The following is a 141690-nucleotide window of genomic DNA, read 5'->3' as shown; positions in this document are numbered from 1 at the left end:
CCCTCTCTCCCTCTCACTCTCTCTCCCTCTCTCTCCCATTCTCTCTCTCTCCCTCTGTCTCTCCCTCTCTTTCTCCCTCTCACTCCCTTTCTCTTTCCCCTCGCTCTCCTTCTCTCTCTGCCCCTCTCTCCCCCTCTCTCCCTGTCTCTCTTTCCCTCTCACCCTCTCGCTCTCTCTCTCCCTCTGTCTCTCTCACTCTCTCTCTCTCTCTCCCCTCTCTCCCCCTCTCTTTCCCTCTCTCTCTCTCCCTCTCTTCCTCTCTCTCCCTCTGTCTCTCCCTCTCTTTCTCTCTCTCCCTCTCACTCCCTTTCTCTTCCCCCTCGCTCCTTCTCTCTCTGCCCCTCTTTCTCCCCCTCTCCCTCTCCCTCTCCCTCTCACCCTCTATCTCGCCCTCTCTCTCCCTCTCTCTGTCTCTCTTCCTCCCTCTCTTTCTCCCTCTCTCGCTCACTCTATCTCCCTCCCTCTCTTTCCCTCTCTCGCTCCCGCTCTCTCTTTCCCTCTCCCTCTCTCCCTCTCTCTCTCCCTCTATCTCTCTCTTCTCTCTCCCTCTCTCTCACTCTATCTCCCTCTCTCTATCTCCCTCTCTTTCTCTCCCTCTCTCTCCCCCTCTCTCTCTCCCTCTCACTCTCTCTCCCTCTCTGTCCCTCTCTCCTTCTCTCTCTCTCTCTCTATCTCCCTCTATTTCCCTCTCTCTCCCTCTCTCTCCCTCTCTCACTATCTCTCTCCCTCTCTCTCTCTTTCCCTCTCCCTCTCTCCCTCTCTCTCTCCCTTTATGTCTCTCTTCTCTCTCCCTCTCTCTCTCCTCTCACCCTCTCGCTCTCTCTCTCCCTCTCTCTCCCTCTCTCTCACTCTATCTCCCTCTCTCTATCTCCCTCTCTCTCTCTCCCACGCTCTCGCACTCTCTCTCCCTCTCACTCTCTCTCCCTCTCTGTCCCTCTCTCCTTTCTCTCTCTCTCTCTCTATCTCCCTCTATCTCCCTCTCTCTCTCTCCCTCTCTCTCTATCTCTCTCCCTCTCTCTCTATCTCTCTCCCTCTCTCTCTCCTCTCACCCTCTCGCTCTCTCTCTCCCTCTCTCTCTCCCCTCTCTCTCTCTCTCTTCCTCTCTCTCCCTCTGTCTCTCCCTCTCTCTCTCTGCCTCTCTCTCTCCTTCTCTCTCTGCCCCTCTTTCTCCCCCTCTCTCCCTTTATCTCGCCCTCTCTCTCCCTCTCTCTGTCTCTCTTCCTCCCTCTCTTTCTCCCTCTCTCGCTCACTCTATCTCCCTCCCTCTCTTTCCCTCTCTCGCTCCCGCTCTCTCTTTCCCTCTCCCTCTCTCCCTCTCTCTCTCCCTCTATCTCTCTCTTCTCTCTCCCTCTCACTCTCTCTCCCTCTCTGTCCCTCTCTCCTTCTCTCTCTCTCCCTCTGTCTCTCTTACCCTCTCCCTGTCTCCCTTTCTCTCTCCCTTTATGTCTCTCTTCTCTCTCCCTCTCTCTCTCCTCTCACCCTCTCGCTCTCTCTCTCCCTCTCTCTCTCTCCCTCTCTCTCTCCCCTCTCTCTCTCCCTCTCTCTCTCCCCTCTCTCTCCCTCTCTCTCTTCCTCTCTCTCCCTCTGTCTCTCCCTCTCTCTCTCCTTCTCTCTCTGCCCCTCTTTCTCCCCCTCTCTCCCTTTATCTCGCCCTCTCTCTCCCTCTCTCTGTCTCTCTTCCTCCCTCTCTTTCTCCCTCTCTCGCTCACTCTATCTCCCTCCCTCTCTTTCCCTCTCTCGCTCCCGCTCTCTCTTTCCCTCTCCCTCTCTCCCTCTCTCTCTCCCTCTATCTCTCTCTTCTCTCTCCCTCTCTCTCACTCTATCTCCCTCTCTCTATCTCCCTCTCTGTCTCTCCCTCTCTCTCCCTCTCTCTCTCCCTCTCACTCTCTCTCCCTCTCTGTCCCTCTCTCCTTCTCTCTCTCTCTCTCTATCTCCCTCTATTTCCCTCTCTCTCCCTCTCTCACTATTTCTCTCCCTCTCTCTCTCTTTCCCTCTCCCTCTCTCCCTCTCTCTCTCCCTTTATGTCTCTCTTCTCTCTCCCTCTCTCTCTCCTCTCACCCTCTCGCTCTCTCTCTCCCTCTCTCTCCCTCTCTCTCACTCTATCTCCCTCTCTCTATCTCCCTCTCTGTCTCTCCCTCTCTCTCCCTCTCTCTCTCCCTCTCACTCTCTCTCCCTCTCTGTCCCTCTCTCCTTCTCTCTCTCTCTCTCTATCTCCCTCTATCTCCCTCTCTCTCTCTTCCTCTCTCTCTATCTCTCTCCCTCTCTCTCTCCCTTTATGTCTCTCTTCTCTCTCCCTCTCTCTCTCCTCTCACCCTCTCGCTCTCTCTCTCCCTCTCTCTCTCTCCCTCTCTCTCTCCCCTCTCTCTCCCTCTCTCTCTTCCTCTCTCTCCCTCTGTCTCTCCCTCTCTCTCTCTGCCTCTCTCTCTCCTTCTCTCTCTGCCCCTCTTTCTCCCCCTCTCTCCCTTCATCTCGCCCTCTCTCTCCCTCTCTCTGTCTCTCTTCCTCCCTCTCTTTCTCCCTCTCTCTCTCACTCTATCTCCCTCCCTCTCTTTCCCTCTCTCGCTCCCGCTCTCTCTCTTTCCCTCCCTCTCTCCCTCTCTCTCCCTCTATCTCTCTCTTCTCTCTCCCTCTCTCTCAATCTATCTCCCTCTATCTCCCTCTCTCTCTCCCCCCTCTCTCTCTCCCTGTCTCTCTCTCTCACTCTATCTCCCTCCCTCTCTTTCCCTCCCTCGCTCTTTCCCTCTCCCTGTCTCCCTCTCTCTCTCCCTTTATGTCTCTCTTCTCTCTCCCTCTCTCACTCTAACTCTCTCTCTCCCTCTGTCTCCCTCTCACTCTCCCTCTGTGTCCCTCTCACCCTGTCACTCACCCTCTCTCTCTGCCTCTCCATCTCTCTCTCCATTTCTCGCTTCGTCTCCCTCACTCCCACTCCCCCTCTCCCTCTCTCTCTCCCTCTCTCCCTTTCTTTCCCTCTCTCTCCCCCTCTCTCGCTCCCTCTCTCTCTTGCCTCTCTCTCTCTCTCTTCCTCTCCCAATTTCTCTCTCTCCCTCTCACTTTCTCTCTCTCTCCCTCTCTCCCTTTCCCTCTCTCTCCCTCTCCCTTTCTCTCTCTCTCCCTCTCTCCCTTTCCCTCTCTCTCCCTGTCCCTCTCTCTCTCCCTCACTCTCTCTTGTTCTCTCTCCCTCTCCCCCTCTCTCTCCTTCTCTATCTGCCCCTCTCTCTCCTGCTCTCTCTCTGTCTCTCTTCCTCCCTCTCGCTCTCCCTCTCGCTCTCACTCTATCTCCCTCCCTCTCTTTCCCTCTCTCGCTCCCGCTCTCTCTCTTTCCCTCTCCCTCTCTCCCTCTCTCTCCCTCTATCTCTCTCTTCTCTCTCCCTCTCTCTCACTCTATCTCCCTCTCTCTATCTCCCTCTCTTTCTCTCCCTCTCTCTCCCTCTCTCTCTCCCTCTCACTCTCTCTCACTCTCTGTCCCTCTCTCCTTCTCTCTCTCCCTCTCTATCTCCCTATATCTCCCTCTCTCTCTCCCTCTCTCTCTCCCTCTCTCTCTATCTCTCTCCCTCTCTCTTTCCCTCTCCCTCTCTCCCTCTCTCTCCCTCTATCTCTCTCTTCTCTCTCCCTCTCTCTCACTCTATCTCCCTCTCTCTATCTCCCTCTCTTTCTCTCCCTCTCTCTCCCCCTCTCTCTCTCCCTCTCACTCTCTCTCCCTCTCTGTCCCTCTCTCCTTCTCTCTCTCCCTCTCTCTCTCTCCCTATCTCTCTCACTCTCTCTCTCCATTTCTAGCTTCCTCTCTCTCACTCCGCACTCTCTCCCTCTCGCTCTCTCCCTCTCTCTCTCCCTTTCTCTCCCTCTCTCGCTCCCTCTTTCTCTCTACTCTTTCTATTCCTCTCTGTCTCCCTCTCTCTCCCTCTCTCTCCCTCTCTCTCTCCCTCTCTCTCTCCCCTCTCTCTCTCTCTGACTCTCTTCCTCTCTCTCCCTCCATCTACCTCCCTCTCTCTCTCCCTCTCTCTCTCCCTCTCTCTCTCTATCTCTCTCTCTCCTTCTCTCTCCCTCTCTCTCTCCGTCTCTCTCTCTGTCTCTCCCTCTCTACCTCTCTCTCCTCCTCTCTCTCTCCCTCTCTCTCTCTGTCTCTCTCCCTCTCTCTCTCCTCTCTGCCCCTCTTTCTCCCTCTGTCCCTCTCTCTCTCCCTCTCTCCCTCTCCCTCTCTCCCTCTATCTCGCCCTCTTTCTGTCTCTATTCCTCCCTTTCTCTCTCCCTCTCTCTCTCCCTCTTTATCTCTCTCTCCCTCTCTCTCTCTCCCTCTCTCTCTCTTTCTCTCTCTCGCTTCCTCTTCTCTCTCTCTCCCTTTCTCTCCTTCTCCCTCTCCCTCTCTCTCCCTCTCTCTCTCTCCCTCTCTGTCCCTCTCTCCCCCTCTCTCTCCTCTCTCTGCCCCTCTCTCTCCCTCTCTCCCTGTCTCTCTCTCTCCCTCTTTCCCTCTCTCTCCCTCTTTCTTTCTCTCTCCCTCTCTCTCCCCTCTCTCTCTCCCTCGCTCTCCCTCTCTCTCTCTCCCTCTCTCCCTGTTTCTCTCCCTTTCTCTCTCCCTCTCTCTCTCCCTCTTTATCTCTCTCTCCCTCTCTCTCCCTCTCCCTCTCTCTCTCCCTCTCTCGCTTCCTCTTCTCTCTCCCTTTCTCTCTCCCTCTCTCTCTCCCTCTCTCTCCCCCTCTCTCTCTCTCCTTCTCTGCCCCTCTCTCTCCCTCTCTCTCTCCCTCTCTCCCTCTCCCTCTCTCCCTCTATCTCGCCCTCTCTCTCCTCTCTCTGTCTCTTCCCCTCCCTCTCTCTCTCCCTCTGTCTCTCCCTCTCTCCCCCTCTCTCGCTCTCTCTCTCACTCAATCCCTGTCTCACTCACTCCCAGTATCTCTCTCTCTCTCTCTCTGCAGACTGGTCGTTCAATGGTTGGTCAATGTCCGGCGCTGATGTGGTCTCTGCGGTGGAAGGAGTCTCCGCTGTGTTACCGTGTACTTTCACCCACCCACCCCTTGACCTCGTCCCTTCCGGCTCCGTGATCTGGTTCAGGGAGAAACCAGGTGCTAGAAAACCGGTATTTCGCTGCTCATATCCCGGTTCCGGCCGCTCCGGGTGCGATACAACACTGAAGACTGGAGGAGGATGGTTCGGATTCGTGGGGAACCTCAGTCGGAGAGATGCCTCGATAATGGTGCAGCGTCTGAACCGGAGTGACGGTGGTCGGTATCAGTGCCGGGTGGAGCTCAATATTGATAAATTTGAAACGGCGGTTCTAACAAATCTGTCTGTGAGAGGTGAGGACGATGTTCAAACATTGAGTTGTGAAACTACACTAATCATTTCACATTTTATCTCCCTGAAAACTTATTTTATTCATAATCTACACGTACATTTTGCAGGATAATCATGTCAAATTCCACGTGATTGTCATGTGCACATCACATAGAACACTACAGCACCATGCAGGCCCTTCAGCCCACAATGTTGTGCTGACCCTTAAACCAGCTCCAAGATCAATCTAATCATTGCCTCCCACAAACCCTCCATTTCTACAACATCCGTGCACCTGTCTGAGAGTCTCGCTCTCTCTCTCTCTCTCACCCCTCTTCCCCCGTCCTACACACCCCTCCATTTCTACAACAACCATGTACCTTTCTGAGAGACTCCCCCTCTCCCCTCTCCCTTCCCCCTTCTCCCCGTCCCACACACCACTCCATTTCTACAACAACCGTGTACCTGTCTGAGAGTCTCTCTCTCTCTCTTGCTCTTTCTCTCCCTCCTCTCTCTCTCTCTCTCTGTCTCTCTCTCTCCCTCTCTGATTCTCTCTCTCTCTCTCTCTCTCTCTCTCTCTCTATCTCTGTCTTCAAATTTGACCTACCGAAACTTACACTTATCTGAGTTAAAGTCTATCTGCTACTTCTCAGCCCAGTTCTGCATCCTATCGATGTTCTGCTGTAACCTCTGACAGACCTCCAGACTATCCACAACACCTCCCAATGTTGTGTCTTCAGTACAAATTGACCCTTCTACTTCCTCCTCCGGATCATTTATAAAAATCACAGAGGAGGGGTCCCGGTACAGATCCCTACGGACCACCACTGGTCACCGACCTCCATGCAGTCTGGCCTCTACCCTTTGACCTGTTTGACATGGGCTAGTCTCTAAAATATCCTTAAATGTGCCTGCGTCTGCCACGAGGTGTTCCAAACACACACCACTCTCTGTGTAATGAACCTGCCTCTGACATCCCCCCTACACTTTCCTGCAATCACCTGAAAATGATGCCCCTTTATATTAGCCATTTCTACCCCTGGAAAAGTCTCTGGCTGTCTGCTCGATTATGCGTCTTATCATCTTGTTCACCTCTATCAAGTCAGCTCTCATCTTTCTTCACTCCCAAGAGATAGTCTCCAGCTCGCTCAACCTTTCCTCATTAAACCTGCTCTCTGGTCCAGGCAGCATCCTGGTAGATCTCCTCTACATCCTCTCTAAAGCTTCCTCATCCTTCCTATAATGAGGTGAGCGGCACTGAACTTATTGCTGCTGCAGGTACGATTTTCACTGCACGTCTGCCGACGTGTCTGCACAGGTGCAGTGAAACTCTAGTTGCCGCAGCAACACAGGTACAGAGCGTCGCATCAGAAAAGCTGCAATCAAGTTCAAGTTTATTGTCATCTGACTGTACACATATACAGAGCCAAACAAAACCACCTTCTTCCAGATCAAGCTGTTGGACACTTTCAGTACAGTGAATATTACGCCGCAAAGTGTTCACTGTAGAATTCCTTCTCAGACGCACCAGCTCAGGCTATTGAACACTTTCAGTACAGTCAGTATTTACACTGGAGAGGGTTCACTGTAGAATTCCCTGACAAACACAGCAGCTCAGGCTGTTCAACAGTTTCAGTACAGTAAGATTTTACAATAGAGAGGGTGCAGCGGAGGCCATGCCAAACCCCCATTTATCTATATGTTCCAGAGTGAGATCCAGCTGCAGGTCAGACCAGGTAAGAAATCATTGACACATTCTAGAGGGTACGGGGAGGATGTAAGAGGGAGGAAGGGAGCAGGAATGGGAAGACGCGTCTCACGACGTTCCGGCCGCTGCAGCCTCGCCGCTGAGGGGTCAGCTTTAGCTCCATTTGCCTGGGGGCGGTGGGGGACTAGGAACCTCGGCTGTCAGACCACACGGAGGGTGGGATGTGTGGAGAAGCGGGCAGGTGAATGGGGTAGACGGTGTAGAGAAAGATTCAGTGGAATACAGAGAAGCTGAGAGAATCGGCTGGAAAATGGCAGAACAGAAATACATTACCCTTTGTTTTATTTAGTAATAGAATAAAGATCCCTCACTAGAGGTATGAAAGGGATTGTCAAATATTCATCTGGGATACTATGGAAAAGCAGAGAAAATCGGTGGGTACACGGTAAAGAAAAGACAATGATACGTAATTTTGTTTTAAAAATAAGAGAGTGTCTGAATACTTGAATAAAGATATTACACGACAATCATTTATGTATTATATACGTTATACACATCCAGAGACGGTTGTCGAGTACGTCTCCTGGAATGAAGGGGTTAACGTATGAACATCGTTTGATGGTTCGGGGATAGTACTCGCGGAGTTCAGAAGAATGGGCGGGGGATGATCTGGTTGAAACCTATCGAACATTGAAAGGCCGAGATACAGTGGATGTAGAGAGGATTTATATAGTGGGGGAGTCTAGTACCGGAGAGCACAGCCTCAGGATAGAGCGACATCCCTTTAGAACGGAGATGGGGAGGAATTTCTTTAGCCAGAGAGTGGTGAATATATGGAATTCGTTGCCACAGACGACTGTGAAGGTCAAGTCTTTGTCTTTACAGTGGACTCGATGCTATCTTAGTGAGGAGAACTCAGAGGTGGAAATGCATTTATTAGTCTCACTCATTAATTAAATTTAAAAACGAATTATTACATGCATCTTTACATTTTTTACAAGAAAAACATAATTATACCAAAGGAAAAACAAAATCCACTTCAATGCAGTTGATACACTTTAATACAGTGTTGATTCACTGTAGTGCTACACTGTACTGACGGTGCTGTTACAGCAACACTCACAGCACGCTGGAGGAACTCAGCAGGTCGGGCAGTATCAGTGGAAACGATGAGTCGACCTTTCGGGCCGGAACCCTTCGTCAGGACTGAACAAGGAAGGAGGGAGGAGGATTTGAAGAATGCTTGTAGGTTCAGTTGAAAGACCAGTAATTTGAAAGACAAAGGGGTGGGGGAGGGGAAGCGCGGACGTGATCGGCGGGAAAACAATGGGTAGAAGAAGGACGCGGAACCACGAGGGAGGTGATAGGCAGCTGGGGGAGGGGGCAGAGTGAAATTGGGATAGGGGGGGAGGGGGAGGGAATTACCAGAAATTGGAGAATTCTGTGTTCATACCAAGGGGCTGGAGACTACCTGGATGGTATATGAGGTGTTGCTCCTCCAACCTGGGCTGTGCTTATGTGCTGTTACAGTGTAGTGACTAGTATTGTTATACTGTAATGATTAGTGTTGCTATACCGTCGTGATTAGTGTTGTTACACTGTAGTGATTAGCGTTGTTACAGTGTACTTATTTGTGCTGTTACACTGTAATGGCTGGTGTTACACTGTACTGATTGGTGTTGTTACACTGTACTGATGAGTGTTGTTACACTCTCCTGATTAGTGTTGCTGTCAATTGGTTCAACAACTGAATGGCTGAAGGGAATTAGCTGTTCCTGAACGTGGTGGCTGAGATTTAGGCTTCTCTACCTCCTGCCCGATGGGACTGTTTTATGTTCGAAAGAGTTTCTCTTGTTTGAATGGTTTGCAATTAGTCAGACACATGTGGGAGTGTTTTCATTTGGGAGAGTGCTGTGAGGAGTTTTTATTATTTAGTAGGCTGGAAATTTTGTCAGTGGATAAACATGTTTGGTGGTGGTTAACTGATTTATTCTGGCACCTGTCCTTCCCTCAGCTCCCGGCGAGAGTGTCTCTGTGATGACTGGAACTGAGGGAGCTTCGGCCACGTTACCCTGTGAGTTCACACGGCCTCCGCAGAGCCTCACCGCACACACGGTGACGTGGATGAGGAAGGATCCCTACCGACACATCGTCACATTCAGGCGTTATGAAAATGGATCGTGGGAAGCGGAAAACGGAGTGACTCGGTACGAGCTCGTCCGGGACCCAGAGCGGGGAAACGTCTTGATCAGGATAAAGCAGCTGAGTGTGGAGGACAGTCACAGATACCTGTGTCTGGCTGAGTTCAGGAAAATGAACCATGATTATTCATCCTACAGAGGCCAAGTCACACCCCCATTTATCCATGTGTTCCAGAGTGAGATCCAGCTGCAGGTCAGACCAGGTAAGAAACCATTGACACATTCTGGAGGGTACGGGGAGGATGCAAGAGGGAGGAAGGGAGCAGGAATGGGAAGACGCATCTCACAACGTTGAGGCGGCGGCAGACTAGCCGCTGAGGGGTCAGCGTTAGCTCCAGTTGCCTGGGGGCGGTGGGGGTGTAGGAACCTTGGCTGTCACACCACACGGAAGGTGGGGTGTGTGGGGATGGGGGCAGGTGAATGGGGTAGACGGTGTAGAGAAAGATTGAATAGAATACAGAGAAGCTGAGTGAATGGGCTGGAAAATGGCAGAACAGAAATACATTACCCTTTGTTTTATTTAATAATAGAGTAAAGATCTCTCACTGGAGTTATGAAAGGGATTGTCAAATATTCATCTGGGATAATATGGAAAAGCAGAGAAAATCGGTGGGTACACGGTAAACATAAAAGACAATGATACGTAATTTTGTTTTAAAAATAAGAGAGTGTCTGAATACTTGAATAAAGATATTACACGACAATCATTTATGTATTATATACGTTATACACATCCAGAGAAGGTTGTTGAGTATGTCTCCTGGAATGAAAGGGTTAACGTATGAACATCGTTTGATGGTTCGGGGATAGTACTCGCGGAGTTCAGAAGAATGGGCGGGGGATGATCTGGTTGAAACCTATCGAACATTGAAAGGCCGAGATAGAGTAGATGTAGAGAGGATTTATATAGTGGGGGAGTCTAGTACCGGAGAGCCCAGCCTCAGGATAGAGCGACATCCCTTTAGAACGGAGATGGGGAGGAATTTCTTTAGCCAGAGAGTGGTGAATATGTGGAATTCGTTGCCACAGATGACTGTGAAGGTCAAGTCTTGGTCTTTAAGCGGAGATTGCGATGTTCTTGATTAGAAAGGGCATCACATTTTACCGGAGAGGGCAGGAGAATGGTTTGAGAGGGATAACAAATTGGACATGATGGAATGGGGGACGAGACTCGATGGACCGAATGGCCCAGACCTGTTTCTATACCTTATGATCTATAGGCTTACTACAGGTTACATCTTTTGTTCAAATGTTTAATTTTTGTCACTCTGATCCCTACATTCTTATTAATATCCTTTTTTTTTCATTCCTTCACACATATGTAGCTTTTACAGTCTAAATCTGCCAAATTATAAATTCGTCTGCACACCTACAGATTTTAATCAGTCTACATTATTGGTCTCTGCCCCTCTGCCTGAGTCTGGATTGACCTCTCTCCCTTTCACTTCAGGGACAGGCGCTTTTGCCGAGCTGATGTTGTGTATCCCACTCGGATTGAAAACTCTCGCCCTTTTAGTGATGGGCACCGTTCTCTACGGTGACAAACTCAGGTACTGTATCTAATAATGCTGAAGGCTCTTATCGTGACGTGACAGAAATTCGATTCACCGAGACAGTCGGTGGGTGTTGGGAACTGACGCAAATACTTGAGGCGTCCCTGCCAGTCCTTGTCGGTTGCTGTTTGTGGGAGCACCGCAGAAAATACTCGTTGCACTCCTGCATCATAAGATGACTCCTGCAGAAGTGTTTGTAGGCTGTTTAGCGTTTTCAGATTCCTTTCAGATTAAATGTACCCACTAGATACCCGCTGAATGATAGACAAATGTAAGGATATGTAGAAGCAAATGAGAGAAAACCTGCAGATCCTGTAAACTAAAGCAACACACACACAAAATGCTGGAGGAACTCAGCTGGCCAGGCAGCATCTATGGAAGAAAATACAGTCGCCGTTTCGGGCAGAGACCCTTCAGCAGGATGAGAGGAAAGGGTTAGAGCATCTGGCGCCCTTTGTTAGAAACTACGTACGCTCTTCCCATATGCGCGTTGGTTTCCTCCGGGTGCTCTGGCTTCCTCCCACAGTCCAAAAAATTCCGGTTATCAGATTAATTGTTCATTGTAAACTGTCTTGTGATTAGACTAGCATTACATCCCTGAGTTGCTGGGTGTCACGACTCGGTGGGCCGTTGTTTCTGTAAATAACAAAATGATAAGTAATAGATTGTGCTTAGAGAAGACTGACAGGGTGGTATAACATCGAGGGCCGAAGGGTCTGTACTGTGCTCTAATGGTCTATGTTCCAAATACGAATCTAATTTTGATGTGCACAAAATGACACGCTGGAACCCAGAAGAAACAACAATGCGGGAAAGTCTCGTCTCTCCCCATCCCACGTGCACTGGGATCAGATACTGCAATCAAGCCAGGATGAATATGGTCTCTTGGTCTACACAAAACTAGTCCATGAGGCGAAATCCCTCAGGGATTTAGCTCTTGACTGAATCTCTGCAGCCATCTCCCTTAAGAATAATTCAATTTAAAATTTAGCTTATCAACTTCAAACATATTAACACTGAAAAATAATTCAAATGATTTCCATGCCTCTTATATAATTGATAATCAGGTTCCTCCTTAAATGACAGCCCCAATCTGTTACTCTCCCCAATATGTTGCATTTACTTAGCTCCTATGATATTTGTATTGTGACGAGAATACACATAAAATTAAGATGTTTGCTGGCCTGGGTTAGCATCAGTGACATCAGCAAGTGGTCTGCCACCTGCCCTCAGGAGAAGGAGAGATAAGGAACAATGGAGCAGCGTCTGGAGATGTGTAATGAAGGGACGGGAGAGAGAGCTGTCTGGAGCGGCTCCCCCTTTGAACCTTGAACTGTTTGAAGTGATGGACAGGCGATACCCCAGCAGGGGGATAAAAAGGGACCGGTTCGCTAAGGCAGACACACGCCACCCGAGGTAACGAGACCCTGGAAGCGGTACGCTCCTCACGAGTCGGTGGGGGGTACCGGACAACGCCCAGGGTGGTAAGGTACGATCAGCGGGAACCCGGTGTGTGTCCGCCCTTGCCTGGGTGCCGGGTTCACTGCAGAGGATCGACCGCATCTGGAGGAGGGGTCACAGTCGGTGACCTCAGGTGACATCACCAAGGACTCGCCCAAAAGCTGCTTGTGAGCCATATCGCCGGTCTGTGAGTGAAGCTGTGCTGAATGATCAGTTGTTCCTGTTCTCTCTGTCTCTCTTCCCCCACGTTGTCCATCGCCATGGCAACGATTACTGCGAATTGAACTACTAAACTGGACTGAACTTTGGGTCACTTTGACATTTGGTCATTTATCCCTAGACAACGATAGAGCTTGATTGATGCTGTTATCTTAATTCTGTGCACATGTGTGTTTATCATCGCTGAACTGTTGCATTTATTATCCTTTCGATTACTGTGTTGCTTGTTTCTTTAATAAAACTTTCTTAGTTCTAGTACTCCAGACTCCAACTGAGTGATCCATTTCTGCTGGTTTGGCAACCCAGTTACGGGGTACGTAACAGTATCCACTTCCCTCTCTTCCGGATTCATCCTAAGAAATCTGATAATCAAATGCCTGTGTCCTAGAAATTGATTCACAGCCAGGATTAACTTCACTGTGCCATACATAGAAGAATTTACCTTCAGAACGCATATTCCGAGGAATTTCCTGAGCCAGAAGGTAGTGAATCTGTGGAATGTATTGCCACAAACGGCTGTGGGAATACTGAAAACAGAGATTGATGGTTTCTTGATTAGTAAGGGCGTCAAAGTTGACGGCATAAGTACAGGAGAATGGGATTTGGTAGGGATAATAAATCAACCACGGTAGAATGCAGAACAGAATAGAAGGGCTGAATTCCGAAAGTCTGATGATATTTTATATGCTCTTATGGTCTTACTATAAGTACCATACTATTTTATCAATGTTATCCTGCAGCCTAAGACCATCTTCCTATCAACAACGCGACCTATATTGTTATGTCACTGTAAAGTTTCCAGTTGAATAACTGAATAAAAGTTTGGGCTCATCTCCAGTTTTGTTGTCAAACACTGACACCGACGATAAAATTTATCCAGTGGGTAATCCCATCATGTCTCGATCCAAATCCCTTCAAAGGTTATAAGTGAATTGGGGAGAGGGAGTCGGATGTGCTGTCATTGTACAACGATCAATGCTCATGTTAACCGTTTTGTTCTGTCCACAGAAAGCGACGAGACTGATCCACTGCAGGAGACTGGGAGGACCGGTTTTCCAAACACAAGGGGCAGCTGCCCCTCCGTGTGTGCTCCATCAGCTACCGCACTCTGGGTGCGGGCATTTCTGATCTGATTTCCAAATGGCTTTCCGATTTTCCCTTCTCTGCGTTTTATGGTTTCAGACCCGCTGACATTCAGAGTCTGCCTTGTCCTGTTGGAATTTTATACGCTTTTATGAGCTCCTGTTTATTCCTCTCAATTCCAGCGACTATGGGGCCAACTGATTTAATCTCTTGTCAGGTAACAGCTCTGTTCCCTCGGGATCCTAGTAAACCTTCACTGCACTCGCTCCCTGATAAATCATCCCAACTCAGACAAATTCAAAACTGCACAAACTTCAGATAGGTTCTCTCTAAGGCCCTGTACAGCTACAGCGGCATCCTTTCTTCTGTTGTCAGATCAGCTTGCATTACGCCACCCTCAAAGATGGAGGTGTTGAAATTATTTCGCCCATCCAGTTCATTGTTGTTGACTTTGAGCAACTGGGCATAAATACAATTCCGTCCGGCATGTTACATCTTGCCACCTGGGAAAAGACCCGATTCCTCGTCCACTTTGTTAATAGAATCTGACGTTTTAAATCCAAAGTTCTTTCAGTGGCGCGAATTGAACCCAACGGTTCATCACTGACTGGTTCTCTAAAGCGATGCCACAACCGCGACTCGACTATGTCACCCGAAATTTAGGTTGAGCTTGGAGCAGGTTAGAAAGTTGGGTTAACATCGTGGGTCGACGGATCTCGAGTGAGCTGTGCTGTTTTATGTTCTGGATCTTTTGGTGTGAAGGAAACTGGGTCATTCGGCAGCTGGTACCTGCTCCCCTCTCAAATACAAACATGCCTGATCATTTCCTGCAAATCCTGCATATTCCCGTACTTTCCAAGATAATCAAAAATATATTTACCTTTGTCCTGTATATTCTCAGCTGCTGGGCAAGCATCCAACCGGATGGATTCGTTTGCAAGAATATGGCGAGTCCGTAGGCGGCCGATCGATCTCACGAGGATCAATTGGGCCTCATCAGCGCGGCTGGTACTTTCTTTCAGGAGTGGGCTTTCAAGTGTGCATGCGTTTCTTCACACCAAAACGGGTTCGTCTCACCCGCACTGTAAGTTACGCAGAGTGTATCCAAGTTAACATCACTCAGTAAAAATGTTTAATCACACCACTGTCGTTCTTGCTCTGCATATACTAGAGAACAACCACCGTCCAATTAATTGAAGAAATCCACCGGGAACACCATGTTCCACGTGAAGAAATGTTATCTTTCATTGGCCTCCTCCTGCTTTGACCCTCACACCTGTTGCGGAATTCTGGGCTAAACGTGCCGAACATGCAGGACCAGAAAACGATCGTGGATGGAGGCCTCATTAAGGCGGCGGTAAACGCGGCATGGACGGCAACCACTGTTGGGCTTAGGACATTGAGTAGGGGTGAGGTCCAAGGGCTGTTCGACCTGGGTACACGCGCTGGTCATCTTTTCTGGGTCCAGTCTACGCGCACGGACATGCACCCGTCAGCCAGTTGTGGAAACGTGGTTCTCGACCCATGCTTTCTGATTAGAGCGGAAAAGCTGGGCGAGGTGGGGTCTGGAAATTCACCCAGCAGTAAAGGAATTCACATGTGCTGGTGCATGAGATAGACAGACTCGTTGTGGGGAACTTACTGGGGGTACAGAGTAACGACCCAAAGTCATCTGCGTCCACAAGCCAACTCTACAAACAGAAGTCTGCGTGTGTGTGTGGTGGGAGGGGGTGGACTGTTTAAAAATCGGGGCAAGTTTGTTTTACACAGAATGGGATGTGTGGAGTGAGGCAAACTTTGTTGTTGATCAAATTCTAAGAATACTTTGCTCTCTGCTCGGCTTCCTGATATTTTCAGTTGTCAGTGTCTGTGTTGTGGCTTAACAGTTCCTCGACCTTCTACAGCATGTGAAAAAAGTCAGTATTTCAAGCCCAGTAAGGAAAGAGCAGCACTCCAGGAGGCCCAAACACTGAGGTGTGAGTGACGAACACAAGTGTTGTCTTTGCAGGGTTCGCAGTCAGTCTCAGGCTGGGGTACCAATAGCTGATTCATTCTTCACATTAATTTCATCCCAGTAACTGTAAAGCCCAGAGCCTATGGCCACAAACTCGGGAAACATTGAACCAGTCCGAGATCAGCAGAAATAACTCGACCTCCTAGTGCGATGAACTGAGAGATTTGAGCAGAAAATTCTTTACACGCCAATGGAGAACATACACTGTTGTCTCCAGCTGAGAAGTGGGTGGTCAACAGGATCGTGCTGACTGGTGGAAGAGAGCTGGGCGACCGAATGGCCTACACATGTTAACTGGGGTCAGGCTGGTGGGTGGAAGAAAGAGGAGGGACTGTTCCTGAGAGGGAAACTGTCGCTGGAGCTGGGGGACTTGTGGGATGAGCTGTGTTGTAGGGGGTGGGGAGTGGGGGTGTCTGTTGGATTGAATCTGGTTTCAAGTGAAGCACTCGGAAAGGCTCCAATTTTCAACTGTAGACACATTTGCGGGCTGTTTCCAGCGAATTTTTAAGTACTGTTTTTATACGCAAATGGTGAATTTCACGTGTGCTAAATCGATCAATGTACCTGAACGCATGTGATCTCCGACAACTTGTTAATGTGCTTCCATATTCCTTCAAAGTTCAAGGTAAATATATTAATAAACTACATATGTATCACCACGGACTATCCGAAGATTCATTTTCATACAGGTATTCACAGCAGAACAAAGAAATACAATCGAAGCAATGACTGACACATAAACATTGCGCAAAAGAAGGCAAACGTTTCCACAAGGGAGAAACAAACATAAAACAATAGACAGATTATACAGTTAGATAAATGGAGATATATAGTTAGGTAGGTAGATGGATGGATTAAGAACGTGATCTATAGGGTCCTTGAAACTGAGTCCATAAGTTGTCAGTGATCAGTTTTGTGTTAACTTGAGTGATGTTATCCACGGCGGTCGTGGTAGTTGAAGGGTAATAACTGTTCCTCAACCTGGTGGTGTGGGACCCGAGAGTCCTGTATCTGCTTCCCGATGGCAACAGAGAGAAGAAAGCATGTTGTGGATGATGGGGGATCCTTGACGTCGAGCTCTGCTTTCTTGTGGCAGCGCTACTTGTAAATCAGCTCAGTGTAGGGGGTGGTGTTGGGTGGGGGCTTTTCCTGTGATAGACTCCCTGTATCTACCACTTGTTGTTGGCTTTTCCTTTCTTGGGCATTGGTGCTTCGTCTCAAACATTCGTAGAGGATCATCTCTGACCCTCAATTATTGATAAAGTTAGATTTGCTTCTTGTTGGTATCTTTCCCATTTCCAACAGACTTTACATAAAAGGGGATCCAAAATAAGATTATACAGATGGAGAACAAAGGGTTTTAAAGGAGTTTTGTGGGAACGAGAGTTTTCACCTGGAACGTTCATGATGCAATCAGAAAACACCTAAACAGGCAAGGCGTCGAAGCCTATGCACCTCATGTGGTCAATTGGGATGTGTTCATGGGCGACGTTTTCAGTCCGCAGGACAAACTTTGCTCTGTACAGAATTGTGACAACACTTAAGAGAAGTTTAAATAAGTACATGGATGGGGGTGTGAGGGTGTTTTGGAGGACTATCTTGCATGTTTGAATCAATGATACAAGGCAGAATAGCAGTTTGGTGCTGACTCTACAACTTCTTTCTAAATCCATCCGAAGCAGTCAACATGTTTAGCATTAATCCCTGTAACCGCATTGTATTAACTAAAACTTTTAACTTTTTAAAGTTTGGGAAGGTGAGAATGCGCATTGTGTAAATAACTATTAAACTTGCATATCTAACACCCGACTTACTTTGGAGTACCGCTTGGTCGATCACCTTCTCTCCACCTGCCAAAGGTTGGATTTACCTGTTGAAGGAGTAGTATCTTATATTCCGTTTGGCTGGCCTTGCACTTGATGGAACGCATACCGATTTCTCCAGCTTCCAGTAATTCACCTTCCCGTTCCCTCTTCTTCAATTCTCCGCTCTGCCACTCCCTTACCTCTCTCATCTCCTCAGCGGCTAATCCCCGTGGTGGCCCTCCCACTGTAGTTTCCTTTCGCCAATGGTCCACTATCCTCTCATGAGATTTTGCTTTCTTCAGCAGCCATTTACCTTTTTAATCTATCTCCTCCCTGCTTCTTACTTCATCTCCTATCGCCCACCCACCTAGCTTCACCTAGCTTCCATTCCTCCACTATCTTATTCTAGCTTCTTCCCCTTTCCTTTCCAAAATGATGAATGATCTATGCCGTAAACGTCAAATACTTACTCATTTCCATCGACGCTGCCCGACCTGCTGAATTTCCTCCGACATTTTGCGTGTGTTGTAATGAATTATTTAGCTGTATCTATAGATGCCATTTGAATTCAATAACTGTCCCGTGTTACTTATTACACAAAAGGAGGTTATCCGGCCCATTGGACAATGCTGGCTCTCAGCGGAGCGGTCCCAGTTGTCCCATTCCCTCTCTGTTTATTTGTAACCCGTCCTGTTTCAACAAATCCCATTAACTGCCCCCGAGACTCCTGCCAATCACACGGGATAATTTATGTTATGAAATTAACTAATCATCCCACTCATCCTGGGACGTGAGCAAAGAACCAGAATACCTATGGGATACCCACCCACATTCACAGTGGAAACGTGCAGATTCCTCACACAAACCGCCAGCAGCAGTAGTGTCAGTGACGCCAGTTCAAATCACGCCGGGGATTCTAAGGAGCTTGTTCGTTTTTCCCGGTACCGGGTGGGTTTTCTCCGGATGTTCTGGTTACTTCCCACAGTTCAAAGACGTATGGTTCCGAGGATAATTAGTCACTTGAGTTTATTTGGGCAGCGCAAGCTTGCTCCGTGCTCTATCTCTGAATAACAAATTAAACGTGTCCTCCATTACTAAGATATAGTTTTCTGTGTAAATTCGAGAGCAGGATTTCTCAACTGGAGGTCCACGGTCCCTTTGCTTAATGGTATTACTCCATGACAAAAGGAAAAGTTTGGCAATCCTTGTACGAGAGGCATCTGTCCTTGTTAGACATGATCCTGGATCTTGGATTAACGACAGAGAAGTGTAGGAGTTTGAAACAGCAGAGTTCTTGTGATTGCAGCCTCCTCCTCCGGTCTAAGGGATCGAAAGGTATGTGGTTGCGGTGTGAGATGTCACTGAATTAGTTCCAGTTCAAGATCTTATGGTCTTAAAACATAATATTGACCAAGTCCTTGGGTGACACCGCTGGTGGACTGATGGCACACGGGAAGTAATCCGGGTCCCAGTAGTTGATTCTATTGCATGACTGTGTGCATGAGATTCCCAAGTCATTTTACTCCGCTGTCTTTGATTTGTAATTTCTCTGTATTTTCTCTACATTAAAAAGTCAACCTTCCTTTTCTTCTACCAATGTGCATGAGCATGCACTTACCGACAATGTATTCTCTCTCCACTTCTTTCCACACTCTCCTAATCTGTCTAGGTCCTGCTGTAGTCGCTCCACTTCCTCAAAACTACCTTGCTTTCCACCCTTCTTCGTATAGTCTGCAATGTGTGCATCAAAGCCAACAATTCTGTCATCGAAATCATTAACCTAAGAATCGGTCCCAACACAGGCCCCTGTGCAACATCACGAGTTACCGGCAGCCAACCAGAAAAGACTCCCTTTCTGCAACACACACAAGATGCGAGAGGATCTCAGCAGGCTAGGTAGCATCTATGGAAAAGAGTAAACAGTCGTCGTTTCGGGCCAAGATCCTTCATTGCCCTGATCACTTTTATCCATGTTAGGATCTTCAGAGTAATACCATGGGCTAGTAGCTTGCTAAGCAGCCTCATGTGTAGCACCTTGCCAAAGGACTTCCGAAAATCCAAATACACAACATGAACCGACTATCCTTTATCTATCCTGCTTACACTCTCTTCAAAAAAATTCAAACACACTTGTCAGCAAGATTTTCCCTTGAAGAATCTATGCTGACTACGTCCTATGTTATTGTCACGTACCCCGTGACAGGAATAAAGAACCAGCAGAAATAGAAAACACTTTGGAGTCCAGTATTGCTATTAACTAATAATATTTATTAGTAATTACGCAATACAGTAATATAAATGTAGATAAATCAAACAGGTTAGCAATGATTACATAGTCACAGTCATAATCATAGATACTTTATTGAATCGCGGGAGATTGGTTTTCGTTACAGTTGCACCATAAATAATTAAATAGTAATAAGCCATAAATAATTAAATAGTAATGTGTAAATTATGCCAGGAAATAAGTCTAGGACCAGCCTATTGGCTCAGGGTGACTGACCCTCCAAGGGAGGAGTTGTAAAGTTTGATGGCCACAGGCAGGAATGACTTCCTATGATGCTCAGTGTTGCATCTCAGTGGAATGAGTCTCTGGCTGAATGTACTCCTGTGCCCAACCAGTCCATTATGTAGTGGATGGGAGACATTGTCCAAGATGGCATGCAAATTGGACAGCAGAAAAGTAAGTGTGGAATATAAAGGTATGAAAAACCAAGCTTCTTTAAGTCTAGGGGTATGAACATACAGTCTTACGATGATGAGTAAAGTTCAGCTCAGTGCAGTTCAGTTCGTGATATTGAATTGAGTAGTGATGGAGAGAAACAGAGGGAGAGATTTGAGTCTTCAGGTGAGCTGACGCCGTCAATCTTCTCATTGTCCTTCGAACTCCTTAAAAAGTCACCGACTGTGACTTTAACAAAGGGGACCAGTTTTCTGTGGTGGAGCTATCCCCCAGGCAAGGGTGGCACATGGACAATTCCCCACCAGTCAACCCCTTTTGCCTTCTTTCCACTGCAAGAGCGATGGATCGATCAGCCTGATCAATCCTCCAAAACCCACTTTTCCTGCGGCACACCAATGTTCATTCAGTGTCCAGATGATGTGTCTGAGGCCTGTATCATCTGGCCTCCTATTTTATCTTCCCGTACTGAGCATCAACTGTCATTCAAATAACTCCTCTTTCCTTTGTCTGTGAAAAAATGCAAGAAGGCAAAAAGTCCTTGAAAAACTATCAACAGCCTGCCTTCGGTCACCATAGCAACTTTCGAGCTGCTCAGTGCCATCTCTCTCCAATTCAGCAGACATCCAAAAGTTGACCAGTGCCTTAAAGTGACACTCCAATCAGTTAATCTTTGTCTCTCTCTCTCTCTTTTACAAACAATGTGGTGTTAAATAATTCTGTCTCTCTCTTTTTTCAAAACAACAGCTCAGAGGGTTACTTCAGGATCCCGTCACATTATCATGTGGCCTATAAATTCGTTTCTTCTGTCTCTTTCCCTTTTTGAAGAGTGGAGTGACATTTGCAATTTTCCACTTTTCCGGAACCATTCCAGAACTTAGTGTTTCTTGAAAGATGATTATTACTGCCTCAACGATCTCTTCAGCCACCCATTCAGTACCCTGGTGTGTACACCATCGGGTCCAGGTGACTCTTCTACCTTCAGACCTTTCTGTTCCCAAGAACCTTCTCACTAGTAATGGTGACTTCACACTTCATGACCTCTGACACATGGAACTTCCAACATATGCCAGTGTCTTCCTCAGTGAAGACTGATTCAAAAGACTTATTCCATTGGTACGCTATTTCATTTCCCCCCATTACTACCTCTCCAGGATCGTTTTCCAGCAATCCAATATCCACTTTCACATCACTTTTACAGTTTATGTATCTGAAGAAACGTTTGGTATCCTTAAAAGCTTCCACAGACTAAGGCAGAGATTTTTGCTGGAAATCCTAACACTACAGATGCAGGAAATGAGAAATATGTTTCATTTTTTATATTATCAAGCATCCAGTCAAATTTAATGTCAGTGACTTATGCCAGTGGCCATTTTACCAGGTACGCTTGCTTGTTTAATCCAAGGACCTAATCGGCTAATCACATGGCAGTAACTAAATACAAAAAAGCATGCAGATGTGGTCAAGAATTTCAGCTATTTTTCAGATCACATATCAGAATGGGGAAGACATGAAATTTGAGTGACGTTCGCCATGGATTGTTTGATATTGTTGTAAAGAACGGGTGAACCCAAACGCAGGACACTGGCGTGGAGATATAGTTGGGATGCAGACGAGGATGAGAACGTGGCTGGAGTTGAACGTCAAACAGGAGGATAAACAGAAAAGCAGGCAGCAGGCAATACTTATCTTGACACGGAGCGTCGCTGGAGCTGAACAGCAAACAAGAGGATGAACGGAAAGGCAGGCGGCAGGCAAAACTTATCTTGACACGGAGCGTCAGAGTTACACAGGCAAAACTCAGTACTGAAACAGAACTTAGAATACACAATCCTAAGCGGCCGGGAACGTGGATTACCACACTGGCTGAAAGCAACGATCTGGCCATGAGTGGATGCAAAGCTGGGATATTTATGCTGCAGGTCTAGATGAGAATCAGGTGTCCCGCAATCAAAGGGAATTAGGAGAATATGAAGAATCAACAGTTGGGACCGTGACAGATATCCTGTAGTATTTCACGTTTGTTCTGCCTCTTACTGTGTATGGAAGTGTTCTTGTGTGTGATGGGCCATTTTCCCATTGTTGGCTGTGGAGTTGTATTACTTAGTTCTCAGAGTGTTTGTAAAGCCACCCTCAATTACAACCGGAAGAATCAAGAGCAGAATTAGATTAGATTAGATTAGATTAGATTATGAGAACACTCAGTCCTCTTTTACTGTCATTTAGAAATGCATACATGCATTAAGAAATGATACAATGTTTCTCCGGCGTGATATCACAGAAAACAAGACAGATCAAAGACTAACACTGACAAAACCACATAATTATAACATATAGTTTCAGCAGTGCGAGCAATACCATAACTTGATGAAGAACAGTCCATAGGCACAGTAAAAAAAATAGCCTCAAAGTCCCTAGTCGATCGACTCCCGAGTCCCCGATAGCAGCAGCAAAAGGGAGAAACTCCCTGCCATAAACCTCCAGGCACCGTCAACTTGCCGATGCCTTGGAAGAAGCCGACCACAGCTGACCCTGAGTCCATCCGTCCAAAAACGCCGAGCTTCCGAGCAGCCTCTCCGATACAGCCTCCCGAGCGCCATCCTCTGCTGAGCGCCTTCGACGTCTCCCCGGCCACTGAAAATCGCAAAGCCGAAGATTTCGAGGCCTTCAGCTCCAGAGATTCCGGTTACCACACAGCAGCAGCGGTAGCAAAGCAGGCATTTCAGAAGTTTTCCAGATGTTCCGCTATACCCTTACATCTGTCTCCATCAAATCAGGATTGTGCAAGGTCCCCTACCTGACAGAAAACAGATATCATCACCGAAGAGGCCACGCGCGCTGTCGTCGCGCCGCCATTTACCCTTCATGTTATGTGGGTAGAATTAGGCCATTCTACCCACATAACACATCAGCCATTCCGTCATGATTAATTTGCTTTACCCGCAATCCCTTCCTTCTGCCATTACCCAGTAACGTTTGACACCCTCATTAATCTAGAACCTATCTGCCTCTGATTTAAATATACACAATGACATTGCCTCCACTGCCATTTGTGGCAATGAATTCCACAGATTCACTTTACCCTGACTGGCGAAATTCCTCCTCATCTCTGTTTTAACTGGACACCCCTCTATTCTGAGACTGTCCCTTCTGGTCCTGGACTCATCACTATAGGAAACATCCTCTCAGCATCTCCTCTATCTAGGCCTTTCAACAGAATGCAATGAGCTCACCCCCTCCCATTTTGCTGAATACCATCGAAAACAGACCCAGAATCATCGCACTTTCCTTTTATGTTAATCCTCTCATTCCCGGGATCATTCTCGTGAATCTCTTCTGGAACATCTCCAATACCACCCATATTTTCTTTTAGAAGGGGCCCAAAACTGTTCACCATGCTCCATTGCCCCAAATACAGTAAGTTGTAGATTTAAGGTTGATGTCTGTGTGTGGGGTAGGCTCGGGTGTAGCATGCAGTAGGCAGGGGTACACTGTATAAGAGCTGGCGTTTGATTTACAGAGAATATGCTGGGTGCATAAAGGCACACTGTGCTGTTGTTCCTTTAAGTTCTAAGAACACCTTTGGGCCCGATATCTCCGAAAAGATGTGTTTTCATTGGAGAGAGTCCAGAGTAGGTTCACGAGGAGGATTCCGGGAATGGAGAGGTTAACATCTGAGCTGTGTTTGGCAGCTTTCTGCCTGTATTCACTGGAATATAGAAGAATGCGAGCGGATCTCATTGAAACTTAATGAATGTTGAAAGGACTATGTAGGGTGGATGTAGAGAGGATGTTTCCTCTGTAGCAGGTAACCAGAGCTAGAAGGTACAGCCTTTAAATTGGTGACCCATTAGAACAGAGGTAAGGAGGAGCTTTTTAGCTAGAGTATAAATCTGTGCGATGCAAGTGTATTTGGATCAGCCTTGATGGAATGACGGAGCCATCCGATGTCTTATTGTCTTATTATCTAATGATGAAGTGAAGTTGATGAAGTTATTCCCTTTGGTTCATGAGCCTGATGCTTGAGGGGTAATAAGTATTCCCGACGCTCATTCTGTCAGTCCTGAGATCCCTGTACCTTCTTCTCAATGGCAGCAATGAGAGAAAGACAGTATGCCCTGGGTGGTAGGGGTCCCTGATGATCGATGCTACATTCCTGCGTCAACCTCCTGTGTAGATGTGTTCAATCGTGAGGAGGGCTGTACCCGTGAAGGAGTCTGTCGTATCCATTACATGTGGAATGGTTATAGGAGGGTCTATTCCTGAGACGGAATCAGGGAGGTAGAGCTGGGTATATGCGGCATGCAAGCCAGGCTGTGAAATGGACTCTGGTATCAGGCCAAGGTCATGGTTAGGAAGTCGAGGATCCAATTGCAGAATGAGGTACAGAGGCCCAGGTTCTGCAATCTCTCAATCAGGATTCTGGGAATGGTGGTATTAAATATAGATCTATCCTCGATGAACAGCATCCTGACGTAGGTGTTTGTATTGTCCATGTTGTCATGGTCCGGTCCGTGAAGTCCGCATTCCGGTTCACAGTCCGGTCCATGATTCCTAATTCCAGGTTTCTGGTTTTTCCTTCTTCTTTTGGTCGCTCTGATTCAGGTAGCTGATTCAAATTTTGGGCCTGCTACATAAATAACTCCTTGTTTCAGCTTCAGTTACTGGGCTGTCCTATTCCCTTCACCGTCTGCCCGAAGCCTTGCCGGTGAGCAGAAAAGTCTGAACCCAAGTCTAATGAACTTACACATTGTTCTAATGAACTTGTCTCCAGCACAGAATACTTAGAACAATGAGTTGCTAAATATGTTGAGGAAGGAGACAATTTCTTATGGCCAAATCATAAACACAAGATTGGTGGAGGGGCAGGTAGTGTTGAGGAAAGAGAAAGGCTGCAGAAGGAGTGAGACAGATTAGGTAAATGGGCAAGAAAGTTGCAAATGAAGTACAGTGTTGGAAAATGTTGGTCATGCGCTTTGGTTGTAGAAATAAATGCACAGACTATTTTATAAATTGGGATAAATTCCAAAAATCTGAAATACAAAGGAACTTCGGAGTCTTTGTGCAGAACACCCAAAAGGTTAACTTGCAGGTTGAGACCATGGTGAGGAAGGTAAATGCATTCATTTCAAGAGATCTACAATACAAGCGCAGGGCTGTGATGCTGAAGCTTTGTAAGGCACTGGAAGGCTGGAGCAAAGTCAAGATGGTGCTAAATGGCGACTCTTTTGCTTGCACCTTCCAAAACAGCTCTATTTCTATCTTTGATATCTCTTTTTTTTTCCTTTTCAAGGTCCTTTTGAGGACCCTCACCTCAGTTACACTCTCACTATGGTTCTTTGCGGGAATGGGACCAGCTCTTAGGGCCTCACGACCGGCCGCTTTTTGATACCCCAAGGACACGGCCTGGAAGGCTAGCACGCCTCCAGGGTGCCGGATTTTCGTGGTTCTGGAGACAGGAAATTCAAGGCCAGTGCTGCTGACTGAGGTGTCGCGGGAGAACATGGAACATCGGGAGCAGTGGGTTAGCTGCCCGCTGTGTGTTCAAGACTTGAGCCTTGGGGCAGATTCTCTGAGCGCAGAGCTCGAAAATGCAACGCAACAAACTTTCAACATCATAAATCAGCGATTTGTTTATTATGTCTCCCCTCTCGCAGAGAAACGGGGACATTTCTTTTTCCCTTATAAGAGGGAGAGAGAGCTTGTTGTATGTCGAATCACCGGGCGAACGGATAGTCTTTGGGGTACTGCAAGTCCGTGTCTTTATTGATGCTTTGTTGGTGGGAGCACATTGCCTTGCTGCTGCTTGTTTGTGAGAGGGGGAAGCCGGGGAGGGCTTTGGGGTTCTGACGTTTAACTGTCATTCATGCTTTGGGGCACTCGTCTGTTTTCGTGGATGTTTGCGAAGAAAAAGAATTTCAGGATGTATATTGTATACTTTTCTCTGGCATTAAATGTACCTATTGAACTTATTGCTGAAGCCTAATCTTGAGTATTGTGACCAGTTTTGGACTCCTTATTTAGGAAAAGATGGGCTGACATGGGAGAGAGTTCAGGGCAGGTTCACAAGGAAGATTCTGGAAACCAAAGGGTAATCATATGAGGATGGTTTGATGTCCCTGGGACTGTATTCACTGGATCTTAGAAGGATGGGGAGATCTCATTGAAACCTTTCAAATGTTGAAAAGTCTGGATAGAGTAGATGTGGAAAGGACGTTTTGCACGGTATCGGAGTCTAGGACAAGAGGGCACAATCTTTAGTCAGAGGGTGATGAATTTGTGGAATTTCTTACCACAGGCAACTGCAGAGACCAAATCATTGGGTTATTTAAGGTGGTGATGATAGGTTCTTGATTGGACATCAAAGGTTACGAGGAAGGGCTGGGGAGGGGGGCTGAGGGGGAAATAAAGGATTGGCCGGGATTGAATGGCGGAGCAGAGTTGATGGTGTATCCTTGGACCACTGGGTCCTGATTTTCTTGGAGATGTTATCGAAATTCTGAGATTTATGGATTGGACTGTTGTTCATATTGGTCTCTTACAGTTCTATATTTTTCTCTTGGTCTCGCCCACTATTTCTTGCTGTGGATCGGCAGGCTGGGGTTTGGGTGATCTGTTGGTTTTTGTGTAAGGGAGGGGTTGGGGGTTTGTAGGTTTTTGTTTATTTCTTTTCATGCAGCAGGGCATTGATGTCTGTCAACATAATATTTTCTGTGCTCTATAGCGATCTGGAGCAGACAGATTTCAGAATTCTGTTATGCATATATATCTTTGATGACAAAATGAACCTTTGAACATATTACAGATAATGGAAACCCAGAGTAACACACAAAAACATGCAGGAGGAATTCAGCAAAACAGGAAATGTCAAATGGAAAGGGATAAACAGCCGATATTTGGACTGAAGCCCTTTATCAATCTAGTCCTGATGAAGAATCTTGCCCAGAAATGTCAACTGTTTATTTCGATCCATAGATGCTGCCTGACCTGCTGAGGTCCTGCATAATCTTGTAATGGCAAAGAGATTAAAGGTGAAGGATCCTAAGGTGAATGGTCCATCATGATTGCGTTGACTGGGGGAGCGGGGTCAGATAGCCAAATGGCCTACACCTGTTAATGGGTCTCACAGTGGTAGGTGGGTGTAAAGGGCGGAATTGTCCCCGAGAGGGAAAAAGCGGGTAAAGTTAGGGGGCATGCGTGGTGAGGGGACTATGGAATAAGTAGAGGAAGGTCTTTTCCTGAGCGAGAACATGGAGGTGGAGCTGGGGGATGTGTGGGGTAAGGAAGCTGTGGAATGGAATCTGGTACCAGGTGAGGCACATTGGACGTAAGATCTAGAATCCCTGAAACTGTGTTCACAAGCTGTGTTCGGTGATCAGTTTTGTGTTGAGGTAGGTGAAGTTATCCACACTATTTCAGAAACCTGATGACTGAAGGGTAATAACTCTTCCTCAAACTGAGGGTCATTTATCTCCTTCCTGATAGCAGCAAGAGAGAAGGGAGCGTGGGTTGGATGGTAGCTGCCCTAAATGATGATTGCTGCTTTCTCGGGGCAGTGCTGCTTTTAAATGTGCTCAGTGGTGGGGTGGACATTGCTTGTGATGGACTGGGCTGTATACATGACTCTTTGTTGGCTTTTCCATTCTTGGGCATTGGTATGTCCTCTCATTATTAGTGGAGAAAACTGATCATCTCTGGCTGCCAATTACTGATGAAGTTTCAATCTGCTGTTTGTTTGGAGTCATTCCAATTTCCAAAAATGTTACACGTGAGATAATACAATATCAATAATACAGTGAGTGAGAAAGGGTTTTTGCATGAACCAAAATGTTCACATGCACTGTTTAATGTCTGGAATGCATTTGATGCATTGACACAGGTATCCTTTAGGTGAGGCGTAGAGAATATGCACCTATTGGGGTCAAATAGGAGACATAGATGGGCAACAGGGTGTCATTCACATTGTGGGCCCAACAAACAATTTCTGCACTGAACAGAACAGTTACAATGCTTCAGAGAAGTTTGGATACATACATGCATGAAAGGGGTATAAGGACAATGGACCATGTGTGGATCGATGGGACGAGCCGGAATAGTTTGTGTACGAGATGGGTCAAAGAGTCTGGTTTTGTGCTGGCACCTTGGGAATCTACAACTGTAGTGATATATTAATCTATTTCCATTGCTTCACTTGGCAGCACCTGCTTAAACACTGGAAACATCTTACTAAAACCATCCATAGCAGTCATTATGTTTGACTTACTAATTCTTATAGCGTTTTTAATTAAAAGAACAATTACCTATTTAACTGTGGGATCGTAAGAAGGTGCAATATGTAAAAAACATATATTTAATTCACGTAATTAACGCCAGGCATAGATTGGGGAACCGCTTTCTCGACCACCTTCGTTACCTCCACATCTGGTGCTCCCGGTGTGGCCACCTCCACATTGGTCACACCTGATGGAAGCTGGGGGGACCGCCTTGTTGATCCCCTTCGTTCCATCTGCAAAAAGTTACATTTGCCAGTGGCTAACCATATTAATTAAAATCCCCATTCCTATTCCGACATGTTGGTGCATGGTCCCATCTACTGCCATAATGAGGGGGAGTTGCTCACCATATACGGGTTGGATGGTATCCAAGCTGAAAGCAACAACATCGATTTTCAACTTCTGCTGATCCCCCGCTCCTTCCCTCTTCAATTCGCCACACTGCCCCCTTAACTCTTTTCATCCCATTACCTGCCTATCAACTCCCCCAGTGCCCTCCTAATGTCCTTCCCCTTTCCCATGATCTATTATAATTTCCTATAAGATCCCTTCTTCTCCAACCCCTTGCCTTTTCCACTTATCACCTCCCTACTTCTTACATCAACCCTCCCTTCCCAACCCACGTGCTTCAATTATCTCCTCCTAGACTGTCCTCTTTTCCCTCCCAACATTGTTTATTCAGGCTTCTCCTCTTCCTTTGCCGTCCTGATGAAGGGAATTGGCCTGAAATTTCGAACGTTTATTCCTCTCGATGCTGGCTGACCCGCTGACTTCCTTCAGAAGTTTGTGTGTTGTATTGAATTGTTTAGCTCGATCTACAGAAGGCACTTGATTTTAAGAACTGTTTGTTGATACTTATTACTCCAAGGGAGACATAGAAACATAGAAACATAGAAAATAGGTGCAGGAGTAGGCCATTCGGCCCTTCGAGCCTGCACCGCCATTTATTATTATCATGGCTGATCATCCAACTCAGAACCCAGCCTTCCCTCCATACCCCCTGACCCCTGTAGCCACAAGGGCCATATCTAACTTCCTTTTAAACATAGCTAATGAACTGGCCTCAACAGTTTGCTGTGGCAGAGAATTCCACAGATTCACCACTCTCTGAGTGAAGAAGTTTTTCCTAATCTCGGTCCTAAAAGGCTTCCCCTCTATCCTCAAACTGTGACCCCTCGTTCTGGACCTCCCCAACATCGGGAACAATCTTCCCGCATCTAGCCTGTCCAATCCCTTTAGGATCTTATACGTTTCAATCAGATCCCCCCTCAATCTTCTAAATTCCAACGAGTACAAGCCCAGTTCATCCAGTCTTTCTTCATATGAAAGACCTGCCATCCCAGGAATCAATCTGGTGAACCTTCTTTGTACTCCCTCTATGGCAAAGATGTCTTTCCTCAGATTAGGGGACCAAAACTGCACACAATACTCCAGGTGTGGTCTCACCAAGGCCTTGTACAACTGCAGTAGTACCTCCCTGCTCCTGTACTCGAATCCTCTCGCTATAAATGCCAGCATACCGTTCGCCTTTTTCACCGCCTGCTGTACCTGCATGCCCACTTTCAATGACTGGTGTATAATGACACCCAGGTCTCGTTGCACCTCCTCTTTTCCTAATCGGCCACGACCATCCAGCCAATAGACTATGCTGGCTCCCAGCAGGGTGGTCCCAGTTGTCCCATTCGCTCTCTGCTTCCTTGTAACCCAACCTCCCTTAAATGCCCATTAACTGCCTCCAAAATGCCCCTGTGTAATTTATTAACCAACCATCCCATGCATCCTTGTTGCATCGGAAAAGAAACAGAACACGCATGGGATACCCACACACAGCCACAGGGACAACATGCAAACACCAGTGCCAGCGACCCGGGTTCAATACCCGCCACTGTCTGTAAGAAGTTTGTACGTTCATCCTGAGACTGCATGGGGTCCTTCTGGGTGAACCAGTTACCTCCTACATTCCAAAGATTTAGAGGTTGGGAAAGCAATTAGTCACTTTGCTGTATGTAAGTGCTGAAGGTTTGTTACTGTGCTGTATCTCTAAACAATGAATGAATAAAGTTTCCTCTATTAGTAACACAGTTGTCTTCTATGTAGATTATAGAGCATGGTTTCTCAACCTGGGGTCCATGGACCCGTTGCTTAATGTTACTGCTCCATGGCATCAATTCCAATCCAGTACTGGAGTCATTTGTTCCATTCAGGCATGCTCCTGAGCCGTGGATTAACAAAAGATAAGTGTAGGTGTTTGAAGCAGCAGAGTACTTGTGATTGAAGGGCCTTCGTCTGATCTAGGGGATTGAGAGACATGTGGCTGTGAGTGAAATGTTAATGAGTTCATTCAGGCTCAAGTTTAATTGTCATTCAACCGAAGACTTGAAAATAATCAAATGAAACGGTGTTCCTCTGGGCCCAAGGTGCAAAACGCATGCCAACAGTCAAACACAGCCAAGGGCACAACATTAATAGAACATAGAACAGTACAACACAGGAACAGGCCCTTTGGAAAACAATGGTCTGATATACCTAGTAAAACGTAAATTAAAAAGTACCCAGCAGTAATCCCTCCTACCTACATATCCCTATATCTTCCTCATAGTCATGTGCTATCTAAATGCCTCGAATGTATTTGCCTCCACCGCCATACCAGACAGCACGTTCCAGGCATCCACCATCTCTGAGTAAAACACTTACCTCTCACATCATCTCTCACCTTCAATAGATGCCCTCTGGTATTAGATATTTCTAACCTGGGAAAAAAGATATTCACTGTCTGCTCTATCTCTGCCCCTCATGATCTTATATACCTTTGACAGATCTTCCCTCAGCATTTTTTCATTCTCCACTCAAAAAAAAACTAAGTTTGTCCAGCTTCACACATGCGCTCTAAACCTGGCAACATCATGGTAAATCTCTTCTGCACTCTCTCCAAAGCCTCAATATACTGATGATAGTAGACGCCACAGTTCCTAAAGTTGCAACATGACCCTTTGGCCTTTGAATTCCATATCTCAACTAATAAAAGCAAGTATTCCATAAAGCATCTATACCACCCTATTGATCTGGTAGCCACTTTCACTGAGCTATGAACTTGGATGCCAAGAACTCTCTGCTCATCAACACTGTTGACAGACTTACCCGAACAGTGTATTGTCTCCTTGCATTTTCCATACCAAGGTGCAAAACCTCACATTTATCTGAGTTAAACTCCATCTGTCATTTCTTTGTCCATATCTACAAGTGATATATATCGTATTGTATTCTTTGCCAGTCTGCTACACAATCCACAATCCACTAATCGTGGTGTCATCTACAAGCTTAAGAACCCACCAATCAACATTTTTTTCCAGGTCATTTACGTACATCACAAACAGCAAAGGTCACAGCACAAATTCCCTATGAATCATTCTTAATTACAGACCTCCAGCTCAGTTAAGCCCCTTCAATCACTCATGTGGCATCAACCCAGTGGAGCTGTTCAAAAGGTTCAGTTGTTGCTCAGCAAACATCAGAATGGGGAATACATGCGATCTAAGTGCCTTTGACTGTGGAATGTTCGATTATCTGTCATATTTCATATCTGTTGTCCCTCTCCCTCTATCTGGAATTGTGTGTGATAGGGTATTGTCATGTTCTTGGCTGTACGTTTATATTACTTAGTTCGCAGTGAGTTTATAAAGGCTGTCGTTGCTAAGAACATAACACATAGGAGAATAATTAGGCCATTCGACCCATCGATTATACTCTGCTATTCCATCATGACTAATTTATTACCCACTGAATCCCTCTCTTCTGCCTTCTTCCCGTAACCTTTGATGCCCTGACATCAATAACATATCCTCCTCAACTTTAAATATACTCAATGACTTGGCATACACAGCCGTTTGTGCCAATGAATTCAACAATTCATTACCACCTGCCCAAACATATTCCTACTCAGATCTGTTCCAAATGGACATCACTCTATTCGGATCAGCGCCCTCTGGTCCTCGACTCATCCACATTAGGAAACACCCTTCCCACCTCCACTCTATCTCAGACTTAGAATATTCGGCAGGATTCAGTGAGACGCCCCTCATTCTTCTAAACTGCAGCGAGTACAGGCCCAGAGCTATCAAATGCTGCTCATGTGTTAACCCTTTCATTCCTGCAATTTTTCGTGTCACCCTCCTCGAGACCCACTCCAATGCCAGCACATCTTTCATCAGATAAGAACAAGCTGTTCTCAAACTGCTCCATTGCTACAAAACGTACAGGCACTGTCTTCAGCTTTGTGAATGTGCGTTGGTTGGGGGGGGGTGTACAGTTTAAAGAGCAGGACAGTTTTGTTTTACACAGAATGTGGTGAGTGCATTGAGGCACACTTTGCTGTTGTTTCCTTAAGTTCTATGAATAACTTTGCTCTCTGCTCGACCTCTTCCTTCTTTGAATCAACAGTGTGGTTCTTTTGAGTCATAAGTGCGGTTTAACATTTCCTCAATATTCTAGAGCACCTGACAAAAAAGTCAGTAGTTCAGGGTCAGGAAGTAAAGACCAGTGAGTGAGAAGTCCAAAGCAGTGAGGAGTGGGTGAAGGACTCCGGGGTTGTCTTTGCAGGTTCCTGCAGTTAGTGTCAGGGTAGGGTACCAACAGCAGATTCATCCTTCGCTTTAGTTGTTCATACTAAATGTGATATTCAGAACCTCTGGCCACAGCAAAGGGAGACAGATGCTACCACACCGAAGTGACTTGATATTTCCCTGTCTCCAAGTGAAATGAACTTACAGAATTGTCTCCAGCATAGAATGCAGAGGCGGCCGAGTCTCAGAATATATTCAGGAAGGAACATTTTGTAATGCCAAATCATGAATAGAAGGGATTCTGCAGTTACTGGAAATCTGGAGTAACACATAAAAATTCCTCTTGATCTCAGCAGGTCTTGCAGCATCAATGGAAAGCAATAAACAGTTGAGTCATGATGAAAGATCCTGGCCCAAAGCGTCGACTTCCTCTCATAGACGCTGCCTGACCTGCTGAGTTCCTGCATAATGTCTTACTGCCAAGGGTATTGTGGGTTAAGGATCCTGAAGTCGACGGTCAACCATGATCGTGTTGACAGGTGGAGCAGGGCAGGACAACCGAATGTCCTCTGTCTGTTAACTGGGCTCAGGGTGGTGGATGGACGAAGAGGAGGGACTGTTCCTGAGAGGGAAACAGGGTGGTGGAGCTGGGAGGGGTGCAGGGTGATGGTGAGACTGTGGAATGGTTATAGGAGGGTCTATTCCTGAGACAGAATCAGGGAGGAAGAGCTGGGGTACATGTGGGGTGCGAGGGAAGCTGTGAAATGGACTCTGGTATCAGGCCAAGCTCATGGGAAGGACAGATCCTTCAATTGTAAGCGCACTTGTGCACTGCAAACCTCCCAGCACATAAGTTCTTTACGCTAATGATGAATTTCACATGTAATTAATACATAGTTGTATCTGAATCCGAATTGATGTCATCGAGACGACTTGAGACTGTGCTTCCAGATTCCCGGCAAAGTTCAAAATAATTATCAAAGTATGTATATATCACCACATTCTACCACAAGATTCACTTTCATGCAACGATTCAATGGCTTAATGGGTCAATGGTTGAGTTTAAATTCAGATAGTGTATTCCAAACACAACCTGAAATTATTACTCTTTGCCGACATCCACGAAATAGAAAGAAAACCTCCAAAAAATGAATGATAGAAAATGTCAGAATCCCAAAGACACCCACTACCCACTCACAGGCAACAACAAAAGCATCAATCAGCCAGTGGGTAGAGCACACACCCCTGATGTGCACGAGTATTGAATGTGAGCGAGGAGGATGTGTTATCACCAATCCGCGCTGATTGTGGTCTTCTGGTTAGGAAGTCGAGCATCCAATTACAGATGAGGTACAGAGGCCCAGGTTCTGGAATCTCTCAATTAGGATTGTTGGACTGATGGTATTAAATGCAGAGCTATAGTCGATGAACAGCATCCTGACATAGGTGATTGTATTGTCCATGTTGTCATGGTCCGGTCGGTGAAGTCCGGATTCCGGTTCACGGTCTGGTCCATAGTTCCTTATTCCAGGTTTTCTGGTTTTCCCTTTTTTCTGTTGGGTGCTCTGATTGAGGCAGCTGATTCACATTTTGGGCTGGCTACATAAATAGCTCCTTGGTTCAGCTTCAGTTCCTGGACTGTTCCATTCCCTTCACCTTCTGCCTGAAGGCCTGCCTGCAGCCTCTGCCTGAAGACGTTGCCTGCAACCTCCCCTGTATTGCTGTCAAGTTCTAGAGCCAGAGCTAGACCGGAGCCTTGCTGTGCCTCGATAAAGCCTAGATATTGCTGGGGTTCCCTTTTCCTGTCCAGTAGTCTCTTGTCCTGTCCAAGCCACATCCAAGAAACTCCCAGAGCCAATAGGCTGGTCCTGGACTTATTTCCTGGCATAATTTACATATTACTATTTAACTATTTACAGTTTTATTACTATTTATTAAGTATGGAGCAACTGTAACGAAAATCCAGTTCCCCCCGGGATCAGTAAAGTATGACTATGGTCACCGACGTGCATGCAGAAGGTGGCCCGTCTACAACCACTTTTTGCCTTCTGTGAGCAAGCCAATTCTGGATCCACAAAGCAAGGTGCCCTTGGATCCCATGCCTCCTTACTTTCTCAATAAGCCTTGCATGGGGTACCTTATCAAATGCCTTGTTGAAATCCATATACACTACATTTACTGCTCTACCTTCATCAATGTGTTTAGTCACATCCTCAAAAAATTCAATCAGGTTTGCAAGGCACAACCTGCCTTTGACAAAGCCATGCTGACTATCCCTAATCATATGCCTTTCCAAATGTTCATAAATCCAGCCTCTCAGGATCTTTTCCCTAAAAGTACCAACCACTGAAGTAAAACTCACCGGTCTATAATTTCCTGGGCTATTGCGACTTTCTTTCTTGAATAAAGGAACAACATCTGCAACCCTCGAATCCTCCAGAACCTCTCCTGTCCCCATTGATGATGCAAAGATCATTGCCAGAGATTCAGCAATCTCCTCCCTCGCCTCCCACAGTAGCCTAGGGTACATCTCGTTCAGTCCTGGAGACTTACCCAACTTCATGCATTCCAAAAGCTCCAACACATCCTCTTTCTTAATGTCTATATGCTCAAGCTTTTCAATCCGCTGTAAGTCATCCCTACAATCGCCAAGATCCTGTTCCGTATTGAATACTGAAGCAAAGTCAGGCAGCATTTCTAGTGTCACGTGACCGGCAACAATGAATATAGAAATGAGTCAGGTTTTACAAACAAATAAACATTTATTAAACTCTGCTCAACATTAGTAAAAAGATAAACAAATGAAAACCTTAACCGGAAGTAAACTGCTATGCAACCATTTAACAAACCTCCAAACTCAGTACTAGTTCTTAAAGCGGTAAGTGTGAACACAGTCTTAAAGTAGTAAATTGGAACACAGTTCTTCGAATGGTAAATTTGAAAGTCCAAGAGATTTATACAGTCAATTAGGAGAGACTTTCCTGAAGTAAAGAATTCCTCGAAGACCTGACGTTACTGCTGATCCCAGCTGGAACTTGCCTTGTCCACAGGACTCACGACGACAGAAGTAAAACGGTTTAAAGGAACTGACCTTTTCCTCTGGAGAATAGACATTGCACAACTTTTTCTGCTTTAGCAGAGGTTATTTAGATTAGATTAGATCAGATTAGATTCAACTTTATTGTCATTGTGCCGAGTACAGATACACTCTTTCTTGAATGAAGATTCAATAATGGTCAATCCTCTCCAATACCACTGAACGATATCAGCTTTACTCGACTCCTTCAGGTTCCGTACCTTAGTAATGTCTTCACTCTCTGATACTATTGAAAGAGTACACCAACAAAGCTGGCAGCTATTGGTGAAACTGCTGGCCCAACAGTTCTGTACGTTACAATAGAAAGTAAAACTCCATTTTAAATCTAAATTGTGTCATGGGGAGAATACGCAGCATAGCGGAGTATCTGACGATCTAACTGAAAACTAACTGCATCACCAGGGGTCTACCCTTATATATCTGGTGAGAACAGGTCATCACGTGACCTCACGTCGGCGGGAAAATTACATCAGGTGACCTCCAAAAGACCATTACATCATGCCTATAAGACAGTCACCAGATATTCATGAGGTATGTAACACTAGAAAAGACGCTTCACCAAGACTAGAAAGGAAGGGGGAAGACATCAGAATAAAAAGGTAGGGGGAGGAGAAAGAGGCTATCTAGTGGGTGAGAGGTGAAGCCATGTAGGTGGGAAAGGTCAAGGGCTGGAGAAGAAATAATCTGATAGGAGAGGAGAGTGGATAATGGGAGAAAAGGAAGGAGGAGGGGACCCAGGGGGAAGTAATAGGCAGGAGAGAAGAAGTAAAAGGACAAAGTGGGGAATAGAAGAAGAGGGGTGCAAATTTGTTCACCAGAAGGATAAATCAATGTTCATGCCATCAGTTTTGGGGGTACCAAGACTGAATATAAGGTGCTGCTCCTCCACCCTGAGAGTGGCTCATCTTGGAACAAGAGGGGGTCTTTAAGGACTCTACAACTCACGTTGTCAGTATTATTTATTTAGTTATTATTATTATTAGTCATAGTAGTCATAGTCATAGTCATACTTTATTGATCCCGGGGGAGATTGGTTAAATTGGTTAAATTGGTTTATTGATAAATTATTATCACTATTGTTATTAGTATTGTGATTTCGTATTTGCACATTTTGTCTTATTTTGGACATGAGTTGCTTGTCTCCTTGTGCACAGTTTTTCTTTGGTTCTATTGTATTTCTTTGTTCTACTGTGAATGCCTGCAAGAAAATGAATCTCAGGAGAGTATACAGTGACATATACGTACTTTGATAATGAATTTACTTTGAACTCCGAAGTGGATCTGAAAGAACATACACAGGTTGTCCATGATCACATGAATTCAGATTTGGATACACATGAAATGTGCCATTTGCATCAATAACCAGCACTTAAGCATGTGCTGGGGGCAGTATCGCCATAATTGGATGTTTGGAACCTTCCCATGTGCCTCCTCTGAAACCAGACTCCATTTCGCAGCCTCCACACCCCACGCGCCCCCAGGTCCACGTCCCTGCTTCTCTCTCAAGAGTTGTTCCTCCACCATCCAGAGCAACACACACAAAATGCTGGAGGAACTCAGCAGGTCAGGCAGCATCAGTGGAAAAAAATAACTAGTTGATGTTTCAAGCCGAGATTCTTCCTTACGACTGAAAAGGAAGGGGAAAGATGCCAGAATAAAAAGGTGGATGGAGGGGAGAGACGATAACTGGAAGGCCCTCCTCCATCCATTCCACAGCTTTACCCCTCAAATGGCATTCTCCATTTGCATCTCCTCCTTTCCCCCTCGGGGACAATCCTTCCTCTTCCACACACCCACCACCATGAGCCCAGATAATAGGTGTAGCAATCCTACTAGTCAATGCAATCATGGCTGACCCATCCAATTCAGGATTCTTAACCCTCAATCCCTTTGGCAATAGGAAATTGTGGAAGAACTCAATGGGTCAGGCAGTACCTATGGCATGGAATAAACAGTCAACAATTTAGGTGAGACCTTAGATCAGGGTCTCATTCCAAAATGTTGACTGTTTACTCCTTTTCATCAATTCTGCCCGACTCACTGAGTTCCTCGAACAATTTGTATGTGTTACTCTGGATTTCAGCATCTGCAGAATCTCTTGTGTTTATGATTTAGCATGAGGAAATTGTCTGCTTCTTTAGTATACTTAGTGACTTGACCTCCTCTCCATTCTGAGCTGGAGATGACTCTAAGTTCTCTACTCAAGGGTTGAGAAATTTCTACTTATCTCGGTGGTACCTTGTATTCCATGGCTATGGCCACAGGTTCTGGACTTCATAGTTAGTGTGAGGAAGTAAAGTGAGGAATGAATCTGCTATTGATTCTCCAGCCTGGGACTGACAGCAGGACCCTGCAAAGACAACTCCAGAATTTTTCACCCACACCTCAATGTTTTGGACTTCCCACTTCCTGACCCTGAAAGGTTGACATTTTTTCACTTCACAAGATCACAAGATCACAAGACAAAGGAGCAGAAGTAGGCCATTCGGCCCATTGAGTCTGCTCCGCAGCTCCCCCTTGAGCTAAACTATTCACCCATCTAGTTCCAATTTCCGGCTTTTTCCCCATATCCCTTGATACCCTGACTAATTAGATACCTGTCAATCTGCTCCTTAAACACCCTCAATGATCGGACCTCCACAGCTGTATGTGGCAACGAATTCCACAAATCCACGACCCTCTGGCTAAAAAAAAAATTCTCCTCATCTCTGTTTTAACTGGGTACCCTCTAATTCTAAGACTATGGCCTCTTGTCCTGGACTCACCCACCAAGGAAAACAACCTTTCCACATCTACTCTGTCCAACCCTTTCAACATTCGAAATGTTTCTATGAGATCCCCTCTCATTCTTCTATACTCTAATGAATACAATCCAAGAGCCGACAAATGCTCCCCATATGTTAGCCCCTGCATTCCGGGAATCATCCTCGTAAATCTTCTCTGAACTCTCTCCAACATCAGTACATCCTTTCTAAGATAGGAAGCCCAAAACTGCACACAGTAGATAGGAGGCCCAAAACTGCACACTTGCAGTAGAATTTTGAGGAACTGTTAAACGACAACACTGACATTTATGACTCAAAGGAAACGAGCAGAGAGCAAAGTCATTTTTAGAACTTAAAGGAACAACAGCAAAGTGTGTCTCAATGCACTCAACACATTTCCTGTAAAAAAAATGCCCCGATCTTTTAAACTGTACTCCTACTCACTCTATTCGACACTCACCACCAACCCCCACCCCCACACACACACACACACACACACCCTTATCAATGAAAAGACGTGGTGGTAGAAGGGGTTCACCAAATATTTCAAGGAGTGAAAGGGTTAAAGTATGAGGAGTCTTTGATGGCTCTGGGCTTGTAGTCAATATAGTTCAGAAGCATGAGGAGGGACCTCACTGATACCTATCAAGAATTGAAAGCCATAGATAGAGTGGACGTGAACAGGATCTTTCTTATAGTGAGGAAGTCTAGGACCAGAGGGCACAGCCTCAGAACACCAGGGTGTCTCTTTAGCACAGAGATGAGGAGGACATACTTTAGCTAAAGGGCAGTGAATCTGTGCAATTGATTGCCACAAATGGCTGAGGAGGCCAAGTCATTGGGTATATGTATTAAGTGGAGGTTGGCCAGGGTATCAAAGGTTACAGGGAGAAGGCAAGAGAATGGGGCTGAAAGGGATTATCAATGATCAAGTGGTGCAGCAGATTCAATGGGCCAAATGGCCTATTTTTGCTTCTATATCATAAGGTCCTGTCTTATTTGTAAAGTTGACATCTCACTGGAGAAGGCACTGTTTATCCACCATATCTATTCCTCCTATAATTTTAAACTATTCCAGAGCAGTTGGCGTAATTTATCTATCCGGACGGTTCATCTCGGGATTATTTAATATCACTTCTTACTCTGCCCACTTAGGGACATCAAAAATGTTGCCAATTAGTACGAATTAAATGCAACACTCAACAAACCACACCGGGCACTTATTCTGTTTATTAACTGTATTTCTTTATCAGTCACAATTAACTCCGATGACTCAAAAGTTTACTATGGTAGTACTGACACATACCTCATTAACTCTTTGGTTACAGAACTCTATCAGCAGTTTCACAACCTCCAAAACTCATTAGCTCCGCGCGAGATGAACGGCACCAGAGTTTAACATGAGTTTTTCTCCAAGTCACATACTTGGGCTCTTCTGCTGCAACTGGGTTATTGCTATCAGTCATCTGATAAGGCACCTTTTCATACATTGGAACCCTCATCGAGCAGCAGCTGTTGGTAGGCGTGGCTCATGTCCAGCTTTGTGAACAGCTTACCCCCTGACAGGGTCGCAAACAGGTCATCCACCCGTGGGAATGGGTACTCCTCCAGCCTAGAGACCTGATTCACCGTAAACTTATAATCCCCACATATCCTCACTGTTTTGTCTGCCTTCAAAACTGGAACAATGAGAGCCGCCCACCTTGAAAACTGGATGGGCTCAATAATGCCCAGCCTCTGTAAACGTTCCACTGACCTGGGTTTAAAAAACATGGTGTGGCCTCAGGGTCGACATAGAGTTTCACTGTCACGTCCTTCAGTGTTCGTAGCTCGTCCCTAAAAACGTCACTGTACCGCTGCAGAATGTTCTCCGTCGTGTGTGCATACTTAATTTAATGTCAGTTTAGCCAGATTTTACGAAGCCAATCGTGACCCAAAAGACTGGGTCCCCCGCCCTCAGCTATCACCAGCCTGGCTTCAGCCTTCTGACCCCCGGCTGAAATGTCCACATATAACACCCCTAGATGAGGTATGGGCTGCCCCGTATAGGTCCTGAGTCTGAGCTTTAGTGGCCTAATGGGACCCAGGTTGGATCCCCATGTCCTCCTGTAGGTCTCCTCACTGATGACCGATGCAGTAGCCCCTGAATCAATCTCAAACTTAATGTCCTTTCCCCTGTCAGTGACTGTGGCATAATATGGTTCAGATGGTTCCTCATCTGTTTCCACTGCAAACATGTTGTAGGCACACGCTGCCTCTCCATCTGCTTCTTCTAGATGTTGTGTGGCTGCCTGAGCCTGTCGAGCTTTCCCCTGCCCAGGCTTAATCTTACCCTTCGAACTCCTACACTTTTTAGCCAACTGTCCCTTTTTGCTACAAGCATGGCAGACAGTGTCTTTGCATTTGTAATCATTTGCATCGTGCGTCCCTCCACACCGGAAACAGTCCACCCGCTTTGCCTGTTTACCAGTCTCCCTCCTGACTTGGTGCGTTGCCGCCGATTGCGACCCCCATGTCCTTTCTGGATATCCTGGACATTATTAACAGCCATCTCCGTGCCTTGGGGAATCTCTAGGGCTTTCTTGAAAGTCAACGGTGGGACTTCCCCCAGCAGGCGGCATTGTATGCCGTCATTATTAATGCCGCATACCAATCTGTCACGGAGCATGTTATCCAACACTGCCCCGAAACAGCTGCCGAAGCTTGGCCACAAAATTGGCCACAGACTGACCTGGCTTCCTGAAATGGCTATGAAACTTAAACCATTGGACTATCACAGAAGGGTTCGGATTGCGGTGGTTCCCCACGAGCTTGACCAGTTCGTCATATGGAATGTCCCCCGGTTTCCGCGGTGTAGCTAAGTTCCTCATCAGCTTGCAAGACTTTTCCCCACCCCCACATGCACTCAGGAGAATAGAGCGCTCCTTAGCCTGCTCAGTAATTCCATTAGCACAGGAAGAGTATCCCAACCTTTCCTCATACTCCGGCCAGTCGTCGCTCCCCTCCGTAAATTCACCGATAGTCGCAAACGTAGCCATCTGAACGCGAGGCTCCTCGTCCACCGCACAGCTCCTGTTCAGACACTAGTACCCTTTGCCTCTCGTCCCTGCGCTGCTCCCCCTCGGCACCGCTGCTCATACGTAGCCGCCTAACCAGCTAGCACACTGTAGCCTAGCTAAAGCTAACAACAAAAACGAAACGGGACGACACGTGCAAATAAACCAGTTCACCTCATACCAAGATATGTGGTAACTTCTACTTTGAAAAAGGACTATTGGACAACTTCATGCCCAAAGGAAACAACGTTATCTGGGACGGCAAAACCGATATTTAGTCCTGACGAAGGGTCTCGGCCTGAAACGTCGACTGCGCCTCTTCCTATAGATGCTACTTGGCCTGCTGCGTTCACCAGCAACTTTGATGTATGTTGCTTGAATTTCCAGCATCTGCAGAATTCCTGTTGTTTACATACAGAGGCTTTCACTGAACCGTACTGGATGGCAGAGAAGCTATGCACATGCATACCGGGCAAGAAAACGGAAGTAAAACCATCTCCCGCCCCCTCAACCCCGGAAACAGCTTCTCTTTACAAACAGCTTCCCCTAGCGGGAGTATTGCTATATTACCATTATCCTAATTAGTATTAACTTATTCTTATAATGCTCACGTTACAACAATAGGTAAGTTGGATGTGCTGCTAATGATGGTGGTCGACACAGACACGTTAGGGACATTTAAGAGACATTTAGGCACATAGAGCGCTATGTAGGAGAGAAGGGTTAAACAGGTTAGCTTTATTTATCACGTGTACATTCAAACGTACAGTGAAATGCGTCTTCTCTCAATTCCTCCGTCTCCACCGCATCTGCTCTCCGGATGAGTCTTTTCATTCTACAACGAAGGCGATGTCCTACTTTTTCAAAGAAAAGGGCTTCCATTCCTCCACCATCAACGCTGCCCTCGACCGCATCTCTTCCATTTCACACGCGTTAGCTCTTACCCCATCCTCTCACCACCCTACCATGGATAGGGTGCCTCTTGTCCTCATTTGCCACCCCACCAGCCTCCGTGTCCAACAGATAATTCACCGAAACTTCCGCCACCTCTAACTGGATCCCACCACGAAACACATCTTCAAATCACCCCCACTTTCTGCTTTCTGCAGGGATCGCTCCCTACGCGACTCCCTTGTCAACTCATCCCTCCCCACCGATCTCCATCCTGGCACTTACCCTTGCAAGTGGAAGAGGTGCTACACCTGCCCTTACACCTCCTTTCTCAGTACCATTCCGGGCCCCAAAAAGTCCCTCCAGGTGAGGCGACACTTCACCTCTGAGTCTGTTGGGGTCATTAGTCCGTAAGCCAGTAGGGTTGGTCAGTACCAGCTGAGGGGAATAATGCTCAAAGTGATTTTTGGCAAGCTATACATCTCTAGAAGTAGAAAATATGTGATAGCATTCCACCAGTGGTAGCTTTATTACTTCAAATAAGTAATCACTTTTTATATATATTCCATATTAACATCAGTGCAGCAGAAAATGTTACCCCCCCACCCCCCCCCCAAAGGTAAATAATCTCATCTGGAGAGATTTCTGGAGTTTTATCAATGTTATGATATTTTCCATATTGTTGTATCAAATCAAAACAATCTTAAGCTTTTGTCATAGCATATTGAATTACAGTACAATAATTCAAATGTGGGGTTCCACAAGTCCATAACCTAGGCTCCATTTGGTTGTAAAACTAGACAACGGGATGACCTGTTGGGGCACCCTTTGAGAGAAGGGTAGTGCAGTCTGATGTGACCAGAATGAACATTAAATTTTCCTGAATGCTATTCGTATCACTTTGCTTCAGAAATTGAAGAAGAAACCCTCAGTTTATTAAAGACGAACCACCCATAGCAAAGCAAATATAGCTCCTCCTCGGTTAACGAAGGACACTTTTGATGGCATTATCTCTGGTTGATCCGCCACCCTTGTCCCTCTCGTTGTCATTCTGGAGACATACAGCCCTTTCATCCCCCGTCTCTTTATGTCTTCTGCTGTTTGTTGTTTGTCTCTGATCCTGGAGACGTACATTTCTCAGCCCCGTTGTCTCTTCCTCTCTCCTCCTTCTGTGCCTGTTTTTGTCATTCTGGAGACGTTCAGCCCTTTCATCTCCCGTCTCTTCATCTCTTCTGCTGTTTATTCTTTGTCTCTGATCCTGGAGACGTGCATTTCTCAGCTCCTTTGTCTCTTCTTCTCTCCTCCTTCTATGCCAGTTGTTGTCATTTTGCAGACGTGCATACCTCTCCTCCTCTGTCTCTTCTTCTCTCATCTTTTTTGTCCTGACTCTATGATCCTGGAGTCGTGCGGGCTGGCCTGATCGCATTCTTGTTCTCTCCCTCTCCTTGCCGCTTCCCATTGATGTTTGGCATCATCTCTTGACCATAATGCCCCCTTCTCTTTCCACGCGGCTTAATTAGGCTGACCATTTTTTTTACCTTAATGCTGGATGGAAGATACAAAGCGGTAACACCAAAGCCTCCAGGATGCCGATTATTCTTGATGATGTGGTTGGCACTCTCCTAAATGGACGTGATATAGTCACCATGATATAGTTTGACCATGGTTTTCTTAGTAAACAGATTCTAGGAAACCTAGTATCTAGCAACGGTGGTTTACTATTGCCTACCGTGGGCGAACTAAAGAAATCGCCATTTCCCTTCCCAAATGTTCATCCGCCTGTACTATAGCTGTTGAGATTTGAGGTGAATAAATAAGATGAAGAAAGGAAAGGCAGCAAGTCCTGATGAATTAGTAATAGAACAAATTATCGCCCTTGAAGATTATGGAATTGAACAACTTACTGATTTAATCAATGACATTTATAAGACTGGATTAATACCAGAAGAGATGAGAACTCAGTATTTATCACTTTTCCTAAGAAACTTGGAGCAATAGAATGTGAATTACATAGGACCATAAGTTTAATGAATCATGTCACCAAGTTCTATCCGTGCCGGGTTGAGTGTCGAGATCGCAACTCGACCTCGGAACAATCAGGGGACAACACTGCGAAAGTGGCCGTGTGCGGCGTGACGCCTCTCTCTCTCTTTCTCTCTCTATCTCCCCCTCTCTCCCCCCCTCCCTCTCCCTCTCTCTCTCTCCCTCTCCCTCTCCCTCTCTCTCTCTCCCTCTCTCTCTCCCTCTCCCTCTCTCCCTCTCCCCCTCTCTCTCTCTCTCTCTCTTTCCGCCTTGTAAAAACCATGAAAAAGACATCATCACGGACGCACGCATGGACTCGCAGACGCACACGCTCAGACGCGCGCGCACGCAGGCACACGCCAAAAAAAAAGAGATTCTTGGGAATCAAAGTTGGTGGTGAAAACATCAATAATTTTAGATATGCAGATGACACTGTGTTAATTGCAAGTACGGAGGAGAAACTACAAAACTTAATTGATATAGTTGTTGAAGAAAGTGCAAAAATGGGTCTATCTATCAATTGCAAAAAGACAATGTATGGTGATATCCAAAAGGAAGGAGAATCCTATCTGCAGGCTGAGAATAAACGGGGAAGACATAAAACAAGTACAGAACTTTTGCTACTTAGGAAGCTGAGTGACATCAGATGGCAGGTGCGACATGGACATCAAAAAAAGAATAGGGATGGCGATAGACACCTTTACGAGAATGAAGAGTATACTGACCAACACTAAACTACGCATGACAACCTGCCTAGTACTGAAATGTTATGTTTATCCAGTTATGTTATATGGCTCAGAATGTTGGACAATATCTAGTAACACGAGGAAACGAATTGTAGCAGCAGAGATGTGGTTTTTGAGGAGGATGCAGAGAATATCATGGACGAAACGAATATCTAACAAGGATGTCATGAACAGTGCAAGCACAAAAAGAGAAATAACGTATGAGATCATGAAAAGGCAACGTAACTTCATTGGACATGTGATTAGGAAAGAGAAGTTAGAATGCACGGTAATTATGGGAAAGATTGAAGGGAAGACAGCAAGAGGAAGACGAAGACAAATAAATGATGATGGAGACAGCAGCCAGAGAACTGGAAATGAATACTAATGAATTGATCCACTTGACCCGAAACAGGAGTGTGTGGGTCATGGCAGTCAAAGTTCATACTGGGCACGGCACCTGATGATGATGATGATAGTCACCGCTGTCCTTTGACTGCAGCAAAGGGTTTGATGGGTGTCGCGAAGTACGTCATTACTATAAGATTTAATTATCATTTATTGATGGGTGTCAGTTAGATCTGTCCCAATCCAGCACATGCTGATGGTGATTAGCAGAAAGTGACCGCCCGAAATAGAGCTGCCCTGCCCTTTTGCTCCAGTAGGTGTCGCTGCTGTGAGCTTCGTGAGTCTCTGCTGAGGCTGGCCATGCTCATGCGTCGTGGTGTCGCGTCGCGGTTTCCATCGTGGCTGACATCGGCTGTTGGGTGAAAGAGGGGCTGTTGATTTTGGCGGGTGAACAATTTTATACGAGTATATAACCCTGAACTTGGCCTGCATTGTGTAAGTTAGCGCATTTTAAGTCGATATAGCCAAAAACAGTGCCGCTGTAATGTTAGTCCTGACGAAGGGTCTCGGCCTGAAACGTCGACTGCACCTCTTCCTACAGATGCTGCTTGGCCTGCTGCGTTCACCAGCAACTTTGATGTATGCCGCTGTAATGCACCGTTTGCGCTAATTGGAGGTCACAAACAGACAAACAGAGGATGAGAGTTTTAGTAGTATACTAGACAAAGGGGTGGCCCGTTGGGGCACCCTTTGAAAGAAGGGTAGTGCAGTCTGATGTGACCAGAATGAACATTAAATTTGCCTGAATGCTATTGGCATCACTTTGCTTTGGAAACTGAAGTAGAAAACCTCAGTTTATTAAAGAAGAACGATGCGTGGCAAAGCAAATATAGCTCCTCCTCGTTTAACGAAGGACACTTTTGATGGCATCATTTCTGGTTTACCTGCCACCCTTGTGCCTCTCGTTGTCATTCTGGAGACGTGCAGCCCTTTCAGCCCCCGTCTCTTCATCCCTTTTGCTGTTTGTTCTTTGTTTCTGATCCTGGAGACGATATTTTCTCAGCTCGTTTGTCTCTTCCTCTCTCCTCCTTCTGTGCCTGTTTTTGGCATTCTAGAAATGTGCAGCCCTTTCATTGCCCCGTCTCTTCATCTCTTCTGCTGTTTGTTGTTTGTCTCTAATCCTGGAGATGTGCATGCCTCTCCTCCTCTGTCTCTTCTTCTCTCATCTTTTTTTGTCCTGGCTTTTTGATCCGAGAGTCGTGCGGCCCTGCCCTCATCCGATTCTTGTTCTCTCCCTCTCCTTGCCGCTTCCCGACGATGTTTGGCGTCATATCTTGACCATAATGTCCCCCTTCCCTTTCCACGCGGCTTTTTTTTACCCTATTGATAGATAGATGATACGAAGCACCAAAGGATGCTGATTATTCTTGATGATGTAGTTGGCGCGCTCCTAAATGGACGTGATATAGTCACCGCTGTCCTTTGACTGCAGCAAAGGGTTTGATGGGTGTCTAGAAGTACGTCATTAGAATAAGATTTAATTATCTCTTATTGATGGGTGGCAGTTAGATCTTAGAGCTGCCCTGCCCTTGTGCTCCGGGAGGTGTCGCTGCTGAGGCTGGCCGTGCGCATGCGTCCTGCTGTCGCGTCCCGATTTCCATGATGGCGGATCGGCTCTCGGGTGAAAGCAAGCCTGTTAATTTTGGTGAATGAGTAATTTTATACGAATATATAACCCTGAACTTTGCCTGCATTCTGTAAGTTAGCGCATTTTAATTCAATTTAGCCAAATAAAGTGCCACCGTAATGCACCGTTTGAGCTAAATTTTCCATGTCTTCCACATCTTCATCTGAACTATCCACACTCTCTGAGGTGGATGCCTGGTTCTCACAGCCTACCAGTCTACACATGTCAGTACACCTGAGGCCATTTGCAATACACATACATCTTGGGAGTGAACATTTTTTTGGACAGTTACAGGCCAGTAGATCCAGGACAGCATCGGGTGCCGGCTGGCCTTCCATCCAGTGCACCACCAACTGTTCAGCTTCCTCTTCTCTCTCCATCTTCCATCCTCTGCCAACAGGGCTCGGCACTTGTGGGTCCTTCTCCAAACATCTTCTCCATATACCATCCTGGTAGTTGGCTCGCTGTGCATGTTTTATTAAGCAGTCCTTGCATGGTGGGAGTTGATTACTTTCTATTTCACCTTTTTTGGCACAGGAAAGGTGATACCCAAGCTCATTGACCTTGGCGGTCGATGCTTTTGGGGCATAAAGGAGACATGTAAATGCCTCCAGTTTATCCATCAGTTCGGGGGAGAGGTCCCATTCCTGACCCAACTCTAAGAATGTGTCTTGAGTTTCCCTGTTGCTGGTCAGAAGTTTTAGGGCACTTGCCTTCCCTTTGCCTGCAAAAGTGCTTACAGTGCCACATCCTGTATATGTGTGCAACCCAATGAGAGCCCTACAAACCTCTATGCCAACAGTGGCAGCAACCTTCCTGGTGTCTACAAGCCTTGTACGGGTTCTAGTGCCACACTTCTGGAACAATGGGGCCTCAATCTTGTCACAAAATGCTAAAGACATGATAAAGACATCTGTGTGTTCTGAGCAGATCACCTCAGACTGGTATCCCTCTCTTGTGGCATGGGCAGCATGGAGAAGTAGGCGGCCATCTGCTTCTTCTTGTTGACACTGAAGAGCTGACACCACACTGGCTTGAGATGTGACTCTGTAACATTTGTCATTCACAGTTGCATACAGAACCTTCTCCTGTAGCTTTGCTCTGTACTCCGCCTTCCTCCATTCATGGACTATGAAGCTAATGAGACTATTTTTGTTACTGACTTTGGTCAGGAAGCTCCTCCACTGCCTCACCATCTGTGTGCCTGTGATACCTTGCAACTCATGACTAGTCTCTTCACCCCGTAGAGATCTTTCACTATTCTTGATAGAGTTCTCCTTGTATGTGTCGAACACAACATCTATTCAGCTACTCTGCCTGCCTTCCCTCACAGCCATACCCAGAACTGTTGTGACAACATCTCTGAAAGTAACTTGATCACCTTTCACTCTTTGCACTGTTACATACTTCATGGATATCTTGTGACTGTCTTATGAGGATGATGTAATGGTCTTGCGGGGTCACATGATGTAATTTTCCGCAGATGTGAGGTCACATGATGACTTGTTCTCACCAGGTATATAGGTGTAAACCCTGGTGACGCAGTTAGTTTTCAGTTAGATTGTCAGTCAGATACTCCACTACGCTGCTTATTAATCTCATGAGGCAGTATACTTTTAAAATGGAGTTTTACTTTCTATGGTAAGGTACAGAAGTGTTGGGCCAGCAGTTTCACCAATAGCTGCCAGATTTGTTGATGTACCTTTTCAGTAGTATGGGCGAGTGAAGATGGGAAGCTGAAGGAGTCGTTTGGTGATTTTGGTGCAGATTGACCATTATTGAATTCATTCAAGTAAGAGTAATCTGCATGAGATAACCTCTGCTAAAAGAAGCAGAAAAGGTTGTACAGTATCTACTCTATCCTACAGAGGAAAATGTCAGTGCCTTTAAACCGTTTTATTTCCGTCGTCGTGAATCCTGCGGACAAGGCAGGTTCCGGCTGGGATCGACAGTAACATGATGCCTTCAAGGAACTCTTTACTTCAGGAAAGTCTCTTGTAATTGACTGTATACATCTCTTGGACTTTCAAATTTACCATTCGAAGAACTGTGCTTGAATTTACCACTTTAAGACTGTTTTCACATTTACCACTTTAAGACTAGTACTGAGTTTAGTGGTTTGTTAAATGGCCGCATAGCAGCTTACCTCCAGTTAAGGTCTTCATTTGTTTATCTTTTTACTAAATTTGAGCTGAGTTTAATAAATGTTTATTTGTTTATAAAACCTGACTCAATTTTATATTCATTGTTGCTGGTCACGTGACATAATTTGGGGGCTCATAGGATTGTTCCGATTTTGAGCTTAAGGGCTTGTTTAAGTATCAACCTGATTTGGAAAAGGGAAATGCCCAATCCTTTTGTCTGATTGGTGTGGGCGTGGTATTCGGCAGCAATGAATATTGAGGACTTCATGGATTTGCCTGATCTGGAGGTTTTAGCGACGGCAAGAAAAACTGTTGTATCAGAGATTGCTAGGAGGTTGGATATTAAAGGAATTACGAAGGTTACAACAAAGCCCGTAATTGAGAGAAAAATCGCTGAGCATTATATAAGTTTGGGAAAGTTTTATGATGAGGTGTTAGGGAGGTTTCCAATGAGTACACTGGAAATGCAGTTAGATCTTGAAGTTTGAATGATTTAAAGCGAAATGGCTGAAAGAGAGGCAAATAAAAGGAGGGAGCTTGAGCTAGAGATGGAGAAATTAAAGTCCGAGAATCAGTCCTCTGGTTCTAAGAAACAGTTTATTGCTAGTCGTGAGGTTATTTTGGCTCCTCCATTTAATGAAGCAGAAGTGGACAAATATTTCCAGTATTTCGAAACTTTTGCTCTGAGTTTAGAGTGGCCGAAAGAGCAATGGCCAGTGATGTTACAAAGTGTAATTAGAGGCACGGCACAACAAGTTTATACAGCTTTAAATGCTGAGGGACCACTGAATTATGATATTGTCAAACAGCATATATTGAAAATGTATGAACTGGTTCCGGAAGCTTATAGAGAAAGCTTCAGAAATTTGAAGAAATCAATGGAAAAAACTTACGTGCAATTTGCCCACGAGAAATCTGTATGTTTGGAGAGATGGGTTTCCTCTAAAAAATGTGAATGGGGAGTATAATAAATTAAGAGAGTTGATTTTACTACAGGAATTTAAAAGGAGCATTCCTGTTGAAGTGAGGACATACTTAAATGAAAGGGATACTGCTACATTGCAGGAGACTGCTAAATTAGCTGATGAGTATGCTTTAATTCATAAGAATAAATTTTCTCCAAGCAGGACTTTTAAAAGGAAAAATAGCACAGAGAATCAAGGTGAACCAGAAATTAAATCTGAAGTTAGTGAGGAAAGTAAGGATGAAGGGAGACACGTGAAGGAAAGACATTTTGGTCCTATTTGTAATTATTGTAAGAAACCTGGAGATGTAATAGCTAACTGTTTTCGATTGAAAAAGAAAGAGAAGGAAGCAGTCCCAGCTGCTTGTGTGCAGCATATTGAAAGATATGTAAATCCACAGAGTTCGATAAATACCAATGAAGCTTTGTCAGAGTCTGACCAAGTAAAGAGGGGATATGAACATTTTATAACCGAAGGATTTGTATCCTTGAAAGAGGGATCCAATCCTGTACCAATAAAAATACTTAGAGATACTGGAGCTTCTCAATCACAGTGTTCTAAAGTTTAGTGATGAGGTAAACTACATAAGAGGAGTTGGGAGTGCCCTATGCCAGTACATTTACATAGAGTAAATTTAAGGTCAGGATTAGTTACAGGGCTTGTTAAAGTAGGACTACAACCCAGATGTTTCTTTTTTGTTAGGGAATGACTTAGCAGGTGGACAAGCTTTTCCTGAAGTGCATTTGACAAAGCCTAATTCTGAGGAACCACAGGATTCTTCCTGTGTTGTAACCCGAGCTATGGCTAAAAAGACTGATGTACAGGATGAAGTTGTTACCCATGACTGTTCAACTCGGAATGCGAATTTTCAGGATGTGTCAGAAACTTACTTACCTTCATTATTTGATCAGGATTTTGGTAGTAAGTCTGACCATGAAGATTTGTCTTTATCTCGGAAGGAGATGATAGCAGAGCAGGGTAGAGATCCTGAGATAGTCAAATTAAAGGAACAAGCTCTTCCAGATAGTGAAATTGAGAAAGTGGCAGTAGGATATTATTTTTAAAAGGGAGTATTAATGAGAAAGTGGAGATCACCTACAATTCCTGCAAGTGAGGAATGGGAAGTTAATCAGCAGGTAGTTGTTCCTAAAGTTTATCGAAATGAGATTTTATCTATGGCTCATAGTATGCCTTTGGGTGGCCACCTAGGTGTAAAGAAAACTATGAACAAGGTTTTTAAACATTTTTACTGGCCTAGTTTAAGAAAAGATGTGGCGACATTTTGTAGGACGTGTCATACGTGTCAAATTGTGGGTAAACCTAATCAAGTTACTCCAGTGGTCCCACTGCAAACGATTCCAGCATTTGGTGAGCCGTTTTCCAAAATTATTATAGATTGTGTAGGCCCATTGCAAAACACTAAAACTGGACATCAATATTTGCTGACCATTATGTGCACAGCGTCTAGGTTTCCAGAGGCAATACTTCTTAGGAATATAACAGCCAAAACTGTGACAAAGGCTCTTATAGAATTCTTTATTTATTTTGGGTTGCCTAAGGAAATACAATCAGATCAAGGCAGTAATTTTATGTCTGGATTGTTTCAGCAGATAGTTTATAAACTGGGAGAAAACCAGATTACGTCATCTACATATAATCCAGAATCGCAAGCATATCATCCAGAATCTCAAGGAGCCTTGGAGAGATTCCATTCTACCCGCAAAACTATGATTAGGACGTATTGTGTGAAAAATGAAAAGGACTGGGAGGAAGGCAGTACAGGAATCATTAGGTTTTAGTCCTTTTGAACTTGTGTTTGGGCATGGAGTTCGAGGACCTTTGGCCTTGTTGAAAGAACAGTGGATTAATAAGGAGGTACGCACTACTTTGCTGGATTATGTTTTAAAATTCAAAGAAACTTTACATAAAGCTTGTAGCTTGGCCAAGGAAAGTTTAAAATTGGCTCAGGAGAAGATGAAAACTTGGTATGATAAGGAAGCTAGAATAAGGTCATTTAAGCCTGGAGATAAGGTGTTGGTTCTTTTCCCGGTGCAAACGAACCCATTACAAGCTAAATTTCATGGTCCTTATGAGATTAAATCTAAAGTAAATGATGTGGATTACGTGATAAAAACCCCAGATCGAAGAAAGCCAACACAGCTGTGTCATATAACTATGATAAAACTGTATTATGAGAAAGGGGCTGCTACTATGACTGTTGTAGTCAATAATGAGTGTGATCTTTCTGAAAACAATGGATGATTCATCTGAAACTCATTTTAAATCCAATATTATTTCAGCCAGGTTACCAAATTCAACAATTCAGGAAAATATTGATGAGAAATTAGTTCATTTACAGCCAGAGCAGAGAGAGCAGATGAAACAGTTATTTTTTAAATATAGGGATTTATTTCCAGATGTTCCTAAAGAACCACCGTAGCTTCACATGATGTAGGCGTTGGAGATGCAAAACCCATAAAACAACATCTGTATCGGATGAACAGGGAAAAATGTGAACTTGCTGAACAAGAAATTAAGTATATGTTGGAGAATAATCTCGTTAGACCTTCTCATTCGAATTGGAGTTTACCTTGTGTTATGGTGCCTAAGCCAGACAATAGTATTAGGTTTTGTACAGATTACAGGAAGGTGAATGTTGTGACAAAACCTGATGCATATCCAATCCCCAGGGTAGATGATTGGTGGATAAAGTTGGACAAGCAAAGTTCCTTACAAAGATTGATTTGTTAAGAGGGTATTGGTGTGTTCCATTGACGGATAGAGGTAGAGAGATTTCTGCATTTGTAACCCCATCTGGGTTATATGAATATAATGTTCTTCCACTTGGGATGAAGAATGCACCAGGTACTTTCCAGAGGATGATTAATAGTGTGATTCATGGGTTAAAAGATACAGATGCCTATATTGATGATTTAGTTACAGGAAATAATACTTGGAAAGCACATATTACTGCGGTGGAGAAACTATTTGAGAGGCTTTCAAAAGCTAACTTAACTAGTAACTTAGCTAAAAGTGAATTTGGCCATGCCACAGTGACCTACCTTGGTTATGTTGTGGGTCCGGGCTTGGTCAAAGAAAATGGTTAAGGAAATTAATCAAACTCCAATTTAGCAACAAAGTTTGATGTTACAGGAGTATAGTATTTTGATAACTCATATTAAAGGTAAAGATAATGTGATCGCTGATTGTCTATCTAGATGTTAAATGTACAATGTAAATTTTTTAACGGAGTGATGTTAACCTTTGTAACACTCCTACTGTATATTAGTTTGTAAAAGGCTGTATGATGATACTGTGCATACTGTGTATGCTGTAAATTTTATACATTTGTATTTTTTTGTAAATAGTTAATTGTTAAAATTTTGCTCCTAAAAGACCAAATCTTTATTGGAGGGAGGTGTTACATACTTTATGGATATCTTGTGACTGCCTTATGAGGACTGTCTTGCGGAGGTCACATGATGTAATGTTCCCACCAATGTGAGGTCATTTGATGACCTGTTCTCACCAGGTATATAAGTGTAAACCGTGGTGACGCAGTTAGTTTTCAGTTAGATTGTCAGTCAGATACTCCACTACACTGCTTATTAATCTCATGACGCAGTATACTTTTAAAACGGAGTTTTACTTTCTTTGGTAAGGTACAGAAGTGTTGGGCCGGCAGTTTCACCAATAGCTGCCAGATTTGTTGATGTACCTTTTCAGTAGTATTGGAGAGTGAAGTCGGCAACCTGAAGGAGTCGTTTGGCGATTTTCGTGCGGATCGACCGTTATTGAATTCGTTCAAGTAAGAGTGATCTGCATGAGATAAACTCTGCTAAAAGTAGCAGAAAAGGTTGTGCAGTATCTAGTCTATTCTACAGAGGAAAAGGTCAGTGCATTTAAACCGTTTTATTTCCGTCGTCGTGAATGCTGCGGACAAGGCAGGTTCCGGCTGGGATCGACAGTACCGTCGTGTCTTCGAGGAATTCTCTGACTCTCGTAATTGACTGTATACATCTCTTGGACTTTCAAATTTACCATTTGAAGAACTGTTTTTTGAATTTACCACTTTAAGACTGTTTTCAGATTTACTGCTTTAAGACTCTTACTGAGTTTAACGGTTTGTTAAATGGCCACATAGCAGTTTACTTCCGGCTCAGGTTTTCATTTGTTTATCTTTTTACTAATTTTGAGCTGAGTTTAATAAATATTTATTTGTTTATAAAACCTGACTCATTTCTATATTCATTGTTGCCGGTCACGTGACAGCACCAGGTTCATTCCGTCAACCACTGTAGCAGAGTTTCTTGGGAGTTTCTCTTCTACTGCTACATTTTTCTGCAAGGTTGTGCTAAAGTAGCTTTATTTGTCTTTCTCAGCAATCCGTCTGGTGTGGACAGGGCTCAGGGAAATGGTCCAAGGGGATGAGAAAGGATATCCTCCATAAGTAGACTGCACCCTTGTGCCATCACTATGATGCGTCCAAACACAGACCTGTCTGCTTTCAAGATGATCGCCCTCCCATTTGATTTCACTTCTCTTCTTACGCATATCACTGAATGTTTTCAGCTTGTTGGTTTTCATTGGGTCATGGAATTTCTTTGCTGGTGGGTCTTCCTCTAGTCTCTCATCCTTGAAGGTTGCATAGCATTGCTCACCAATCTTATATGCCTTCATCAGGTTGAAGGCAATATCCTTGGGGGCTGCCTTTGCCATAGAGATGTTAATGAGGTCCCACTTCTCTGCAAATGGGTTGACCCATTCATGTATGAGGCTAACCACTGCTGAAACTGCTTCCTCATATTTCTGGATTCTTGGCCGCTGTAGCTCCACATGAAAAAGCTCTGATTTGTTGCCTTGCACCATCTCCCTTAACTGTCCCAGGAATGCACTGCAGTGCCCAGCTGTTATGTAGTAACGCTTGATAGCTCCAGCATTCAGACTGAACCGTGATGTGTCTCCAGGAGTCTGTGTGTCTTTGTTCACTGTGGCTTCAATAGCCTGGTCCACAGGGATCTGCCCGAAGGGGATGTTACTTGACAGCTGCACTGAGAATTGGCCTGTCTTGAAGGCCTCATACTCAGAAGGATTCTTCTCTGGGAGGTTCATCATCTGAGCAAAGGGACAGGTACCTGGCATAATTCATCTTATCATAGGCAAAGCACCATGGGATCATGGTTCTTATACCACCACTGCAATGCTATTACATATTTTAGAAACATAGAAAATAGGAGCAGGAATAGGCCATTCGGCCCTTCGAGCCTGCACCGCCATTTATTATGATCATGGCTGATCATCCAACTCAGAACCCTGTCCCAGCCTTCCCTCCATACCCCCTGACCCCCGTAGCAACAAGGGCCATATCTAACTCCCTCTTAAATATAGCCAATGAACTGGCCTCAACAGCTTCCTGTGGCAGAGAATTCCACAGATTCACCACTCTCTGTGTGAAGAAATTTTTCCTAATCTCGGTCCTAAAAGGCTTCCCCTCTATCCTCAAACTGTGGCCCCTCGTTCTGGCACTAGGGGTGCTTACCTTGACAAAAATCACTATAAGAATTATTTCCCCCGCACCCCAGATGGTACCGGTGGCCCAAATTTGGGGTCCTGACTCACGGACTAATTTACTGTGCCAGTGCTCCCAGAGTGGAATCCTGTATATCAGTGAGACCCGACGCTTCGCCGAGCACCTACACTCCGCCCGACCTTTTACCTCTACGCCCCATCTTTTTTTCTCTCTCTCCAGTCCTACAGAAGGGTCTCAGTCCGAAACGTCGACTGTACTCCTCTCAATAGACGCTGCCCGACCTGCCGAGCAGGACGGCGCCCTCCCCCGACACCCCTGTGTAGGAGGCCCAATCGATTCACCGCACGATCGATCCAGCGCGTGCGCACTCGCCACATTCTCGCCAGCGATCCGATCGGTGCAATGGTCCAGCTGCTGAGAATATTCAGGACCAAGGTCGATGGATGCTTGAATATTTAGGAAAGTGTGGAAATATGCAACCTGTGTAGGAAATAATCGGGCATGGCCTTCATGGGAATAAACGGGACCTTTTCAGAATGGCAGGCGGTGACTAGTGGGGTACCGCAAGGCTCAGTGCTGGGACCCCAGTTGTTTACAATATATATTAATGACTTGGATGAGGGAATTAAATGCAGCATCTCCAAGTTTGCGGATGACACGAAGCTGGGTGGCAGTGTTAGCAGTGAGGAGGATGCTAAGAGGATGCAGGGTGACTTGGATAGGTTGGGTGAGTGGGCAAACTCATGGCAGATGCAATTTAATGTGGATAAATGTGAAGTTATCCACTTTGGTGGCAAAAATAGGAAAACAGATTATTATCTGAATGGTGGCCGATTAGGAAAAGGGGAGGTGCAACGAGACCTGGGTGTCATTATACACCAGTCATTGAAAGTGGGCATGCAGGTACAGCAGGCGGTGAAAAAGGCGAACGGTATGCTGGCATTTATAGCGAGAGGATTCGAGTACAGGAGCAGGGAGGTACTACTGCAGTTGTACAAGGCCTTGGTGAGACCACACCTGGAGTATTGTGTGCAGTTTTGGTCCCCTAATCTGAGGAAAGACATCTTTGCCATAGAGGGAGTACAAAGAAGGTTCACCAGATTGATTCCTGGGATGGCAGGTCTTTCATATGAAGAAAGACTGGATGAACTGGGCTTGTACTCGTTGGAATTTAGAAGATTGAGGGGGGATCTGATTGAAACGTATAAGATCCTAAAGGGATTGGACAGGCTAGATGCAGGAAGATTGTTCCCGATGTTGGGGAGGTCTAGAACGAGGGGTCACAGTTTGAGGATAGAGGGGAAGCCTTTTAGGACCGAGGTTAGGAAAAACTTCTTCACACAGAGAGTGGTGAATCTGTGGAATTCTCTGCCACAGCAAACTGTTGAGGCCAGTTCATTAGCTATGTTTAAAAGGAAGTTAGATATGGCCCTTGTGGCTACAGGGGTCAGGGGGTATGGAGGGAAGGCTGGGTTCTGAGTTGGATGATCAGCCATGATCATAATAAATGGCGGTGCAGGCTCGAAGGGCCGAATGGCCTACTCCTGCACCTATTTTCTATGTTTCTATGTTTCTATGAGAAAGGGAACTGAAGTAAGGGGCTGAATTACCTATTCCTGCTGTAATTCTCAAACAAGTGAAAATCTGCAGATGCTGGAAATCCTGTTCTAGCTCTGGTGAGTTACCACACCAAAAGAGATCGAACTTTAAACAGTACAGGCACTTCGGCCTCCGATGTTGTGGACACATACGCCAAGATCACTCTACGCATGGGGTGGCACGATAGCGACGTAGTAAGTGTATCGCATATACAGCACCTTACAGCGATCAACAATCAGGGTTCAATTTCCGTCCCTGTCTGTACCTTCTCCTCGGGTTTCCTCCCACAATCCAAAGACCTACCAGATAGGGTTGCTGAGTTGGAGGCATACGATATTGGCGCCGGAAGCCTGGCGACATTTTCCCAGCACAAACCTTACTATTTGATTTAACGGAAACGACGCGTTTCGCTGTATGTTTCAATGTACGCGTAAAAATAAAGCTAATCTAATCTCCTTAACCCTTCCCTCTTACATAGCCTTTCATCTATGTGCCTATCTAAGAGTCTCTTGAAGTCCTTAATCTAACTGCCCCTACCGCCACTCCTAGCAGGAGGGCATTACATGCACTCATCACTCTCTTGTAAAAAACCCTTCCTCTGATATCCCCTATCTTTTCCTCCAGTCACCTTAAGAATTATGTCCTTTTGCATTTCTGCCCTGGGAAGTAGCCTCTGCCTGTCCACTCTATCTGTGCCTCTTTTCATCTTATATACATCTATCAAGTCACCTCTCATCCTCCTCCAGAGAAAAGCCCGAGCTCACTCACCTTATCCTCGCGAAATATGCGCGCCAAACCAGCATCCCGGTATATCTCCTCTGCGCCCTTTCTAAAGCTTCCACATCCTTCCGATAATGAGGCAACCAGAACTCAACACATTTCTCCAAGTCTGGTCTAAGCAGCCTTTTATAGAGCTGCAACATTATCTCGTGGCTCTGGAATTCATGATGTTGGATAATCTTTTACCTCATTCACACCAGTGATAAAATACTAGAGCGAGCAGGCGGATCAATAATTACTGCAGGCAAGCCATGGGAAAACTGCATAAGAGTTCCCAATGATTTTTCACACTGAAGTGGAGAAATACAGATGGATCCCGAACACTGTTTCCTGTAAGCTGCACGGGTGCGGAGCAGCGCAGTAACTGAAATGCCCCCATGCACATAGCCTTTGTGGCCGCGCAGCTGAAATTTTCTTTCATATGTTTTATTAAAGAGGCACACTTATTTCCTGCTCAGTGATGGTTGGTTCACACAGCTGTAAAATAAAATTGGAGGGAACGTTGATTCCAAGCCGGCTAAAGGAGGCATCGGTACAATACAAGAAATTCCCTGGCAACAGTTAACAACTCTTTCCTTACTCATCCTCCAACCCAATGGGAGGTGGATGGCTCCAGACGTCTGCCGGTGACTCCCATCCGCAGGGTGGCAAGGAATGCCGAGTGGTAGAGGGAACTAAAGATTAATTGAGACGACTGTAAATATAAAAGCAAGAATGTAATGCTGTGGTTTTATAAGACATCAGTCAGACCACTTTGGGAGCATTATGAGCAGTTTTTAATTTTTATTTATTTATTGAGATACAGCACAAAACAGGCCCTTCCAGCCCTTTGAGCTGCACCGCCCTGATTTAATTTTATCCTAATCGTGGGACAATTTATAATGACCAATTAACCTACTTAGACTGTGGGAGGAAACCAAAGCACCACACAGTCACAGAGAGAATGACAGGCAGCAGCGGGAATTGAACCCGTGTCGCTGGCACTGTAAAGCGCAGTGCTGCCATTGGGCCTCTTAACTAAGAAAGGATGCACTGGAATTGGAGAGGGTACAGAGGAGGTTCATGAAAGTGAAAGGGTTAGGGCATAAGGAGCATTTTATGGCTCTGCCGTTTAGAAATCTGAGGGTCAGCACATGGAAATCTGCTGAATATTGAAAGGCCTATAGCAGTGGACGTGGAGAGGATGTTTCCTGTAATGAGGGAGTTTAGGACCAGAGCTCATCTTTCATGAATCTGTGGAATTCATTGCCAAAGACAGCCATGGAGGCCAAGTCATTGGGTATAAGTAAAGCAGAGGTCTATAAATTCTTGATTAGCTAGGGCATCAAAGGTTACAGTGAGAAGGCAGGGAAATGGGAGTTAAGAGGGATATTAAATTAGCCATGATGGAATGGTGGATCAGAATCAATGGGCCAAATAGCCTAATTTTACTCCTATGTTTTATTGTCTAATCCCTTTCCCCATGATTAGCCAACCCCACCACCGATGAATGTGAATAGGCAGATCAGAAAATGTGCTAGCACTGTAGGAACGTAAATCATAGCAACACCAAGCCTCCAAAGATAATAGTTTTATTTCTTCTGGGTGTATACACTATGGAATGGCAATAACTGCATTTCATATGAAGGCAGATAAGGCAAATCAAATGTTCAAGATACAGAAATCTCAGTGTACTCATTGGGATCAGACCAATAGTCTACACCACAGGTTTCATTAGGATTACAGAAGATCACACAATTACATCCCTGATCTAAAATGCTAGATGTAATTCTTTAACAATAGAAATAAAACAGGGAACTAGGTTCTGAGCAGTAGGGAATGGAAAACAAACCAACTTAGCAAGGACTTTTACATTTTCAGGTCCAAGATTCTGTTTGAAAATATGTCATGCTGATTTTTCCTGTGCTCTATGAAAGTTTTAAAGCTTACAGTGGACTGAATATAACAGTGCAGGCTTCAATAGACAGATTAGTAGGGCCCAAGCCCACAGCTGACATTATTGTCTGAAGCACACCTGGATTTGGGATCTTGCCTTGCACAGATCAGAATCTAAACCCCTTGCTACTACCAGCTCATCCCACTAGCTAATGTCCTGGTCAGTGAGAACGAAGTTGATAGAAGCAAATGGAGACCGAGCTATCAAATGCAACTGAGGGACTGCCATGCACTCTGTCGCGGCCAAAAATGGGTTACGGTAGCATAGTGGTCAGTATAACAGTGCCAGTTATAACCGATCAGGTTCAATTACCACCTCTGTAAGGAGTTTTCACATTCACACTATTACTGTGTTTCCTCTCACATTCCAAAAGTCATAGTTAGGGTTAGTGAGTTGTGGGCATGCTACGTTGGTGGCAGAAGCATGGCAAAACGTATGGGCTGCCACTAGCACATCCTGGGACCCTGTTGGTTGTTGATACAAACAGCACATTTCACTGTATCCTTTGATGTACATGTGACAGATAAAGCTAATCTTTGTTTGTTTCTTCATCTGCTTCATCTAACCGTGCTATACAACCCAAGGGCTCCTCAACCCACCAAATGGACAGTACACAGGAAGAGGTGGAGTGGTCTGCCCTCTAATCAACTCCTGATGGTGCTCAGACATGACAATCCTGGTGAGTTCCTGACCACCTGACTTGGAATATTTAATGGTGAAATGGCATAGGGGTTCAGCACAGCTATCCCGCTGGTACACTAAACCCCACCTCAGGCAGACAAAGCCCGAACTCAGTGAACTGTGTGATCAACAGCCTTGAAATGGGCCCTCTAGTGCCAGCTGCAATGTGTTACTAAAGTACCTCCAGCATGTCTCCTGTCCCACCAGGGACCTAAACACCCTTAGCCACTGCTAAACAACCCAAGATGTTTACCGATTTACTGCTGCAGGGTTCTGACCCAAATTGACAATTCCTTTCCTCCCCACCCACTCCCAACCCCGATGCTTCCTGACCTGCTGAGTGGGTTGTAAACACAAGATTCTGCAGATGCTGGAAATCCAGAGCAACACAAACAAAATGCTGTAGGAACTCAGCAGGTTTATCCTTCTCCATAGATGCTTCCTGATCTATAAGTTTACTTCTCTAGTGATACAGCATGGAACAGGACCTACTGGCCCAACAAGCCACAACACCCATTTAACCCTAGCCTAGTCACAGGACAATTTATAATGAGCAACTAACCTACAAGCTGGTGCGTCTTTGGACTGTTGGGAGGAAAACCCACACATTAGCAAGGAGAACGTACAAACCTCTTACAGATGGCGCTGGAAATGAACTCCGAGCTCCACTGCCCTGAGGTGTAATGGCGCCACACTATCGTGGTGCCCAGCACTTTGTTCTTGCTAGCTCACATTTTAGCATCTGCTGTTTGGACTTGCAGGATTCACGTAGCCCCGCGCAGTGTAGCTAATAATCACATATCGAGCAGGAGGTCAGGCTGCTACTATCTTAGCATTTTTCACAGCTGCCCTGGAGAATGAATGCTTTATTGCCTTTCGAAGTCTGTCTAAGGCACTCTAGAAGCATGGTTGTGTGACTCAGATGAGAAAGTCTGAACTGGACTGGCGACCTCACCCATCACCAAGCTGAAAATATTTATATATTTTTTTATTTTGAGATACCAGCCACCCAGCAATCCCCTGATTTAACCCTAGCCTAATCACAGGACAATTTACAATGACCAATTAACCTACCAACTGGTATATCTTTGGACTGCTGGAGGAAACTAGAACACCCGGAGAGAACGTACAAACTTTTTACAGGCAGTGGTGGAAATTGAACCCGGGTCATCTGTAAAGCGCTGTGCTAACCACTATGGTACCATGCCCCCACCCCCACCCTTCCCCGACAGAGTATTAATCTATTGTAAGATGAGCCAATGTCTTGATGCCTACTACGTTTTCATTCATCAATAAGTCATCTTCCTTGTGGAGTTCCACTGAATTCAAGCTGGCATCAAGCCTGGATCATTAGATCTGGGTGAGGAAGCCCTGCATTTCTGCAGTATGGCTTATGGTCGTGAACAGTTGAATGGGTCTTTGACTCAATTACTGCCCACAACCGTCTTCTCCAGTGACATTCGACCTTGACTTCAGAGCTGGGGGCAACAGAACGTTGAAGAATAGCACAAGGTCTGCAGTCTACTGGACTTTGCCAACAGACATTCGGCTGCGGATTGAGAGATTTATACTCCATACCATTCAGTTCCATTTTAAAGCAGCTATCAACGGAGTGTTTTACGCATTCTGAAAAGGATCCTTATCACAGTTCAAAAGGCTCAGCAAAGAAACAAATTACAAACTCGACCTCTACAACATGGTCTAACAAAATATTTTAGTATGTAAACTCAGTGCACATTATCTCTGAAACACATATAGTGCAGTGTACTTAACACATACACACACAAAACACTACCTACTAAATAGGTTGTATGTTGTCTACCAAAATGTAAGATTATAGACATTGACATCAAATTCACAACATTATCTTAGAGTTGTTAAATTTCATTAATTAAAAAAATTCGCTTCTGCAAAAGTAAATATAGCACAAAACTAAAATCATATTAATAAGCCTACATTATTCTTGAAGCTTTAGGCAAACAACTGAAATGGGTCATAATTTAAAATTAACATTTATAGTGACAAATTAGCAGACAGAAAAATGGGATTGGAATTCAACCCCTTTCAGCCAGAAAGAATATTGAAATACAAGACACTTGAATGCGGACACTATTTAATAGATATGGCCATTGTATTTACCGACCTTTGTTCAGTTACTCAGGCAAAGTCATGGTGAGTTTCCTCTGTGTTACGACAAAACTGAGAAACGCTCTGGGCCACAGCACAAGATTCAGAAATGACTTGGCAGCAGTCAGCGATAAGATCATGTGTGGCACCGTCAGTAGAGCTGCTGCAACCTGGGTAGAATCCTGCCCTCAGTTGCTGTCTGCATGTTACCCCTAGTAACCATGAGATTTCCTCCCACATCCCAAAGATGTCCAGTTTCATGTATTATTGGGCACTATCATTTGCCCCTCTTGTAAGTGCACAGTAAAATTCTTTGGAATGTGGGAGGGAAAATTTGTGGAGAGAATTGAATTGCAGTATGCATTGACATAGATATGGATACAAGAAAAAAAATGGAGAGTTATGGGCTGTGTAGCAGAGGAGGGTTAGATTGATGATGAGCAACACACACAAAATGTTGGTGGAACTCAGGTCGGGCAGTATCTGCAGAAATGATAAACAGTCAACATTTTTGGACTGAGACCCTACATCAGGACTGGAAAGGAAGGGGCCTGAAGCCAGGATAAGGTGGTGCGGGGAGGGGAAGGAGTACAAGCTGGCAACTGATAAGTGAAGCCAGGTGTGGGGAAAGTTGGGTGTAGGTGGGGGAGACGGGGGAAGTGAGAAGCTGGGAGGTGATCGGTTCAAGTGGTAAAGGGCTGACGAAGAAGAAATCTGATAGGAGAGGAATGGGAAGTAGAACTAAAATGGGTGGCCACAAGGAAAACCGGCATTCTGTAGCGGACAGAGCAAAGGTGCTCAGTGACATCATCCCCAAATGATATGTTTATGCATTTTATGTCATAAAGAAATATGGAAATATAAACAGAAGAAATTTCACAGTTGCCGGAATTCCAGAGCAACACACACACAGATGCTGGAGGAACTTAGCAGCAGGTCAGACAGCATCTATAGAAATGAAGAGTCAATGTTTTGGGCCAAGACCTGCAGGATTGGAAAGGAATTGAAGGAATTGGGGCAGGGGGTGGGGGTGGGGGGGGGAAGATACCAGAATAAGGAAGTGGATGGAGGCGAAGGAGTACCAGCTCGAAGATGATAAGAGGGGTCAGGTGGGTGGGGGAGGGAGAATGAAGCAAGAAGCTGGGAGGCAATAAGTGGAAAAGGTGAAGGGCTGGAGAAGAATGAAGCTGATAGGAGAGGAATGACAGGGAAAAGAGAAGGAAGGGCACCTGGGGAAGGTGATAGGCAGGTGAGAAGAGATAAGAGGCCAGAGTAGGGAATACAAGAGGGAAGGGGGAGGCAAAATAAAAACGGGAAAGAGAAATCGATGTTCATACCATCAGGATGAAGGCTACCAAGAGCAAAAATGAAGTGCTGCTCTTCCACCCCGAGGTTGGCCTCATTATGTCGGAAAGAGAATGGGAATAGAATTAAATGCAGGGTGACTTGGATAGGTTAGGTGAGTGGGCAAATTCATGGCAGATGTAATTCAATGTGGATAAATGTGAAGTTATCCACTTTGGTGGCAAGAACAGGAAAACAGATTATTATCTGAATGGTGGCCGATTAGGAAAAGGGGAGGTGCAACGAGACCTGGGTGTCATTATACACCAGTCATTGAAAGCAGGCATGCAGGTACAGCAGGCAGTGAAAAAGGCGAATGGTATGCTGGCATTCATAGCAAGAGGATTCAAGTACAGGAGCAGGGAGGTACTACTGCAGTTGTACAAGGCCTTGGTGAGACCACACCTAGAGTATTGTGTGCAGTTTTGGTCCCTAATCTGAGGAAAGACATTCTTGCCATAGAGGGGGTACAAAGAAGGTTCACCAGATTGATTCCTGGGATGGCAGGACTTTCATATGATGAAACACTGGATCAACTAGACTTAGACTCTCTGGAATTTAGAAGATTGAGGGGGGATCTGATTGAAAAGTATAAAATTCTAAAAGGATTGGACAGGCTAGATGCAGGAAGATTGTTCCCGACGTTGGGGAAGTCCGGAACAAGGGGTCACAGTTTGAGGATAAAGGGGAAGCCTTTTAGGACCGAGATGAGGAAAAACTTCTTCACACAGAGAGTGGTGAATCTGTGAAATTCTCTGCCACAGGAAACAGTTGAGGCCAGTTCATTGGCTATATTTAAGAGGGAGTTAGATATGGCCCTTGTGGCTAAAGGGATCAGGGGGTATGGAGAGAAGGCAGGTATAGGGTTCTGAGTTGGATGATCAGCCATGATCATACTGAATGGCGGTGCAGGCTCAAAGGGCCGAATGGCCTACTCCTGCACCTATTTTCTATGTTTCTAAAATGATTGGCTATGGGAAAATTCTACTTTCGGAGGGTGGAGCGAAGATGCTTGACAAAAACGGTTCCCCAATTTACATCAAGTCTCACCAACATAGAGGAGGCCACATCGGGAGCACTGGATACAATAGACAACCCCAACAGGTTGACAGGTGAAGTGTTGCCTCACCTGAAAGAACTGCTTTGGGCCCTGAATGGGGGTAAGGGAGAAGCTAAATGGACATTTCTATCACTTACAGGGATACATACCTGGAGGGAGATTAGTGAGGAGGAGATAAAAATGGGTCAGCACATATCTCCTTCCCAAGTCTTTCTGACAATCTTACAGCCCAGTACACAGTTAATTGCTCACAAGATGTGAACAACACTGTCAAAAGATTAGCCTTATTTGTCACATGTACATCAAAACATCTAAACATATCGTGAAATGCATCATTTTTGTCAGATTGCGCTGGGCAACCCACAAGAGTCACCACATTTCCTGCGCCAACAGAGCATGCCCAAAACTCACTAACTCTAACCCACAGGTCTTTGGAACGCGGGAAGAACCCAGAGCACCTGGAGGAAACCCATGCGGTCACAGGGAGAACATACAAACTCCTTACAAGTAGCAGCAGGAATTGAACCCCTATCACTGGTGCTGTAATGCGATGCACAAGCAGTTACTTTGCATTACCAGCGATCACCAATAAAAGTTCAATTCCAGCCGCTGCCTGTAAGCAGCTTGAATACTCTCCCTGCCATCTCTCCTTAATCATCTGCAAACTCAGAGGGGTAGCAAAGGTGGGTGTGGAGCACACACAGATTAGACCAGGTGCGATTTTCTCCCCTGAAGGACGAGTGTACACTATTCACATGGTTACCATCACTGGAAATAAAATTGGCTTGTGATAGATGGCAGTGGGGAGTGGTAGAAGGAGGCTTATCTGATCAACAGTCTGTAATCACTTCAGGGATCAGTGCTGGAACCTTTGCTAGTGTGATAAATGTTAATGACTCACCACCAAAGCACAATTCAGTCTATTTGCGGATCACAGGAGATAGCAACACAGTTGGTAAGAAATCCATTCAAGCCTACAGGCAGGATGGGGATCTGTTTGAAAGTTGGGCAGAACGTTAGCAAATGGAGTTCAATCCAACCCAATTCTGGTCAAGATGGAGCTAAACTGCGGCCTGTCACGGCTCAGCTTTAGCTGCTCTTTTTTTGAGGTTCGTGGGGCTGGTTTAAGGGCAAAACCAAAGTTATAGGATAAATGCATCTGAATACCAACTGATGTGATGCAACTGGAGGTCAAATAGGGGTTGGAGATATACAGTAAATAGGGCACTGTGGGCGAGACTACAGCTAGGGGTCATGGGTTAAAGGAGAAAGGTGAAATGTTTAAGGAGAACATGAGAACGCGGAACGAGATGCCAGGGCAAACGGTGGATGAGATTTTGAAATTAAAGAGAAGTCTGGATAGGTACATGAATGGAAGGGATATGGAGGGCTATGGTCCCGGTGCAGGTTGATGGGACTAGATAGTTTAAATGGTTTAGCATGGACTAGATGGGCCAAAGGGCCTGTTTCTGTGCTGTGTGCTCTATGACACTAAGAAACAGACCAATTACATTGTTTCTTGAAAACGCTGACTCAGATAGATATTATGGTGAAGAGGCATGTTTGGGTCAAGGCAAGGGGGCCACAGTAGCATAGGGGTTAGTGCAACGATACTACAGCACAGGACTTCAGAGATCTGAATTCAATTGCAATGTCCTTTGTAAGGAGTTTCTATGTCCTCCCCGTTGAAGGTGTGGCTTTCCTCCGGGTGCTCTGGTTTCCTCCCGCAGTCCAGACATAACGGTTAGTAAGTTAATTGGTCACTGTAAATTGTCCTGTGATTAGGCGAGGGTTAAATCGGCGGGCTGTTGGTGGCGCGGCTCAAAGGGCCATAAGGGCCTGTTCAATACTGCATCTCCAAATAAATAAAAATAAGTAAATAGAATACAAGGATTGAGACGACGTTACAAAACACTGGTTAGACCACACCTGCAGGACTGTCTGCACTTCTGGGTGCCAAAGTACAGGAAAGATGTGATTGCACTGGAAAGAGTACAGAGCAGATTCACCTGAATGTTACCCAACTGGACAACTTTAGATATGAGGAGATTCTGGATAGATTGGGCTCTTTTTTTTTAACTAAAGCGAAAGGAACAGAGGGAAGACCTGATACAAGATTATGAGACAGACAAAATCAAAAGTCTTGCCCATTTATAGGAGGTTTTGACCTTAAGACATAAAACATGAGGTGCATAGTTAGGGTGAATGCAAAGCCTTTCTCCCAGGGAAAGTGAATCAAAAACTAGAGGATACAGAAGTTTATGGTGAGAGGGGAAGATTTCAAAGGGACCCAAAGGATAACTTCTTCATGCAGGTGGTGTATGTTTGGAACACACAGAAGGTGGTGTACGCTTCCCTTTAGAACAGAGGTGAGGAGGAATTTTCTCAGCTAGAGGGTGATGAATCTGTGGAATTCATCATCACAGACAGCTGTGTAGGTCACATCTTTGGGTATATTTGAAGTAGAGGTTCTTGATTAGTAAGGGCATCAAAGGCTGCAGGGCGAAGACAGGAGAATGGGGCTGAGAAGGAAAATAAATCGACCATCGTCAAATGGTGTAGCAGACTCAATGGGCTGAATGGCCTAATTCTACTCCCTATGTCTTATGGAATGAGCCGCCAGAAGTGGTTGAGGCAGGAATATTAACAACATTGTGAAAGACATCCCTGCAGGTAATAGAGATAGGAGGGATATGGGCCAAATGGAACTAGCTCAGATGGCCCTCATGGTCAGCATGGAAGAGTTGGACTGAAGGGCTTGCTTCCCTACTGTGACAATCGGCTTGTGATACAGGAACCAGGCAATTAGCAGATTTACAAGATTTCTGCACGAAAACAGATGTACACCATCATAAATTTCAGTGATTACAAGGGACGGTGGAATGCCAGTGCAGATACTTTTCTTATTTCATTTCATCATCAGATAGTTCACGCCAGAGAGGGGAGTAAAGCTTACAGAGCAAGCCCAACTGAAGCTCACACGACAGGAGTCGCGATCTTGCTTCCATTCGGAATCCTTCACTGGCTGACATGATGGAACCAGCTCACTGAACCCACGGTAAACTTTGCACGAGTGAAAGGGAATAAGAAACAAAGCGAAGACTTCTCAGAAGTCTCTCAGGGACACAAGTAAAGTTTCAGGCCAGGGTTCGAAACATTAACCAGTTTCTCTCCACAGAAGCTGCCTATCCTGCTGATTCTCACCCTACCCACCCACCCTCTTCCCCAATCCCAGGCCCCGAGCTGTAACAGTCTCGTGCTAACCGCCCAGTGTTCTCCGTTTTATACCGGATATTCAGCATTAAACATTCTGAAGGAGTGAGGAGTTAGGACATTCATACGACAGGCAGCGAGCACTACAGCCCTGGGCTCAGTTAGACAGCTGAAAGCTCTGGCTGTTTGACGAACTCCTTAATGAGCTTTTGGTTGCTCATCATGAAGGTAAACAACTCCTGGACCTTGATGCTGCAGGTGGAATTTTGGCCAGCCTGTCGTGCCCCAAGCTCAAATCAAGGGTAAACTTTTGCACATTGAAAGCTCACAGGATAACCTACATTGGTGCAGCTTACCTGACTCCGTTTAGGGTGGGTAGTTACGTAGACAGATCTCAGATAAAGACCAACTCAAACCGATATTTAAGCCTTTGGCAATGAGCAACTCCCTGAACACTTGGGAACCTAACCAGCACCGAGGACATCTTGAAAAGGCTGCATCTGTCATTAAGGACAAGCTCTCTTCTCACTGTTGCCATCGGGGACTAGGTACAGGAGCCTGAAGACACACACTCAACATTTTAGGAACAGCTTCTTTCCCTCTGCCCTCAGGTTTCTGAATGGACAATGAACCTGTACACTACCTCACTTTTATATTTCAGTTTTCCTTTTTGCACTGCACATATATATTTCTTTGTGTAATTTAGTTCCTTTATTAGCTATTGCAGTGTACTGCTGCCACAAAACAACATGTTTCACAACATTTGCCAGTGATATTAAACCAGATTTTGATTAAATTTCAGGAGGCAGTCAAGTTGCTAATGGGAACTTCCAGCTTTGGCTGGGGAAAAGATTATGTTCACACACTGAGCTGATTTATACAAAACAACTGCACACAAGCTAAACTTTAAACAAATGGCCCCACGTGAATCTGATTAAACTCAGTGATCTGTTGTGTTCTGTCAGCACACAACCCATAGTGACTTGCAAGAAGCCACCTGGGCTGGTTCCAAATAGACTCAAGGAGCATTAAGAGAGGCAGATCACGAGGGAGTTTACAAATGCTCGACATGCCAGAAGACAGAGACTGAGAGTCCAGTCCGAATAAATGACTGCAAATGAATACAGCCGGGTGCAATCTTAGATGAGCATGAATTTATAACACTTAGCAGGCCCTCCTCCTAGGCAGCTGGCATAATTGCAGTCTACATTTGGCTAAGGAAACTGTTGTGAAGGCTGGAATGGGAGGGGCAGGGACTCAGAAAGGAATAACCCAGTTACTGGGATTGAAAAGGAGGGGAGCTGTTCCAGGCTCAGACTTAATGGGGTTTATTCGTCTCCAAAACTCCGGTATGGATGGCCCCAAGCCCGGCTACGAAAGGAGGAGGGTTAGGCATAGGGCTAGCGACCTCATCCTGTAACTCCAGAGCTGCAGAAATGCCAACAGAAGCTCCAAAAACCTCAGCCCTGGGAGCGGAAGGAGAAGATGATGGGCTACACCTGGGATAACTTGAAGGGACTGGCCCAGGTCAGAAGGCTCTGGCAAGCTGCTGTTGGCAACTTATGTCCCAGTAGGGGTGATGGTGTAAGTAAAAAGTATTTGTGTCCAAAGGAATTGGGATTGGTCACTCAGTCCTACTCCAGTAAGCTCAGCCACAGAGGGGTTTAGCAAAGTAGGACTGAGTGACCAATTCCAGTCCCTTTCAACACTGGGTTCAGTCACACCCTTCAGAGTAAGCAGACGGAATATTGAACATGGAACAATACAGTACAGGCCTTTTGGCTCACGATGGTGTGCTAACCTTTTAACCCTCCAAAGATCAATCTAACCCTAACCCAAATATCTTATTAGGAATGGAAATGGGGAACCGAGTCAACAAAGCAGTAAAACTTTACAAAGCCATAGTTGACAACAAGTAAATATATATACATTTCTATGCAACTGCATATGAAACCTGGACAGGGAGGATTGGGCCAACTTCCCACACCCCGGGGCACCTGTAATCCTAGCCCTCAGTGGCAGAAGGTTTGGGAAAAGAAGTGAGGAGGCAAGAGGAAAAGATGAAGCTCACCCCATGTTGTGCGTCTTGTTTCGGATTAAACAGCAGCAAGAAGAAATGTTGGGGGAGCTCAATCTGAGTGACCGGAAGAACTGAGGTATAAAGTTCAATATTGAAAGACCTAGATGAGAGTGGATGTGGAGAAACCGTTTCCAATAATGGGGAAGTCTCGGACCGGAGGGCACAGCCTCAGAATACAAGGATGTTCCTTTAGAACAAAGATGAGGAGGAATTTCTTTAGCCAGAGGGAGAGGAATCTGTGGAATTCAATATTGTAGATGGCTTTGCTGGCCAAGTCATTGGGTATATTTAAAGTGGATGTAAATTGGTACTTGATTAGTAAAGGTGTAAAGGTTACAGGGAGAAGGTAGGAGGATGGGGTGGAGAGGGATAATAAATCAACCATGATGGAATGGCGGAGCAGACTTGATGGGCCAAATGGCCAAATTCTGTTCCTATGAATTATGGTCTAATTAAAGGGCATGGGACTTATTTTCAGAGCTTGATAGGGTAGAAGGATTTAACTCTGAGCAAAAAGATCACAAAGACTTAAGAAACACTGGTCAGACCATGACTAGAGTATTGTGTCCAGTTCTGGATGCCAGTATCTAGGAAAGATGAGATGGCAAATGAAATGGAGAAAAGGATTCCAGGAATGAGTGCTTACAGAGACATGGACAAACCAGAGTCTGAAGTTGTTCTCCTTGAATCAGTGCAGGTTATGAGTGATCCCGGAGATATTTAACTTTGTAGCAACTGTAGACAGTAAATAGAGAAAGACTGCTCAACTATCAGCAAAGACAAGAACAAGAGGACATTGAAAGAGAGCGGATGGGATCAAAATGCAAGAAAACCTCTTTTACCAGCCACACAACCACAGCGAATGTGGAATGTAGGTCAATAGGGGAAAACAGCGGAAGCAGATTCAACGATAGGCTCAAAGGTAGCTAGACAAGTACCTAAAAGGAAAGGATTTGCAGGGTTGTGGGGAAGAGAATGGATTGAGTTCTCACACAGAGCAGGCCAAGTGGTTTCTTCCTGTACGGAAACCATTCTGTGACTGGATGAAAAGATGGGTACCCATTGAATGAAACAGAGCATTTGAGTGGCTAGTACTTCATACATAAGACATAGAACATTACAACACAGACAGGCCCTTCGGCCCAAAATGCTGTGCCAACCTTTTAACCTACTCTAAAATGAATTTAACCCTTTCCTTCCATGTACCTGTCTCAGTTTCTTAAAAGCCCCTAATACATCTTACCTTTACTACACTTGTCAGCATTCCACGCACCCACCGCTCTGTGTAAAGAACTGAAATTCCCCCCTATACTTTCCTCTAATCATCTTAAAATTATGCCCGTGTTCGAGGCCCTGTGCAAGCTGATTACAATCAGACAATTGGAAAGTAAATTTAAACAAGCCAATAATTCACCCAGAAACAAAAAAGAAGCCTGCTGTCATCCACAACCCCATATTTGATTCCATAACCTCTGAAACTTGTTGACTGCAATTCATGAAAAATTTAAAAGCAGAGATTGCCAAACAGGCAATGGTGAAGACACTGCTTCGACAGCCCGAGGCGACCAGTGGCACGTCGCCACTTGTCCACCAAGGCCGAATGCAGTGATTATCACAGCAGCACCAGCTGTGCTAAGAGCCATCTCAGCTCAGCACAATTTGCAGATTTTCCAGGCAGTCTCCGCCTCCCCACATCCAGTTCATCCTGCCAACCCCCTTTTCCTGTGTATTACACAATCAGGCTGTGGACAGATCCTCCATGGGTTCAGGAGATAGGGGCGAGACTTCAAAGGACCTCGTTTCTGGTCCTGCAGGCTTGGGTCATTTTAACTCTGGAGTTTTGGAAGACACACTGTGGAAACCTTTTACGTGCCCGGGTACCAATGCCATTCAGGATCTAGTGTTACAAAGGAGTTTCCTGGAGGACCTCCACCGCGAGATCTGTCTTGACTATATCCAGGTCCTTGTCCAACTCCTCGCCGAGCCCCTGCTTCCGATCCACCCAACTCGTGTCCTGGCTCACCACTCCATTCGACTCCTTGTGCGCCACGAGCGAATGCTGGAGGCTGGGCTCAGTGTTCTGTGTTGGCAAGAATAACAAGCCATCAGGCAAAGTAGCCTCTCGGGGAACTGACATTTCACAGAGCAACATAACTGCACTACCTCGTTGCTCAGTCAGCAAGACTGAGCAACACCTCCACCCTTCACACCCCCTGCCACCACTACTTTATCATTTCCTATCAGTCCCCTTGTGCACAGACACTCCTGTGCTAGCGTCACTTCATGGACATACAACAGACATGTATAAGCTATCTTAGGTGTTTATACTTACTGTATTTTAACAAATTATTGTTGTGTTCTTTTTGTGCTGCATCAAATCCAGAGTAACAATTATTTTGTTCTCCTTTTACAGTTGTGTACTGGAACTGACATTAAACAATCTTAAATCATCGACCCACCCACATTCTCTCTTATCCCATTTGCAGAAGATACAAAAGCCTGAAAGCCATGTTATCACCAGGCCCAAAGGCAGTTTTTATCACAATGTTTTCTGATTCTTGAACAGACCTCTTGTACAATAAGGTGGGTTTGGAACTTCACAACCTCACATTATGATTTTGCACTTTGTTATTTGCACTGCACTTTCTCTGTAATGTTTACACTTTATTCTACGTTGTCATTAACTCTGCCAAGCCCAGTTGCGAAAGGAGGAGGATTGACCATGGGGCTAGCAACCCCATCCCATAAAAACCCAGAGCTACAGAAATGCTAACAAAGATCTCATCCCAGGGATGGGAAGATGGCTACACCTGGGGACATCTTCAAAGACTGGCCTAGGACAGAGGACTCTGACAAGCAAGAGCATGAGATGAAGAGTCTTTGAAAGTGAGTTCATATGTTGCGGGAACAGTTCAGTGACGCGGCAATAATTGCCGACAACTCCCAGATTCTACCATTCCCTTGGAACTGGCACAGTAGCATAGTGGTTAGGGTAACACTTTACAGAGCCAGCGGGCTAGATTCGACTCCCACCACTGTCTGTAACGAGCTTTTAAGTTCTTCCCTTGACCATGTGCGTATTCTTTGGTTCCCTCCCACATTTCAAAGACATATGGGTTAGGGTTAGTGAGCTGTGGGCATGCTAGGTAGGCTGAGAGTGGGGTTGAGAGGGAAAATAAATCAGCCATGATGGAATGGCAGAGCAGACTTGATGGCTGGAAGGTCGAATTCTGCTCCTGTGTCTATGGTCTTACTTTAACGCCAGAAGTATGGCAACACTTGCAGGCAGCCCCCAGCACATCCCTGGACTGTGCTGATCATTGACATAAACGACATTTCACTGTGTGCTGCGATGTATATGCAGCAAATAAAAACCGATCTTTAATCTCCTGGACCTAAACCTGCAGCAACTGGGAAAGGGAAGGAAGGAGAGGGAAATCTTTTGACTTTCTTCACCTACCGCTTGCTGATATCGGACTCCACAGGTCAGCTTCTCCTTGTATCGCTTCGGCAAGAAGAAGAGCAGATAATGGAGAACAGGAAACACGGTAGAAGGGTTCACATCCTCTCCTTTCATTGGACCTGCAAAGGAAGCAAAATAACACAAACTGTCAAACACATACAACTAGAAGTGTGGCAAATGCTAACGCCTCTTCACTTCAATACCGGAATAATTTTAACAGTCTTGGATTACAAGCCTAATTTTGTGGAGCGTTTTGGAAAAAGCTCCCTTCTGGAAAATGCTAAACAAAAATTACACGTCAACTTAAAACACACAAAATGCTGGAGGAACTGAACTCGGGTCAGGCAGCATTTATGGAAATGAATTTGGATCTACAGAAGTGCCAGGAGGGAGATTAGTGTGCGGAAAGGGGAGAGTGGGGTGGGGGCAGGTAAAGGTGTGCTAGGAGGCAGGGTCCCGTTGAAAATGGTAGAAGCTGCAGAGAATGAGGTGCTGGATGCGGAGGCTCAGGTAGTAGTTGAAAATACCATCTTAAAAGTTCCTTCCCCCAGGCAGTTTGTCTGATCAACCATTCTAGTTAGAGACCCTCCACATCCCTCTATCTAAAGCTGTTTACATTGTAAACACATGATGGTACTTATGCACATTTTATTCCATATCCATAATTTAACCTATACAGGTTTCCCCCGCCAACCGAAGGTACAGCGTTCCTATGAAACGGTTCGTAAAGCGAAGAAGCAATTACTACTTATTTATATGGGAAAATTTTGTGAGCGTTCGCAGACCCAGAAATAACCTACCAAATCATGCCAAATAACACACAAAACCTAAAATAACAGTAACATATAGTAAAAGCAGGAATGATATGATAAATACACAGCCTATATAAAGTAGAAATACTTTTCCACAATCATTACTGAACTGTTCTCCATAGCGAAAATCTCACGCAAGCGCCGTCGGCAGAAAATCTCACGCAAGCGCTGTTGGCAAAAACACAACGCAAGTGCTCTCCAGTAATCTTTAAGCTATGAAGCTGCCAAATCATACCAAATAACACGTAAAATTACAGTCGATATAAAGCAGAAATAATGTATGTACAGTGTAGTATCACTTACCAGAATAGGGACAGCCCCCAGCACACTGATGATGGTGTGCTAGGTTGAGTCGGAGTTTGGGTGGTGCAGTGGCCCCCACCCTCCAGGCCGCCGAGAGATACATTGCCGTGAAGCATGCAGGGGTCCAGCGGTAGCCGGGAGGCACACAGCACATCTTTAAGGAAAAAGCCGAAACAAACATGCTAATTAATTAGGTGCCACCCGGCACGTAATTGTCAGTGCCAATTTCCAATTGTGTCGTCTCTGATCTGGGCCGACAATTACGTGTCGGCGGCACCTAATTAGTTAGCATGTTTATTTCCGCATTTTTTCTTAAAGGTGTGCTGACTGCCTCCCAGCTACCGTTGCATTCTCCGCGAATCGGTATCTGTCCATGGCCTGGGGGTTGGGGTGGTGGGACACTGGGGCGTCATCTCGTCATCGTCTGTTTCCATTAGAGCAGGCAGTTCATCTTCTCCTATGACTGCCTGCCTCGATGTCGAAGGTCGAGGTTCGTCGTCTGCTGTGGCTGATGTGGAAGGCTTGCTTGACTGCTGAGCCTCGCGCATTTTTCTATCACACAGTTCTTTGTAAGGACTCAAACCATCCTGCAAATATCCCCTAAACCAACGTACCCTTTCAAAATTAAAGTCAAACTTTATCATTACTCATTCGGTTTCGATTGTTATCCTTTTTTCTTCCAATTGCATAAGCTCTTCATCCATCAGTTCTTGGTCATGGGATGCCAAAACCTCTTCAACATCATGTTCGTCAGCTTCCACAAGCCAAACTCACGTTGTCCTTACTTCATTCACCACGATCAAAATGCTTAATTATGTCTAGTTTTACGCTAAGTGTAACACCCTTACGAGCTCTTTTAGGCTTTTCCGATACCTTAGAACTCATCTTGCAAACGGCTGCTCACAGGCACGTGTTAAAGCAATTCCGGCGAGAATCCGGGGGAGAGCGGCTGCTCGGAACGCGCGCTACTTTTTTTTCGTAACAGTGAAAACGCCTTCTGAAAGCGAAAACAGGGTACTAATGTAGGTCTTTCCTAACAGTGAGGTTTCGTAAAGCGAACATTCGAAAAGTGGGGGACACCTGTAACTTGATTTTATATCATCATTCTTATGCTGTATCATATGACATGGGCGATCATGGTCTATGATGACAATTGTTCTTGGCAAATTCTTCAGGTGCTTTGCCATTGCAACCTTCTGGGCAGTGTCTTTACAAAGCAGGAGACCCTAGCTATTATCAATACTCTTCAGAGACTGTCTGCCTGCTGTCGGTGGTTGCATAACCAGGACTTGTGATGTGCACCACCTGCTCCCATGGTTTCATGTGACCCTAAGCCGGTGCTACACCTTGCCCATGGGTGACCAGCAGGCGAGCAGAAGGAAGGAGGGCCTTAGACCTCCTTTGGTAGAGACACATCACCACCACGCCACCCAATTTTGTATGGAATTCGTTATAATTGCTGAATATTGTTTTTTTTTGGTTGCATGTCACGCCCTGAACAACAAACCACAGCAAGTTCCTAATACATGTAATTGTTTATGGTAAATAAGAGTTGACTTCTTGAAAATAGTGGAGAAGGCCTTGGTGGTATCAGTATTTTTATAGACACAAATCAGCAGATACCGTGATCTGGAGAGAAAACAAAAACTGCTCAAGGAACTCAGCATGTCAGGCATCATCTGCAGCGGCTGAAGGACATGCTGCTATCGGATTCTATGAACACTAATTTATTATTCCTTTTGTTAAAACATAGAACACCACAGCAAAGAACACACCCTTTGGCCCATGACCTTTTAACCTACTCTAAACTCAATCTAACCCTTCCCTCCCACATAACCCTCCATTTTTCAATCATCCACATCCCTATCTGAGATGTTTAAATGCCTCTTGTATCTGACTATCAGCACCTTTGGTAGCATGTTTCATGCACCCACCACTCTGTGTAAAAAAAAAACACCTCTGACATCCCCCCCCCCACTTCCCTCCAATCATTTTAAAAATATTGCCCCTCAAATTACCTATTTCCGCCTGGGAAAAAGTCTGGCTATGCACTTGATCTATGCCTGTTATCATCTTGTACACCTCTATCAAGTCACCATTCATCTTCCTTCATTCCAAAGAGAAAAACCATAGCTTGCTCAATCTCCCCTCACAAGACATGCTCTTCATTCCAGCAGCATCTGGGTAAATCTTTGCACCATCTCTAAAGCTTCCACCTCCTCCCTATAATGAGTCAAGTTTATTGTCATTTAACTATATACATGTACATAACATGTATAACCTTATAATGTATATAGAAACAAGGCAAGGTTTCTCCGAACCAGGGTGTTAGCCAATTCCTCCTGGGAAAACGTCTCTGGCTGTCCACTCAATCTATGCCTGTCATCATCATGTACACCTCTATCATCACCATTCATCTTCCTTCACTCCGAACAGAAAAGCCCTAGCTCACTCAGACTGTCCTCATAAGACATGCTCTCTCCATCCTAGTAAATCTCTGCACCCTCTCTAAAGCTTCTACATCCTTCTTATAATGAGGCAACCAGATCGGAACTCAATACTCCAGTATGTTATAGAGCTACAACATTACCTCACGGCTCTTGAACTCAATCTCCGACTAGTGAAGGTCAACACTCCACACACACAAAATCTGCTTCCCCACCTAGGTTTTTCTCCAGTCACCTTAACATTATGTCCCCATTATTTCTTTGCACTTTTTTTGTAAATTTATTGTAATCTTATTTCTGCAGTACAACAAACTTCACGACATATAACTCAGTGATCAACTGATTCTGATGGTCGATGTTTTGGGTGGAGATACTACAGAGCTTTGATGAGTGACTTCGTTCTCACCAGGAAGCTGTTCTGAAGTAACCAATTTGATGTGGGTTTGGAGTCCCGTAACCAAAGTGGGCACAAAGACAGTTTTCCAAACAGACAACCGACCTGGTGACTTTTGTCAGGAATGAAACATGCGTGGGATCCGAACTTGTGCTCTATGATACAACTTGAAAGGTGATGGTTAGAAATGAGACTCGATGCTCACCATTTTGTTTTGAATAACCTTGTACTCTACCTGTTAGGAAACTGACCAGCAGTCCCACGATAACTACGGTGGCTGCATTGAACCCACTGTACCATAAATACGAGAGAGAGTAGAACTTCTTCAGGCCTGTGGGACTGTAGAACAGAAGACAATTTACACAAGGTAGTGGAAGACACAGACAAGAATCTTCTAAGATCATTCAGAATTGAACTGTTAAAGATGAACTCCTGACCTCACCACCTAACCTTGTTGTAGCTCTTGCACCTGATTGTCTACCATTTATTTATTGGGATACAGCATGGAATAGGCCCTTCCAGCCCTTTGTGCTGCACCGTCCAACAATCCCGATTTAATCGTAGCCTAATCACAGGACCATTTACAATGACCAATTAACCCCTACCAACTGGTATGTCTTTGGACTGTGGGAGGAAACCGGAGCAGCTGGAGGAAACCCACACGGTCACAGGAAGAACATATAAACTCCTTACAGACTATGCTGGGAATTGAACCCAAGTCACCTGTACTGTAAAGAATACGGCTGGTATTTTCCTGCTGCATTCTCTTACTGTTTTTCCATTGTACAAATAAACTAATCTTTAATCTTCTGGACCTACACTGAGTGGACCTGTAAGTGATTTGGAAAGGGAAGAAAGGAGAGGGAAATCCTTGTTACCACGAGTTTCCTCCACAGCTGTTTGTGTCAAGGAATTCCACAGACTATCAACCCTCTGGCTGAAGGGATGTCCTCCAAGGGTGCTCTGATTTCCTTCCACATTGCAAAGGTGTACAGACTAGTAGGTTAATTGGTTTCGTGGGTGTAACTGGGCAGCGTGGGTTCATTGGGCCAGAAGAGCCAGTTACCATGCTGCATCCCTAAATCAGAGTTCCCAACCGTTTTTTACGCCATGGAGCAATGCCATTAAGCAAGGAGTCTGTGGAGCCCAGGTTGGGAACACCTGCTCTAAGTAAAGGCTGCGAAATTCACTGCCCTGTTGGATCTCACACTTACCCTGCACTCACTGCCAGCGTTGTATTGGCCATTGAAATGGCAGTGGATGTCATAGAGATGGTGACATTTTGGACACTGGTAGTGTTTATGAATGAGGACTGTGTTGATTTGAAAACAAAGCTGCCGATTCCGATCCAAAATGCCATTATCAGGCCAACCACCAAGCCCAAGATCGCACCCTGCACGTAGAGAAAGATCAGCAAAGATGACCATTGTGGAGGAATTATACATCATTGCAATTACAAGATTACACTTTACTTAAAAACTGTCCCAATTGTCATTAGACTGAAGGACATGTTAGGTTACTCGTTGCCAGAGGCCTATGGTGGCTGAGTCTTTGGGTGGATTTAAGGCTCTTAGCAGGTCAAGCTAAGCTGGAAAAGAATAAAGACCCAGAAGGTTTTGGGCCGAGACCCTTCATCAGGTTTAGACCTGAAACATCCACTCTTTAAAAATGGGGTTAAAAAACATTTGTGGAATAGTTTCTTGCCCACCCATCAGGAACACTATCTCGTTATTCATCTTTTGTACTGTTTAAGTAATTTTTATTGTAACTTGGTGATTTTGATGTCCTGCACTGTACTGCTGTCGCAAAAAAGTGAATTTCATGACATAAGTCAATGAGAATAAACCCGATTCTGATTAGCCATGATTGAATGGTGGGGCAGACTCAATGGGCCATGTGGCCTAACTCTGTTCCTACATTATGATTACTTGGAGTTAGTTTTTTCACCAGAGTAAAATTACAGAGGCCTAAAGGGGGGAGGACATTAGATTTCTTCCCTAAATGTATTACTGAACCAGATGGTCTCAAGTGACGATTCAGGAGTTTCACCAATTTTTGTTCTTTATTGTCTTACTTCAAACAAATTCTTGCTCTTGACCAGTACTGCGGGATTTGAAATCCTGATAATTCAGTGACTGGTCCACTTAATTATCCACAGTAATATCGCAGAGGCGGTCATTCAGGTCATCAAAAACAATCTGTTCTGCTGGTCTTCTTCTCCGCAATCCTTGCAAATCTGGTTCCTTTTTCAATAAATCTGTTTCCACCATACTCTTTTAAGTCACTAACATCTTGCATAACATCCTATCATTCTCCAGGACTTAGCACATCAGATCATTAAACAATTTAACCCTTAACACAGTGACTACTGGAAATACTCAGCACATCAGACAGTGACTCTTAAAGCGATCATCTTTTTCAGGTTGACTGAATCCTGATGAAAAGTCTCCCAATAGCATAGCAGTTAATGTAATGCTTTACTGTGCCAGTGACAGGTGTTCAATTCCATCTGATGTCTATAAAGAGGTTGTACATTCTCCCTGTGACTGCGTGGGTTTCCTCTTGATGCTCTGGTTTCTTCCCACATTCCAACGACGTATCGTTTAGGGCAGGGGCTCCCAATCTGGTATTCACGGGCCCCTTAATGGCAATATTTTCTCCAAGCAGTGCGCGCGCGCACACACACACACACATTCTTTTGCTACTAGCGCACAAAAGAATTTAAACTGCGCTCAAGATGTTGTCGCCCTCTACCTCGTTGAGTATATTTCACCATCGTACACATTCGCATTTCCTTTTCCGGTGTCTGATGCGGACGGTGTTGACAACATGGAGTTCGTGATGATTTGTCTGCAGATTTTACAACTGGCTTATTTATACTGTTCTTATTGAAGAAATTATTCAGTGCACACATGTTGTTGTCACTGGGCAAAAAAATTCCACAGCACAAGATTTTTGTGCACACTGGTCATTACAAATAAGAGGGAACATTGCTTAATGGTATTGGTCCATGACCTAAAAAAGGTTGGGAATCCCGGGTTAGGGTTCGTGAGCCTTGGACATGCTTTATTGGTGCTGCAAGCATGGCGACACTTGCAGGCTGCCCCAGCGCACCCAAACGACACATGCTGCGATGGACACGTGACAAATAAAGCAAATCTTCTTCCTTACAAGAAACTTCATATGGTGTCATTTGGAGCAATAAGCAACCTGCTGGAGGATCTGAGATCTGCTCCCCCTGTCATCTCTCACTTTCAGCCCTGCTGCAGAGCTTTGAACCAGGACATCAATCATTCCTGCGCCACAGACGCTGCTCGATTCCCCAGTAGATCATCTGTTGCTTCTCTCAACTTTCTTTACTCTAAGGCAGGGGTTCCCAACCTGGGGTCCACAGACCCCCCTCGGTTAATGGCATAAAAAAGTGGGAATCCCTGCTCTATTGGTACAACATGAATGAGGCGGTACATGATTCTGAAGACTTTGGTTAATACCTTTACACTACTAGATTAGCTGACGAACTGACACCTTATAAAATCCTGCAAAAACAAAGAAACTCACCATAGAATTAGCCATGGGGAAGAACATTCCCAGGCAGAAGGTGCCAAGTAAGGGGCCGCCAATCATTCCAAATATGCTCAAAGCTGCCTGAGGTTGAAGAAGGAGATGCGCATTAAAAGAAGCTAAGCATTGGGAAAACATGGAAATAATGTAAAAGAGAGGGCTTTCAAACAATACCTGCAGCACTGAGCCCATCAGCGATGCGATATATGACATTCCAAGGCAGAGTATTCCATAACCAAAGGCTGGAAAGACAGAGGAGAATGAACTGTAAGTGGCAAATAAAATAGGCCACCAGCAAAAAGAGTTAAGATGAGATTCTTATCAAGATTGGCTTTATATTTTTATTTGGAGATTCAGCACAGTAACAGGCTCTTCGGGCCCAATGAGCACACACAACCTAATTACACCCACATGGCCGTCTAATCCGTAGGTTTTGGAATGTGGATAGAAACCGGAGCACAGGAAAGGAAACCCACATGGGGAGAACACACCAATTCCTCCTTACAGGCAGTGGTGGAACTGAATCTGTGTCACTGGCACCGTAACAGTGTTACTCTAACTACTCTGTTACCACGCCACCCTTGTTAGTCACGCGTGCTTCAAAACAGACAGCAAGATATGTCGCTTGCATTGGGGATGTGCTCGAGGGGCAGCCCACAAGGGCCACCACGCCTCCAGCACCAACACAGCATGCCCTCGAATCACTAACCCAATCCCGAATGTCCTAGGAATGTGGGAGCATCTGGAAGAATCCCCGCAGTTATGGGGAAGTATGTACAGCCTCCTTACAGACCGCGGTGGAAGTTGAACCCCGATCTCGCTGTAATGCACCGTGCTAACTGCCATGCTATCACACTGCAGGTATAGTAGGAATAAAACATCCCCCTCCCCCAGGGAGTTTGAGAAAACTGCAAAGTTGCCCGATAAGCATGAAAGAGGGACAAGAGGCTGCAGATATCGGAAACCTGGAACAACAAACAAAATGCAGGAGAAGCTCCACAGGTCGAATTAGAAACATTTCAGATGTTGAAAGGCATAGACAGAGTGGATGTGGCAAAGTTGTTTCCCATGATGGGGGAGTCTAGTACGAGAGGGCATGACTTAAGGATTGAAGGGCGTCCATTCAGAACAGAAATGCGAAGAAATGTTTTTAGTCAGAGGGTGGTGAATCTATGAAATTTGTTGCCACGGGCAGCAGTGGAGGCCAAGTCATTGGGTGTATTTAAGGCAGAGATTGATAGGTATCTGAGTAGCCAGGGCATCAAAGGTTATGGTGAGAAGGCGGGGGAGTGGGACTAAATGGGAGAATGGATCAGCTCATGATAAAATGGCAGAGCAGACTCGATGGGCCAAATGGCCGACTTCTGCTCCTTTGTCTTATGGTCTTATGGTCTAGGTCAAGAGGCACCTGTTGAATTGTGGACATTTCAAGATTCTTTATGGGCAGAATGTGAAGACAGAAGATAGGATATAGAAGCTGGCAAGTAGAAGAGGGGGAGTGATGACACAGGGAGCAGACGTGATTGGTGGATCAAGGGTGGGTGAAGAACATCGGGCAGATAGAGTCAGACAGAGGAGGAAGAGGAGTGTTGATAGGAGACAGAGGAAGGAGAATGGTAACTGGCGGTAGACAATAAAAGGAAGGGAGAGTGAATGTGGTGACTGCTGCTGGAGGGTGACAGGCAGAAACAATTCCCATTATCTCCTTCCTTCTTCCACCAGTAACTCAGCACCTCTAAATTCTAACATAAACATAGTACAGTATGGCACAGCAGCATGGTAGCGTAGTGGTTAGCGAAATGCTTTACAGCACCAGAGATCGGGGTTCAACGCCCGCCACTGTCTGTAAGGAGTTTGTATGTTCTCCCTGTGACTGCGTGGGTTTCCTCCGGTTGTTCCAGTTTCCTCCCCACGTTCTTAAGATGTACAGGTTGTGTGCATGCTATGTTGGTGCTAGATGTGTGGTGACCCCTGCAGGCCGTCCCCAGCACATTCTGGGACTGTGTTAATCAGTGACACAAGCAGCACATTTCACTGTATGTTGTGTCGGTGTACCTGTGACAAATAAAGGTAATCTTTAAAAATCTTCCTCCTATCACCTCCCCTTACACAACAAGGCCCAAGGCACCACTGAGAAGCAGGCTAAAGGATTATGGACAGCAACTAGAAGGTGCAGTCATTTCTACTGTCTTACACGGAAAGATGCATGGTTTGGGTAGACAGGCAAGGTGGAAATTCCAGAGTGGAGGAATGTGTTTAAAAAAAAACCCTTGGTGCTGAAGGGGAACAAGAAAGGGATGCCAGTAGGGACACAGGGATAAGGTGCTTTAGGAAGGGATATTAAACCAAGGTCCTGTCTGATTGGCACAAAAGATCCCACACACTGGTGAAGCACAGGATGATTCTCCTCCTGCCATGCCTTTAGAATTACCCATAATCGTCGTTACAGAGTGTAAATAGGCTGCCAGATTTCAAGTGGTATCAATAAGATTGAAAAAAGTGTAGAGAAAATTTACTAACATGTTGCTGGAATGTGGGGGCCTGGGTTTCAAGATTCAAAATTCAAGATTCAAAAAACTTTATTGTCATTCTAACCATACATCAGCTCTGCAGGGCAGAATGAGACAGCGTTTCTCAGGGGCAGTGCAATCATAACATAACAAACGCAACACTAAATAACAAACATAACAATAAATAGTAAAACACAACAGCCACATGTCAGTTAAAATCAGTTATAAGTGTCCAGTGCAAGTTAAAAGTGTCCAAAGCAGAGTGAGGTAGAGCAGCTATTTAGCAGTCTGACTGCCTGTGGGAGGAAGCTGTTTAGTAGCCTTGTGGTTTTAGTTTTGATGCTCCTGTAACATTTGCCTGATGGCAGAAGAACAAACAGCTCATGGAGAGGGTGTGAGGGGTCTTTAATAATGTACCGTGTCTTCTGGAGGCATCGACTCTGAAAGAGGTCTTGGACAGAAGGTAGGGAGACCCCAATAACCTTCTCTGCTCCCCTAACCACCCTCTGCAAGGCTTTTTGTCGACAGCACTGCAGCTGGAGTACCAGGTTGTGATGCAAAAGGTCAGCACACTCTCAACCACGCCTCTGTAGAATGTAGTTAAGATGTTAGTGGGGAGTGATGCTTTTTTAAGCTTCCTCAGAAAGTGCAATCTCTGCTGGGCCCGTTTCACAATCCCAGTGGTGTTCCTGGACCAGGTGAGATTGTCCGAGATCTGCACCCCAAGGAACTTGATGTTTTAGGGAAAGGTGGAATAGGTTAGGACGTTATTCCCTGGAAAGTAGGAGAATGAGGGGAGATCTGATAGAGGGATACAAAATGATGAGGGTTATAGATATAAGCAGGCTTTGTCCATACAGGTTGGGTGAGGCTCGAACTAGAGGTCATGGGTTCAGGGCAAAGGGTGAAGTATTGAAGTGAAACATGAGGGGGAACTTCTTCACTCAGAGGGATGAGTGTGGAATGAGATGAAGTGGTCAGAAGCGGGGTCAATTTCAACATTTAAGAGAAGTTTGAATAAGTACATGGACGGGACAGGTATGGAGGGATATGGTCTGGATGAAGAGCCTATTTCTGGGCTGTATGACTAAATGAAGTTTTAGATACCTCTCATGCCTCCAGTTAAATATTGCCCAGTACAGCATATTAGGTTATTTCACCCCAAACGCTCTTTACGAAGGTTGCTATGTTCAGGACTTCATAAACCAAAAAACCAAAAAGCAATAATTTTGAAAAATAACTAAGTCTTTTCTATCTCTTAAGACTCTTGTGTGCATTTCTAATCTGTCGCTTGGTGCTTTCAAGATTTAACAGAGAGATGAGGGGCATTACCACTGCTGTTGCTCAGTTGCATTCCAAAATAGGATTAATTTGCATGAAAAGAAATATATCACGAGGTTGAGGTAAATTAAAAATTAATTAAACCAGATTTAGCGATCAAATACTTTAAGCAGCACAACATGAAAGAGGTTGAAGAACCAAGTGTACACATTTCCCCAAGTCCTGACTGTTGAGTGGACCAAAGTTCAAAGTAAGTTTATTAACAAAGTACACACATCACCATTTACTACCCTAAAGTTAATTTTCTTGCAGGCATTCACAGTTAATTCAAAGGCACACAACAGAATCAATGAAAAGCTGCACAGAACGAAATGGACAAACAACCAATGTGCAAAAAGTAACAAACTGTGCAAATACAGAAAGAAAAACAGAAAACAAATAAATAAATAAGCAATAAATATCAAATACAAGCAAAAATAGAGTGCAACATGCAATTTGGTGTGTAAAATTAGCAAATGACAATCCCTGTTGCCCTCATTTCAACTTTTCTGGATTTTGTTCACCCATCAAGCCCATGTGCTCATGAAGCTGGCCAAATATCACCATCATGATTATAATTCTCATCCTGCCTTTAGCCACAGAATCGAGGTATCCAATCCCCAAATCTGGCCTCTTATTCATTCATTGATAAACCACTGGCAGACAAAATCCTAATCCCTGGAATTCTTTCTCCAAACCCCTTTTACTTACAGATACTACAGAAAACTGTGCGTTTTCGGGGTGCTATGGTAGCGCAGAGATCAGTGTAGCACTATTACAGCTCGGTGCATCAGAGTTCAGATTTCAATCCCAGCACCTTTTGTAAGGAGTTTGCATGTTTCTCCCTGCGAACACGTGCCTTTGCTCTGGGTGCTCCAGTTCCTTTATACATTTCAAAGACATACTGGTTAGATCATTATAAGTTGCCCTGTGTTTAGGCTAGGGTTAACAGGAAGGTAGCTAGGCAGTGTGGCTCATTGAACCAGAAGGGCCTGTTCTGTATCTCTAAATTTTAAGTAACTGGGAACTATAGACCAACTATTGATCTGCTCCAACATTATTCTAACCCTTCCTTCTCTCATAGCCTTCAATCCTCCTTTAATCCATGTGCTGATCTAAGAGTCTCTCAAATGTCCCTAATGTATCTGCCTCTACCACCACCCCTGGCAGCACGTTTCACACACCCACCATTCTCTGTGTTTAAAAGAAAATCTCTCTCTGACATCCCCCCCCCCACCCCCATACTTTCCTCTGAACACCTTAAAGTTAAGCCCTGGTAAAATATCTCTGGCTCGCCATACTCTCTCTGCCTTTTATCATTAGTGCAGGGTTAGGGTTAGTAAGTTGAGGGCATGCTAAGTTGGCATCAGAAGCATGGCAATAACACTCATAGGATGACCCCAGCACATCCTCCATCTGTGTTGGTCATTAACATGAACAATGTATTTTACTGTATGTTTCAATATACGTGGGACAAATAAAACTAATCTTAAATCTTGTACACTTCTATTCTGTCACTTTTCCAAAGAGTTCTAGCAAGCTCAACCAATCCTTTTAAGAACTACTCTCTAATCCCGGTATCAAAGTTCCTCCTGCACCCTCTCTAAAGTTTTCACATCCCTCTTATAATGAGGCGACCAGAACAGAACACCCAATTTTGATACGTGGTGTTTCGGCGAGGTTATCTTCCAGCAGTACTTACCGAGACCCTTGGATATGAGTGTGGCTCGTTGCTCAGACATGTTTGGGTAGTGAGGTTTAATAAGGTCAGCCATGGTCACAGCAGCCAGTGAACTGAACGCAGATGATATAGTGCTGAGGGAACAGGCAATAACTCATCATTAGGGAGAGCCTTTAATAACATAGCCAATACTAGAGATTCTGCAGATGCTGCAAATCCAGAGCAATACATACAAATTCCTGGAGGAGCTTGGGTCAGGCAGCATCTAAGGAAAGTCAATATGTTGAGCCAAAATATGAAGGTATACCATGCACTTTACTGAATTAAACTGCACTTGCCCTTCCTCAGCCGGAGTTCTTTATAACCTTCTGTCAATGACAACACCTATTTTAATGTTATCTGCAAAGTTGTCATAGACACAAGAGATTCTGCAGATGTTGGAAATCCAGAGAAACAGGCACAAAATGCAGGAGAAACTCAACAGGTCAGACAACATCTATGGAGAAAAATAAAGTGTCCTGATGACGAGTCTCGGCACAAAACATCGACTGTTTATTCCCCTCCACAGACTGCTGCCTGACCTGCTGAGTTCCTCTAGCACCTTGTGTGTGTTGCTCTGGATTTCCACCATCTGCAGAACTTCGTGCAGGGTGGAAGTGTGACAGGGTAATGCCATATTCATTCATAGGAAGGGGAGACACTAGCAAAATTTAACCAAGCCAAATTGTGGATGAACTTAAGTTAAGGGGCTGCGGGGAAGGGGAGGAGTGGAGCTACTCAGTGGCCACTTTATTAGGTACACCTGTACACCTGCTCATTCATGCAAATATCTAATAAGCCAATCATGTGGAGGCAACTCAATGCATAAAGCATGCAGACATGGTCAAGAGGTTCAGTTGTTGTTCAGATCAAACATCAAAATGGGGAAGAAATATGATCTAAATGTCTTTGACCGTGAAATGATTGTTAGTGGTTGAGTATGTCAGAAACTGATAATCTCCTGAGAACTGATAATCACACACCACAGTCTCTAGAGGAGGGGTTCCCAACCCAGGGTCCATGCATCTGTCGGTCAATGGTACAGTCCATGGCAAAAAAACAGTTAGGAACCCCTGCTTTTAGAGTTTACAGAGAAGGACATGAAAAGCAAAACACATCTACTGAGCGGTAGTTCTGAGGGTGAAAAAGCCTTGTTAATGAGAGATCAGAGGTAACACTAACTTAACTAACTATGTGTTACAACAGTGGTGTGTATCTCTGAACGCACAACACATTGAACACTAAAGTGGATGGGCTACAGCAACAGAAGACCACAAACATGCAATCAGTCAACATGTTATTAGGTACAGGAGGTATTGAATAAAGCAGTCACTGAGTGTACACTGTATGTAGCAGAAGGTAGTTTTCACTCCCTGAAGGTTACTTGTGATAAGTTTTTAACAACAATCCATCATTGTCATTGCTGGTGAGTATTTTGGAGTTATGTGAATAGAGCAGATATTAACTCCAGCAAGAACCAGTCTTCAGTTCTTATTGAAAATTACAAGCAGGAAATAGAAGTTAAAAGCACATCTTTGGAAATAAACAGGGTGGTCCATAGATTAAGAGAGATGGTTTGCAAAACAGCTGACATATGCATCAGCTACACTTTAAGACAATGCGGTTGTGTTAATTGGCCAACATCAAACCAGAGAACATGTCCAAGTTATTTGCACCGTTATGACTTGGGTTCAAGCTGGCAGACCAGACAGATATTGTCACTTAGTAAACAAACATTGTTACAGGTATAAGCAATCAAGTTTTTGTTTACTCAGGATATTTGTGTATTCGAAGACAGTCCTGACAACATTAATTTTGGGTGTTTGGCTGTGTCTTCAGAAGCTTTTAGATACTGTGTCAATTAGTTTGTCCCAAAACCCGTGTTTGAACAATCAGGGGTCTCCCATGAGATGTATGAAATTCAAAGGAAGCCCAAGATACAGCAGTGAACAAAGTCATTGTAATCATTGAAATTGTATTTAATCACCTGCTGTTACCTTTGATCTTAAGGTTATAAAAATGTGATGAACTTTTGGATATGTGAAACTCTACCACGTGTGTCTCCATAAAAATGACTGCTTGTTGTCTTAAAGACTTCTATATCAACGGCTTCAGTGTCTCTCCAGCTACTTCATTCACAGTCACAACAGTTATGGACACTGTTTCTTCCCTTTTCCTTCCCGGTCCCGATGAAGGGTCTCAGTCTGAAACGTCGACAGTTTATTCCCCTCCATCGATATTGCCTGACCTGCTGAGTTCCTCCAGCATTTTGTGTGCTCAATATTTCCAGCATCAGCAGAATCTCTTGAGTTTATTACAGGTGGTTTGTTGTTCCAAATTAGTCAGTTCTCAACAGCATCTCCTCAGAAAGAATTTCCAGCCCCAGACAACTTGGGCTTAGAATCAGGAGTTCACTGTTTTCTCAGCTTCTTGTCAGGACGGACAGACACAATGTATGCAATAAAATCAAGGACAAATGATAAAAATGCGAAGGTTGATGATTTCGGTCTGGGTCACACTATCTGCCGACTCTGGTATTTCAGTAACACTAGCAACAATTCACAAAAAGAGAGCAAATTCAGAAATCAGAGGTGCAAAGGGACTTAAGAGACCACATGCAGGATTCCCTAAAGGTTAACTTGCAGGTTGAATCGGTGGTAACGACAGCAAATGCAATGTTAACATTCATTTTGAAAGGACTAGAATATAAGAGCAAGGATGTAATGCTGAGGCTTGGAAAAATATTAGTCAAACTACACTTTGGAGTACTGTGAGCAGTTTTGCATCCCTTATTTTAACAGTACTTCCAGTAAGATGGAGGCATGTTTGATCACAAAGGCTCTTACAGGGTCAACCAAAGGTGTCACTTTTCCTGTGATCGCAAGACCCTGTTGAACATTGTTAACGTGGAATCCTGCAAGTCCGATTCTCTGATTTGTTGGCGGACGCCGGGGCAGCTGCGTGCCCTCATTCATAGCAAGGATTAGGCATCAAGTGGTGGAGTTGTCTGTATACAGCCGTCCAGGAGAGAGTAATTGGAGTCGGTACGCTCCACTGAAGGCAGTGCGACGCGGTGTCCAAGATGGTGCGGTGCTGCCTCTCCAGTGTTTACTGAGCAGAAGACATATTGTGTTCAACTGCAGACTGCTGCAACATTCATGGACTCCAGGACTATATTTATTTGTGTAACTGTTGGTACTGTGTTTTGCACCTTGGCCCCAGAAAAATGCCATTTAGTTTGGCTGTATTCATGTATGGTTGAATGACAATTAAACTTGAACTTGAAAGGATGTACTGGCATTGGAGAGTGTACAGAGGAGATTCACAAGAATGATCTCGGGAATGAAAAGGTTAATGTATGAGGAGTATTTGATGGTTCTGGACCTGTACTCACTGGAGTTTAGAAGAAAGAGGAGAGATCTCATTGAAACCTATCGAATAATGAAAAGCCTAGACAGAGATGGAGAGAATACTTCCAATGGTAGGAGAGTCTAGGAGCAGAGGGTACAGACTCAGAATAGAAGGACATCCATTTAGAACAGGGATGGGTAGGAAAATCTGTGGAATTCACTGACATGTATGGCTGTGGATGCAAGGTCATTGGGTATACTTAAAACAGAGGCTGATAGGTTCTTGCAACACACATAAAAGCTGCTGGTGAACGCAGCAAGCCAGGCAGCATCTCTAGGAAGAGGTACAGTCAACGTTTCGGGCCGAGACCCTTCGTCAGGACTAACTGAAAGAAGAGCTAGTAAGAGATTTGAAAATGAGAGGGAGAGGGGGAGATCCGAAATGATAGGAGAAGACAGGAGGGGGAGGGATGGAGCCAAGAGCTGACACGTTCCAAGAAAGGATATTGGGTTCTTGATTAGTTAGGTTTTCAAAAGTTATGGGGAGAAGTCAGAAGAATTGAGGTTGAGAGGGATAATACACCAGCCATGATGAAATGGTGGAGAGTACTCAAAGTGGCCTAAATGTGCTCCTGTGTCTTATGGTCTTATAAACACTTAACTTTGCTAATATCCAAGTACCTGAGTGCTCCGCTGAACAAGCAGGCGATGAAGAGTCCTGGTAAACCAGGATAATCCTGAAGCACGTCCATGACGAAATATAGAACCATCTGAAATTGTACAAGAATTAACATCAATCGATTCGGTTAAATAGGCACCGATATACAGAAAACAAAAATCACAGTCTTGCCCAGCCTCTCATCCGTTGCTGAAGGCCCCTGTTTGAGTAGCTCTCTTGCCTTAACCATCTGCTGGAAGAATGCAGCAGATCAAATGGCACCTGTGGGAGAAAGGAAATATCGACATTTCAGGTCGAATCCAGTCTCTTCTACGAGGGCTCTCTCTACATTTCTGGCTGCCTCGGACACCTCTCCCACCACCCCCACGCCCAATCTCATTAAAATTACATCCTCTCATACAAGCCATTTTTGCCCTGGGAGAAAAAAAACTGGCTATCCACTTTAATTATGCACCTTATCATCTTCTACATCTTACCTCTCGTCTTCCTTCACGCCCCAGCTCACCCAACCTATCCTAATACGACATGCTTTCCAAACCAGGCAGCATCCTGGTAAACCTCCTCTGCACCCTCTCTAAAGCTTCCACATCCTTCCTGAAATGAGGCAACCAGAATTGAACGCAATATTCCAAGTGTGGTACAAACAGAGTCTTACAGACGACAACACTACCTCAGCTCAATCCCCTGACTAATGAAGGCCAGGGCACCATCCGCCATTGAAGGTGGAGCTTAGGAGGGTTAATGGTGCCTAACGGCGACTCCTTTGCGTGCATCTTCGGAAACAGTTCTATTTCCATCTTTAATATCTTTATTTTTCCCTTTCTGGGTTCTTTTGAAGACCTGACCTGGAGTTACACGCTGACTATGGTGCTTTGCAGAAAGGGGACCTGCTCTCGGAGTTCCATAACTGGCCGTTGTTCAGCACGCAAAGGCTCGGCCTAAGAGTCCGTCTTGAATTCGAAAGCCTAGGATCTTGGGGCTCTGGAGACGGGCAGATCGAGGGTCGGTGTCTCAACAGGAGACCCGTGTGTCATCGGGGGAGTCGGGATATCTGCCCTGTGCCAGGAGACCCGGGATCTTTGCGATCTTCAGGCACAGAGCTCAAAAAGAGCAACGTAACGATCTTTTAACATCGTAAATCAATGAGTTGTTTGCTATATCTCCCCACTCACTGGGAAAATGAGGGAGAGAGAAAACCTGTGGTATGTCAAATACCGGGTGAAACACAAAGTCTTTGGGATAACTGCAAGTCTGTGCCTTTACTGTTGCTTGGTCACGCTTGGGTGCTCGGTGGTGGGTGCCAATGCTTTTTGTTGCTGGTGGTGGAGGGGGGGATTGTTACTCGCTGCCGCTCACACGTAGGGGGGAGCTGGGGTTCTAACATTTAACTGTCATTCATTCTTTGGGGCACTCCTCTGTTTTCATGGATGGTGGCGAAGAAAAAGCATTTCAGGATGTACATTGTATACATTTCTCTGACATTAAATTGTACCTTTGAACCTTTGACTTCTTACAAACCTTATCAACTTGTGTTGCAACTTTGAGGGATCTATGAATGAGGATCCCAAGATCCCTCTGCCATCCCATCCACAGTGCTAAGAATCCTGCCATTAACCCTGTCCTCTACCGTAAACTTCTGTACGAAGTTCTCCAGATGTGCTTAGATCATGAAAGGCAGCTGTTGGATTAGGGTGTAGAATTGTTATTTTTCTAATATTTTCCTTGTAGTTTAACTTTCTTACGCTTGCTTATAATTTACATTATAAATTATCACCTATACAGGCATAATTGTTCAGTAAATTTTCTACCCATTGCAGGATAGCTGATTTATTATTTTCTGGAAGCTTCACAGACATTCTACAACAGGTGTCCCACGAGCTGAATCTAGCTATTTTATGGGTAAGGTGTAAGGTGCTCCTTTCCTCTGCTAGCCTGCAGGTCACCCTTGGGTAAGGTGTAGCACCAGCTTAGCCACCACCACCCCCACCGCCCCCCCCCCCCATCAGAGCAAAGTGAAGCTACAGGAGCAGATGGTGGATGGTCGTGCTGATAATGGCTGCGGTCACTGTTCTTGTAAAGACACTGCCCAGAAGGCAGCAACGGAAACCACTTCTGTAGAAAAATTTGGTCATTAAGACCATGATCGCCTACATCATGGGCTGACCGGAAGTGCACTGAAAGCGGTAAGCGTAAAGGAGTTGGGTGCTTACTTTTCTGGTTAACAACGGATGGTGCAATCCAGGTCATATTACGATTGAGGAATCTGTTTGTAGATCGGATATTGAACTTTTTGCTGTTGGACCCCGGCCATATTCCACCGAGATACAACACTGGGCGTCACGGGAGGTCGTTCCTGCCTGTGGCCATCAAACTTCGCAGCTCCTCCTGTGGAGGGTCAGACACCCTGAGCCAATAGGCTGGTCCTGGACTTATTTCCATCTGGCATAGTTTGCATTTTGTTGTTTGATTGTTTGTGGTTTTTGTATTGTTATATTTACGCTCTATTCTTGGTTGTTGCGGCTGTAACGAAACCCAATTTCCCTCGGGATCAATAAAGTATATCTATCTATCAATCATACGATGCTACACATAATGATGATGCTATCACTGGAATGCTGTTATCTCTTGCCTGAATATGAGACAAACACAACTATTTTGCCTTTTCATTTTCGCTTTACTCTTGGCTTCTGAAGAACATCTGGATTAACATCACCCGAGTCAACACAGCTATAGCAATGCAAGGCTTTTTCTCTTTGAGATAATCTGGTTTACAGAGAGGCAGCTGTGATACCTGATCAGGGGTGCTGACATAACCCTGCTGCAGCGGACTGTTTTCTCCATAGCGAGCATACATGACCAGGCCCATCAGACACCCCATGGCCAGGACTATCTGTTGGCATGGGAACACTGCATAGCACGACCTACCAAGGGATGGGGGGGGGGGGCCCCCAGAACAATCAAAGGCAGCAAGAGATTAGCAGCGAAGAGAGAAATCACCCTACACATTCCAAGTTCATTTATAATAAATCCCCTTGTTTTGTGTTTAAAGATTTCTCTCTGTAACACACATAAACCAAAGGGTGATACCACCCCCAAAAGCCGGAGCTTGAATCCACGAGGAGCCCATTAGACAGAGGCATTCTTCAGTGGCCACACCAGTCACTGAGTGTTGTCACTCTGTGAGAAGAGGACTGCTGAGGTCAAGGACTCCACTCATCTCTCCCCTCACCACAATCCAAAGCACCTTACTTTCCTCAAAGTACTCACAGTTGGCAACTATCGCCAACGTGACAACTGACTCACTCAGAGGTACCGCATGGTAACACGTCCTTCCAGCCCAATGAGCCTGTGCTGTCCAACCACACCCATGTGACCTACTAACCCACTAACCTGCATGTCTTTGGAATCTGGGAGGAAACTGAAGCACGTGGGGGAAACCCACGTGGCCTCTGGAGAATGAATACACAAACTCCTTCCAGATGGGGTGGGAATCGAACCCGGGACACAGGCTACCGTGCACCCTCATTACGCCCAGAATCCTCTGAGGCTCGCCCATGATTTTTTAATTTCATTTTATACAGAGATATAGCACGGTAACAGGCCCTTCTGGCCCAATGAGCACGCACTGCCCAAGTACACCCATGATCAATTAACCTGCTAACTCATACATCCTTGGAAAGTGCGAGGAAACCAGCAGCACAGCAGCATAGTGATCAGCGTAATGCTTTACAGAGCTGACAATCCGGCTTCAACTGGCCACTGTCTATTGGGAGTTTGTATGTTCGCCTCATGGGTTTCCTCCAGGTGCTCCAGTTTCCTCCCACATTCCAAAGACATATGGGTTAGGGTTAGAAAGTTCTGGATGTGCTACTTTGGTGCCTGAAGCATGGTGACATTTGCGGGCTGCCCCCAGCTCATCCTCGGACTGTGTTGGTCATTGACACAAAAGACACTTTTCACTCTGTTTCCTACTCTTCGGATCTTTAAATCACGTGGAATTAATAAAAAAAAATAATAAGTTCAAATGATTCTGTTGTTGCACTGGCTGGCGACCCAGACTGGCTTAGTACATTAACTTACAGTTTCGCCTGCACCTCGGAGCGCGAGCTGAGGTACCGCTGAACCTGGGCCTGGTTCACTCCGTACAGCGCCAGCATCATGAACACGCCGCCGAAGGCCAGCGTCCAGAAGGTGTGGCGCTCAAAAGGGTCAGGGTTTAGGCTGCAGAAGGCAAGGACAATAATTACTTCAGTGAACAGCACAAAGCAACTCTTACTGCCCACTGGGGGGATTTTCTGCAAGGTGGAACACAATAGGTAAATTCCACGGTCAACAGAATGATGCAGAACAAACTCAAAATGCTGGACCAATTCAGCAGTCAAGCAGCATCTCTAAAGAGGAATAAACAACATCTCAACAAATTGTACACCTCCCTCTCATCGCCACCCCCTCCCTCGGGACCTGGCCTCTCCAGTCTCTCCTCTTAACTGAAACATATCACTCCATCCCCTTCCCCAACCTTCTTTCTTCCTCCCCTTCCTTTCCAGTCCTGATGAAGGGGTTCAGCCCAAATCGTCAACTCCATATCTCTCCATTGATGCTGTCTGAACTGCCCAGCTACTCCAGTACATTGTGTGTGCTCCACAAGATTTCCAGCATCTGCAGAACCTCGTTTAGAATTGTTGGATTTTTTTTTTAAATATACAAAATGGGTTGGCATTACTCTCCAGAAGGTTATGCACAATTTTTGCACCATTCAGCTCTTTCGCTTGTTGTTGCGCTAACTGTTGTCACATATACAGATTGTACGAAACTCTGTGAGCTACTTGCGAACAAGGAATTTTACTGAACTCTGGTGTACAGGCCCTCCATCTGCCAATCACTTGCCACCATCTTCCAACGCCACACCACATTCACCTCCTCTATTGTCATTCACCTCCCCTCAGTCCATCAATCACCTCAGAATCCTTTTGCTACTCCCTTTCTCTTAGTACCGACCTTTGCCCCTCTCCACTCTCAACCCCAATGCAGGGTTTCACCCCCAAGCATCACAAATCATTTCCTCCCGCACGTGCTGCTCAACCTGCCTAGCTGTTCCAGCAGATTGTTTGTTGCTCCAGTTTCTAGCGTCTGCCGTCTCTTGTGACTCCAATAAGCTAACCTAATGCTGATGTAATTACTCAAGTTCAGCATTAAATGTTTCTCTCTCCATAGTTAATGTTCTGGTCTGATGCAAGTTAACAATGGAAATCCACAGCCTGCTTATCTGTCCACAGGTGCAGAATGACATCTGTGATCTTTTCTGGAATTTTCCTTTGCTGACTTGTCTGCATTGGTGAAAGCCTGGCTCTTGATGAAGAGAACATAGAACAGTACAGCACAGTACAGGCTCTTCGGCTCAAACCGCAGTGCCAACCCTTTCAACCGACTCCAAGATCAATCTCACACTTCCCCCCCATATAGCCCTCTATTTTTCTATCATCCCTGTACCTATCTGAAAGTACCTTAACCATCCCGAATGTCTCTATGTCTACCACCACCCTTGGCAGAGTGTTCACCCACCACTTGGTGCAAAACAAACCTACTCTCTAACAACTCCCCCCTATACTTTCCTCCAAACATTTTAAAATTATGCCTCCTGGTAATACCATTTCCACCCTTGGAAAAAGTCTCTAGCTGCCCACTATCATCTTGTATACCTCTATCAAGTCTCTCCTCATCCTCCTTCACTCCAAAGAGAAAAACCCTAGCTCACTCAACCCATCCTCATAAGACATGCTCTGTAATCCAGAGAGCCTCCTGATAAATCTCCTCTGCACCCTCTCTAAAGCTTCCACGTCCTTCCTATAATGAGGTGACCAGAACAGAACACAATAGTCCAAGTGTGGTCTAACCAGAGTTTTATAGACCTGCAGCATTACCTCAGTTCAATCCCCCGACTAATGAAGGTCAACACACCGTACGACTTCTTAATGACCCTTATCATCTTGTTCTGCAAGGGTCCCAGTCTGCTGCCCTTTCCATAGGACTCCACAACTGTTTCTCCTTTACAATGATTCACCCAATTATTTATTTTTCTTCAGGCAGTGCATTCCTGATCATAAGCCTCCAGACAAATAACAGAAAAACCCCAGCCTTCCTCAAGTCCTTGCCTGGTTACGTAGCTTCCCTGCTATTGGTTCTCCAGCAAGGTCACTCCAACAACATATTTTTTCTGAATTCTTGCTTTTTGTTTTATTAAATATTGCTCACTTACTCGATTCCCGATATCCTGCCACCCCTCATGGCGGATTGCCACACTTCTCCGATGCCCCCCGCCTGCTTTGCACCGATGATGATGACAGCCAGCTGCCCAGAAAACATCACCAGCGTCTGAAACACGTCGGTCCAAATTACAGCTTTTAGCCCACCCTAAATGATAGAAATGGGGTGGGTGGGGTTGGAGGGTGAAGGAAAGAAATAGATGTGACACAAAAATGGAAGTTTGCAAAACAAAATGGTGTCAGTTTATACCATGAGGACGCTTTGAGAAAGGACAAGGGGGGTCAAGCCACAGCCATCTTTTGAAAACTTAGTGTGAGTATAGCTCTGAGAGTAGATATGGTGGAAAGTATATCTGCTTGGGAAGAGGAGAATGATTCTGTTGGTAGAGTCCCAAGGGAAAGTATTAGGATAAATAATCTTCAAGAATATAAAAGGGGCAATTTCTTTGTGCAAGTGGAATTTTCTTTTCGGTTTGGTCACAAGTAGCATTCAGAGATGGAGAGAGAGGCAAGAAAAAGATAGATTAAAGAGAAAGGGAGGAGGAGAGGTTAAAGAGAAAGAGAGGAGAGATTAAAGAGAAAAACTGGAAAAGCGGTCGGACATCTGTGGTTCTCTCTGCCAGTACATTGTGTGGAATCGCTTAATGATTAGTTGGTAAGTAGTACTTCGCCTCTCTTGCTACTTTAATTATGTTTCTGTAGCTTATAGTTTATATAACTCCAATAAAGTAAATTCGTATAACCTGAAACATATGTGCAGTACCTCCTTTGAGGATACCTCTTGCTGCTGAATTAGGAAAAAACATGGAATGAATTTTTAAATATTTTCTTTACAGGATGTGGGGGAGAGAGAGGAGACGTTGAATGGGACAATGATGGGGACGTCAGGCTCAGGTTAAACTTGGGCACTAACCCGACTCAGGATTCTGCTGCTTGGATCTGAAATTTCTGGGTTGAACTCTAGACATCCAAACAGTGCAGTACCTCAGGAGCCATCCTGTGTTTCTGATGAGATGCTCTTTTCTATGCAGGCAGGTGAAAAAGATACAGCACCACTTGGTAAGAATAGCAGTTTTCAGCCTCAGATTAGGACCAAAACCACAATAGCTTGATAGCTTGTTGATTCTAAGGACCGCCTGAAAATTCTTGACCAATATGTGTGAATTTTTCTTCAGTCAAGTGTGCAGATTATTAGTGGGTAAATAGCCATGCGGTGCAGTTCATCACATGCTACTCAATGGCATTGGTAGAGGGCTGAACAGTCTCACACATTACGATCATCGGGCTCCTAAGGTTGTCATAGCCAGGGGTGGTAGTGGGGATAAGCTCCCACTATAAAGTGCTCCAAATGGCGTGCATCTCTAACAACCTCTGACAACCAAGTCTTGGCCTTCATGTGTGGCTTAGTTACTAGGCCCGGCAGAACTGTTTCTACTGACTAGAGAAGGGGCAAAGGCAGACCACTGGCCCCTCAAAACCAGTTGCTTTGGGCAAGTGGGGTGCATCAGCCTCGGGCGGCAGCCCACCTGGGAGAAGGAAAACTCTGATTTTAAACCTCTGCTGCCCTGCGACCATACCCCCACCCCCATGGGAAAGGCTTCAGGAGTAAACCCCAAGGAAGAAATCCAGAGCCGGGGTCCCTAAGACAGTTTGCTGTTGTTTACAACTTCACTCTGGCAACCTCTGTGACGACACCAGTGCCAAACTGTATGGGCACTTGCCCTTCCATTGGCCTACATCAGTGACATGGAGAGGGGGCAACAGCTGGTTCTTCAAATCTTCCCGTCCAGGCTTGCTCCCTGGAGAGGACACAGGATCCCCTGGGATCAACGGAAGCTCTGGGGAACCGTGGCATCCTGCACAACAGCTCCAAAAGGCAGGGCCTCAAGAAGGCAGCACCTACATTAAATACCCTCTCTATCAGGGTTAATACTATCAGGGGAGGAGGTACAGGAGCCTGAAGATCCAAACTCAATGTTTCAAGAACACCTTTTTACACTTCGCCATCAGATTTCTGAACGGTCCATGAACCCTTCTTATTCAGCAACTTTTTCAGCAGTCTGCTTTTGTAACCCGCAGTAATTTTTATGCCTTTGCACTGTACTGCTGCCATAAAACAATAAACTTTATGATGCATGTCAGTGACAATAAACCTGATTCTAACGTGCTCCCCATTTTGCCACAGCAACCATAACTACACTTCATGGAGAAATCACAAAATCCTGAAACTGCTGAATAAACATTTGGAAAAGTTGTGTAACTCTGGCCCACTGATTACTTACCACTGCCGTGTAGAGTGTACAGACCAGGCCCATGGCTAGTACAGCGCCCCACAAATTAAAGCCAGTCACTGCGAAGACAAGAAGATGCAAGCCTCAATTTCTTGAGCAGCAAAGATCAAACCATAGAACATGGAACACCACAGAACAATACAAGTAGCCCTTTGGTCCACAATGTTGTGCCAACCTTGTAACCTGCTCCAAGATCTCCCTGTGTTTATCCCTGACAAGGTGTTCCATGCACCCACTTCCCTGTGTCAAGAGTTTACATCTGAAATACCCCACCTATACTTTCCTCCAAATATCTTAAAATCATAGTCCCTCGTATTAGCCATTTCCATCCTAGGAAAAAGTCTCTCTGACTGTCCACTATCTATATCCCTGATCATCTTGTACACCTCTCATCCTCCAAAGAAAAAAAGACCTAGCTCGCTCAACCTACCCTTATAAGACACGCTCAGATTAGCAACACTAATCATCTCCATACTAAGTGGAACGATGTCTTTAGTAATGGCAGTCAGCTGACTGACCAGAAGAAAATCTGCTTCCTTCTCTATCTTCACACCCGTTTCCCCCACTACTCCTACCTACTCATCTCTTCCACTTTGGGCGTAAGAATTAACTTTTCCTCAACATTATTCCATCAGCTTTGCAATGTCTAGTGAATACACCAAAAGTCACAGGAGTATAACTGGGCTATTTGGCCCATTGAGTCAGCTTCACCATTCCATCATGGCTGACATCATCTCTCAAACTCATTCTCCTGCCTCCCCCCCCCCGTAAACTTCGATGCTCTGACTAATCAAGAACCTGTTAACCTCAAGATTCACAGATAAAGCTGATGAAGTTATTCACAAACAAGAGGTTCTGCAGATGCTAGAAATCCAAAGTAACAGCGTATTTTGGGTGTGGAGGAACTCAGCAGTTCAGGCAGCATCAATGCAAAATTAATAAATGGTTGACATTTTAAAACATAGAACATAGAATAGTACAGCACAGTATAGGCCCTTCGACCCACAATGTTGTGCCGACCCTCAAACCCCACCTCCCATATAACCCCCACCTTAAGTTCTTCCATATACCTGTCTAGTAGTCTCTTAAACTTCACTAGTGTATCTGCCTCCACCACTGACTCAGGCAGTGCATTCCATGCACCAACCACTCTCTGAGTAAAAAACCTTCCTCTAATATCCCCCTTGAACTTCCCATCCCTTACCTTAAAGCCATGTCCTCTTGTATTGAGCAGTGGTGCCCTGGGGAAGAGGCGCTGGCTATCCACTCTATCTATTCCTCTTATTGTCTTGTACACCTCTATCATGGCTCCTCTCATCCTCCTTCTCTCCAAAGAGTAAAGCCCTAGCACCCTTAATCTCCGATCATTTTGGGCCAAGACTCTTCATCTGTACTAGAAGGGAAGGGGCAAGAATCTGGCTTCTTCACCCTCCTTCCTTTCCAGTCCTGATGAAGTGTCTCGGCTCAAAACGGCAACTGTTTATTCTCCTCCACAGATGCTGCCTGACCTGAGTTCCTCAAGCATTTTGTGTGTGTGTGTGTGTGTGTGTGTGTGTGTGTGTGTGTGTGTAACTCTGAAGTGATTCAGGTTTGGCACAACGCCCGATTCCATTGAGATTTTAGAGCCTTTGTTCAGGTGCAGGTTTTTACTTCCTCATTGTGAATAGTTTTATTCCAAAATAAATCAACCAGCCTTGGATCAGCTCTGCCTCATGACCTGCAGTCTACGCAATGACATTCACCCAGCATCTTCTAATCATAGTGCCGGGAACAAAGAAACCCTGTTTTTAATTACTCAACACGAGCTTTGAAGGACAGTTACTCCCAGTTAATAACAAGTGAAAACTGCCTGAGAGCTATATTGCTCTATAATCAAATCTATATTTAACCATGTTTAAAAATAAAATAATCCTGCCACAGCAAGTTAAACAACTCTGCACAGAGTGGACGTGGAGAGGACGTTTCCTTTTGTGCGGGAGTCTAGAACCAGAGGTAAACAACCTCAGAATACAAAGATGTCATTTTAGAACAGAAACGATAAGGAATTTCTTCAGCCAAATAGTGATGAGCTGTGGAATTCATTGCCAGAGACGGCTGTGGAGGCCAAGTCATTGGATATATTTAAAGTGGAGGTTTGTAGGTTCTTAATTAGTAAGGGCATGAAAGGTTAAGCAGAGAAAGCGGGAGAATGGGGTTGACAGTGATAATAAATCAGCCATGATAGAAAGGCACAGCAGACATGATGGACTGAATGGCCTAATTCTGCTCCCAAGTCTTGTGGTCCTAACTTGGGAAGCATCAATTGGAAACTCATTTCTCCTACAACGTTATCAGATCCACCGAACAGTACCTAACCTATTCAATTTTTTCTAGGTCGCTTTGATTAATCCCCTATCTCTTACTATGAATTATTCTGGTTTTTCACTGGACATTAAATTTTATAGGATTTGGTTAAGCAAAAAAAAAAAAATTCTTGGCACATTGTTAATGCCAGTGCCACTTTGAGGTGATTTAACAGCAATTTAACACAGCCGAGTACCCGAGTTTCCAACTTGACCGCCAAGGGAGCTGGAAATATTTCAATTTGTTGGTTCACTGAGTATCAGAGAGATTGATGAGATCAGCACTGGCCCTAACATTATACGCCTGCATGAACTCCTGCCAAGTGGTATAAAGGTTCTCTGGAGTCCTCGTGCTGATTTCTCCAAAGGTTAACTTGCAGGTTGAATCAGTGGTATGAAAAGCAAAAACAATGCTAATAGTCATTTCCAGAGGACTAGAAGAAACAGCAAGGATGTAATGCTGAGGCTTTACAAGGTATGCGTCAGACCGTATTTACAGCATCATGAGCATTTTGGGCCCCTTGCCGAAGAAAAGATGTACTGGTATTGGAGGTTCCAACGGAGGTTCACAAAAATTATCCCGGAAATGAAAGGGTTAACATATGAGGAGTGTTTGATGGCTCTGAACTTGTACTCGCTGGAGTTTAGATGAATCGGGGGGGGGGGTAGAATCTCATTCAAATCTATCAATTATTGGAAGGCTTAGATTGAGTGGATGTAGAGAATGTTTCCTCGGTCCTAGGAGGAATCTAGGTCTCAAAATCAGAAGAAAGGCCTGGCAATCTACTTCTGTGTCTTGCACAAAAACCCGATGGACAACTACACTATGCATAGGGTCACCATGAGTCAATAACAACTGGACGGCACTCAACAACAAGGTCTCAAAATAGAAGGATGTCCAAACCTGGGGTCCACGGGCCCCTCAGCTAATGGTAAGGGCATATAAACCTGGAGTCCACGGGCCCCTCAGCTAATGGTAAGGGCATATAAACCTGGGGTCCACGGGCCCCTCAGCTAATGGTAAGGGCATATAAAAGGCTGGGAACTCCTGCTTTAGGTAGACTGTAAATGAGGTGGAATTTCTTTAACCAGAGGATGATGAATCTGTGGAACTCATTGCCACAAAGGTGGTGGAGGACAATTCACTCGGTATATTTAAAGCAGAGGCTGATAGGTTATTGATTAATAACGGTGTTAAAAGTTAAGGGGAGAAGGGAGGAACCAAGTACCTCTCTTCCTTCTGGCCTATTGCTGCAGCTCCTAGCAACCACGGACACAACAGGAAAATCTGAGATCCAACAAGTGCAAGTGCATCGAGATGCAGCTCCTAAGGGACTGCATTACGGAACTGGAGCTGCAGCTCGATGGCCTTCGTCTGGTCAGGGAGAGTGAGGAGGTGATAGAGAGGAGTGGGTCACGGTTAGGAGGGGGAAGGGGAAAAGTCAGGTAATAGGGAGTACCCCGGTGGCTGTGCCCCTTAACAACACGTACTCCTGTTTGAGTACTGTTGGGGGGGACAGCTTACCCAGGGGAAGCGACAGTGGCCGTGCCTCCGGCACAGAGTCTGGCCCTGTAGCTCAGAAGGGTAGGGCAAGGAAGAGGAGGGCAGTTGTGATAGGGGACTAAATAGTAAGGGGGTCAGATAGGCGATTCTGTGGACGCAGTCCAGAGACCCGGATGGTAGTTTGCCTCCCTGGTGCCAGGGTCCGGGATATTTCTGATCGTGTCCAAGATATCCTGAAGTGGGAGGGTGAGGAGCCAGAGGTCGTGGTACATATAGGTACCAATGACATAGGTAGGAAAAGGGATGAGGTCCTGAAAGGAGAATATAGGGAGCTAGGAAGGGAGTTGAGAAAAAGGACCGCAAAGGTAGTAATCTCGGGATTACTGCCTGTGCCACGCGACAGTGAGAGTAGGAATGCGATGAGGTGGAGGATAAATGCATGGCTGAGGGATTGGAGCAGGGGGCAGGGATTCAAGTTTTTGGATCATAGGGACCTCTTTTGGCGCAGGCGTGACCTGTACAAAAAGGACGGGTTACACTTGAATCCTAGGGGGACCAATATCCTGGCAGGGAGATTAGCAGGGGCTACTGAGGTGACTTTAAACTAGAATGGTTGGGGGGTGGGAATCAAATTAAAGAGGCTAGGCGTGAGGAGGTTAGTTCACAACACAGGGATGGGAACCAGTGCAGAGAGACAGAGAGGTGTAAAGTGAGGGTAGAAGCAAAAAGTACTAAGGAGAAAAGTAAAAGTGGCAGGCCGACAAATCCAGGGTAAGCATTAAAAAGGGCCACTTTTCAACATAATTGTATAAGGGCTAAGAGAGTTGTAAAAGAGCGCCTGAAGGCTTTATGTGTCAATGCAAGGAGCATTCATAACAAGGTGGATGAATTGAAAGTGCAGATTGTTATTAATGATTATGATATAGTTGGGATCACAGAGACATGGCTCCAGGGTGACCAGGGATGGGAGCTCAACGTTCAGGGATATTCAATATTCAGGAGGGACAGACATGAAGGAAGGGGAGGTGAGGTGGCGTTGCTGGTTAAAGAAGAGATTAACGCAATAGGAAAGAAGGACATAAGCCGGGAAGATGTGGAATCAATAAATCAAGGAAGGTAGTGCACCCGTGGCTAACAAGAGAAATTCGGGATAGTATCAATTCCAAAGAAGAAGCATACAAATTAGCCAGAGAAAGTGGCTCACCTAAGGACTGGGAGAAATTCAGAGTTCAGCAGAGGAGGACAAAGGGCTTAATTAGGAAGGGGGAAAAAAGATCATGAGAGAAAACTGGCAGGGAACATAAAAACAGACTGTAAAAGCTTTTATAGATATGTAAAAAGGAAAAGACTGGTAAAGACAAATGTAGGTCCCTTGCAGACAGAAACAGGTGAATTGATTATGGGGAGCAAGGACATGGCAGACCAATTGAATAATTACTTTGGTTCTGTCTTCACTAAGGAGGACATAAATAATCTTCCAGAAATAGTAGGGGACAGAGGGTCCAGTGAGATGGAGGAACTGAGCGAAATACATGTTAGTAGGGAAGTGGTGTTAGGTAAATTGAAGGGATTGAAGGCAGATAAATCCCCAGGGCCAGATGGTCTGCATCCCAGAGTGCTTAAGGAAGTAGCCCAAGAAATAGTGGATGCATTAGTGATAATTTTTCAAAACTCATTAGATTCTGGACTAGTTCCTGAGGATTGGAGGGTGGCTAATGTAACTCCACTTTTTAAAAAAGGAGGGAGAGAGAAACCAGGGAATTATAGACCGGTTAGCCTAACGTCAGTGGTGGGGAAACTGCTGGAGTCAGTTATCAAGGATGTGATAGCAGCACATTTGGAAAGCGGTGAAATGATCGGACAAAGTCAGCATGGATTTGTGAAAGGAAAATCATGTCTGACGAATCTCAGAATTTTTTGAGGATGTAACTAGTAGAGTGGATAGGGGAGAACCAGTGGATGTGGTATATTTGGATTTTCAAAAGGCTTTTGACAAGGTCCCACACAGGAGATTAGTGTGCAAACTTAAAGCACACAGTATTAGGGGTAAGGTATTGGTGTGGGTGGAGAATTGGTTAGCAGACAGGAAGCAAAGAGTGGGAATAAACGGGACCTTTTCAGAATGGCAGGCGGTGACTAGTGGGGTACCGCAAGGCTCAGTGCTGGGACCCCAGTTGTTTACAATATATATTAATGACTTGGAGGAGGGAATTAAATACAGCATCTCCAAGTTTGCGGATGACACGAAGCTGGGTGGCAGTGTTAGCAGTGAGGAGGATGCTAAGAGGATGCAGGGTGACTTGGATAGGTTGGGTGAGTGGGCAAATTCATGGCAGATGCAATTTAATGTAGATAAATGTGAAGTTATCCACTTTGGTGACAAAAATAGGAAAACAGATTATTATCTGAATGGTGGCCGATTAGGAAAAGGGGAGGTGCAACCAGACCTGGGTGTCATTATACACCAGTCATTGAAAGTGGGCATGCAGGTACAGCAGGCGGTGAAAAAGGCGAATGGTATGCTGGCATTTATAGCGAGAGGATTCGAGTACAGAAGCAGGGAGGTACTACTGCAGTTGTACAAGGCCTTGGTGAGACCACACCTGGAGTATTGTGTGCAGTTTTGGTCCCCTAATCTGAGGAAAGACATCTTTGCCATAGAGGGAGTACAAAGAAGGTTCACCAGATTGATTCCTGGGATGGCAGGACTTTCATATGAAGAAAGACTGGATGAACTGGGCTTGTACTCATTGGAATTCAGAAGATTGAGGGGGGATCTGATTGAAACGTATAAGATCCTAAAGGGATTGGACAGGCTAGATGCAGGAAGATTGTTCCCGATGTTGGGGAAGTCCAGAACGAGGGGCCACAGTTTGAGGATAGAGGGGAAGCCTTTTAGAACCGAGATTAGGAAAAACTTCTTCACACAGAGAGTGGTGAAGCTGTGGAATTCTCTGCCACAGGAAACAGTTGAGGCCAGTTCATTGGCTATATTTAAGAGGGAGTTAGTATGGCCCTTGTGGCTATGGGGGTCAGGGGGTATGGAGGGAAGGCTGGGGCGGGGTTCTGAGTTGGATGATCAGCCATGATCATAATAAATGGCGGTGCAGGCTCGAAGGGCCGAATGGCCTACTCTTGCACCTATTTTCTATGTTTCTATGTAACAAGGAAAAGAACAAATTCTGTTCAATTCCCATTTCCCTCTTCAGCAGCAAGCAATGAAAACCAGACCCGGTATCACATGTACCATGTTACTTCGACCTACACTGACCTGAAGCGAAACCAACACATCCAATGCCAAGTGTAGAGACCAGTTTAAAACAGAACTCATGGCAGGCGGATCAGGTCCAAGTATCCTGGCTGAAGGTGTTGTTAAAAGCTTTTACCGTCCATTATCCGACTCCATTTGTCCAGGAGAGATCTTAGCAGAGATTATTGCTATGAACGTGGACTCAGCCAGCTCAATCACTTCTCCCACCATGGACAGCATCTTCAAACAGCAGCATCTATCAGGAAGGACTCTGACCATCTGGGGCATGCCCTCTTCTAACTACTACCAGCAGGAAGGAGACAGAGGAACCTAGAAAGCTACACTCAACATTTTAGGAACAGTGTCTTCCCTTCCACCATCAGATTTCTGAACAGCCCAGCTCACTATTCCTCTTTCGCACTTAGTTTTTTTTTATTATAACTTGTAATTCTTTTGTGTCTTGCACTGGACTGCTGCCACAAGACAACAAATGTCACCATGTATGCCGGTTTCAATAAACCTGAGTCTGATTCAACATACCTGCATTTAGGGCCAGGGCAGGTGCATAGAGGACTACTCCCATGTAAATAACCTGAAATTGGAAGAGAAGAAAGTTACTGAACAGGAACCACTCTCCCTGCACATAGACCTGACACAGTAAATTCTGTATCAGCATCACCACTTCTGATCAGCAAGCTGGAGGTCCAGCAGATGTGGGCAGCAAAATCACGGAGTTGTACTGAAGGAGCATCGAGGTTGGTGCAATCGCTTTAAAGTACCAGCAATCACTGATCAGGGTTCAATTCCCGCTGCTGAAAGGAGTTTGTATGTTCACCCCATGATCACATGGGTTTCCTCCCACACAGGTTAGGTCTAGTACACCGTTGACATGCTATGTTAGTGCCAAAAGTGTGGCAACGTAACCATCTGTGACTTGATTTGATGCAATCAACGCATTTCATTTTGTGCTTCAGTGTAAGTGTAACACAAAGCTAAACTTCATCTCTGTTTAAGTATCTTGTGTATGAATACTATACCACAGATACTGCTCCCTTGAGGCCCCGGGGCAGCTTTTCACCAGGAATTTTATCAAACAGTTTTCTGGAGAGCTTGTTGTGTTGCTCTTCTGCCAAGCCAGAGCACTATTTCCCCAAAATACAACTCTCAAAAATTACCATGGCTCAAATTCACTTGTTAAACTCAAGTTCCCATTCAGCAATTTCTGAACGGAAAGAGAATCAGGAGGCAGTGGATACAGCCCAGTCCATCACAGGCAAAACCATCCCCACAATTGAGTATATTCACATGGAGTGCTGCCCCAGGAATGCAGCATCCATCATCAAGGACCCCCACCACCCAGGCCATGCTCTCTTCTCTCTGCTGCCATCAGGCAGGAGGTACAGGAGCCTTAGGTCGCACAGCACCACGTTCAGGGACAGTTTTACCCCTCAACAATCAGGCTGCCAAACCAGCGTGGATAACTTCACTCACTTCAACACTGAACTGATTCTACAACCTACAGACTCACTTTCAAGGACCCGACAGCTCAAGTTCTCGGTATCACTTCTCTTTTATTTGCACAGTTTCTCTTCTTTTCAACAGTGGTTGTCAGTTTTTATTTTTATTTGCATTTATAGTTTTTCATGAATTATATTGTATTCTTTGTTTATTCTGTAGATGTGCAAGAAAATGAATCTCCAGGTAGCATACAGCACAAACTTTATTTGCTATATACATTTACACATATTCGGAAATTGCTGTGACGCGTTGGCGTGACATAAACAAAAAACATTCAATAATTATGAAGAATTATATAAAGTTATTAGCACAGATATGAAATAAAATATGCCTAAGCACCAGTATGGAGGTAGATACATACTTTGATAATAAATTTACTTGGGTTTTTATGGAATGCCTGCAGGTTTATGGGAATAAAACAGGCAAGTTGGATTAATCAGAAAAGTCTTTTGAGGCAGCAAAGGTGAAACAATTTCCTTCTGTGCAGATGACAGAATAAGGAGTTTAGCGTCATCTCGGATTCAAAAAGCAATCTTCTATTGAAACAGGGTAAACATGTTTCTTTTACTAGCTCTTCTTTCAGTTAGCCCTGACGAAGGGTCTTGGCCCGAAACATCGACTGTACCTCTTCCTAGAGATGCTGCCTGGCCTGCTGCGTTCACCAGCAACTTTGATGTGTGTTGTTTTCTAAATGAAATGGATTTTGAAACCCAATAAAGGAACATCACTCAAAGATAAGACTGTGTGCTTTCCTGATTTGTAGCTTAAAGATTAAAAGTTTAACACATTTGCACATCTCCCACACATGACTCCAGCCTTTTATTACCTGGTTCTGGTTTTATTACCAGTCTCTGCACAGAAGGGCTTTCCATCCTTAGGCAGTTTTAACTTATATTTTCGACAACTGTTTATGTTCGACTCACTAGTTCACTGCCATACTTGCCTCCCTTAACAGCAATGTTCCCTCTAATTTGTAATGACCAGTGTGCGCAAAAATTTTGTGCTGTGCAATTCTCTGCCCAGTGACAACATGTGCACACTGAATAATTTCTTCAATAAAAACAGTATAAGTAAACCAGTTCTACAATCTGCAGGCAAATCATTGGAAACTCCACGTTGTCAACACCGTCCACATCAGAAACTGGAAAAGGAAATGTGATTGCGTACGATCGTGAAATATACTTAACGTGCCAACGAGGTAGAGTGTGACAAACTTCTGTGCGCAGTTTAAATTCCTTTGTGTGCTCGTAACTAAAGATACACGTGCACTCCTTAGAGGGAACATTGTTTAACAGTACAGTCAGCACAGTACTGTACCAATTAGCACATCACTTTACAGCACCAGCAATTGCCAACAGATTTAAGATTCAAGTTTATTTATCACATGTACATCGAAACATACAGTGAATAGAGTCATTTGCATCAACAACCAACACACTTGAGGGTGTGCTGGGGAAGCTCACAAGTGTCGTCATGTATTCCACAGCTACGTAGCATAACTACAATGCTCGACCGAACAACACAGAACACAATATATAACAAAACAACAGTAGAACAAGCTCGTTCCTCCCTAAATGCAACCACCTCCCCACCTACATTCACAGTCCTCTATTCCCAAGCCCATCAGGGCTTCACCTGTAGGGAGATTGTTTGTTCTCCCTTTAACCAGATGGGTTTCTTTGAGATGCTCCGGTTTCCTCAAAGACATACGGTTAGTGAGCTGTGGTCATGCTAAGTAGGAGCTGGAGGTGTGCAGACACTTTCAGGCTGCCCAGCACAATCCTTGCTGATTGATGTGAAATAGTCTTCCTCATCTTTAAAAACTCTTTGTCCGTATATATGCTCCAATTAATAGTCATGGCCATCCTCCTGATCTCACATGGCCTGACCTCTTCCAGGATCACCTCCTTTTATTTCTTTCAGTCTAGGGGTCTCTACACCACAACACACATATCACCCCACCCCCACCACCCTACGAGTGTACTTCCAACACCAAAAAATAACAGGGCAGGAAAGGGAAAAGCTGCTGCAGATGTTCCTCTATTTAAGTCTGGTTAAATTATCCGCATGAAACAGAATACCCGTTGGCCAACCATTTTAATTCCTATCCTCACTCCCATTCCAATATGTCCACCCATGGCCTCCTCTCCTGCCTGATGAGGCCACTCTCAGGTTGGTGGAGCAACACTTCATATTCTGTCTGGGGAACTTCCAACCTCATGGCCTGAACATTGATTTTCCCCCTCCCCCTTCCCTCATCTTCTATTCCCTACTCTGGCCTCTTACTTCATCTCTTCACCCGCCCATCACCTCTCCCTGGTGCCCCTCCTCCTTCCCCTTTTTTTGAGATTAAGGCATCCGTTAGTCTTGCGAGACCATGGATCTGCACCTGGAAAGTCTTCACTCTCCAGGGTGCAGGCCTGGGCAAGGTTGTATGAAAGACCAGCAGTTGCCCATGCCGCAAGTCTCCCCTCTCCACGCCACCAATGTTGTCCAAGGGAAGGGCATTAGGACCCATACAGCCTGGCACCGGTGTCGTCACAGAGCAATGTGTGATTAAGTGCCTTGCTCAAGGACGCAACACGTTGCCTCGGCTGGGGCTCGAACTCACGACCTTCAGGTCGCTAGTCCAATGCCTTAACCACATGGCCACGTTTTTGAGATACAGAGCTGAATAGGCCCTTCAAGCCACACCACCCAGCAATCCCCCGATTTAACCCTACCTTATCAAACAATTCACGATAACAAATTAACCTACCAACAGGACTGTGGGAGGAATACGGAGCATCTTGAGTGAACCCACACGGTCACGGGGAGAACATACAAACTCCTTACAGGCAGTAGTGGGAATTGAACCAGGGTCGCCGGCACTGTAAAGTGTGTGCTAACCACTACACTACCCCATGCACAGGTGAAAGGTGACTCAATTTAACCACATCAGTTGCCTAACTCTCAATAGCCCAATCTAACAAAATTTATTCAGGCTCAGGTTTGAACTTGTCCATCTGCCTCAGCACTGAGGGGGAAATATCTAGACTCCCATCACGTGCATGCGAAATAATACTTTGTGATAAATGACCAACTCCAGTTTTCATGCCTAAAAATTTACCGAAGGCTGGGCTTTCTTTATCTGCTGCTTTGGAATTCCTTTAATTAGCTTAAAAAAATTAACCAGATCACTTAGTCATAAAGCACTACAGCACAGAGCAGGCCCTTCAGCCTATCTAGTCCATGCTGAACTGTTATTGTGCCCTGTCCCATTGAACCGCAGCTGGATCATAGCCCTCCATACCTCCCCTATCCATGTACACCATCTCATCCATCTCCCATCGCCCATCCATCCAAACTTCAGTAAACAAACACATGGGACTCACACAGTATTGGATTCAGTTGTTTTTTTGAATCCAAAGCTCTTTCAGAAGTCAAGAAAGAGGCATAAAACTTGGTGCTTCATGATCGTTTTATGAAGCACAAAAGAAGCAAAGAAAATTGGAAATACAGAGCTGAAAGGGTCTAGTAACTAAAAACAGAGAACAGAAAGATGAAAGATAGCAGGGCCACATGGTCTGCCCTTCTACACCCCACAGGTAAGAAACATTCCATTCTAATTCACATACAAGATTAGAGAACCCCTACTCAAGTAATGCAACACCAGAGAAGCTTCCAGACCATAAAATATAACCACTAGGGACCATTTTACAACTGCATATACATACTGTGACCACTAGGAAACATACTAAACAGTTACAAGTATATAAGTAGTTAACTATTAATAAGTAATTAATTGTTAAAATGCTAAGAAAATAACAATTAAACAGACTAATCCAACAACAGGAAGCCTGGGCATGTCGGCACATCAACTTGGTACTCCTGCAAACATTCACTCCCTGTACCACAGCACCCAGTGGCTGCCCCATCTGCAACATACAGTACATTATAATTTCTCATCTGGGCTATCCCAACGTACCTCGCAAATCTGCCATATTTATAGGCAGAGAGAGGAAGGGGACACCTGTATGATCCCCTCCAGTTTGAAAGAAATACTGATTCGAAAACAGAGCAACACGTACAAAATGCAGGAGGAACTCAGCAGGTCAGGCTTTTCAGACAATTAAGGTGTCAGGCCAAGGCCCTTCATCAGGTCGGGAAAAGAAAGGGCAAGAAACCTGAATGATATCCCTTCCTTTCCTACATTTTTGCTTCTTCCCCCTCTCTTTCCAATCCTGAAGAAATGTCTCAGCCCAAAATGCCAACCATTTATTCCCCTCCATATATGCTGCCCGACTCGCTGATTTCCTCCAGCAACCTGTATGCATGTTGCTCCAGACTTGCTGCATCTGCAGAATCTCTTGTATTACTGATTTTAAAATATATTAATGCTTTTTTTTTTCCTGTCACTGGCTCTAAGTTCTTGAACTCCCAGCAATGCAGTGGAAGCTTCTTCTTGGATCAAGTGCTACAGCTGACAACGGCAGCTCACCACCATCTTTTCCAGGGCAATTAGGAACAAGCAACAAATATTGCCTTTGCCAAGGACGTCTCTTTAGAACAGAGATGAGGAGGAATTTCTTTGGCCAGAGGAGGGTGAATCTGTGGAATTCATTGCTACGGGCAGCTCTGGAGGCCAAGTATTTGGGTGTATTTAAAGGTTCTTGATTAACAAGAGTGTCAAAGATTATAGTGAGAAGAGGACAATAAATTAGCCATGATGGAATGGCAAGGAGACTCGATGGGCCAAATGGCCTAATTCTGCTCCTATGCCACATGGTCTCATGCACAGCAACAACCCATTAAATAAACCAGACCCAGGTCAGTCAGATTGGTCCTCCATCTAACACTTTTGCTCCTGCTGTCTTCACGTTGAGACTCTGCCTCACCCCCTTCAATGTATCAGTCACAGAAGCCAGGCTCAGAACTGGCCGCCAACTTAGATCCAGATTTATTTATCCTACGTACATCAAAACACACCATGGAATGCATCGCGCAAACTCGATTTCAATGTGTGAGAGAAGTTTGGATAGGTACTTGGATGGCAGGGTTATGGAGGGTTATGGTCCGGGTGCAGGTCGATGGGACTAGGCAGTTTAAATGGTTTGGCGTGGACTGAATGGGCCAAAGGGCCTGTTTCTCTGCTGTATTTTTCTAAGACAAAGTGGCAGAGAACCAAAAGAGGCAAAGCAACCTGATTAATTTATACACTTGCCTCAACATGTTGAGTTTGAGGATCAAGTAGCCCATTTCAACCCTGTTTTGTTTATCTGAATCACACTAATTTGATTCAACCTCCATCTCCCGAGGTTGTCACTCCTTGTACGTTTATGGTTACAAGACCATCAAACATTGGAGCAGAATCAGGCCATTAAGCCCATTAAGTCTACTCCCCCATCCCAACATGGCTGATTTATTAACCCTCTCAGCTCCAGTAACCTTTGATGCCCTGACATCGACTTCCACTTTAAATATATCCAATGACTCGGCCTCCATGGCCAAAGGTAATGATAAATTCCACAGATTCACCGCCCCCTGGCCAAAGTAATTCCTCTTCATCTCTGTTCTAAATGGACGTCCCTCTCATCTGAGGCTGTGCCCTCTGGTCTTCAAGGAACATTCTCTCCACATCCACTCTAACAACTCAATGACCTTATGGAGTCATAAGCATGGAAACGAGCCTTTCAACCCAATGGTCCATGCCAACTAAGATGCCCCATCCAAGCTGCCCCACTTCTCCACATTTGCCCCATATCTACCCTTTTACACCACGGGTTCCCAACCTGGGGTCCTGGGGTCCATGGGTCCATGGGTCACTTGGTTAATGGGAAAGCTCCATGGCATAAAAAAGGTTGGAAACTCCTGCTCCAAACCATTTCTGTCCATGTGCCGAACCAGGACAAAAGCTTAATTAATCAACTCAATATTTTGCATTCATCAGAAGATATACAGGAAGGGAGAGTGCAATTGGCTCTGGGAGCAGAGGTGAAAGAGTAAAACTATCCAGTCAAGTAACCAGTATACCGGGAATTAATCCCGGGAATGAAAAAGTGAACATATGAGGAGCATTTGATGTCTCCAGACTTGTACTTGTTGTAGATTGGAAGAATGAGGGGGATCACATTGAAACCTGTCAAATATTGAAAGGCCTCAACAGAGTGGACGTGGAGAGGATGCTTACCATAGTTGAAAGTCTTGGACCGGGGGCACAACCTCAGAATACAAGGACGTCTCTTTGGAACAGAGATGAGGAAGAATTTCTTAATCCACTGGGTAGTGAATCTGGAATTCATTGCCACAGACAGTTATGGAGGCCAAGTCATTGGGTATATTTAAAGCAGAGGTTACTAGGTTCTTGATTATCCAGACCGTCAAAGGTTACAGGGAAAAAGCAGGTGAACGTAGTTGAGAAGGACAATAAATAAGCCATGATGGAATGGCGTTGAAGACTCGATGGGTCGAATGGCTAATTGTGCTTCTGTGTGCTATGGTTTTATTCAAGAGAGAGCAAAAGATCCATAAAAATAGCTGCAACCCTCGTTTCCGTCCCAACTGAAAAGTTCCTTGTCTCGTTACCCAGGTTATCATGGACAGGAATGTGGTAATGGAGACTGAGAAGGGAAACAAGACTGTGATTACAACTTCCTCTATAGATAACACCAAACCTGTCGCTGCAGGATTCATTCCACCAGAATGAATTGGAACTCTTGTATTAGACCAGAATACGGTTCTGCAACAGAACCCCTGCATCACAACGGGGTGGGGATGATGTATTGAAGATAAAATTTATGTTTAAGTAAACGTAAAAATTCCTTTCCACTTGAATAACATCTGATAGATACATTGCCTGGGAATAATACACCTCCAAAGTGTGGTCATTTTCAGAGATAGCAGATGAAATAGCATTTGCAACCAAAACTGATTTATCTGGCTCGGATACCCCTATACCATGAAAATGTTAGAGCAAGGAGTTCTGTGAACAATGGTAGCCACAATGTAAATACTATCAAATTCACATGTGCACTAATACACTAGAAACCTTAATGCTTAGTTAATTTTTTTCCTCATATATGTTAAAAAGAAAATTTGATCTTAGTTGCATTTAACCTACAAAATATTCAGAAATCAAACTCACCATTTGAAAGATGAAAGTCAGTGTCCCACACAGTCTCGTCGCCTTATTAAACCGCAGTTCCAGGTACTGAAACAAACACAAACCCATTTCAAGCTACAGGTTAATTGGCTGCCGAACTGTAAGAATAAAACACAGTCCCCATCTTCTGGCTATAATGTCAGCATAAGCTCGGCAAATTAAAGGGTCACAGGTCCACGTCTCCTTGTGACCTCAGCCGAGGATACAATGAAAGTGAGGGGACGTTACTCCCGCTGAGGTCAAATTAAAAGATCCCATGGTAAGATGGGCAGGGGAAGTCCTCCCCAGTACTCCAGATCAATGTTATAAACAATTTAATTATCATAAAAAACACTCAAAATGCTGGAGGAACTTGGTGGATCAGAGAGTATCAATGGAAAGCTGAAGTTTCCCTTTGAGATCCTTAATCAGAATTTGAAAGAAGGGAGACGGCCAGTATAAAAATGTTGTTGTGGGGTGGAAGAAAGAGGTGGAGCAAATCTGATGGGTATTAGATGGTTGCAGGTGAGGGGTGGGTAACAGGTAAGGGGGCGGAGGAGTGGGAATGATACAAGAAGCTGGGAGGTGTTAGGTGGGAAGTGATGGCGAGCTAAGATATTCTGCAGATGCTGGAAATCTTGAGGAACACACACAAAGTACTGGAGGAACTGCGCAGGTCAGGCAGCACCAATAGAGAGGAATAAACAGTTGACATTTTGAGCAGAGACCTTTGAAGGGCTGAAGATGACGTAATGTGATGGGGACGACACGAGGAGGAATGTGTGGGCGATGGGTAAAATGAGAAGAGAGTGGGCACGAGAGGTGACGAGGTCAGAGACCAGGAGAAAAAAAAGAGTGAAGACAGATGGGAGTGCTTACCAGAAGTTAGAGAAGTCAGCATTCTTTCATTACGACTGCAACATGCCAGCTTTCTAACCTTCCTTCTATTCTTCAAACTAAACTCAACTATAAATTCTCCAGTCAGCATTCAGCTTTCAAATGTTTTCTCAACAAAATGTGGATACTTTTTAAAAAAAAAAGTAAGTTGGCCTTGATCTGACTTCACCTCAGTTCCATTTATCTAACACTGTCCACCTCCCAATAACCAAGCACAGCAGGAAACCGCTGTACCTGTATCCCAGTATCCACAGAGAAATGGGAAAACCATACCTCAGTTAATTTTATGATTAGCATTTTTGGTCCTAAATGATTTCTGGAGTAATTCAATTGACACCTCTTTTAGTAGTATAAAAGCCTCAAATTTGACAGTCAGTGATTACAGGACTGTTCTTTCCAAACTGCTCTAATGAGCTTTTTAATTTACAGCTATCATTATTCTGGGTTATGTCACCAAATTCTCTTTCCCCTCCAGACGTGGTTTACCCTCCCACCCTGGCCTCCTGATAACCCTAACCGTAACCCTCCTCTTCAGGACCCAATCAGAATTGGAAACAGACTAGAGATTAAAAATTAGCTTTATTTGTCACATGTACATCAGAACGAACAGTGAAATTCACGTCAACTGTCAACAGAGTCTGAGGATTGCACTGGGGGCAGTCTGCAAGTGTCACCGTGCTTCTGGCAGTAACATACTATGCCCACAACTTACTAAGTCCACCCCATATGTCTTTGGAATGTAGGAGGAAACTGGAGCATCTGGAGAAAGCCCATATGCTCATGGAAATAATGTACAAACTCCTTACAGAGACTAGTGGGAATGGAACCTTGCTCAGCGACTGCTTGCACTGTAAAGCACACAAAACACAGGAGCAAACTCGGTCCATCGAGTCTGCTCCCCCATTCAATCACGGCTGATTTATTTTCCCTCTCAACCCATTCTTCTCCCTTCTCTCCGTAAACTTAAGAACGTTACACGAACTGGTACACCACTGTGCCGCACAAGATGACATTCTAGCCATCTTGAACCTACAGGCAATGTTGGAAAAGCTAAGCAATCGGACACAGTCTGTTCTTCCCCCTACAGATTTGTGAACCTTCTCCCCTTACCCCTCCCACCCCCCAAAAGTATCTCATATCCCTTTTTAAAGAAATAGTAGAATCTGTATTGACCCTTTAAATAATCAAATGCTGATCCTGCAGGCTTGATTATAGGAGTGAAATACTCATCACAGGAAAAGGTCTCAGCCATTCATGAGGACCCACAAGAATGCTGGAAGCATAAATTTTAAAAGCAGTTGGCATTTACCCCAAGGATTAGAAATGACAATAGGCCTTGTGTTTAGTTAAAAACTTCGATGCTGTGTTGAAATTGCAACCCACTCTAAGATCAATATAACCCTTCCTTTCCACATAACCGTCCATTTTTCTCTCATCCATGTGCTTATCTAAGAGTCTCTTAAAAGTCCCTAATGTATCTGCCTCTACCACCACCCTTGGCAGTGTTTTCCATGCACCCACCACTCTCTGCGTAAAAAAAATACTTACCTCTGACATTCCCCCCCCGCCATACTTTCCTCCAATCACCTTAAAATTACAAGACCATAATATAGGAGCAGAATTAGACCATTTGGCCCAATCGTGTCTGCTCCACTTCATCACTGCAGACCCAATTTTCCTCGCAGTTTCAAAATCCTGCCTTCTTCCTGTATCCCTTCATGCCCTGACCAATCAAGAATCTCTCATCCTCTCTCTGACTAAAGAGGTTCATCCTCATCTCCATTTTAAAAGCACGCCCTCCATTCCGAGGCTGCGTCCTCTGGTTTTAGATTCTGCCATCCTCTCGTATTAGTCATTTCCACCCAGGGAAAGAGTCTCTGGCTGTCCACGCTATCAATGAATCCTATCATCTTATACACCTCTCACCCTCCTTCACATGCACACTGTTTGCGAACTTCAACCTCTGTTCATTTGCTGGAGAAAATGGAAAGAATAACATTTTTTCATAACTGAGTACTTTAGTTACTGAATGACATAAAAGTCAGCTATTATACTCAAGTTACATTGTTTTCACCCAATATAAATACAGGCGTTTTCTATCAGTACTCATGCAAACAGGTACAATAATGCAGTCAAAGCCCATACAAGTACTGAGCCAATTTCGCTGGACCGGTAACAGCTAGGGATCAAGTAAATCTGCTCATACACGTCCAGATGAAAGGTCTCAACCTGAAATATTGACAGTTCATTTCCTTCCAGAGATCCAGAGCTTTGTCCATGATTCCCTGGTGTCATGGATTCTTGATTACCTGACTGGCAGACCACAGTACGTGTGCTTGCAACACTGTGTGTCCGACAGAGTGATCAGCAGCACTGGGGCTCCACAGGGGACTGTCTTGTCTCCCTTTCTCTTCACCATTTACACCTCGGACTTCAACTACTGCACAGAGTCTTGTCATCTTCAGAAGTTTTCGGATGACTCTGCCATAGTTGGATGCATCAGCAAGGGAGATGAGGCTGAGTCCAGGGCTATGGTAGGAAACTTTGTCACATGGTGTGAGCAGAATTATCTGCAGCTTAATGTGAAAAAGACTAAGGAGCTGGTGGTAGACCTGAGGAGAGCTAAGGTACCGGTGACCCCTGTTTCCATCCAGGGGGTCAGTGTGGACATGGTGGAGGATTACAAATACCTGGGGATACGAATTGACAATAAACTGGACTGGTCAAAGAACACTGAGGCTGTCTACAAGAAGGGTCAGAGCCGTCTCTATTTCCTGAGACTGAGGTCTTTTAACATCTGCCGGACGATGCTGAGGATGTTCTACGAGTCTGTGGTGGCTAGTGCTATCATGTTTGCTGTTGTGTGCTGGGGCAGTAGGCTGAGGGTAGCAGACATCAACAGAATCAACAAACTCATTCGTAAGGCCAGTGGTGTTCTGGGGATGGAACTGGACTCTCTCACGGTGGTGTCTGAAAAGGGGATGCTGTCCAAGTTGCATGCCATCTTGGACAATGTCTCCCATCCACTACATAGTGTACTGGTGGGGCACAGGAGTACATTCAGCCAGAGACTCATTCCACCGAGATGCAGCACAGAACGTCATAGGAAGTCATTCCTGCCTGTGGCCATCAAACTTTACAACTCCTCCCTTGGAGGGTCAGACACCTTGAGCCAATAGGCTGGCCCTGGACTTATTTCATAATTTACTGGCATAATTTACATATTACTATTTAACTATTTATGGTTCTATTACTATTTATTATTTATGGTGCAAATGTAACGAAAACCAATTCCCCCCGGGATCAATAAAGTATGACTATGACTACGTGTTGTTGAAGTTAAAAAAAGGCTCATTGCACAGAAGGCAACTGCATGGCTCAAAGTGGTCTTTGCCATTGTTAACATCCACACTAGCCTCTAAAACCCTTCAATCCACGCTGATCTTTAATCCTTTCTTCCTCATGAACTCTTCCAGCTTCCCTTGGAAACAAATGTCTATTCAGCTCAACCACGTCTTGTCGTGACATGTCCTCCGTTTTCATCCTCACTAGGACATGAATTCTAAACCATCGTATATTTGCCAGCTCTATTATCTCACCACAACCCCGAAATGAGGTTAAGTGTCAGAGGTTAAATCTTTTCTATAAAACAAAAAGACCCCATCTATTTTTAAAATGAAAAAGATTCCTTGGCATTCATTCAAATGGCCAAGTTATCCCTGCAACCTGCCCAATACGCATCCTGCGATTATAACTGTAAAGAGATTTGACCATTGTCACAATGTTGTTTTGCAAGAGTATGCTATGCTCAATTTGACTGTTGTCTGTTGTTATAACAGTGATACACTTCAGAAAAGGCTGTTAACCTCCTTGAAATGTGAGAAGGAGATCAGGAAATAAAAGTCTAACTTCGTTTTCCAACAAAATCTTTCATCAAGGATGAACAATAATTGCCCGATTATAAGTCTCGGCTTGAAATATTGACTATTAACTCCTCTCTTTTGATCAGGGGTTCCCAACCTGGGGTGCATGGACCCCTCATAGAAAAAGTTGAGAACCCCTGCTTTAGATGCTGCCTGACCTTCCAAGCTCCTCCAGCATTTTGTGCGTGTTTTCTGAATTTCCAGCATCTGCAGAAGTTGTGTGTATAATGCGATTTGCGATTTACATGCATTAGGAATTTGTTGTGGCGTGTTGGTGCGACATGCAACATAAAAATTCAACAATTATAATGAATAAAGAATTATATAAAATATAAACTTAGAAGTCAAAGCACAGATATGGAATAAAATGTGCATAAATATCAGCATGCATTCCCAATGTAAACAGCGTTATAAAAACTGGTTTAAAGTGTTCACACTGGAATGGTTGATCAGAAACTTTTAAGATGGCATGAAGTTTTTTGTATTAATAATCCCCTGTAGTGCTTTCCAGAAGCATGCTTTTAGAAAACAGCAGTTTGCAGGGTGGGTCGTGTCTTTCAAAATCAAATTCAAAATCATGATTCGGAACTCCCAGTATGAAACTTTCAATTCAAGATTCAAGACTGTCTTATGTTATTTTCAGTACACAAGCGTAAAGGAGAACAAAATAATTGTTACTCTGGATCCGTTGCAGCACAAACAAAAACAAAAACACAATAAATATACTCAAGATAATCTATATACATCGATAATGTGCTTTTCAATTTGACAAATCTCCTCTTTGATCTGTGCCTATGGAGGTCTGGACTATATCCCCCCCCCCCCCCCCAACCACTTTCTCTTTCTGGTTTTTGCTTACCTCATAAGTGCTGGTGAGGCCAAGCCGGTAAAACACAGGGAGAAAGACGTGAGCAGGGATGAGGAGTCCGAGGAAGTAGGAACATCCGAGGAACCAGTACTGAGTGCCGTTGGTGTAGATCTCAGCCGGGACACCCAGGATGGCCACGGCTGACTGGAAGGTGGCGAGGAGGGAGAGGGCCACCGGCACGAAGGTCATGCTGCGCCCGGCCAGCAGAAACTCCTGGGTGGTCCTCTGCCGCCCGCCACTTAGTGCGTAGAAGAGTCCGATGATTGAGGAGAAGATGAGAAGCAGGGCGAAGATGACGTAGTCCGCCATAGAGAAGCGCATCAGTGCTGCTGGGGGCATTTTCTCTCCCGTGAAGCTGTCCTCCTGCCACACAAAGTCCTTGCGATCCCTCCAGGGAAGTGGCACTGGAATTATGGATCTTGGGAGAGGGGAAGATTGCAGGCTCAGCACATCACCGTGAACTCCATGTCTTTCCAGCCGAGGATATAAAATCATTAACTACAGCAAAGCCGAGTCTCTGACATGAAGCACAGCAGTCACGATTGAACTCCTGTGCAGCGTCGTCTGTCAATCCTGCCTCCAACAGGCAGCTCGCACTCAGTAAAACAAAGCCACACAGGAATGGATCAGAGTTCACCAGGCCTTAACCAGTCATATCCCCAGCCGAGGAAAAACACGGTGTCCAAGGCTGTTTAAAAGATAAACTCTTGGAAGCCATCCATTCAGCCTAATGATTGGGAGAGAGAGAGAGACAGAGACAGAGACAGAACTCATTTAACCTCCAACAGAGATAATATTGACCTTTCTTAAAAAACCTAATGTTGAATAGAGTGGCAATAGACTGAAATGTACACTGCAAATTTCAATTGAAAATCTTCAGCTCGTAGTTCTAGAATATGAATAAATACTATGATAAATTCTCTTCAACACTAATTGAGACAATGCAGCCGTCGACTAAACATAGAAACCCTACAGCACAATACAGGCCCTTCAGCCCACAAAGCTGTGCCAAACATGTCCCTACCTCAGAACTACCCAGGCTTTACCCATAGCCCTCTATTTTTCTAAGCTCCATGTAGCTATCCAGGAGTCTCTTGAAAGACCCTATCGTATCCACCTCCACCACCGTCACCCCATTCCACACACTCACCACTCTGCGTAAAAACTTACCCCTGACATCTCCTCTGTACCTACTTCCAAGCACCTTAAAACTATGCCCCCTCGTGCTAACCATTTCAGCCCTGGGGAAAAGCCTCTGACTATCCACACGATCAATGCCTCTCATTATCTTGTACACCTCTATCAGGTCACCTCTCATCCTCCATCGCTCCAAGGAGCAAGGGCCGAGTTCACTCAACCTGTTCTCATAAGGCATGCTCCCTAATCCAGGCAACATCCCTGTAAATCCCATTCACCCTTTCTATGGTTTCCACATCCTTCCTGTAGTGAGGTGACCAGAACGGAGCACAGTATTCCAAGTGGGGTCTGACCAGGGTCCTATATAGCTATAACATTACCTCTCGGCTCTTAAACTCAGTCCTACAATTGACGAAAGCCGTATGCCTTCTTAACCAGAGTCAATCTGCATAGCAGCTTTGAGTGTCCTATGGACGCGGAACCCAAGATCCCTCTGATCCTTCACACTGCCAAGTCTTACCATTAATGCCATATTCTGCCATCATATTTGACCTACCAAAATGAACCACCTCACATTTATCTGGGTTGAACTCCATCTGCCACTTCTCAGCCCAGTTTTGCATCCTATCAACATCACGCTGTAACTTCTGACAGCCCTCCACACTAACCACAACACTTCCAACCTTTGTGTCAACAGCAAATTTACTAACCCATCCCTCCACTTCCTCATCCAAGTCACTTATAAAAATCACAAAGAGGAGGGGTCCCAGAAAAAATCCCTGAGGCACACCACTGGTGACCAACCTCCATGCAGAATACGACCCGTCTACAACCACCATGTAAAATGTGACCCGTCTACAACCAAGATCAAAGAGAATGAATTTCTCATTACCTTGTTGACTGCTGCACTGTGATACATTTGAAATGTTAAACAAGGACCTGTATGCCCTAGGAATGCCAAGCACCTACCTTGAAGAGTAGAGGATTGTCCGTCACCAGAACAGCATTCAACCAGTATCAGTGAAACTGCTGCTAAAGTTATCAGTGACATCCTTGACGTCTCAAAACATGAAGCTTCAGTCACACTCCGTGGTCTGTCCTCTGTGAAATTGAGGTTATCCAAAACTACTTCCCAAATCCTGCCTCTAGCCCACCCTGACCTACTTGCCAATCTACACACACTGTCAGTTCCACACAGCCTCAATTTTAAACAGAAGAAATTCTGCAGATGCTGGGAATCCAGAGCATCACACCTGAAATGCTGCCCCCTGACCCTTGCTCTTCTTCTCTCCTGCCCTGCCCATCAGATCCTTTCCTGTTTTCTATACTGCACTATCCTCTCCTATTGTATTCCTTCTCAGCCCTTTGCATCTTCCACCTATCCTCTCTCCCAGCTTCTCAATTCATCCCCACCCCACCTGGTCTCGCCCATCACCTGTCAGCTCAAGCAACACACATCAAAGTTGCTGGTGAACACAGCAGGCCAGGCAGCATCTCTAGGAAGAGGTACAGTCGACGTTTCGGGCCAAGACCTTTCGTCAGGACGAACTGAAGGAAGAGTGAGTAAGAGATTTGAAAGTGGGAGGGGGAGGGGGAGATCCAAAATGATAGGAGAAGACAGGAGGGGGAGGGATGGAGCCAAGAGCTGGAGAGGTGATAGGCAAAAGGGATATGAGAGGATCATGGGACAGGAGGCCCAGGGAGAAGGAAAAGGGGGAGGGGGGAAGCCCGGAGGATGGGCAAGGGGTATAGTCAGAGGGACAGAGGGAGAAAAAGGACAGTGAGAGAAAGAATGTGTGTATATAAATAAATAATGGATGGGGTACGAGGGGGAGGTGGGGCATTAGCGGAAGGTAGAGAAGTCATTGTTCATGCCACCAGGTTGGAGGCTACCCAGACGGAATATAAGGTGTTGTTCCTCCAACCTGCGTGTGGCTTCATCTTTACAGTAGAGGAGGCCGTGGATAGACATGTCAGAATGGGAATGGGATGTGGAATTAAAATGTGTGGCCACTGGGAGATCCTGCTTTCTCTGGCAGACAGAGCATAGATGTTCAGCAAAACGATCTCCCAGTCTGCGTCGGGTCTCGCCAATATATAGAAGGCCACATCGGGAGCACCGGACGCAGTATATCACCCCAGCCGACTCACAGGTGAAGTGTGTCGGCTCAAAACCAGTTTTAATATCACCAGCATACGTCATGAGACTTGTCGACTTGCTCTCCTTCCCCTCCCTCCCCCCACCTCCTTATTCTGGCTTCTGGGAAAAACTTCTCTTTACTGGACTTACTGGGAATTGACTTGTCTGCATGGCTGCTTCTGTTTTACACTACACAGCACAGACATATTAAGAAAAAAGGTGCTGGGAGAACTTAGCAGGTGAAGCAGAACTTACAGTGGTAAGAAATTGTTGTCCCTGCATCAATCCTGATGCTGCTCGACCGACTGAGCTCCACCAGCAGACTGTTGCTCCAGATCCAGCATCTATGGTCTTGCGCGAAGTACTGCATGTGAAAGTGGAAATGAGAGCAAAGACAGACTGATCAAGCTCTGAAACAGCTGGCTGCCATTTAATTCATGCTTAGCCATGTTCCAATTAACAATTTTCAATTAGAGACAGGAGTACTCCAGTCCAGAACCAGGCCCTTCAGCCCATCACAGATATTTCCAATACCGGGATAGTCTAGGGCCAAAGGGCACAACCTCAAAATAGAAGGATATCCCTTTAGAACAGAGATGAGGAGGAGTTTCTTAAGCCAGAGGGTGGTGAATCTGGGGAATTCTTTGCTGTGGAAACAAGTCAGTACATTTAAAGTGGAGTCCATCATCAAAGACCCCCAGCGTCCAAGCCATGCTCTCCTCTCTCTGCTGCCATCAGGAAGGTGCCAGAGAAGCCTCAAGATGCACAGCATCAGACTCAGGAACAGTTATTACCCCTCAACCATCAGCCTCCTGAACCAGAGGGGATAACGTCACTTGCCCCTTCGCTGTTCCCACAACCAAGGGCTCCTTTCTCTCACGTTCTTGATATTTATTCCTTATTTATTTATTATTATTTGTCTTTCTTTTTGTAGTTGCACATTTTGCTGTCTTTTCCACACTGGCTGCTTATCCATCCTGTTGGGTGCGGTCTTTCATTGAATCTACTGTGTTTCTTGAGTTTACTGTGAATGCCCTCAAGAAAAGGAATCTCAGGGTTCAGGTTTGATAATAAATTTACTTAGAATATGATCAGCAAGGGCATCAAAGGTCAGTGGGAGAAGACAGGAGGGTTGAGAGGGATAATAAATCAACCATGATGGTATGGCGCAGCAGACTCGATGGGCCGAATGGCCTGATTCTGTTCCCATGTCATGCGGTGTTACCTAGTCCATGCTGACCGGATCTTCTGCCCACTCCCATCTATCTGCACCCAGTCCATATCCCTCCAATCTACGTATTTATCCAAACATCACTTAAATGTTACAATTGACATTCATTGCTCATTTATTTATTATTATTTCTTCTTTTTGTATCTGCACAGTTTGTCTTCTGCACTCTGGTGGAGCGCCCCAATGGGGCAGTCTTTCATTGATTCTGTTATGGTTATTACTCTATAGATTTACTGAGAATGCCCACAAGAAATGAATCTGAGGGTTACATATGGTGACATATATGTACTTTGATAATGAAATTCACTTTGAACCTGCATTTCCCACTTCAGCTAACTCCACCACCGAGTGGCGGTTTCCTCTCAGATTCACCTTAATTGCTGTTCGTGCCTCTGCATTGTGAAAGTCTCCCAGAACCAGTTAATGGCCACCACACAAGTTATTACAATGATGCCACCACAAAGTTCGAAGAGGAAGATTGCCAGCTGTCTTACAAAGGGATACCCCCTCTCTTGAGCCAGCAAGAGGAGGAAATAGTCACTACAGAACAATGATTTGCCCAATTATCTCCCTCCGCCCATGCTCTCCCGTCTTCTTCTTCCCCACCCTTCAGTCTCCCTATAACCTCTTCCCCCAGCCACACTTCCACTCTTGTCCGTCACCATGCAGGACATGCCCTTGTCTAATTCCTACCATCAGAGAGGAGGTACAGGAACCTGAAGGCTCACACTCAATGATTTAGGAACAGCTTCTTCCCCTCCACCTTCAGATTTCCTAATACACCATGGAGACTGCCCCAACATTCCTTCATTTGCACTAGTTTTATAACTTAATGAATTTTACATCTTTGCACTGTACTGCTCCCTCAAAACCAACAAATTTCACGTTATGTCATTAATATTTCTGATTCTATCAGTCAACACCCTTCATCTCATCCTTCTCCACTGCTACACTCAGCTCTTCTATCACTCTCATTCTCTGCTTCCGCACTTCCCATCTCTACTTACTACCCTGCTCCCACTATCACTCTCCTCCCTCCTCTCCCCTCCTTCCATACTCCCTTCCCTTTCTCCTGATCTTCCAGCTTCACTCCCACTGCTCTTCCCCCATCCCCCCTTTCCATTTCTCCCTTCCTAATCTCCTCCCTCACCATCATCTCTTTCCTCCTCCCACACTCTCACCTCCCTTTCTCCTGTCCCTCCAGCTTCACTCCTATCCTCTTCCCCCATTCCTCCCTTTCCCCATTACCTCCCTTTCCCATCCCATCCTTCTTTACCATCCCCTTCCCTCTCCCTACTCCTCCCTTCCCATTACCCTTTCCCCATCACCACCCTACCCCTTCTCCTCCCTTCCCTCATCCCATCCCTCTTCGTCATCTTCTTCCCTACCCATTCCCACACTCTCCCTTCCCTTTCTCCTGTCCCTCCAGCTTCACTCACATCCTCTCTTCCCCACTCCCCCCTTTCGCCATCACCTCCCTCCCCCTCTCCTCCCTTCCCTCATCCCATCCCTCATCATTATCCTCTTCCTTCCCTCCCTCCCTCCCCCTTCCCTACCCACTCCAGGAGGCATGGGATCCAAGGGGACATTGCTTTGTGGATCCAGAACTCACTTGCCCACAGAAGGAAAGACTGGTTGTAGTCGGGTCATATCCTGCATGGAGGTCGGTGAACAGTACCTCAGGGATCTGCTCTGGGACCCTTACTCTTCGTGCTTTTTATAAATGACCTGGATGAGGAAGTGGAGGGATGGGTTAGTAAATTTGCTGATGACACAAAGGTTGGGGGTGTTGTGGATAGTGTGGAGGGCTGTCAGAGGTTATAATGGAACAGAGATAGGGTGCAAAACTGGGCTGAGAGGTGGCAGATGGAGTTCAACCCAGATAAGTGTGAAGTGGTTCATTTTGGTAGGTCAAATATAATGGCAGAATATAGTATTAATGGTAAGACTCTTGGCAGTGTGGAGGATCAGGGGATCTTAAAGGTCCAAGTCCATAGGACACTCGAAGCTGCTGCACAGGTTGACTGTGTAGTTGAGCCAGTGTATTGGCCTTCATCAATCATGGGATTGAGTTTAAGAGCTGAGGGGTAATGTTACAGCTATATAGGACCCTGGTCAGACCCCTTGGAGTGCTGTGCTCAATTCTGGTCACCTCACTACAGGAAGGATGTGGATACTACAGAAAGGGTGCAGAGGAGATTTACAAGGATGTTGCCTGGATTGGGGAGCATGCCTTATGAGAACAGGTTGAGTGAACTTGGCCTTTTCTCCTTGGAGCAACGGAGAATGAGAAGTGACCTGATAGAGGAGTATAAGATGATTAGAAGCATTGGTCATGTGGATAGTCAGAAGCTTTTTCCCAGGGCTGAAATGGCTATCATGGGAGGGGCACAGTTTTAAGGTGCTTGGAAGCAGGTATAGAGGAGATGTCAGGGGTAAGTTTTTTTTTTACACAGAGTGGAATGGGCTGCTGGTGATGGTGGTGGAGGCAGATACAATAGGGTCTTTTAAGAGACTCCTGGATAGGTACATGGAGCTTAGAAAAATAGAGGGCTATGGGTAACGTTGGGTAATTTCTAAAGTAAGTCCATGTTCGGCACAGCATTGTGGGCCAAAGGTCCTGTATTGTGCTGTAGGTTTTCTATGAAACCTGTGTGGTCATGGGGAAAGCATACAAACTCCTTACAGGCAGTAGCGGGAATTGACCCCAGTCGTCTGTACTGTAAAGCGTTGTGTTAACCACTACACTATCGTGCGGCCAGTGGGCACCTCCTTATTTTTAAACAGTAACTCTTGGTACTAGAATCTCTCACAAAAGAAAATATTTTCCTCACGTCCATCTTGTCAAACTGCTTTTTAGGAGCTTACAGTAAGTCACTTAGATAACATTTTGAGATTTGAGATTAGCTTTATCACATGTACATCTGAAAAGAAGAATGTGTCATTTGTGGCCGTGATCAACACAGTCCGATGCTGTGCTTGGAGCAGACCACAAGTGTCGCCATGCTTCTGGCACCAACATAGCATGCCCACAACTCACTAACTCTAACTGGTACATCTTTGGAAAGTGGTAGGAACACCTGGAGGAAATCCACAGTCACGGCGAGAACGTACAAATTCCTTACAGACAGTAGCAGAAAACAAACGCCAATCTTACAGCTGGCTCGGGAAGGAGTTACACTGCTCTGCCACTCTACCCAGGATGCACTTTTTTCAGAAGGATAACTATTATTTCTCATGTTCATAATATTGCCTATGAGTGGCAGGGTGGATACCACAGGAGGTGTAAGGCACTCCTTCCCTCTGCTAGCCTGCAGGTCACCCTTGGGCAAGGTGTAGCACTTGTTTAGTCCCCGATCAAGGTCACTTGAAGTCATGGGAGCAGGTGGAGGATGGTCGTATGAGCAACTGGTACGTATCACATCCTGGTTATGTGACCACAGATACCAGGCAGACAATCTCTGAAGAGTATTGATAATAGCGGGGGTCACCCGTCTTGTAAAGACACTGCCCAGAAGAAGGCAATGGTAAACCATTTCTGTAGAAATATTTTCCAAGAGCAATCATGGTCAGAAGAGCATGAGCGGCCCATCATGTGACTTGGCACGTAATGAATGCTGCTTATTTCCTGAGCCACACTCCACTCAGCACATCTGCTTCTGGAAGCTGATTTTCTATCCTTGATTCTTCCAGCCTGGTCGTCTCTCACTTGGACCTTCATCTGCACTGCATTTCATCCAGCCTGCTCACCTCTTAAACTGCACTGTCTCCAGCTCTACATTACAGGAAGAATGTGGAGACTTTGGAGAGGACACATAAGAGGTCTTAGAGGAGATGTGCTGGCATTGGAGAGGGTCCAGAGGAGGTTCACAAGGATGATTTTAGGAATGAAAGGGTGATCATACGAGGAATGTTTGATGGGTCTGGGTCTGTACTCACTGGAGTTTACAGCGACGAGGGGAGAATCTCACTGAAACCTTTCGAATATTGAAAGGCCTAGACAGAGTAGATCTGGAAAGGATGTTTCCTACGGTGGGAGAGTCTAGGACAAGATGACACAGCCTCAGGATTGAGGTGGCGTCCATTGAGGGCAGAGATGCGGAGAAATTTCTTTAGTCGGAGGGTGGTGAATTTGTGAAGTTTGTTGCCACGTGCAGCTGTGGAGGCCAGGTCATTGGGTGTATTTAAGGCAGCGATTGATAGGTTCTTGATTGGACATGGCATCAAAGGTTACGGGGAGAATGGGGTTGAGAAGAAAAAAGATCAGCCATGGTTGAATGGCAGAGCAGACTTGATGAGCCTAATGGCCTAATTCTACTCCTGTGTCTTATGGTCTTATCATCAGACCATAAGACCTAGGAGGAGAATAGGCCACTTGGCCCATCAAGTCTGCACTGCCATTCCATCATGGCTGACTTACTATCCCTCTCAACCCCCTTCTCCTGCTTTCTTCCCAAAACCTTTGATAGCCTTGAGGTTCACCTTGATAGTGCCTGGGTTAGAGAGTATTAGTATGAGTGTGATGATTTGGAGTATTGAAGGCTGGGGGGTGCAAACTGATAGAACACGGAACAGTACAGCACAGGGACAGGCCCTTTGGTTGAAAATGTAGTGCTGAACCAATTAAACTGGTAATCAAATGGCCAGCTAAACTCATGTCCTCTCCCTTCACAGTATCCATAAGCTTCTATTTTCCTCACATTCCTGTGCTGATCTGAACATCCCTGATGTATCTGCCTCTATCACCACCCCAGAGAGCACATTCTAACCACCCACCACCCTCCGTAAAAACCTGCCCCACACCTCCTTTGAAATTACCCCCTTTTGCCTTAAGTGCAGGAAGTTGAATTCAGCGGCATACATAGGGCAGATAGTCGGAGACAGAAGAGATCCTGCAGATGCTGGATCTCCAGAACAACTCACTCAAGATGCTGGAGGAACTCAGCAGGTCGGGCAGCCTCAATGGAAGGGAATAAACAACTGACATTTCAAGCCGTCATTTCCATAGATGCTGCCTGACCTGTTGAGTTCCTCCAGCATTCAGTGTGTGTTGCTCCAGGTCAGGGGTTCCCAACTTTTCTTTTATGCCATGAACCCCTACCATTCTCGAGGGGTCTGTGGACACCAGGTTAGAACCCCCGCTCTCGATACTCTTGTCTTTTACTCAGGACAGAAAGGCCAAATACCAGAGAACATAGCTTTAAGATGAAAGGGAGAATGTTTAGAGGACTGCTATGAGGCAAGATTTTTGTTTTGACACAGGAGCATATTACCTGAAGAGCAGAGCCATGGGAAGTGGTGTCTTGCCAACATTTAAGGGGCATTTAGAGAGGCAGAGAATGGAGGGATGCTGACATGTGCAGTTTAAAATGGTATTATTGTATTGTTAGTGTGGATCAAATGTCTGGTCCTGCACTACTCCCACATTTCTGTTTCCATGCGTTATGGAAACTCCTTCTTCCCTTTTGTCTGTCACCTGGCCCAGTTCAATAACCCTGAGATCTCCACCTTCTCCAACATGCTTTCCCTTATTTCAACTATTCTGTGGTGGCCGTGCATGCCAACTACAGGATTATATGGAATAACCTCCCCGAATCTCTCCCTCTCGGAAATCCTTCTGCATGATAATATGGATGATCATGGTCATTGCACTCACCGTTCTGTCCCGTAGCGGGAGCCACCTGGGGAGTAGCCTCTGCGGTTGAATTGACAATGCTGTAAATAGGGTCACTTTCAAGCTGCAAATCTGTCAAAGGCACAAAGATATCAGACGGGGATTTTAAGGGAGAAACTGTCCAGCCCCATTCCTGTCCTGTAGTAATCAGGTGTGGGGGTGATTCCTGGAGTAATGACTGCAAAAGTAAAGTTTTCCAGCGCTACCCTAGCCAAGCCCCTACGTGAGGTGTTATCATTGTTATATCTGCAGACAACATCTTCTGCAGATATTCTGCTTGTCACCTAAAACACTTGAAAACTTCTGCAGATGTACCGTGGAGGCAATTTTGACAGACTGCATCACTCTCTGGTCTAGGGGTGTGCGGACTAATGCACAGGATCAAATGAAGCTACAGAAAGTTGTAAAATTAGTCAGCTCCATCTTGGGTACTAGCCTCCGTAGAATCCAAGATATCTTTAAGGAGCGGTGCCTCAGAAAGTCGCCGTCCATTATTAAGGACCCCCATCACCCAGGACAAGTCCTCTTTACACTGTCGCCATTGCGAAGGAGGTACAGAAGCCTGAAGACACACACTCAGTAACAGCTTCTTCCACTCTGCCATCTGATTCCTGAAAGGACATTGAACCTATGAACAATACCTCACCTTCTTTTGTATTATTTCTGTTTTTGCACTGTTTTTAATAGAACTATTTTATATATATATATATTTACTGCAATCACTATACCTTTTTTCTATATTATCATGTATCGCACTGTATGGCTGCTGTTAAGTTAACAAATTTCACGGCATATGCTGGTGATATTAGACCTGATTCTGATTCTAATTCTACTCCCATCGGAGACGAAGGAAGATTCAGGTCAGGAAGTGCATTCCTTCCAATCAATAGCAACCAATTCACCTCATTCACGACCTCCACAAACTTCCAAGTATTCTTTGTAACTCATGCTCTCAGTATTATTTATATTTGCACAAGTCGTCTCCATTTGCACACTGGTTGTTTGTCAGACTACATGTAATTTTTCTGTAAAATTCTGTTGCATTTCTTATTGCCCCCACCACCCAGGACATGCTCTCTTCTCGCTGCTGCCAACAGTAAGAAAGTACAGGAGCATCACGACCCACACCACTGGGCTCAGGTAGAGTTACTACCCCTGAAACTGGGGATAACTTCACTCAACTTCATTTGTCCCATCATTAAACTGTTCCCACAACCTATGGACTCACTTTCGAGGACTCTTCATCTCATGTTCTCCATTCTTATTGCTTATTTATTTATTATTATTATTTATTTATGTTTGTAATTGCACAGTTTGTTGTCCTCTGCACACTGGTTGAATGCCAAGTTGGACAGTCTTTAATTTGGTTATGGTCATTATTCTATAGACTTATTGAGTACGGCCACAAGAAAATTAATCTCAGGGCTATGCATGTACTTTGATAATGAATTTAATAATTTACTTTGAACTTTGATTCCACTGATTTCATAACCTATAAACTCACTTTCAATGATGCTACAGCTCTTATCCTCAATATTATTTTTTAAATTTATTTTTCTATATGCACAGTTTGTTTTCTTTTGGTGTAATGGTTGTTGGTCTTTGTGTGTCATTTTTCATTGATCTTATCGATTCTATTGTTTCTCACTCTGATGGCCCAAAGAAAATGAATCTCAGGGTAATATATACATACTCAAATAATAAATTTACTTTGAACTTTGAATTTTTTCCCCAATAAATGCCTGTGAGAAAATGTCATGGGAGTATATGGTTATATATATGTACTGTGATAATAAATTAACTTTGAACTTGCAGGAAAACAATTGAAAGTTTGGCATGCTCTTTCTGATCCAGAAGGTACCAACTCTACACTTGTGTTAGACAATAGACAATAGGTGCAGGAGTAGGCCATTTGGCCCTTCGAGCCAGCACCGCCATTCACTGTGATCATGGCTGATCATCCACTATCAGTATCCAGTTCCTGCCTTATCCCCATAACCTTTGATTCCGCTATCTTTAAGAGCTCTATCCATCTCTTTCTTGAAAGCATCCAGAGACTTGGCCTCCACAGCCTTCTGGGGCAGAGCATTCCATACATCCACCACTCTCTGGGTGAAAAAGTTTTTCCTCAACTCCGTTCGAAATGGCCTACCCCTTATTCTTAAACTGTGGTCTCTGGTTCTGGACTCACCCATCAGCGGGAACATGCTTCCTGCCTCCAGCGTGTCCATCCCTTAATAATCTTATATGTTTCAATAAGATCCCCTCTCAGCCTTCTAAGTTCCAGAGTATACAAGCCCAGTCCCTCCAATCTTTCGACATATGACAGTCCCGCCATCCCGGGAATTAACCTTGTGAACCTATGCTGCACTCCCTAAATAGCAAGAATGTCATTCCTCAAATTTGGAGACCAAAACTGCACACAATACTCCAGGTGTGGTCTCACCAGGGCCCTGTACAGCTGCAGAAGGACCTCTTTGCTCTTATACTCAATTCCCCTTGTTATGAAGGCCAGCATGCCATTAGCTTTCTTCACAGCCTGCTGTACTTGCATGCTTGCTTTCAGTGACTGATGTACAAGAACACCTAGATCTCGTTGTACTTCCCCTTTTCTTAACTTGACTCCATTTAGGTATTAACCTGCCTTCCTGTTCTTACCACCAAAGTGGATAACCTCACATTTATCCACATTAAACTGCATCTGCCCACTCACCCAGCCTGTCCAAGTCACCCTGCATTCTCATAACATCCTCCTCACATTTCACACTGCCACCCAGCTTTGTGTCATTGGCAAATTTGCTCATGTTACTTTTAATTCCCTCATCTAAATCATTAATATATATTGTAAACAGCTACGGTCCCAGCACTGAACCCTGCGGTACCCCACTGGTCACCGCCTGCCATTCCGAAAGGGACCCGTTAATCGCTACTCTTTGTTTTCTGTCAGCCAGCCAATTTTCAATCCATGTCAGTACTCTGTGCCCAATACCATGTGCCCTAATTTTGCCCACTAATCTCATATGTGGGACTTATCAAAGGCTTTCTGAAAGTCCAGGTACACTACATCCACTGGCTCTCCCTTGTCCATTTTCATAGTTACATCCTCAAAGAATTCCAGAAGATTAGTCAAGCACGATTTCCCCTTCGTAAATCCATGCTAACTCGGACAGATCCTGTTACTGCTATCCAGATGTGTCGTAATTTCATCTTTTATAAATTGACTCCGGCATCTTTCCCACCACCGACGTCAGGCTAACCGGTCTATAATTCCCGGTTTTCTCTCTTTCTCCCTTCCTGAAGAGAGGGACAATATTAGCCACCCTCTAATCCACAGGAACTGACCCTGAATCTACAGAACATTGGAAAATGATTACCAAAGCGTCCACGATTTCTAAAGCCACCTCCTTAAGTATCCTGGGATGCAGACCATCAGGTCCTGGGGACTTATCAGCCTTCAGACCCAACACCATTTCCTGCCTAATATAAATTTCCTTCAGTTCATCCATTACCCTAGGTCCTTTGGCCACTATTATATCTGGGAGATTGTTTGTGTCTTCCCTCGTGAAAACAGATCCAAAGTACCTGTTCAACTCGTCTGCCATTTCCTTGTTCCCCATAATAAATTCACCCGTTTCTGTCTTCAAGGGCCCAATTTTGGTCTTAACTATTTTTTTTCTTTTCACATACCTAAAGAAACTCTTACTATTCTCCTTTACATTCTTGGCTAGTTTACCTTCGTACCGTATTTTTTCTCCACGTATTGCCTTTTTAGTTACCTTCTGTTGCTCTTTAAAAGTTTCCCAATCCTCCGGCTTCCCACTCGTCTGTTGCTACGTTGAGATTGTGCTGTGGTGGCCAAGAAGAGGACAAGAAGCAACATAAAAGTAAGAAGGTGTAACTTAGTGCCCTTAAATTTTTTAGCAGGTCAGGAAGCATCTATGGAGAGGAATAAACAGGCAACACTTTGGCCTGAGACCCTTTGTCAGGACTCCTGACCTGCTGAGTTTCTCCAGCATTTGTGTGTGCTACTCTGGATTTCCAGTATCTGCAGAATCTCGTGTGTCTTTATATAGCACTTTGATGAGTAGCATTCATTCATCACGTGTTGTGTTGTATGACATGGTTTTTCCATGACCATGATTGTTCTGAGCAAAATTTTTCTACAGAAGCCATTGTTTTCTTCTGGGGAGTGTCTTTACAGGACGGGTGACCACAGCCATTATCAATCCTCTTCAGAGGTTGTCTGCCTGGCGTCAGTGATCCCGTAACCAAGATTTGTGATAAGTACTACTTATTTTCTTTTTCTTATTGTAACTTTTCTGTGTAATATACTGTCCTGCTGCCACAAAAACAATTTCATGATATACTGTTTGTCCATAAGACCAAAAGACCGTAAGGCACAGGAGCAGAATTTGGCCATAAGGCCCATCAAGTCTGCTCAATCATTCACTCATGGGTGACCCTTTTTTTTTAAATCTCCTCCTCAACTCCACTTCCCGACCTTCTCCCCATAACCAATCAAGAACCTATCAATCTCTGCCTTAAATACACCCAGTGACCTGGCCTCCACAGCTGCATGTGGCAACAAATTCCACAAATTCACCACCCTCTGGCTAAAGAAATTTCTCCACATCTCTGTTTTGAAAGGGCACCCCTCCACCCTGAGGCTGTGCCCTCTTGTCCTACACTCTCCCACCATGGGAAACATCCTTTCCACATCTGCTCTGTCAAGGCCTTTCAATATTCGAAAGGTTTCAATGAGATCCCCCCTCATCCTTCTGAATTCCAGCGAGTACAGACCCAGAGGCATTAAACGTTTCTCATATGATAACCCTTTCATGCCTGGAATCATCCTTGTGAACCTCCTCTGGACCCTCTCCGAAGCCAGCACATCTTTTCTAAGATGAGGGGCCCAAAACTGTTCACAATACTCAAGGTGAGGCCTCACCTGTGCCTTATAAAGCCTCAGCATCACATCCTGCTCTTGTAGTCTAGACCTTGATTATAAACCTGTCATTGACTATAAACCTGATTCTGACTCATGGACTGGTTTATGAGATATGTTACCGTGCTGTACCCCTCTTAAGTAAAAGCCTTGAAGGCCTGGCCTACTCAAAGGCTTTTACTTAACAGGGGTACAGCACGGTAACAGACCCCACGCTGCCCAGATACACCAATGTGACCAATTAACCCACCAACCCGCACGGATTGTGGGAGGAAACTGCAGCACTTGGAGGAAACCCACATGGTCATGGGGAGAACATGAAACTCCTTTCAGACCGGGATGCAGATGCTGTAATAGCATTAAACTACCGTGCCACCCCACAAACACACAACCTGCATAGATATTTAGTGGGTGTGACAGGATAGGGGAAGGAAGTCTGGAGCCAGAGAAGGCACCAGGCCAGCTCAGTCAGCCCTGCGTTTCAGGAATGTCCTCAATGTGAAGAGCGAGCTTCGGCAAGTTCCGCCCCCCCCCCCCCCCGACCCTGCCCCATTACCTGGCTCTGCAGTTCATGATTTCACACCACTCGCTACACCGGAATCAACACAGCATCCGTGCTGACGGGAACCTGTCAAAGACACAGAGGTGAAGAGCATTTCTGTGGAGGTTTTCAGTACCGGGTGTGTATCGCTTGTGTTTTTCTGTTTGTCAGCTGAGGATGAGTCCTCTTTCCGGCACCCAAACCGGGCCCGGTTGTTCTGCTGCTGAAGTGTGGCTGGAGCAGGAGCCTCAGACAACCCCAATGGACTCCTAGATCTCCCCACCCTCTAATTCTGCTCCTTGAAATGTTCCAAATTTAACCCTCCATCACTGCTGGCTATCCACTCCCGAGTTCCGGAATTCCCTCTTTAAACCTCTCCCACTCTCTCTCTCTGCAAAGATACTTCCACCCTTTGCCCTATCTATCCTAAAATCCGCTCATGTCCGATGTTGAATGTGATTCAGCTGTAGATCCTGTCAGGACCCTGGGGATGTTTTGCTGTGTTACAAATGCCACATTTTTTAATATTATATTTTAAATTTAGAGATACGACATGGTAACAGACCCTTCCGAGCCCAGTTGCACCCATGTGAACAATTAACCTACTAACCTGTATGACTTTGGAATGCAGGAGGAAATCAGAGCCCCTTGAGGAAACCCATGCGGTCATGGGGAGAATGAACAGACAGTGGTGGGAAGTGAACCCGGGTCGCTGGCACTGTAAAGGGTTGTGCTAACCGCTACACTACCGTGTGTGCAATGCAGGTGTTTGTTGTTGATGGTGTTACACAAGGACAGAAAGGTCACTTTAGAGGAACAAGGTGCCCAGAGGGGTTTGAGCGAGTGCTGAGTCTGAGAAAGATCCATGGGTGTGGGTTCTTGAGTGAAGAGTGCAGGAGTTCTGATAGGGGAGCAAATCCCAGCAGATCGGATGTGACTGAACACATTGATGAAGGTAGAGCAGTAGATGGAGTGTATGTGGATTTCAGCAAGGCATTTGATAAGGGAATCCATGCAAGGCTTACTGAGAAAGTAAGGAGGCATGGGATCCAAGGGGACATTACTTTGTGGATCCAGAATTGGCTTCCCCACAGAAGGCAAAGAGTGGTTATAGACAGCTCATATTCTGCATGGAGGTTGGTGACCAGTGGTGTGCCTCAGGGAACTGTTCTGGGACGCTTACTCCTTGTGATTTTTATAAATGACCTGGATGAGAAAGTGGAGGTATGGGTTAGTAAATTTGCTGATGACACAATGGTTGGAGGTGTTGTGGATAGTGTGGAGGGCTGTCAGAGGTTACAGCGGGACATTGATAGGACGCAAAACTGGGCTGAGAAGTGGCAGATGGAGTTCAACCCAGATAAATGTGAAGTGGTTCATTTTGGTACGTCAAATATGATGGCAGAATATAGTATTAATAGTAAGACTTTTGGCAGTGTGGAGGATCAGAGGGATTTTGGGGTCCGAGTCCATAGAACGCTCAAAGCAGCTGCGCTGGTTGTCTCTGTGGTTAAGAAGACATACGGTGTATTGGCCTTCATCAATCGTGGAATTAAATTTAGGAGCCAAAAGTTGCAGCTATACAGGACCCTGGTCAGACCCCACTTGGAGTACTGTGCTCAGTTCTGGTCGCCTCACTACAGGAAGGATGTGCATACCACAGAAAGGGTGCAGAGGAGACTTACAAGGATGTTGCCTGGACTGGAGAGCATGCCTTATGAGAATAGGTTGAGTGAACTCAGCCTTTTCTCCTTGGAATGGCGGAGGATGAGAGGTGACCTGATAGAGGTGTATAAGATGATGAGAGGCATTGATCATGTGGATAGTCAGAGGCTTTTTCCAGGGCTGAAATGGCTAACACAAGAGGACACAGGTTTAAGGTGTTGGGGAGTAGGTACAGAGGACATGTCAGGGGTAAGTTTCTTTACGCAGAGAGCGGTGAGTGTGTGGAATTAGGCTGCCGGCACCGGTAGTGGAGGCGGGTACGATAGGGTATTTTAAGAGACTTTTGGATAGTACATGGAGCTTAGTCAAATAGAAGGGCTATAGGTAAACCTAGTAATTTCTAAGGTAGGGACATGTTCGGCACAACTTTGAGCCGAAGGGCCTATATTGCGCTGTAGGTCTTCTACGTTTCTCTCCCACACACTCCCTTCCCTTTCTCCTGTCCCCCCAGCTTCACTCCCATCCCCATTCCCCCTTTCCCCATCACCTCCCTCGCCTCATCCCATCCCTCTTCCTCCCCTCCCTCCCCATACTCCCTCTTCCCTTTCTCCTGTCCCTCCAGCTTCACTCCACCATCCCCTCACTTCCCCATTCTTTTTCCTCCCTTTCCTATCTCCTGACCCGTCCCATCCCTCATCTCCAAACACTTCCCTCCCTCTTCACCTTCTTCCTCCAACCCCCTCCTCACCACCCCGATCCCTCCTCACCCACTTCCCTCCTTCCACCGACTTCTGACCTCGTGTGTCCGCTCCCGGCAAACCCGCAGCCTGAAGACCATCAATTCAAAGCCTTTCAAACCCGATCTTTGGGTGACCATAGAACAACCCTGCTTCGTGCCTTGTACCGACCGTCCTTACCGTCACTACCTCCTCGCCGGGCGCCGGCGACTCCAGAACCGTAGCTGCCAGCCGGCCTACCGGCCGCCACAACGTGCCTCGCTACCACTGAATTAACAGGTAGCAGCCTCCAGCCGCTCCCTCAGCCAATCACTATACGGCAGGCGGAGAACTGCCTACCAATCAACATGGCAGAAAAGCAGGGCGTTCGGCCCCTGACCAATCAAACAGCGGAGAGCGAAGAAACGTCTACCAATCACACGGCGGAAACTGGAATAGGGCTCGACCTATCGCATGGCGGGATGTTGTACCAAGTAATCAGTCTGTAGATCGTATGACAGGATGGGACGATGACAGACCAACAGTCTGACCAATCACGCTGCGACGGACCAGGGCGCTGGCGCTCTTCCGACCGAAGACTAACTAACCGTCTGATACTTTATTATTTCTAATCTTTGCTATCGACGCCCTCCCCCTATTCCAGTTTAATGTTCTAAAGCCTCCCGGAGTACCAGACTGCCTCGTACAAGTAGAAAGACAGGTCCCTGAGCTGCCCCGCACAATCATGGCTGTGCCAGGACGGGGCTCAGCGAGTCGCTGCCCCGTACAGACATGGCCGATCGATCCGGCGTTCCGGGGACCGCACCGGGGAGGGTGCAGTGGTTGGGGTTAGAGGTGAACGCTGCTTGTCCGATTCCCTGTGCTGCGATACGTTTTTCATTGCACCTGTACGCCCGTCTACGTGTCGATATGACAATAAACCCTACTTTGAATTTATGTCCAGAAGTTGTGCTGTTACTAGATAAATACTGTCCATAACAAAATAAGAGGAGTTGACTCTGGATGTTAACCTACTAACCTGTATGACCAGGGCCCAATTCCTGCCTCTGACTGTAGGAGTTTACACATTCTTCCCACGGGATGATCCCGGCAATGAACGGGTAATTGTAAGGTTGGTATCTGAGCCTGTACTCCCTGAAGTTTAGTAGAATGGGAGGGTGAGGATCTCATTCAAACCTATCGAATTTTGGAAGGACTAGATAGAGTGGATGTAGCGAGGATGTTTCCTATAGTGGGGGAGTCTAGGACCAGAGGACGAAGTTTCAGAATACACTTTAGCACAGAGATGAGGAGTTTCTCTAGGTAGAGGGTGGGGAAACTGTGGAATTCATTGCCATAGGCGGCTGTGGAGGCCAAATCATTGGGTGTATTTAAAGCACAGGTTGTTAAGTTCTTCATTAGTAAATGTTCAAAGATTATGAGAAGGCAGGAGAATGGAGCTGAGAGGGACAATAAACCAGCCATGATCGAATGGCGGAGCAAATTCAATGGACCGATTCACCAAATTCTGTTCCTATGTCTCGTGGTCTAATCTCTCTCTCACAGCCATCAAGACGACAGAGTCCTGATGTGACAAATACTCACCCACACCTGACATCGCCTCCTCATCCCGGGGGTTTGATCAAGCTTTTCATCACCTGTCCTTCCTCTATCTCGGTGTCACATTCCATTTTGCAACTCTCTCTTGTAGTTTTGCTTGGTTACTACTTTTAATTAGGACTCTGTAAGTGTCCAGGATTAACTTGTGATTCAGTAATTTTCTTTGGACTGGGCCTTAACAGCTTCCATTTCCCTGTTCTCGGAGCCTTGCTTCTTCAGTGAGGTGCATATCCTTCTGTACTGAAGGCAACGAGCAGAGTCAGTCCCCTGTGAAATCCACTCTCCTTATCCCTTGAAGAAGATGTCTTCACATGTCCTCACTATCCAAAACATCTTCTCAGTTGCAGGAGTCCAGAAGACACAAAAGACAAAAAGTCTTGAAGATCTGTTTGGACGAAGCCTTGTGAACCCTCCATTCGATCATGGTTGATCTATTATCTTGCTCAACCCCATTCTCCTGCCTTCTCCCTGTATCCTTTGATGACCCAACTAATTAGGAACCTATCAGCCTCCACTTTAATTATAGTCATAGTCATACTTTATTGATACCGGGGGAAATTGGTTAAATATACCCAATGAACTGGTCTCTACAGCCATCTGTGGCAATGAATTCCA

At 45.2% G+C, this 141690-nt stretch overlaps 3 protein-coding genes across 6 annotated transcripts in view; 1 reads left to right on the top strand and 2 right to left on the bottom strand.

Moving 5' to 3' along the window:
- The window catches only part of LOC134346380 (sialic acid-binding Ig-like lectin 15), a 58868-nt gene extending 43047 nt beyond the window's left edge, over positions 1–15821 (top strand). Inside the window, exons 2-5 of the mRNA XM_063047734.1 lie at positions 4908–5288; positions 8988–9377; positions 10625–10724; positions 13416–15821. Of these exons, the coding sequence (XP_062903804.1) occupies positions 4908–5288; positions 8988–9377; positions 10625–10724; positions 13416–13431 (887 nt within the window). The 3' untranslated portion in view covers positions 13432–15821. The remainder of the gene's footprint in view (positions 1–4907; positions 5289–8987; positions 9378–10624; positions 10725–13415) is intronic.
- A 38802-nt stretch (positions 15822–54623) lies between these two features.
- On the bottom strand, positions 54624–58478 carry LOC134346378 (uncharacterized). Its single transcript, XM_063047733.1, has 2 exons — positions 58419–58478; positions 54624–55636 (listed from the first exon to the last, which is right to left on the bottom strand). The coding sequence occupies exon 2, from the start codon at positions 55634–55636 to the stop codon at positions 54887–54889; it is 750 nt and encodes a 249-aa protein (XP_062903803.1). The 5' UTR covers positions 58419–58478; the 3' UTR covers positions 54624–54886.
- A 5797-nt stretch (positions 58479–64275) lies between these two features.
- On the bottom strand, positions 64276–139744 carry slc5a6a (solute carrier family 5 member 6a). 4 transcript variants are annotated; one of them, XM_063049588.1, is made up of 21 exons: positions 139657–139744; positions 137090–137161; positions 135365–135434; positions 131571–131660; positions 127527–127642; positions 124939–125047; positions 121398–122133; positions 115722–115787; positions 107621–107672; positions 99976–100043; positions 97687–97841; positions 95511–95651; positions 94222–94351; positions 91433–91521; positions 87384–87496; positions 82026–82093; positions 81849–81935; positions 79505–79683; positions 78526–78629; positions 74332–74453; positions 64276–72951 (listed from the first exon to the last, which is right to left on the bottom strand). In XM_063049588.1, exons 7-21 carry the CDS (start codon positions 121899–121901, stop codon positions 72775–72777), a joined length of 2055 nt encoding a protein of 684 aa, XP_062905658.1. In that variant the 5' UTR covers positions 121902–122133; positions 124939–125047; positions 127527–127642; positions 131571–131660; positions 135365–135434; positions 137090–137161; positions 139657–139744; the 3' UTR covers positions 64276–72774. The 4 variants fall into 4 exon arrangements, with proteins under 4 accessions (XP_062905658.1, XP_062905657.1, XP_062905659.1 ...); XM_063049587.1 differs by lacking the exon at positions 127527–127642; XM_063049589.1 differs by lacking the exons at positions 127527–127642; positions 131571–131660.
- Between the last annotated feature and the right edge of the window lie 1946 nt (positions 139745–141690).

This window comes from Mobula hypostoma, chromosome 5 (genome assembly GCF_963921235.1).
Source record: "Mobula hypostoma chromosome 5, sMobHyp1.1, whole genome shotgun sequence".
Taxonomy (NCBI): domain Eukaryota; kingdom Metazoa; phylum Chordata; class Chondrichthyes; order Myliobatiformes; family Myliobatidae; genus Mobula; species Mobula hypostoma.
This window is presented reverse-complemented; position numbering and strand designations above follow the sequence as displayed.

Bases quoted from the DNA above. Each gene is read 5' to 3' on its own strand.
- LOC134346378 (XM_063047733.1), bottom strand. From the start codon at position 55,636: ATGATGAACCTCCCAGAGAAGAATCCTTCTGAGTATGAGGCCTTCAAG.
- slc5a6a (XM_063049588.1), bottom strand. From the start codon at position 121,901: ATGATTTTATATCCTCGGCTGGAAAGACATGGAGTTCACGGTGATGTG. The intron at 100,044-107,620 runs GTATGTTGAATC...TTGTCTTCGCAG, and splicing joins TGCCCTGGCCCTAAATGCAG to TGACTGGCTTTAATTTGTGG. The intron at 74,454-78,525 runs GTAGAGTACAAG...CTTCCTTTGCAG, and splicing joins GCTGGTCAGTTTCCTAACAG to GTCCAATGAAAGGAGAGGAT.